This window comes from Lepisma saccharinum, chromosome 22 (genome assembly GCF_977018435.1).
Source record: "Lepisma saccharinum chromosome 22, izLepSacc3.1, whole genome shotgun sequence".
Classification (NCBI taxonomy): domain Eukaryota; kingdom Metazoa; phylum Arthropoda; class Insecta; order Zygentoma; family Lepismatidae; genus Lepisma; species Lepisma saccharinum.
The window spans coordinates 33,788,605-33,932,783 of NC_139250.1; the positions used below are offsets into that span (position 1 = coordinate 33,788,605).

General features: G+C 37.9%; 4 protein-coding genes and 1 non-coding gene across 5 annotated transcripts; 2 read left to right on the forward strand and 3 right to left on the reverse strand.

Moving 5' to 3' along the window:
- Nucleotides 1-19,493: 19,493 nt before the first annotated feature.
- Nucleotides 19,494-21,392, forward strand: LOC146004810 (uncharacterized). Its single transcript, XM_083143837.1, has one exon. The coding sequence runs from the start codon at nt 19,494-19,496 to the stop codon at nt 21,390-21,392; it is 1,899 nt and encodes a 632-aa protein (XP_082999963.1).
- Nucleotides 21,393-24,874: 3,482 nt separating this feature from the next.
- Nucleotides 24,875-72,625, reverse strand: LOC146004811 (sialate O-acetylesterase-like). Its single transcript, XM_083143838.1, has 13 exons — nt 72,594-72,625; nt 63,952-64,030; nt 63,259-63,402; nt 59,779-59,858; nt 58,017-58,103; nt 51,416-51,554; nt 42,174-42,342; nt 37,763-37,857; nt 34,182-34,309; nt 31,572-31,723; nt 29,351-29,450; nt 26,237-26,320; nt 24,875-25,132 (listed from the first exon to the last, which is right to left on the reverse strand). Exons 2-13 carry the CDS (start codon nt 64,028-64,030, stop codon nt 24,932-24,934), a joined length of 1,458 nt encoding a protein of 485 aa, XP_082999964.1. The 5' UTR covers nt 72,594-72,625; the 3' UTR covers nt 24,875-24,931.
- Nucleotides 37,032-37,106, reverse strand: TRNAT-UGU (transfer RNA threonine (anticodon UGU)). The gene has a single exon. It is a non-coding gene; the product is annotated as a tRNA-Thr (tRNA).
- A 4,437-nt stretch (nt 72,626-77,062) lies between the features above and the next one.
- Nucleotides 77,063-78,004, forward strand: LOC146004812 (uncharacterized). Its single transcript, XM_083143839.1, has one exon. It carries the CDS (start codon nt 77,063-77,065, stop codon nt 78,002-78,004), a length of 942 nt encoding a protein of 313 aa, XP_082999965.1.
- A 6,280-nt stretch (nt 78,005-84,284) lies between these two features.
- On the reverse strand, nt 84,285-107,621 carry LOC146004813 (sialate O-acetylesterase-like). The gene is made up of 6 exons (XM_083143840.1): nt 107,573-107,621; nt 106,762-106,889; nt 98,785-98,936; nt 96,443-96,542; nt 90,664-90,747; nt 84,285-84,617 (listed from the first exon to the last, which is right to left on the reverse strand). Exons 1-6 carry the CDS (start codon nt 107,619-107,621, stop codon nt 84,417-84,419), a joined length of 714 nt encoding a protein of 237 aa, XP_082999966.1. The 3' UTR covers nt 84,285-84,416.
- Nucleotides 107,622-144,179: the final 36,558 nt, after the last annotated feature.

Below are 144,179 nucleotides of genomic sequence, written 5' to 3' on the forward strand. Positions count from 1 at the left end.
ATTATTATAATTAATAAATAACTAGCCATATATAATCAGCAAAGGAAGCAGTGATTCAATAATAAAATGGTTTCAATGTGACACCCCCACTACCATGCGTTGCTTCGGTCTGAATGTTCTTTCTCTATACTTAACAAGATTATTAGCTACTTCATCCAAGATTAAGATTTAGTTTAGCCTGCAAATCAGAGAGAACAATTTGCAAGTACTGTTGTTGGAAAAAGGCCAGATTTTTATATAAGGTACCTTTCATAAAAATAAATGGACCTCTGGAGTGGAATAAATTAAATGCTCTTGCCTTGTAATAAGAAGGGGTCTGAGGTTCAATCCTCAATGGAGGCAGAGTGCTTAGGATCTAATTTCAAACTGTAGGTCCAGTCCCGATCTCTTAAATATTTTTTTGCCATTTGCGGTCAGTCTTATTTGCTTCTGCTTCAGTTTTAATGCCAGTGCATTTCAACAAAAGGTCCGTTGCACCCAGGGGTTGACAACTAATTTAAATCTAATTTCATATTTGACAGCAAGCCTATACATAATTGAACTATGTATTACTCTTTATGATTATGCCATAGTTTATATATTAATATTGAATATTCATTGAGAGTGCATGTTAATTTACACAAACTTTAAAGATCAGAAATGTATTTATGAATGAAATTCTTGGGATCAGGGCATCGACTTTGAAGAAATAAATTTAGTAGGCTGTGATCTCAAAGGTGAGAACCACTGCAACAAGTAGCAAAATTATATCACTAGTTGCTCCGTGTCAAGGTTTAGCCGCCATTTAACCAAATTATACATTATGTACTGGAAAGCCAGAATACAAATGTATTTTACCGAACACAAACTTTAATGTAAAGAGATTTCATACAAGATTCTCAAAAGATAGAGGAGTATATTATTTTTTGCTTCATGTAAATTATCCTATAACAAACTCAAGCATTGAAAATCATATAATACTATTAGGTTACATTAAAAACACACACAAAACTACTCTAGTTATGTGAATATTTTTATACTACATAGATATATTTAACCCTTAGTACGCCGCACGGTCTGACGAAAGTAAGCCCAGTGTCGCCGAGGCTTTGAGCGGGAAATTTGAATTTGTATACATAATGGAGAAAAATCGTAATAACTCTGGCACTATGCGACCAATCTACTTCGGATAACTTTTGTTTTGCAGGCAATACATCGGTGCATGCAACCATGTAAAATTTGGATGCCCCAACCGTAATGGGGTTACGGGCAGGGGCTGCATCCCCCGAATTTCAATGAAAAAACATAAAAATGTGGAGTTTGCCCCCTCTTCTCCAGCTACTTTGGGGAGAAAACCGGAACTTTTGCTTTTTTTTCTCAAAGAATAGACCTTCCGCAACAGAATGAAACTTGATTCATGTTCGTGGGTGCAATACAATTTGAATAATAAGGCAAAACTTAAAACTCGATCGAATTTTAGCCAATTTGCATATTATTCATAAAATTGTTATAACTGACACCATGGGACCAATCTACTTCGGATAACTTTTGTTTTGCAGGCAGAAGATCAGTGCATGCAACCATGTAAAATTTGGATGCCCCAACCATGGGGGGGGGGGGGTTACGGGCGGGGGCTGCATCCCCCGAATTTCAATGAAAAAATCATAAAAATGTGTACTTTGCCCCCTCTTCTCCAGCTACTTTGGGGAGAAAACCCGAACTTTTGCTTTTTTCGTTCGTACTTGCATCTGGTGTAGCTACTGTGAATCTTTCTTCCCTGTTGACTCGGCTCTTTGTGTCTGTCAACTGAAGAGCGAACACGTGTTTGGGTGAGCCCAAACACGTGACATATTCCGAGAAAGGAGGGGGGGAATTTGAAATTTTCGAAACAAGATTGCAAAACACGTTCCCGAACGAACTGTCAGTGTTTCAACCTCAATATACACATATAAGTGTGGCAAACCCTCGATAATTGTATCTAAAGCTGTTTGTAACATATGTGTTACAGCGGCTACAAGGGACATACTTTTTTTGTAACATATGTGTTACGGAGGCGAACTAAGGGTTAATAAGCCTACCGAAATATGAAGATTACACTCTGAAAGAGCAGCCCATTCAAAAAAAGCCAGCTTTTTTGAAAACATTGTTTATATCTAGCTACAAATTTCATATTGTAAATTGTATTTTATATTTAGAAATGAGTGCCCATTTTACAGTAGGGAGATATACGAAAACCATGCAACAGGAAAAGTACTGCCAACTCCTGCATTTTCATTGATTTGAGCCACTTTTGTGAAAAAGCTCAACCAAAAATAGCTACGAAGAAAAAAAACTTGTTTTTTTCCCCAAAAAAGCCAGTTTTTCTGACCACTTCCAACTCTATGAGATTATAAAACAAACATGGAATGACAGTTGTTCTATACATTTATATCAAAACTTTTACGGCAATTCCTTCAGTCAAGCATCTCAAACTCACTATGCCACATCTAAGGGAAGGGATAGATGTGCCAAAATGAGACTTCTTTTTCTAATGTCTGTGATTTAAGAATACAATAGGCTCAATTTTGGAAAGGGAGAAAATAAATTAATTATGAGCTCTGTATGTTTGTACAATTTCTCAAAGAACCAAAACCATTCTTGGAAAAAATTCTGCATCTCGCATAAAAAATGATAACACAAACACTTTATTACCTCCCTACTGGCACAGTGGTAACGTCGTTGCCTTGTAATTAAGGGGTCCCAGGTTCAATTTCCGGTGGAGGCACCTAGCAGTTCGGTTTCCACTTTAAACTGTAGGTCTAGACCCGATTAGCTTATCTGTGCATAAAGTGAACCTAAACAAAAAAACACTTCAAACCGCAATGAACACTTTCTTATGCTGTGCGAAAGTCACACAAAAGGACAAACAGGAATATATGTCTGATATGTAATTTAACCAACATTTGCAAGGCTGATTTGGAAAATAAATTTGCATTTCATTGTTTCTGGATTCTGAGTTTGAAGTGGAAAATGTTAGATGGGGATGTTTGATAGAGCCTTGGGGTTAGTTTGGGGATGCTCATGTAGTTTAACATGGTGACAGTGAGACAACTAGGGTGGAGGGGTGCTTGCGAAAATGTTTTTTTTTCTATGAATTTTTATGCTTGCCATATGGAGGGAAAAAGTTTTACCAAGTTTTCTTGCTATATATGCCTTTAGCAAGCTGTCTGGTGGGAGGAACAATGGCTGATGGGAGCAATGGCAGATATCTATATCTTGCTGATGCCAATGTTCTCACTGTAAATCAAGGAGAATGTGATGGTAGATTACACTTTAAAACTAGCACAACCACAAGCCCGGCAAATATCTAATTCGTAGTTAGGTTTCTGTAACTGCAGTGTAAATATGTTAATCTGAATCAGTGTATTGCTTTTCATGACTTTTGAGAGTAAAAAAAATGCAAATTATTCCAGTTTCCATTACATCATTATAACTTACTTGTTTTGTTTGTTGTTTCTGAGTTTGACCCGCACACGCCACTTCTGCCATATTAGACACCTCTTGCTCTAGCATTTGGCCAGTGTTTTTGAACAGATCCTAAAAGAAGAAATTTTATGAATTAAATCAGTAGTAATTTATTTCTATTTAAATTGGATTCCTAATGTGGATGAGTACTCAAATAAATTACTTACGAATTAACATGTGAAATTCTCGGTAGTGCATAGAAGACAAATTGCAGAAACAATAATGCAACCTTGGACATTGGGTATATTCTACCCCAGCCCGAACACAACCATTACATGCAACAGTCAACAGTCAGTAATGAACTGACAGGATTATTTTGATGTTTGAATTTCTTCATGACCGGAGATCCACTATGCCGCCAATGCATTGACTGCTGCTTGGTTTCCGGAGTGAAGTGCGAAATCCACGTCTCATCGCCCGTGACGATCCTGTCGAGGAAATCATCGCCGTCATCATGGTACCGTTGCAGGAATATCAGTGCTGCTCCTGAACGTTTCATTTTGTGTTCGGGTGTCAGGTTTTTCGGCACCCACCTGGCACACAATTTTTTGAACAGCAGGCGCTGCGTGACAATCTCATGCAACACGGATCGCGATATCTGCGGAAAAAGGCTACTCAACTCCGTAATCGTGAAGCGACTGTTCTCTACGATGCGCTGCCGCACCAGCTCAACCAGATCATCAGTGATGAGGGACGGACGCCCACTGCGCTCTTCATCATTGACGACCTTCCGAAAACTGCCGACACCAGCGACGCATCATCTGCTTACTCATAATGTTCGGCCCATAGACCTCACAGAGCTGACGATGAATGTCAATTGGCGCAATGCTTTGTGCATTCAGGAACTTTATCACCGACCGAACCTCGCATGCGGCGGGAGAAGGAATACGAACTTCCATTTCGGACCACTGCTGCCTCGCTACTGGCTTCGGGCGGGATCTGTCCGCCTGTCATATGATTGATACGTCTTAGCTCTGCTGCGCATGCGCAATTTACACTGCTCATTATGTTTACTTTCACGGGAAAAAAATAGGGAAACTTACTTTCTGGATGCGCCTCGTACTACAACTCAGACACACATGGAAATGGAATGGAAAATCTGCGGACAAAGTCCTTTAAAAAATAATGGTTTTGGGCATAATCCTAATGTTATTATGTTTATTTATATTAATAATAATAGATACGAATAATAATTCGTACACTTGCACAGTCATTCATTGTGAGTTCATGTAACTTTTCTCCTTTATTGTTTAATTAAACTAAGGACTAAGATATTTTCATCGATATTCTCAAAGCGTTTCATTTACCGTGTGATCATAAATCTATTTCTATAGCCTTGAATTAGTAGGTTAAGACATTTAAGTTTGATGTTCCTAGAACTCATCAAGTATTTCGAGTAGGTTAAGTTAGTTAAATTAGTACTTGTACACTTTGGCTCGTCTTCTGCACGCGTTTGTATGTAAAGTTCTTAATACGAAAAAATACTTTTTACAACTATGACAACGATAACTTGCAGCCAAATTTGAACCAGAGAAATTTAAAATATCTGCAAATTACAAACTGAAATCGCGTTTTCAGTCTGAAACTACTATCTTAAAAACTATTTCGTCATTCTTCCTCCACATAAAACTTTCCAAAAAAAAATTTGCATGTGGAACTTTGATTCGTAAATTATTGTACAGTAAATAAATATATGAAGAAGGTTGGGGGGAGGGGATTCTTTCGAATTTAGAGTAAGTTTCAAATGCAGAGTAAAATTTTATCTAGATTGTATGTTGCTTCTTTCACTTGATAATTTGAAAAATAAAGTTACATTATGGAGAACGGTAAAGATTGGATTTTAAGTATATCAGTATAATTTTAATACTTTCTGATGTTATGTAAAATTTGAAATGTTCTTGGAAATGATTGCAACGTTCTGAATGAATAAGAAGGAACGATTCAGTCAGAAAACTAAATATTAGGCTTTTGTACTGCGTTGTGTTAAATGTTGTAAATTGATTATACCGGACTACTATCGGATTAAAATTTACAGATATTCAAGTTTGGACTCCAATTAAAAGTGCCAGCAGCAGGTTGTTAAACATTCACGGTTGAATGAAAAGACGTGAGGTTCTTGAACAGTAGTGTTGAGCAAACATTTGACCTAGCACTGTTACGTGTTAATTCTTAGCCACAGCCCATCGTGTTCTGTGAAGTGTACTAGTGTTAATGGCCATAAACACTTGTAGCCCGGCGTAAGGGATGGCTGCATACACGTCCCAAGAGCTGGCGGACATGCATCTGATTTATGGGGAGGCTGGAGGTAATAGCCGTGCTGCAAGGTGTCTGTATGGGGCACGTTTTCCAAATAGGGTGTTACCATCACACTTTATTTCAAACTGTAGACACTCGACTTCGGGAAACAGGATCAGTGTTGCCACCTCGTCGAGAAGTTGGACGACCGCGAAGTGTGCGAACACGACGGTTTATGGAAGATATGCTAACTGCAGTGATAGATCATCCATGCACCAGTACGCGCGCAGTAGCCCACGAACGAAACACCTCCCATGTGAATGTGTGGCGAGTCCTGGCAGAAGAGGGGATGCACCCGTACAAATTGAAGAAAGTGAAAGACCTTTTACCTCGGGACTTTGGCCCACGTGAGGACTTTTGCCAATGGTTTGTTCATCAAATTGAAAGTATCCCCATTTTCAGAATACGGTACTATGGACTGACGAGGCTATCTTCACGAAAACTGGTGTGTTCAATAGTAAAAACAGTCATGTGTGGGAACATGAAAATCCACATGCACTGCTAGTGGCACATCATCAGGACAGATTTGCAGTGAATGTGTGGTGCGGGTTACTGCATGACCATTTGATTGGACCGTACAATCTCCCTGTTCCCTATGTGGATCCACTTATCAAGCATTTCTCAGTGAGGTTTTGCCTGAACTACTAGAGGACGTGCCCTTGGCACTGAGACAAAGACTGTGGTTTCAACATGACGGTGCACCCCCACATTTCGATCGGAATGTGCGCCATTTCCTCAATAGCGTATTCCACAACCAGGGCATTGGCAGGGAGGACCTGTGCCATGGCCACATCGATCGCCTGATATTACGCCCCTGGATTTCTTCCTCTGGGGAGAGATGAAACGCCTCGTTTACGAAACACCTGTCGTGTCAGCCGAGGACCTCGCTGCCCGTATCAATGTAGCTGCAGCATCGATAGCAGAAACGCCGGGGTTGTTGGGTCGCACTAGACAATCCTTCATTCGCCGTTGTAGCCTCCGCTTGGAAGTACATGGTGGACACTTTGAAAACCGTCTGTGATTAGGTTCCCTTCACATCTCTATTAAGCATACTGTGTGCCCTTCAGGGTATGCAACGTATGACAGTTCATTTTTTCGTTTTTACGTCATGGTGCACTCCTCTCAGGAAATTTTCTTTGTTTTTTGGTGCCATTCAACACATGACAATTTTCGTCGATACCAGCTCACGCAGAACGCACACCCACCCCACTCCCGTCAACATCTTCGTTCGCGTCCTTTGGGGAATCCCTTGCGCCGACATTGCACAACATTGCCGCGTGATTTTTTGACAAGAGCGTACCCAATTTCTTAGTGGACCGCCCAACACCGACGACTTCTCTCCACCCGTTTTGCCATTATTCACTTCGGAAAATCATTTTCCCACGTTTTCAAACGTCAATAACTCGGCAACAAAGCCGTTTCCGGAATTTCGTTACATGAACTTTCCACCTTATTTTCACTCGTACAATCACTTCCCAAGCATTGTAAACGAACTTAAGAAACACCCTGTATATCAGAGTTATCTGGATATTAGAATTAAATGACGCGGATACCTATATTGTGATATCAAGATATTTATAATCTACATTATTCGTATTTCCATATAATGGATTTTGTCTTTATGAACCTCCTGCAAACGTAAGCGTTATTCTCGATTTCTTTTATACTTTTCTCACGTTCAAAATTTACCTCAAAATGCTGAGAAAGTAGCGCGCTCCTTTCGACCACTGCAGATATGTCACTGTTCTGTTTATAGCAATTACAAAGTAAAATGGAATTGTGACATTGGTGACAACCGTGAGCCTGAACGGGGCTTAGATACTATGTGCTCTGAAATAAATAAACTTACAGGATTTTCTTTTCGAAAAACTAGCTCAATTTTCCCAAAACATACAACTAGGTTGACGTCCTTGGTCTTTTTAGTATCACAGATTGAGTCCCGTAAACAGAATAGACGTATCTCGGAGGCCTGGGTTTGAACTGCGTGGTTGCAAAGAAATTCATTTTTAGTGTTCGTAACGTGGAAACAAGATATCAGACAGAAAAATCGTTAACAAGAAAAGATGGCTGATTTAACGACCTTTATACTATACATAAAAGTTTGTGCTGTGAGACGTTCCAGACTCTTATGAGACTGGAACTTGCCCTTTGAGACCTAAGCCAGAACGAGGTAGGCAATTTCAACTTGAGACCGAGAACAAGATGATGATTTTCAGTTTGAGACGAGACCGAGGCAATGCAAGAACTCGTCTCCACTTGTCTCGACACATTCACCGTCAACTGAAGTGCGAGACCCCCTCCTCTCACCTCAACCCTTTAGTTTCGACTCTGTGAACTTATAAGCCCTTAAGGGCACGAGGAACAGTTTCCATGTCCAGCTAGATGTGAGGACATGAAACATCTCCTTCCCCACCGACTTTACACCACGGCGAGCTGGAGAAAGATAAATCTGCGCGCTTTATGGTTGTAGGAGGTGGAGATAATTTAGTATTTTTGGAAGTAGAAAATGAGATGAACGGAAAGAGAGAAGGTTGAAGATTTTGTTTGTGTTCAGAAAAATCGAAACTTCCATTTCATTAGCCGTAACTTGAAGTTGAAGTTGTTTGTCCATAATTAATACGTATTCATCATTTTGTCAGATAGTATGCAGCCTAACAATAAACATTAAAAAACCGCTTCCACTTTCGACATGGGGAGAAATTCATACACTCTTGAACCAAGGTTTTTTTTCAGTAGCGGTGCCCATTCTGACGATATTGAAATCAATTCATACCAATGTATTGAATATCTCCTCTTTCTCTCTGCCTAACTAATCACTTATCTTTCTGCACGACAAGACATTGTGAATATGTTAAAACAAGTCTAATAACACAAATTACCATGGCATTTAAAACATCCATTATTGCTACTTAGGGCTTTCAAACCTATACGAACCTCGATTGTTATCCACAAAGTGATTTTCTAAAGCTAAAATCAATGTTATAAAACGCAATTTGCGACGTCAGAAACGTAAAAGCAATGCCATTTATAATTCTCACATGTGTTGGGCAAAACAAAAGTGCTTAGTCAACTACAGTGTACACGTGAGTTGTTACTAATGTATATATTCTCTTTGATAATATTACCTCATTGTTAGAACCCAGCAGTAATATATATATATATATATATATATATATATATATATATATATATATATATATATATATATATATATGACAAATGACCCAAATTAGCCATTTAAATGATTTCAATAATCTCGGTAAGACGTCTAATTGTAAAGATTAGAATATGTGCAGATGATTCTCTACAAACTGACAATTTAAAATGAGATTCTAAGATTTTGTATAATTTTAGTTTAATACGAATAAGGTATGTGCTTTCTTGTTGGTACAGTAAAACCTCGTTAATCCGCACTAATGGGGGAATAAGTTGACCGGTTTAACGAAAGTCCGGATTAACTGAAATAACCTAAAAGAACAGTAGAAAGTGCATTAAAATTCCGTTTATAGCAACAAAACACGTTTATTATGGTGTATTTAAAGGACATCGTCTTAAATACACTATACAGTATACAGTAAAATGTAAAGCAATGCGACAATGTAGTGCTTCTAGCCACATTTAGAACCTTGCATTCTGCTTTTTTTTTGTTTGTTTGGGCCTTTTGCCTGTCCGGATTAACGAGGTTTTACTGTATATTCTAACGATCTCGACTCACTGTTACTCGTATTACTTGAAGGTAGCTTTCAGACCAAAGCAACGAGCATTGGAAGGGAAATCTATATAATCAATGCAATCTTTCGAAACGAGGAGACACGACAAGCTGTACGGTCGCTTGCGTGTCGCTCGGACTGGACCGTTGTCTCAATGGTGTGCCTCGTGTTGTCTCGATTTGCTGTTCACGCATGCGCGGAGTACGCTTGTCAGTTCGGTGTAAACCCTCCTCCTTGCTTGTCGCCTGTCGTTTCGGTTTGAAATCTGTCTAAGGAAGCTTTGAGACCGAAGCAACAGAACGATTTCACACCGAAGCGACATGAGTCTCTTCTGTCTAAAGCAAAACATCAATTCGAGTCCACACGATGCACAGTACTGAGAAAACGGCCCAGTCCGAGCGACACGTTCAACTTGTGTTGTTTCGGTTCGGCCAGTTGCACTTAATTCTAAAGGTTGGTTTCCAAGAGATACGTGTCGCTTTCCACTCGGTCTGAAAGCTCCCTAAGGGAACATAAATGTAAAACTCTCTGTTGAAGTTTGTACTTGACTTAGATTAATATTTCAGTGTGAATTTCTGGGGTGACTCAGTAAACACACGATGGTCAACCTCCCTTCGAGGTAGGACATCTCGGACTGCAATTTGCAGACTAACGAGGCTCTGGCGTCTGAACTAATAGCCAGTAGAATCCTCTGTCGTCCACATGATTTTAGCACCATTCATCGTTATCGTAGCGATTAGCAAAAGGTGTCAGAAGAGTAGGCTGGCCATAATATTTTGACCCCAACACGGGACATCCCAAAGAGACCAGTTTAAACTAACTCCTGATAAATTGAATAGGCCTAATTATAAAATTATTGATATTATTACCATATTATCATTATTATTTATTTATTTAAGTATGGATCTTATAAATAGTACATCATAAACAATAAATTAAATATAATGTCCCGTAGTAAAAAGGTATTAATGATTATAATCTCGATCTGATCCCTACTGAGCAATCTTTGAGGTTTGTCCTATGCTTAAGTTGATGAATGCCATAAGTATCTGTCTTTTTACTTTGTGTCAAAATGCAGGAATATAATTTTTTATTTTATTGAAACTACATGTACAAGCTTATGCACTGTTCTGCATATATTATTATGGCACACACTCAAAACGGTATAACCCACGACGCGAGCTAACTTAAACAATAAACTGCTGTCAGTTCGAACATTTTCGATGGCAATTGAATACTTTTATTACAGGGTGATTATAAAGTCCCATGACATTTTTTGGGAATTCGGCGACTAATAACAAAATAAATGGTACTACAATACAGAAGAGACACCAAAACACAAAATTTACGCTTTTCCGCATGACCTCTACAAAAGTAACACCTTCCCAAATGACCTCCACAAAAGTAATACTTTCACGCATGACCTGCGAAGTGGGGCGGTGCACCGTCTTGTTGGAAGACCACTGTACCAAGGATACCATCATCCAACAACTGCGGATCTAGGAACAGTTGCAACATGTCGATTGTTTGATCCACAAACATGAATGGCCCATAGACCTTTTGTATGGTCATGCCGGGTCACTTTCGGAGTGTCTCTTTGTCATTCGATGGTATCATTGGGCGGCTCACCATTATGTCGGTACACATGTCCACAGACGTAGAATGTAGCCTCGTCGCTGAAAAGGATGTTGTCCATTAACTGCTCCTGATGTGCAGCCTCACAGAGATCGAAGATGTGGAAAAGTGTTACTTTTGTTTAGGTCATGTGGAAAGCGTTCATTTTGTGTTTTGATGTCTCTTCTGTACTGTGGTATCATTTATTTTGTTATTAGTGGCCGATTTCCCAAAAATGTCATGGGACTTTATAATCACCCTGTATTATTATTAAATGATTATTATAAAGTGCTCGAAACGCAGTCCAGCTGGTTTGCTACAGTGCAGCAATGATGGAAGTTTAAAAATTCCATCACCATTTCTTTAAAGCTAGATATATACGTCTCTCAAATGTAAGGCAGAACCACACGGAACTGGATATCCAGTTAGTTGGCCCTGAACTGGCTACCTGCCCGGATGTGATGGCTACTTGACTGGTTTGGAGGAATAGAACATGCTCTAAATGCTACTGGCTTTCCTCGACTGGATTTTGTGGAACAGCCCATCAGAGCAAACTTTGGCCATGTGAAGATAATCTGTGACTTTGCAAAGGGGAGTTTTTTGTCTGTGGTTCCCAAGTGTTGGCTATTTTTTTACCTTCACGATAAAAAAAGCAACGAGATGACGTGCAGTGCATTCGTGTTCAGTTCATTAATATTTAGGTATTTATGCAAAGCAATGAGATGTGTACGTGAAAAATACAATTAGCCGAAAATGAAAATCCTTATTATTACAAGTGTATTAAATTAAATGTTTGATTTTTTAAAATAAATCCTGCAAATCTCATGCATGAATATTTAATATGCATACTCGAGTTAATTATAGAGCTTGTTCGGTTCGCATTGACTACTACCGGGTCTTTCAACAGAAACGCCGTGATTTCAAATGGCATTTTAAAATATTTATTAGAACTACACAAAAAAACATTACATAATCTGATAGAGAAAACCCAAAAGTTTAATGAAAAACATGTTCGAAATGTCCACCTTGACGATTTATCACTTCTCTCACCCGGTTGCACATGTTGTCAAATACCTGACAAAGGGTAGCACGACTAACTTGTGCAGTACACTGTTCGATGTTTGCTTTCAAGTCATCTAGTAATCGCGGTCCTCATTTGAAAACTTCCTGCTTTAGGACACCCCACAAGATAGTCCGGATTCTGCAGACAAACATCGCAATGATTTTTTTGTCGGACTGTTCAAAACAAATGGTCGCACTGCATCAATACGCTCGCCTGTTCGTACTGTTGGTTTGGGTCCTCTTTTTTGCTGTTCTGTAACATTCCCAGTCTTGTTGAATTGATCAACATATCACCAAATAGACTTACGTTACTTGATGGTGCCCAAGGACACGTATTCTCCAGCAGGAACCGTCGTTGGACAGAAACAAGAGAGCGTGACTTAATAAATCAGGTCACCAACTTAATCTTCTGCTGCAGTGAAAGTCTCCTGTCCTACGTTACTGTACTACTGTACTACAAACACGTGAACAACACAGATAAAAAATAAATTTAATTAAATTTTAGACTTTTGTCAATCATAACATACTAAATATTTATTTAGGGTCATTGATATCGTTTCTGTTGAAACACCCGGTATTTATATTTTTTCGAGCCATTCTCTAGTCAACACTTTTATAATTAGTTTTCAATAATAGCACAAAACAGTAATTCTCCTACAACATTCTTAAAATTCTCATCCATCTTTACAGTACAGATTGTCTGCTCTGCGCAATGTCTTATGGGAACAAAAGTCTATCGACAACTAGTGCATTCCTACTGGATATCCAGATCCGTGTGATTCAGGCTTTAGACTTGTTATTAAGTTAACTCCTAAACGATTGTAAAACGGGACAAATAGCGGTATTTTAATCATATCGACGGGACAACCGGAACATACCTCTGAAGCGGGACTGTCCCGGTCAAAACGAGACGAATGGTCAGTGTACAGAAGAACGAAGTAAATTCAATTAAAAATGCACTATTCAATAAAACTATAGTTCCAGTTAAAATGTTATTAATACCGTGTACAGTACACTCGTTCATTTTGCAGACTAACGAAGCTCCGGCATCTGAACTCACGTTCAGTGTAATAATCTATGGGGCTGGTGTCTGTTGTCCATATATGTTTATCCATATCTTCTTTTCACCATTCATATCTATCGTAGCTATTAGCCAAAAGTGGTAGAAAGTGACCCACAATAAACTAATTGAATGCTTTGATTGAAATAAAATTGTTTTGTGTGTGTTGGCACATCAGGCCATTTTGCACCCTTCAATGAATACGGGAAGATCCCCTTATCTAAAACCCTTGCCTCAAATTAAAAGGGGTGTAAAAAGCATTTCAAGAAAGTTAAAAAACTGCAGGTTGTGAATGAAGCTGCATTGGGCAAACACAGTGGAAGAAACCTGCTCTTCTCAAAAACCAAAAAAACATAGATGACAAGTCCTTGGGAAGGTTAAAACTCTGTCTGAGGTTGTTAAAATCGGCACATTCAAGAAGAATGTGTCGTACACTTAAAACAACGCCACAACTACGTCACAACGGAGGGTCCAGTCCTTGCAGCAAATGGCGATGCGTTAGACGGCTATGTCCAATTCGGAGCCGTGTTAGGGTCACTTCTTCTCGGCGCGAGGGGCGAGACGAGGAACAGCAAGCACCAGTGACGGGCTTGATAGTACGAAGCTTGTTCTCCCTTGTCTCATCCCACTCGTTTTGCCGTGTTTCAAGAATCCAACAATGAAACACATTCTGAAGGTGGCAGAAGGTGGACGAGAACGTCGCCATCTGGATCAGCAGACTTAGCGGCAGCATCGGCTGCTTCGTTCCCCTGGATGCCCACGTGACTAGAGACCCAACAGAAGCGAACTTTGGCTCTAGCACACAAGAACAATAGCCGTCGGAAGACATGCTGCAATTATCTAATCCCAGACTCTGTAGCACCCTGGTGGAATCTGTGCATACAAGGACTTTCTGCAGGGAGTGAATATCAGCGAAGTGCAATGTCTTGAGGACTGCATACAGTTCTGCCTTGTAGATTGAACAGGCAAGGTGTAGGACGAAACTGTAGCTTCGAGAGTCCACAACAAAGGCACATCCCACTGATTCTACAGATTTGGACCCATCCGTGTAAAACACATTAAAATTCGGGTGCTGAGTTCGAAGCTACAAGACCTCATATTTTACCATTGGTGTTTCTGCCTTTGGGAGGGCAGTAAGAGACGAGTCGATAGAAGGTGCAGGAAACTCCCAAGTTGGACTAATTGAATCAAATCGATCGCTCGATAGACTCGTTCGTAGTTCGTGAATCTTCTCCACTCGCATCGCGTGTATTGTGCAGTACAACTCCCATCTCTTCCACGCCAAGATAATTTACCATAGTCATTATTATTAAACCTGTGTGGTGGCCAATCGTTCCGAAAAAAATCGATACCGTATTAGTTAACTTATGGAAGAATAATAAGGCTTTTCCTCGATTGCATATACATTGTATTTCATGAAAATTAACGGTAGAATCGTAAATTAGAACATGTCACATTCACCATTATCCCTGGGGGTTTACGGGTGAACATTTTCGTCACGAAAATGTGTGATAGTAAGCGTATTATTATCTATGTTAGTTTTGTAAAGTCAACACTCGTCTTGTTTGTCACTGTGTCGCCATGCAGTAGGGAACGGTGCTCGATACTCGATGGAGGCACAGAGTGGTTCGGAACAACTTTATACTGCAGGTCCAGTCCCGATTAGCCTTACTGTGCATAAAGTGGACTTAAAAACAAACCAGTAAAAATAGGAAGCAGTGTTGACTTATTTTTTAAAGGTATTTGTAATTTTACTCTCTGTAAATTTTTGTTCATGTTACGTCATTTTCCTACCTCTTCATGTTCATGTGGATACATGTGGATAAACAATATACTGATGAAATAGAAACTATGGAACATGCCACGGAATACAGCGTAAATTGATACCCTTGTATGTTGATTTGTACCTTCTGCAAGTATGCTGCATAAAGAAACAAACTGCCGGAGTACTAATTGAGGCGAATGGTTTCGTAGCATGATATCGCGACCACTCCTCACAGAGGTAGCCCAAGATGTTGCTCCTTTAAGGAACTGAATATGTTCAGCAAAATTCACACGCAGATAAAATGGCTCGTTTTGTATCTTAAATTCGAAGAGAAGGCCGAACCACATTGATACAATCTCTAGCTCTGCAATGCAAAAGCAATGTTGGCTTCGCCAGTATGGGATATCAAGCATTCCATGTGCATTTGGAATTATTAATACAAACATTAGTTTCATGTCTTTTAAATAACATATTGTATCGAACCTATAACTTTTTATAGTAGAAGTGGGATTTTATATATTGGTGTCTCCACTTAATTTAGTTTCATTAGCATACGAAAGCTAAATTAATTCTAATTTCGTTCTTATTTTCTCATTGGTTGTTCTCATTAGCACTAAAGTATCTTACTTCATTTCTGAAACAAACCTTAGTTTGAAGAATTTTATATATGAAAATTTTCATAGGCCTTGCATTGTCCCATACTCCTAGACAAAGTTAATAATGTGTGCGTGTCACACCCTTCACAAAATTTGTCACACCCGTCACAGGCAAAAAATGTTTATTAAAAAAGGAATGTAGTAATATTTTTAGAAACTAAAGGCATTTAAATGTCGAGTAAAGTTTGGTTTCTGAAAATAAAAAAAAATTGTTTCAGTATACTCATAGGTTTCACTGAGTTTTGTGAAATAATGAAGAAGATACTAAAGTTAAGTCTCAGAAGTATCGCACCCGTCACAATTACAGTATTTTGTGTAGCTAAAAGTTGGGACGGGGAGGAATGTTCGGAAAGTAAATAACAACTTTCATCAAGAAAAATGAAATTATATTAATTGATAGAGTTTCATATTTGAAGGTGCTAATATTCTCCTTTGTAGCCGCTCAGTCGTGATTCATTCATTCTTAGTTTTCGACTTTTAACCACTGTGTTAATTTTTTTAAAAAATCCACATCATGTGTCCAGGGATTGCAATGTGATTTAGTAGATTACACACTACCCTGAAGGCGGAAGCAGAATCAGCCTCCGAAACGTTGGTAATTCTTTAAAATTAACACAGTGGTTAGAAGTCCAAAACTAAGAATAAAAATATTCTGTAAATAAATTTATTTATAGACGATTATTTGTATTAAATCGAAAGGGTGTCGTGCGATGAGCACACGTACATCGAGCGCACAAAGGAAATTTCGTACATCGAGCGCACACTTCCTGAATGACCTTTAAACGACCGTACGTCTATCTTTATGATTAAATGTCAACCTTTCGTCACACTTTTTTCCAGACGTGGAACTGGACAATGTGTAATCTAATACACAATTGTGGTTTAAAGGTTGTTGTCTTTTAGCAACGGCTTCGACAGTCAATTCAGCAGTCATCTTCGTCAAAACTTTTCAGTCGGCAATAGCCTCGTCACATTAGGTTAGTGGCTTTCAATCCAACTTGGTCACGTACGGTAGAATTCTCAGGCAGCGAAGCAAGTCGTCGGTTTCAGCATAATTGTCTAGAATGGCTTGTATGCGTCTGTCCGTTTCAATGTACTTGCGTCTCCTGTTCGTGCTTTGGATTCCCACGTCTTGAGTCATTATTCTGCTTCTTATGTCTTCCTTCTTCTTTCATTTTCTGGTGGAGTACGTAAACGTTCGGATTTGGTGCTCCAACGATCCTGTTAAAGTTTTCGTTCCATCCTTCAATCGGATTATTTGTCCGGTGTCTTTGGCCGGAAACATTTTTTGCCCGGATTTTGCATAGTTCCCAGTGCTTTCCTGCGTTCCTGGCACAGATTGTTTTTCACGTTCTCGTATCTAGGAACTTCGGTCACCAAATCGTATCTCCGGTTGAACAGTTTACCAAACTCTTGCGTTGACTAGCGTGGAAAGGTCATCTCTGCCTCTTTTCCTGCACTTATACTTGGCTTTTTCTACTTCCAACTCAACAAAGTTTGGCCCACATTTAGTCTATGGGCCAAGTGCCAAAAATCAAGAATTCGGTATAATTTGGGGATATTAATTTTCCTCTATGCCACAGTTATATGGCTGTGTAAGAATACCAAAAAACCATGCTTGCCATCTGAAAGTGGTAGCTAATAGAAATGGCGGCTAATCCAAGATGGTGGATATTGACATTTGAAAAAAATACTATATCTCTGAAACCAACTACTCGATCTCAACGAACTTTTTTTAAATGAAAGCTTAATATATGTTCTATATTTAATGTTATCTTTAGTTGTTCGATAGGAGCAACCGTTAAGTAGTTAATCACGGATTAGTAAAGAAAACGCATTTTATACTATTAATTTTATAACTATTACTAATTTATTAATAATCTAGGCATCTGAGAAGAAAATGTTCCAAACAAACATTGTAGCGTAAAAGCTTATCTTTAATTTGACATATTACGCTTGTTGGTTTTCACCTTAGAATTCATATAAAACAAATGAATTATGTAGTGTGTGCATCGAATTCTTCTAGCAGAATGTGTCCTTAATCCTATTTAATTACACGTATTGTAACTGGTATTGACTATTGAATAGCATATTTTTGATATATACATGCAATAACATATAATAATAATAATCATAATAATGATTAATAATAATGATAGTGGCCGCGGTGGCTCAGTCGGTAACGCGTCTGACTACCATGCTAAAGGTCCCGGGTTCGATCCCCGGCCGGTTCAAATCCGGGAACTTTTCTAACGGTGGAAGCGGCCCCGGCGCCTACCCAGCGTCGAATAACATGGGTACCTGGGGGAAACCCTGGGGGGTAAAGGCGGTCAGGGGCGTGATGCTGATCACATCACCCCCACTCACGACCGGATCAAGAAAGTGTGGGGCGTTACCCCCACACCCCCTATACGCCTTCATGGCGTGGTGCTAAGCACAGGGGAACACTTTACCTTTTTTAATAATGATAGTTGTTTTTGTTGTTGTAGTATTAACTAGCCATTAATTTTGTTTAATTGTTACCGATTTTCAAGGAAGAATGTTATTGATTGATTGAAATTAAAATTTTGTATGCGTCAGCACTTAGGCTATTTTCACCCGTCATATTTTATGAGGCCAAGCCTCTTACAATGTATAAAAAATCACCATGCGTGTGTCTAAAATCTCCTTACCCAGGGTAAAAACCGAGGCGGTACTGGAGCACTCAGCACATACTATATTCCTATGAGCAATACACAGGACACCATGGCCTCCCCGATGGCTTAGTGTAACGTCTTCGCCTTGTAATCAAGGGGACCCGGGTTCGATACCCTGTGGAGGCACAAAGTGGTTCGGATCCCACTTTAAACTGTAGGTCAACTCCGGATTTTCCTATCTGTCCATAAAGTGTACTTAGAAAGAAAATCTCAAATCAAACAACACTACAAAGGATTGTGCTGGCCGTAGGTTCACACGCCAGAGCCTCGTTGTTTTCCAAGACTGCAGTTGCTGAGGTGAAGTACGTGGAAATGAGGTTAACATTTGGGAGTGTTCAGAAGAACATCATAACATACGCGTTGGTGCAAGATTGGGTGTGTATGCTGGATGCTATTTAATTACCACACGTAGCTGCTTACCTCTTGCAAGTGAGCAGGTGCATTGTCTTGAAGATGATTCACAACTTTGAACATGTTTACCTTTGCGCCATTAGAAGGACTGTAGCTTTCTAGTTTTTAAACGCAGATTTGCATCATATTTCACACTATCATGTATCATCGATATATGGGAATAACTATTATTGAACCACAATATTTATTGAACCATAGTCGCATATATCATATAGGCTATGTATGTATGTATGAATGAATGTTCATGATAATGATGTTATTGTAGAGATATTCTTAATAGTAAATACGCCTTTGTATGTCTAGATAATATATACTGGTTACCACTAATATGTTATGGTCATTCCCAGATAGTACGTAAGCTTGTGGCAAACTTACGATAGCTTGTTTATAGCTTGTCAAAGTAAGTTTGATAAGGTAAGCTGTATACATGTTCTATGTAAGTGGTACTCGGCAGTAATGTTCACAAGCACATTTACTTTGAAGAAATGCTACTGTCGGAAACTTAAAACTAGTGAAAACAAGATTCATGCAGACTTGCATTGGTAAGTTTGCTGAAATTTCAGCTTATGGTATTTGGGTTCAATCCTGCAGCAAACTCACACCTTGTCATAGAGAGTTTTCTGGAAGCTTCTTCATTTCGCATTGCAAGCTTGCTTCAGGCTTGCAGTAAGTTTCTGTGCTATCTGGGTTATGTGGAGCTAATAGTACTAACTTTTTCTTACATTTTTACTATTCCAGGAAATGAATAATCCGTTTGTGAAGGCTCTCGCTATCTTCATATTGATCTCTTGTTTAACTCGCCTTTCAAAGTCAGTTCTGCGATACGCTCAGGACCAGAGAAGGGATCTCAAGAAACTGCTAGAGCTGCTTATCTTTGAAACGTTTGAGGAAACGAACTGCATACTTGTTTTTCAGGATTCACACTATGAATTGGGGGACTTTGAAATAAGATTTGGCACAAAGGCCCTTCTTCCTGTTATTTACATGACTATTGCAACAAAGGAAGCGTTCTTGTGGGGGATTAACGAAGGTTGTAATACTTTTGTTCTTCGAACCAGCAATATAACAGGAGCTTTTGCGTTCATTTACAATGCAACGTTAGAAGCGACAGTGAGGAACGAAAGAAACTTCATTGTCTTGTGTGAGAATGAAGAGGAGTATATAGATATCTTTCTCTACGATTGGATGTCAGTGTTTCCTCACGTTTATATTATTAGTGCTTCAGAAAAGTTCGACGTAAATAACTCTACAATATATAACATAATCACTCACGATGTAGGAGACCTTTTGAAACCGAAAACATTTCAAGTGACTGCCACGTGGGAATGTGGTGAAGTCCATGGATTTCAAGCAACAAAAATGTTAGATTTTAATGGAGTATTGCTGAACATGATTTTCTTAACACACAAACCCGTTACCTTCGTTTCAGGCAGTGGTTTTGATGGCAGTGACTACAGAACAATGGTGGAGTTCTTGAGAAAATTCAATTTCAGCTGGAGTATTGCGTTCTTAAATTCCACTTGGGGACAGCCAGACGACAACGACACGGTCCACTCTTTCTATGGGGAGTTGAAGTCCATGAGGCACCAAGTATCTGTACCCGCAGACTTCATCACCAAATCCAATCTTGACTTCTTCGATATTAGTTCTTTTGCGTATCGGTCCAGTCTCCTCTTCTTGACTCCTAAACCAAGTAGGGAGAGTTATCTCTGGTCGTTGGTTTCCCCCTTCAAAGTTTCTTTGTGGTTGTTTGTTGTTGGTTTTGTTCTATTTTCTTCCCTCTTACTCAGATTCTTTGCCAGTCTAGACCATAATTTTCACCCACATCACGTAGAAAAGTATCTGAAATATACTCACTGTCTTTTGGATTCCATCAGTATAGCAATAGGTATTTCCATAAGGAAAGCCAAACATGGAGTGACGAGGCACTTAATAGTCTGGCTTTTTTGCACATCCACCCTGCTGATTACTGCATACACTTGCAATCTGACTTCATACATGTCACGCCCATTCTATGGAACCCCAATCAACACTTTGCATGATCTTCTAAATTCAGAACTAAACTGGGGAACAGGGGACTTATTCATCCAAGAACTGATACAAGAAGTCACCGAAAAACCACTGAGTGCAATAGCAAAAAGGTGCATCTTTCTAGAAGATGTTGACGAGCTCAACAGACGATCTAGCGAAGGTGGGTTGGCAATAGTCGGTGAGAAACTTGAATCCGGTCATCTGAGTTTTGTTGATACAATCCATGACAATACTCTGCGGAAAATGCGGATGATGAGGGAAGATGCATTGGGCTTTCAGAACGGATTTTTGTTTCCAAAAGGATCTCCACTTTTAAGAATCTTCAATTTTTATGTAGATCGCGTAAGGGAAACAGGCATCATCAAGAAGTGGAACGATATACATCCCGATGGCACACATTACAAGCACTTTTTTGCACTGGACAATAAAGACGAAGTTGATAAAGTTAATCCTTTCTCGCTTACTGACATTGGTGCAGCTTTTGTGCTGGTATTTTTCGGTTTCTGTGTATCTTTGGCGGTTTTCTTTGCAGAAGTATCTCTATCCTTCAAGGTGAAAAAATGTTCAACAATGCAAAAAAGAATAGATGGAAGAAAACCTAGACTGTAGGTGAAAACACAAGGAAATTGTCGTCAGTCCCTTAGATTGTGGTTCACAAATTATAATGAATATATTCTGAAGATGTTTTCATTCGCATTCTGAATTTTTGAAAGTTTTGAGTTGTTTAGGGTTGAAGATTTATAGTTCTCCAAATATTGGAAGGACTGTAGGTAGACGGGAAATGTATATGTAAGCTTACCTTTTTATTAAAGAGAATAACAAAATGACAGTTTTCAATAGCATACCTTACAAGAAAATAAGAGGACCATAATTACATCGTTCAATAATATTAAATATAATATCAAGTGAGGCAATATGCGACTCAAAAATGGGATATGATGAGACAGTAATATACAATTTGCAAATAAAGCTTTGTAGGAGAGTACATGACTTTGATACTTTTACTACAAAGTTTTTATGGAGACTCCTATGTGTGTGAACCAATAACATGTTTATAAAGGCAATAAAGTAGAGCTACGACGTTACCTTTGCAAGAGTACTGAAGATGTAGTCTCAAAATTTTCCTAAAATATGAGACACTAAAGAACTGAAAGAGTAAAACATATCTTTGATTGTTTCACTTGTTTTCCGATATTTTGCTTTTCATTTTCAGATATTTAATTCAGCATCCAGATTTTAATATTGTGTTTTGGTTACACACAGGTATTCTGTTTTGAAATGTGAAATACAGTCTCAATGCTTCCACAAGGCTTTTAAACACATTTCTAAGCTTAAGAAGTATAGTGACAGTTCTGTTTTACTGTTAAGTGCACTAACGGATAGCCTCGGAATTATCGAAATCCATACATAAATCTTTTTTTTATGTAAGGAAGCCTATAGTTATTTTTAATTCAAAATTTAAAATACTGTCGAAGTTGGAGGGTGGGGGCTGCATTTTGCTTATATAAAAGTTCCGATGTAAAAATATTACAGGAGTGTGAATTATAAATAATGCATGAGGAAATATTGTACGTACAAGAAAATGGTGTGCTTATATTTTGTAGAATTCCCCGAAAAGATTCTGTAGAAGTAATTCCCTGCCTAAAGATGGCTGTGCCTTCTTATGCTATGTCCGAAAGGTACAAAAAAAAAGGCTTGAAGTATCAGGTGGTTATAATTAAAGTGACGGTGTTCAGAGTGGTACAGCACGGGCTGTAATGAGAGTAGCAGTCTGAAACTTCGTAGATATGCTAATGAAGCAATGCGCTCGCGAATTATGCAAAAAAAAAAAAAAAAAAAGTTCCAATTCTCGCCACCAGGGTAAAAAATGGCGCTGTAAGCAGTCAAAACTTGGTATAGTTACAGGAAAAACACTATAAATCGCAGAAAACAATACTCTTTGTAATAAAATATCGCTACAATTTCACTATTCGAATTACATGAACATTACAAAAGGAAAAAGCAACAAGCGTCACCAACAACAACCAGGGAGCTCACACAATGGTTAGGCAATTTCACCGACTTTGACGTCAGAGTTATGGAAAATTCCACGTTTTGACTGCTTACAGCGCCGTTTTTTACCCTGGTGGCGAGAATTGGAACTATTTTTTGGCATAATTCGCGAGCGCATTGCTTCATTAGCATATCTACGAAGTTTCAGACTGCTACTCTCATTACAGCCCGTGCTGTACCACTCTGAACACCGTCACTTTAATTATAACCACCTGATATGATCTTGTTAGAAGTGACGTCACCTAGTGTAGTTCAAAGGAGCCAATGAAACTAGCAATTTAGCCCAGAGTACAAAGTAAATGACAATGCACACTTGCTGGCTTGTTGATTAGTTGATTGATTGAGTTGGTCTTTTAAGTCCACTATATGCACAGTAAGTACAATCGGGACTGTACCTACGGTTTAAAGTGGAATCCGAACCACTAAGTGCCTCCACCGGGAATCAAGGACAGGACCCTACCGTTGCCACATCGGGAGGCCTTTGCTAGCTTGTTGTTCATTTGCTTGAAATCATGGAACTCGAAAGACAGCTGGGTGTTGGTTGTGGTTCTGTTGTGTGGAAACTTTATAAAATGCTATGTGATTTCTATGCTGAAAAATAAGTGTTTATAACGCGGGAAAATCAATATGTTCTTACTTAGTCCCAGTGAGTTTGCTTTCCCCATGACACTGAGCAGAAAGGAAGAGTGGCGCCTCCCAGCAGACAATTCCAGAACTACTTGCAGACATTAATTCATAGTGCATAAGGTTTGCTGCCCGAGTTCAATATCTGCTTATAATATGTTTATCTGTGCCGTAACTGGTTGAATGATTGCCCACATCTGTTGAGGGCATGTGTGAATGAGGCCGGCAGTTGGTAGGTAGTAGCCCTTGGCTAATTGATTGCATTTTCTTTACTGATTCCGGTCAATAGTTTATTGACAGTTTGGTCTTTTGCATGGTCCACAACAATGCCATGCAACAGTGTTGCAGAGTCTAGTTTGTAGAGCCCGACCCTGTGGCCGAGTGGTTAGCACATCGCGCTGCGACGCCAAGGGTCCCGGGTTCGAATCCCGGTCGGGCTTGGTTGTTTGTGAATGTCCATTCATTAATTTCATCATTTCATCACTCATCCCCATCTTCGCAAATTAGCCAAGAGGCACAAAACGCGAAGTAAAATAAACTAAATCAAATCAAATCAAAATCAAATCTAGTTTGTAGAAAATCCAAGTTTTATTTCTTTCTTTCCTTTTTTTTATTAGTATTGTGTGATGAACTGTATTTTGTGATAATATAGGTATTTTAATATTCCAATTTAACTTTTGAATATTTTGAAACAAAATTGGTGAATTTGTGTTGATAATCGGAGTGGAATACTAATTCACTAAATTAATCAATATTTTTTAGCAACTTCTGTTACAATTTTTAAAGCTTTGGTATTGGTAAGATTATCAACATAGGTATGGTTATACTAACTAAGTAGTATTGGCTAAGCTCTAAATTTCGTGAAAAATAATAATACCAATTAAATTTTATTGTAGAAACCGTTATTATTTACCGTAAATTTATCCCTGAAAACCTGAAATTTTACTTGAATTTCTTCAAGGTTTTGGAGTAGTTATATTTGCACTACATATGTAGTCAGGCAAGTTGGAAATATGTTCATTTTGTTTTCTTATATGTAGTATACTAGTAAGGGTTGGGACTAACTACTATTATCCGTTTGTGTTCCAAAACTACTGTGCAGAAAACTCCTCCTCTGTTCATAAAATGCGTCACTACTATATTCCAGAAGTCAAAACACTTTCTCTCCAATTTAAAGTGCATGTCGTCTTTGCCGGTAAAACTGTTGTTACAATGTTGTTCGTGTAACCCATTAAATTATTTAAAGATATTAAAATTAAATGTTTTGTGCATACATCTAACACGGTAGAGCAAAAGTGAAATTATTATTGAGATAAGCATAAGAAGAAAACTAGTTTCGTGAAACCATCACTAAAATTTTGGTAAAATGCTTTATTAACTATTAATGTGATCTGAAAGTACAATGCACTTCTGTCTTGCATTATTCATTACGTAAGTTACTATTTTTCAGTAGAAAATTCTATTGGGTATAATTACAAGTCCCAAATCCATGTAGGTGCTGGGAGTTCGTATTGGTCGTCGGCATAAATGGCGCATTGCTTGTAGTCGCAGGGTGTTATCCTCCACACGTACGCCAGTCTAGAAGCTGTGGGGCAGGAAGATATGTCCACCGTCACAGAGTTTTCTGTGTTAGAGGCAATGGGCACATCTTGCTCGTTGCCATTGCAATATACCTTAAATAAAAGCATACAAGTTGGTTAGGAAGATAATTTATGATACATCTATTGTAAGTATAGATGGGAAATTACGTGAAAGATAAACAAAATCCAGTATTATAAAGTTTACTGGAAAAATTACACATAAGGCCTCAATTTTCGCAGCATCCAATTACCGTTAAAAATACCAAGACCGTTAGTAGAGTATTTGTGGTGATACCGTAAATTACATTGTTACCATAACTAACGTAACATTTTATGATTCAGTGTCAAAAATATATATTTAAACTAGAATATTGTAAAATATTGTAAAAATGAGACATCTATTGTAAGTATAGATGGGAAATTACGTGAAAGATAAAAAAATTGAGTATTAAAAAGTTTACTGAAAACATTACACATAAGGGCTCAATTATCGCAGCATCCAATTACCGTTAAAAATACCAAGACCGTTAGTAGAGTATATGTGGTGATACCGTAAATTACATTTTTACCATAACTAATGTAACATTTAATGATTCAGTGTCAAAAATATATTTTAACTAGGATATTGTAAAAGTTATATTAATTTCTAATAGTGTACCTTACGTGCAAAGTACACATAAAAATACATACCTTACATAAACAACAAGTGTAAGATGTAAAAATCTTACAAATTTACAAACCTTAGCATTTAGAAAAAAATCTGCTTTCATTCCACTTTATACACAGATAGGCTAATTGGTACTGGGCTTACAGTTTAAAGTGGCATCCAAATCACTATATACCTGCACCAGGTATCAAAACAAGGACCCCATTATTACAACGCGATGGCGTTACCACTATGCCATAATTAACAACTTTAGCGATGCTGCATAAAGAGAATATAAAATCTGCATACGACTCTCAATTAGGCCTATAGCCTGAATTTTATTTCGGGGCGGGGGGTATTTAAACGTGAAAAAGTGGGGAAGATGCCCTGAAGATGAATTTCTCTGTAGCTATATTACAACTTATTATACAACATGTTTAGTCCTACTAAGGAAAGAAAAATTACCACTGTACACTCTTTAAATAGGATATTTGTAGGATTTTGGGGGCTCAAGTAACATGATTTCTAAGTAAGTAAAGATATTCACTTACCAAAAATCCGTCATTGTTCTGTACTCGAATATTGCTGTCGTACGTCAGAATAATATTATTGCCCTCTTTCTGGATATTGTTTACCTGCAGAGGACATATTTCGCACTGTTAATAATTCTTAGTAAAAACAAAAAGGCGTACACATCATTTAAATTTTAGCTTACAGCAGCAAATTGTTAGAGTTTTGCTTCTTTACCGATGACAACCTTTTGGCGTGCTTTCATTATGATGTCATCTTAAACTATTAAATCATGTGAATTTGAATATGAAGGTAAAGATAACTACACAGATTTAAAGAGGACGTGCCATTCTTTCTTCTAATTGGGTCATGCACTTCAGCTCTGCAAAAATCTTGTCGTTTAGAAGGAATTTATGTGAATTTTTGATAAATTACTTCCATTATAATTACTACTATTAATACTACTGCTGCCACCACTATAGTTCCCTATTGGGGGAGATAGAAGATTTTTATTACCGCCTGCACACGTTCCATTGATACCATCATTTACTTGCTTTTCGGTGATATGACACTGCAGATTTCGGTTCTGCCCAGAAAAAATATTTCAGACATGGAAAAACAACAAAAATTGCAAATTTCACCATCCAACTATGAGACTAGGGGGTATACATTCACTTTAGAGGTATGAGGATAAATTTAGCATCAAAAAGACACTAAATTGGACCTTGATGAAACATTTGAGGAGTTTGTTGGGAAAGATTTGAGAAAGTTTTATGAGTGTTTAGGGGAGTGTGGATACATCACTGATAAACATTTATCGTATGACTAAGTACAGGAAGGTACAGTGAGATGCACAAGTATTGTCCAGCAAATTGTGCATGATCATTTTTCTTAAATTTTCTCTTGCTCACTGCATGTTTTTAAGTAATAGACGTGTATCTGGTGCTAACATTGTTATCAACTTGTTGAAGAGTTGTTTCAATTCTTCATGCTTTCATTTCGTAAAAGTTTCTTTGTAATACTTATTCATCCACTGTACTAATACATTGTGGTCAACCTAGGTCGCTTTTCCACACTTTAAATGTTATTCTCACATAATGTAGCTAAATTTGTTTCTTGTGATTGCCACCATTGTGTATAGTAGTTTTGACATTGAACTAGAAAACATAGTGTGTTATTAATGTATGCGAGCTTATGTAATTGTATTAAGAGTTTGTGGCTATATTAACTTTGACGGAAGATCGTAAATGACTGTCAGTGCTTTTAGCATAATGAAACACAAGCAGCCGGATTCCTACATGCCTTGGAAGGTTCCGCTGTCAATTTGTGCACTGCCATGCTACTAAAAAAAATTACCTTTACCATTTTTAAAATATTAACTGACATTGCATTTAACCCTAATTAATATAATTTTAATGATTCATGTAAAAAATATATTTCTGCATGCAATTATAATTTATACATGCTAAAATATTAGTATTAAAAACGGTCGAATCCAGTTTTTGTGACTTAACAGGAACACTTTGACATTTTAATGGTGGAATATTGCAACTTCTAACCACTGGCGTACACAGAGGGAGCTGCCCCCTACACACACACACACACACACACCCCCACACACACACACACACACACACACACATCAACATTTTCAAATAAAAGCAGCGAAGAACTCGTGAAAATCAGAGTGGTAAATGTACTCCTTTTTTAAAATGACCCCTTGATTGTCTTCTTGAAAGTGGAAAGTTCTAAAGATATGGAATATTTTACTGTGTATGCCCCCCCCCCGTAGAAAGAAGCAATGTACTATCGACCTTTAGAATTCCAGCCCCCCACAGAAAAAAATCCTACGTATGCCAGTGCTTCTAACAGTGTGCTCTTTGTCTTTAAACTTGTTTTTGTTATTTTCTTCGTAATGCCAAGAAGCACCTCGATTATCTATGTAGTTAAGAATTACTTTAAAGTTAATGTTAAAGTAGAAAATAAAATTCGAAATTAGTTCAATTTAGGAAGGATCCCAGTTAGTATTTTGTGGATTATGTTTATCATGTTTAAAATTGAAATTACATTTTGAAGACCTGAGAAGAACCTAATTATCTTAGAATTGCACACTTCAGGTGATGAGGGACAATTTCCCCGAGGTTCTTCTCTCTGTAGTAGCTGGGAAGCACTGTTGCCAACTTAGCTCTTTTGGAGCTAGGTGCACTCGTTTAGCTGTGAACTTTAGCACCCGCCTCCCTGACCCACATGGTGCCATCACTGGCTTCGGCTCACATAGAACAAGTTTTGCCATAATTATATATTTTGAACGTGATATTGTTATATTGTCTACGTTGCCCCACCCCTTCTTACCTCCACAGCTACTTTTTTATTACACCGTGGCTGAAGTGAAGATGACATAATATTGTTATCAGGGAATCCTATATTTTCGATTTCATACGAACATCGTTGTATTATTGAGATGGGTGATGCTACCAGATCTGGACGGTAAAAACTAAGAATAGATTTCCATAACTTTAACATTAACGGTAACATCAGCGCCTTCATCCCTCTGACACCAAAAATTAGCCTAAAAGGCACTTTATCCAGTCTTCGATAATTTAGCTCCTTGAATGTAAACTTTAGCTCTATTTAAGGTGAAATGTATTTGTTTTATGTGCATTAGGTTTGGCAATACTGCCAGGATGGCCACAGGAGGAAAGGGAGAAATGCATTAAGCTTATGGGAGCAATATTTTATTCGTTCTCTCGGGAATATCAAACATCCAATGACGTAGAAAAGTACATGGACAGGAAAATGTCACGTTGAACAATGTCTTAGTCGTAGGAAAAGTCGAAACCGCCATTTGATTAGCCGTAACTTGAAGTTGATTTCCCATAAGAAATACATGGGATTCTGGTATACTTATTGATCATGTTTTTCAAACAACATGGAGAGAAATTCATATTCTCTTGTATACTTAAGGATTCTTTTAGTAGCAGTGCCCATTTCGACGATATCAAAATATGTGCACCATTGGTGCCAAATTGTTACTCTCCCCCTTAAACAATACTTAGCGGTTACAAACAAGTGACTCTCCCCCTTAAACAATACTTAGCGGTTACAAACAAGTATCAAAAAAATATAATGTTTTTGTACTGAAATCATAATCTTACTTGTGGTCCGTGCGTAGGATACTGGGTCATCTGATACACAACATTTAGGGCGGCCATGCTCAGTCTGTCTGCCACCGTCTGCTTGTCTCTTGGGTGAACGCTGAAATGGATTTAGAATTTAAGAGAAACCAAACATGTTTATTTTACAAATACCTGAAAATGTGTTTGTAATGAGACTGGCATTCTTAGAGAAGTGTTTGCCAATATTTACATTGATATTTCAAGGATATATATATATATACAAAGTGTTCATTTTCATCTATCCTGTATTTAAGATATAGCTATATCCAGTGGCGGCGATTGGGTTCCAAAACCTGGGGCCAAGGATAATTTATTTCCCTTTCTAGACAAGGTTTATCATAGTGCAGGGGCAAAAGTGGCAAAACGTATGGGGCAGTTGCTCCCCCTCGCACCCTCTAATCTCCGCCACTGGCCATATTCATTCACAGGGTGTCTACCAGTCAAGAAAAAGTCTAGAAATTATGCTTGTGGTGAAGAATATTTTATATTTTTTACAGTATTGAGAATTAACATTGTTATATACTTGTACTGGGATTTGATAAAATTGAACATTTGCAAATCTAAAATTGGATTGAGTTGTGGTTAAGACTTGTTCACTTTGTTTCTTAAGAGTTACTTGTAAAAGTATTAAATAAAATAATGTTATTATTATTATTATTATTATTATTATTATTATTTGTTCAGCACAGAATACATTTCTCAATTATGTTGAACATGCCATTTTCCATCTAGAATGAAGTCTGATGCATTGATTTTTACATGGATTAATAATTCAAGCAAGTTTAAATCTCTTTTTAAAGTACAGCTTCAGTTTTCATCTTAACCAGCCTTGTGGTAGGGGTTTTTCATAGAATAAAAAAATATATTTCTTAATTTCCAACTATACCTAAGTAGGGGGAGGTTTAAAAAATGTTTGAAAAAGGAAAGAAAAGTCAAGAATTTTCGATATGTTATTTTAATGATTTCAGAATTGAATGAATGTGATATTGAGTCTTGAAATTATAATGAGAAAGTACACAGAGAGAGGTGTAAATAAGTATTTCGCAAATGAATACTACAGGGGAAATAGAGGCAAGTAAGTTTTCCATAATTGCACAGAATAGCAAATTTAAAGTTTGAAACCAAATAATCTTTATTCTTATTGATATATGTTCTTCAATACTTGTATTATGAAGCAAGCGTATATTTCTTTGTATGAAAATGAAACATGAAAGAAATTGATTCAAGAAGAGTACAAAATGTATAACAAAAACTTTCTTAATGTAGCAGCTTACAGCATTATGAAGTGGTGCACAAATTCACTCGTTCAACTTTATGCAGTGCTGTCCTTATTGTTTCTGCCCCTTAGGTCCATGTGGCAGCTTTGTGTAGTAAACCTGAGCCTTTCTTGTGCAGAACACTTTCAATTCCTGAAGATCTTGGAGCTTTTCGTCTGATATTTGTAGAAGTCTCTCATTAGCTCTAGCAGGGTGTAGAAATTCGTTAAATTCAAGATGAGGTGAAAGGCTTCTGTTTTTTTTTCTTCCCGCGGACGATTGTGGAAACCCATGATGCATTGTAGTGTTTCAGATGCATGGTCGGACGGTGAAGTTACTTTCGTAAAATGACTTGACTCCTTTTCCCCCCTGTATTCAACTGACTTACCTCCTTCTTCCCCTGTATGCCAAACCTTCAAGATTAAATTTCTCAGTGACTAACTTCCCTGTTGCTCTGACATTGAGTCGACATAAACTATATCATTCAAGCTACATGAATCTGATATTAACTCATTTTCGACCATTTACTGACTTGCCTCCTTTTCCCCCCGTAGTCTTCAAATGTAAAGGAGGATCTGCCTAATAAACAAATTACAGTGTTCTCCAAAGGTATTTCATGAAACCGTACACTGAAAAAAAACACTGGTGTTCAAGCGACAGTGGTCCTAGGAGGTTCACACCACATTTTGGTCAGTGGCTTTAAAATATTGTCGATTACAACCATTTATCTATGTTATTCAAACACCACTGAGGTTAAACGTTGGTAAAAATGTAGTTTCGGCCTCCTGGGACCATTGTCTGTGTCGCTTTAACACTGAATTGTGTACCAAAGATTAAAGTAAATGTCTTATGTTAAGATTAAGCAAAACTTTGTGTTCGGTGGCTACTGATAAGATGAATTTGCTGAACGTAATGAATTTGTTAAGAACGACTGAAGTACTCACGACCCTAAGGGAGAGTTATCGTCTGGAAGATCAAAGGCGGCCGCCATGAAGGACTCTGGCATGACAGGGTTTGGTGCGTATCCATAGTCAGCCGTCTGCGCCCAGCGGAGGAAGGACCAACTGTCCCAAGGGTCGTGCGTGTATGGCGCCAGCTGCCGAGAGAGATAGAATGTAAGAATTATTTACAAAATATTGTTTAAAATTTATAAGTAACAACGAGCATAGATACTATTGTGTACATTGCTACTCTCTGCGATGATGAATCATCACCAATGATCTGTTCAGAAACGAGCCACGTTTTGATCTGCTTGCACCTAAACACCCCACATGAAGTCAATCCCTGGAACAAGAATTTGAACCTGTTTGTGGTGCAGTGAAGAAGATATGCAAAACAAATTTGTCCTGTTGTTATGCAAACTCTGACCTCAAATTAGATGCACAAAATATCTTCCACATAGTGGACGTCAATTTTATATTTTGCTTGCATCTATCTGTTGATATTCTGAGTCCATTTGTGGAAAAACAAAAGGCGAAATGTAATTTGAAAAGCATACTATTCAGGCTCCAAGATAGGACTAAACAGTAGGCTAATTAAAGAATTTCAAGATCCAAAATCCTTTGGTGATTTGAGTTTATTTTGATATGTAGACAATTTGTTACAGAATTGTGAAGAACTCCAAGTAGCAGCAATGTCCCTTTGAACCATGGAAACTGTGGGTTGTTACCGGAAGTCAGTGCTAGCGATGTTACCATGTTCCACGTGCATTTTTACTCCGTTGAATAAAAATCAGCATAAAATCAGTTTTTCAATGTAAATTGACAATAATAATAGATTTTAAAAACATATCAAAGAGCTTCAAAACAAGACCAATATTGTTTTTGTAGGACTAGCCAATACCAAGAAAAAGTTGTTTTGCAAAATTGATAAGAACATTGTTGTTGACAAATTTTAAAAATCTGAAAATTAGAAATTGTGTTTAAAACCTTTCTGCCCGTACCGTACGCGTACTAAAATTTCATCACGATCCGACCACCAGTAAATTGGGTTAGCAGAGATTAACACAGAATTGAATTACCTAAATATTGATGTAGCTCTTTTTTATGTAGGTCCACTGGTTAATTTTAAATTGGAGTCCAAACTCGAGTATCTAAAATTTTTAATCCGACAATAGGTGAGCAGGTCACAGTACACAGACCGCTCCCAACTCTGTGCAATTGCATCCGAGTTATCAATGCCTAGTACTTGAACGCTGTGAAAATTTTCATCACGTCACTAGTGAGCAGTGCTCATTGAGAGAAGATAAGTTGGCAAAGTACAAGCAGTCAGCTCACAAGAAGATCCCCAAATGAGGGGAGACGGGGAGCAGGGGTAAAGGGAAGGACCGTCCCATTTGCAGATTTTAGAGGTACCAGAATGTCTTCCACTGCGGTCTAGCGTTCTTTTGGAAGTGTGTAGAAGTTGATTTACGTCTATCACACAGAGCTTGTATCTGAGGCAACAGGATTTTTTTTTCAGTGCCCACAATACTTTTGTATTCATTATTCTGTGCATTATTTAGACTTATTTAAAAGAATTTCAAAAAACAATACACGGCAACGACTTTAAGGTTACCAGAGGACATTTTTAGATTACAAAAAAATGTTAACTTTCGACGAAGATGCAGGCAGCACTTCGATCAAACGTTTTGTGCTTACTGGTGTTATGGTGAGCTTATTGTGAAACTTGGTCTCACTTTAAAATAATAACATTGTGCAAGGTGTTCTGCCTCGGAGTTATTTCATCCAGACTTAAAGTTGGGAAACCGTTTTTGTCAGTCGTCACTAAAAACACATTTGCGTTTCGGCATGGTTCAGATCTCTGCACTGCCATGTAACAACTAAGAGTACAACAGCAGTTAAAAATTACTGTTCATTTCTGAATTCTGATGTTGTGAAACTCAAATCAAAGAAAGCCGCTGCGTATGGCATATTCTTACCTATTGTTAGAAACTTGGTGCTCACCACGCGCAGCGGTAGATGTAACAAATGTTTTGAAATCAAAACCTCATGCGGCATGGTGGTGACAACAGAAGAGACGCAAGAGTTCAACAATTTTTCTTTGTTGGAAGAAAAGTTTGTTGTCTTTGCGCTTCCAACTGAGAGTGTTGTATTTCCTTAAATTGACATTGAATACAGAAACAATATTAACAATTATTTACACATAAGATTTTTTTTTATTAATCTTGATGTTAAGCAGCTGTCTATATCCCAAAAAAAGAGGATATTTCCAATTTTTCCTAAAAACCTGCCCAGATTATTTTTAGGACCCGACAAAAAGGTGTTGTCAGGGTAAAAGAGGATGTCTTGTAACCCTAAACGATTTGCGTCGCTGCACTGGTTACAGCGAGCCCACATGTTTTTCTCATCCAGAGTGCATTCCCCCAACCCTAATAGTGGAGTCGCCTGTCGCCACGTCACTGGACTTCCGTTGGGGATCATCTACTGAGTGGTCAGCTGTAGCTGAGTGATCATGTTGCTTGCTGAGCACTCAGGTACATTACCTGGCCCAGGCTTCTTCCCTTCCACAACATTTCAATGTATGTTAGTAAGAGAAAAAAGTCAGAATCTGACCTGAACAAATCCGAAAGGGAAGGTGGGGCTGTCTCCATCGTTTCCTCCAAAGAACTTGCTCTTCCAGTCGTTGATCATTGCAGGAAACATGCAGGTATAGTTGTTAGGTTGACCTACGTTGGCTTCACCTAAAAGAAAGCAAGTTGGTCAAGAGATCTGCAACATGATGGAGGAAAGTGCCTTGTTATCTATTCAATGAGCAATAAGAGATCAATCATAACTAAATACTTATTTATGCTACAAGGTATCTGGTGAACCGTTACAAGGAATGGCTATTTCTTTCAGTGTAAGCAATTTTATTGTCATATTTGCAACGTCCAATAGGTCGATTGGTCGCAATATTGTCACAAAGGTGTCTCCTACTCTCTAAGCCAGGAAAAAAAGGACTCAGATCAGTATATCATGCCTTGCTTGAATAAAACACAACGTAATTTATAGTAAAAGATGTTCATATACACACACGTACATGCATGCAAAACATACATACTATATACAAAAATTTTAACACCCCCTATAAAATGTAAGGGAGTTAGGCTGGGTACAAATGGTCATGACAGAAACTGGTTTAGACTTTGGGGGGAACCATATTGGCGTGTTCCAAACGGACGTCCGCCATATTGAATTCAACACAACATTTTTAAAAGGGAATGGGGTGATGTGATATATCAAATCAGGCTAGAATTTCACGAGAAATGCAATGGTGAAGGTTTTTCTAAACCTATCTTTATTCAGTGAAACGTTATTACTGCATGCTTGTAACAAATGTCTCATTTTGAGGAATTTTATAGTAAATTAGAAGAGTGTAATAATAACGAAGTCTTATTCTCCCGAATAGAAGAGTTGGGGGGCAAAATGAACATGTCTTCGAGCACGTTACCAGCGAGACTTTTCTTGTCATCACCACAATTGTTCTCATCACAATTACGAGGCTTGAAGAATTAAATTGTTCACCATACATTATGTCTTACTTCCATCAACAAAAAATCATGTTATAGGCTTGTGCTATAACTCTATTTCTATCCATCTATAGTTAAATATATGGATTTCAAACTCTTACAAACATGAAATTCTATCCATTCCTCACATACACGATCTTTCTCCTCACCATCAAGTTTCAGATTTCACATATATTTTCAAAATCATGAATGGACAACTCTTCACTAGGTGTACTCTTGTCACTTTTTGACAATCAGATCCCACGTATCAACACCAAATGCCACAACTTCTTTCCCACAAAAGCACCAAGACTGTCCCTAGGGTACCTAGGTCAATTCACTTCTCTATTCGCGATTAAAATTACCACCTGAACGCTAGTGTTGCTTCCAATATGGCCGCTCTAAGTAGGATAACTCTTTGTTTACATTCAGCAGTAGTACGAAACAGCAGCGTGTTGTCATGGCTGCTATGGAGGAGAAACGTTTAAATTACACGATATTTTTAAATATTGGAAATGCGATGTGAATTCCAGGAACTCTAACGAAGGTGAAGCTGTGATGAGAACGAAGCATTTAATTATGATAGGCAAAAATAACAGGGAAAACGCAGACGAAACTAATGTATAAGTACTGGTTCTTCAAAGCAGTGCTGTATCATTTGCACCTCATATTGTCACTTGGATTCTCGGAAATTATTTGAAAATAAAGAAATTGAAATTGACCTATACTTGAAAAGCTGGCAGGAGAAAATTGCGAACATATCGTTGCAGTTCTTTCTCGATAATATTCACGATTTCGTGACCAGGCTATCCTCTCTAAAAAAAAAGGACATTGTACTGAATGAAGCAGCAACATTAGCAATTCCATTTTCTTTTTCTGGTTACATTTGACATTAATTCATTCTCAAACTATTTTAATCTTCTGTCTTAATCGACTTGCACCTGTTCCAAATTTCACACATACATAATACATGAATGCATTGGGTAAGACGCTTCATGACTTTTCGAAAAAGAAAAAAAGTTTTATTTATAAAGTACAATTTAAAACTTTACTTTCATGGCAATCTCTCGAAAAATAAAGTGAATAGACTCGTGCATTCTTCGTAATTTCCTTGCCGAATTACAGTGTTATTCCCCATGCCAATCTTCTGTCAATCAGTTACGTTTCCCCTGATTTATTTACAAATTTTATTTTATTGATTTCACGGGGTGGAAATACATGAACACTTTTCATTCTGACCCATAAAACGATTTAGAGCACAAAAAAACCTGAACTGTAGACCTTACTCGTTCGCATATTCCCCATGCTTTAAACGTCTTCAACACAACGTATCCTACTTAGACTAGTTCCTGAAAGTCCCACCAGATGGCATATCGGTTAATTTTAATTGCGAATAGCCTAGAAACCCTATGCAATTCATTAAACGGCCATACATGGTTCCATCTCTCCAACCAAACTTTCAAAACATCAAACAGCTGAAGAGTTAATAATACTGGTTATACTGTCGTCGTTATTGTTACTGTTATTGTTATGTGATGTGTACATGTAATGAACAAGTATATAACTTGGAAAATGAAGATGAATTGCATCAGGGGGTCTACCGGTCTGGAAATCCTGGAAAATTCAAGCAATTTATTTTGACTGGAAATGTCAGGGAAATTTATTTTTTCTGGAAAAAAATTTACATTTTTTGTAGTAGTGCACTAAAAATAGGTTTTTGAGCAAAGAAAAGTTGGACAAGCAAGAAAGTTTAAATTGGATGTGTGCATACTTTAACTCAGTTTGATGTAACAGTAATTGCAGTAAATATTCTATAGTTGTTGTTGTTGTTGAGTTGGTGTTTTAAGTCCACTTTATGCACAGTAAGGCTAATCGGGACTGGACCTACAGTTTAAAGTGGGATCCGAACCACTTGTGCCTCCACCGGGTATCGAACCCGGGACCCCTTGATTACAAGGCAAGGACGCTACCACTGCGCCATGGGGGAGGCCCGAAATATTCTATAGTAAACGCTCAAAGAAAAGGGGTCATGTCTTGAACTAATAGAAATCTACTACACTAAGTGGCTATTGGAATTTACCATTCTTTTATTGCAATTTTTGGGTTGTGTTTGATATATATTAGGATGTAGGATTAATACATATATTACTAAACTTTAGTATATTTGTATGTAGTATGCATTATTTATGCTACAATTGTTTTGATTTTTTATAATGAAGAATCTGTTAACCAGTAGTCAATATGGCAAGTATTTCACAAAAGCTCACTCCCGTCAATTTCTGTTCTGTTTCTCATCTCATCATTACTTTTATCATGTGAAGTGAATATTCTAAAAACACGGTTAAGTTGAATTCTATTAGCTAAAATATAGTGACCGTTTTATACACATATTTAAATGCAAGAATCCTAATGGCTTGGTCTGGAAAATTTTGTTTCTTGGTTTGGAAAACCTGGAAAAGTCAGGGAATTTTGTTTTTATGAAATGATACACACCCTGACACTTCACATTGTGTTTGGCGTTCTAATTAATGTATTTATTCAGTTGGAAGATAATTTATAATAGCTATTATTAACTGCGATTACTTTCAAAAGCAGACAACTAACACTTAGATGTGTCTAACTAACTGTAAGTCGTACAGCTCATACCTTGATACCAAATGGCTCCTCTGATGGACATCTTGAGCAGAGGGTTGATCATGGCATTCCACAGCTGGGACGCACTGTTTTCATTTCGGGGCGTACTGAAATAGGTGGAAAAGAATATTAACAATACATTAAAATAAAATAAAAAACAAGAAAAACAAATTTACAGGGTGATTCAAAAGTCCCTCAACATCCCTGAAAAAAGCATAGGAGTTAGACTGGGTACAAATGGTCATGATAGAAACTGGTTAGGCCTTGGGGAACGATATTGATGTGTTCCAAGTGAACGTCCACCATATTAGTGGCCATCATATTGAATTCAACTCAAAATGAGAAGAGGGTGATGTTAAATATAAATTCAGGCTATAATTTCATGAGAAATGCAACGGTGAAGGTGTTTTTAAACTATCTTTAATCAGGAAAAAGTCATGCTGCTTGATTGCAACAAATATATCCTTTTCCAGGTGTGAGAAAACGGTGCCAGAATGCTCCTAACGCATGAGGAACGCCTTGAAGAGAATGTATTCACGCCTGCGAAGAGCGTTTTGTCATACCGTGGTCCTCGCGAGGCCAAATTCTCCAGACCTTCGCTCTTTTGTTGCAAAACGTCGCAACGTGACTAGAGTTTACTCGAAACAAATGTTTCTTCCAGTGTGTGGCCACCCATAAGAGCCCTATGTTAAACATTGCCCGAGTTGGTTTGCATAAAAAATTACTCGTTGTGTCGTGTCCGATCATGCCTTACTAATTTAAAATCGATTGTTTTATTTATTTTCTTTTTTTAAAAAAAGGGTAGTGATATTATACAGAGAGCTTAATAGAGACTCGATTGCACTTTGGACATGGCAATCGTTTTAATTGTAGGAGCAATTAATTGTATTGCATTAGAACTACAGTAAATGCTTCCGTACATGTGCATTTATTATTTCTGCTATTATTACAATTGAGATGAACAATGGGAGTGCAGAAGGGCACTTAAATACAAGAGTTTCGCAATCACCCCTTTGCATCTCCTTGCGCGTTCTGGGTAAATTCACCCGATGGATGGATTGACTGTTATGGTTAAAGTCCTGGTTCAAACATCAGTTCGGTATCTATCATTGACATAATTGTAATAATTGTAATTGTAGCTCGAGAGGAAGTCGACCGGACGAGTATCTGGTTTCAAGCCAGCACCTCTTTTTCTGAGAAGCGCAGTTGGCACTTTTACCTGCAGTGCTTAGACATCCAACACGAACTGCGACTTTATACTCCCAAGGGCTCCACATTGTACAGGGTGGAACATTTTGGATTGCCCAGTTTGAAAATAATATACTCAGCCCTAGAGACAATGAGACTCCAAAAATGTGAAATCATCCTTTTCACTACACTTGTCCATTTACATACACGCCACGTAGAATTTGCTACTGCGCTTTGTGTGCATTTGCTACAATTATTTGTGAAACACTATGTCTGCCAAATTAAAACTTTTCGGACATCTTTGAAAAAGAAAAGTTGGCCACTCTGCATGGACGGACGACGACTATCAGTAGCCATGGAGCGCGGCCCATTCAATACCCTTCAGATTCCCCGAACTAACTGCCCCAGACCTTTTCCGTTGGGGACACTTGCAGGATAAGGTGTCTGCAACCAGAATAGTAAGTGTGGAAGAGTTGAAGGAACGCATCTCCGGAATCGTCTTGTCCAGTGCATTGCTAAACAAGGTGGTCATTTGGCAGACATAGTGTTTCACAAATAATTGTAGTAAATGCACACAAAGTTTAGTAGTAAAGTTCACGTAGCATGTATGTAAATGGACAAGTGTAGTGAAAAAGATAAAGTTCGATTGTCTCTAGGGCTGAGTATATTATTTTCAAACTGGGTAATCGAAAATGCTTCACCCTGTATATAAAAAGAGAAAAAGCGTAGCACAATAACACAACCTAGCAAAGATAACCGCAACCTCAAGTTATGAAATCTGTAAAGAAACTGAATTGGCAATATCTCCTTCACTCCACGTGAACTTGGCAAGCGTCAGTTCCTAGAACGGACGATATTGGTGGGAAAGGTTTGAGGGGAGGATATACAGGGTGTCCCACGAACGGCGCAACTGGGAATTAAGAGTGGCGTTAGTGGCGTTACTTTGTAACCGAAACCTGTACATACATAAGTCAAACACCAAATGTTAGCCCTGTCCAAGTAGATATTTTTAAACATAGAAACAACAAACGGGGTGCAGTGTTGTTCATGCAGTGTTGCCAAATGTAAGTAAAAGTGTAAATTTATTTTTCCACAAACCATGGAAAATTGCATGTCAAACCTTTGAACGGAAATTTGAACCTCAATTTCCACCTTGGGTAGGTGGACTATTTTGCCATCTATAGTTCAGAGAAGAAAACCGATCGCTTTCGCGTATAGCCAATCCTGAAATGCCTCGTGAAGGCGTACCGGTCCAAATGGGTGTTTTGAAAAAATATGAGGTACAGTAGCAACACTGTTGATGTTTGAAGGCAACAAAAGGTGTGTTTAGTGATGGTCTATGACATGGAAATACTGGAAACAGGAAAAAAAGAAAATGAAAATTATGGTGAAAAAAGTGTTACTTACCTACTCCTGGCAACCATGCAATGTGGTAACAGGCAGTGTAGCTTTACAAAAGATGTTGAAAATGACAACCATTTTCCCTGAGGCATTCATCAACACGTTTTATCATGTTGGAAGAAACTTTATGCAAGGTTGATTGGTTTATATTGTTAATGGCTGTGCAAATGTTTATTTTTAGATCATCAAGTGTTCTTGGGTTATTAATGTAAACTGTTTGTTTCAAATAACCCCACAGAAAAAAATCTGGAGACGTCAGATCCAGGGAGCGACTGGGCCATAAGTTTTTGCTTATAATGTGATCGCCAAAACACGCTGCCAACATGTCTAAAGTCTTGTTGAAACCAACAATCACGTTCATCACCTTCCAACAGAGAAATGAACTGTGTGATAAGGTCACGATAAACTATTCCGTCAACTGTTGTGTTGAAAAAGAATGGGCCGATTATTTTTCTCCGCGAAATCGCGCACCACACACCGATCTTTTGTGGATGAAGTGATTGTTCATGTAACAAATGGGGATTGTTACTTGACCAGTGTCGAAAATTTTGACTGTTGACATATCCATTTAAGTGGAACCATGCTTCATCCGTGAAAAAAACCTTATCCAAAATATTCACACCATTGTCTCTAATAAAATTTCTAAACCACTGGCAGTATCTTACACGTGCACCTTTGTCTGCTTCCTTCAGTTCTTGCACAGCCTGTACCTTATATGCACGTAGGTGCAATTGTTTTAACGCTCGGTGAGTTGTTGTTTTTGATACACCTGACTGTGCAGCAAGTTTACGAACCGATTTCCTGGGAGATTGTGATATTCTCTGCTCCACATCCTGCAACACACCTTGTGTCAAAACTGGTGGTTGTCTGTGGTAGGGTTTGTCATTAACTGATCCTGTTTCACGAAATCTGGAAAGAAGTCGATATATCGTCGAATTTTCTGGAACACTGTTATTCGGATATTTCTCGCGAAACACAGTTTTTACACTAGCGTACGATTTTGAACAAAAATAATGTTCCACAATGAACACCCTCTCTTCCAAAGAGTACTTCATTTCACAGAACAATTCTAATCTTCCCCTACGAACAATGCGAAATGCACGGCTCAAACAGTTCTGAGTACACAACTAACTGATTCTTTTGTTCTCGTTTGGTGGGCGCTCTTATCGCATTGCATGGTTGCCAGGAGTAGGTAAGTAACACTTTTATCACCATAATTTCCATTTTCTTTTTTTCCTATTTCCAGTATTTCCATGTCATAGGCCATCACTAAACACACCTTTTGTTGCCTTCAAACATCAACAGTGTTGCTACTGTACCTCATAATTTTTTTAAAACACCCATTTGGACCGGTACGCCTTTACGAGGCATTTCAGGATTGGCTATACGCGAAAGCGATCGGTTTTCTTCTCTGAACTATAGATGGCAAAATAGTCCACCTACCCAAGGTGGAAATTGACGTCCAAATTTCCGTACGAATGTTTGACATGCAATTTTCCATGGTTTGTGGAAAAATAAATTTACACTTTCACTTACATTTGGCAACACTGCATGAACAACACTGCACCCTGTTTGTTGTTTCTATGTTTAAAAATATCTACTTGGATAGGGCTAACATTTGGTGTATGACTTATGTATGTACAGGTTTCGGTTACAAAGGAACGCCACTCTTAATTCCCAGTTGCGCCGTTCGTGGGACACCCTGTACTTGGCTCCACGCGGACGTGACGGGTGGTTGCTTATGCTCCTGTACCAGAAGGAAAGAACTTTCTTTGAAGAAAGTGGCTTTCGAATCGGGACTTGAACTCTAGGCTTACATGGATGAAGTCCTCACCTTTCCGCATTCCGCGATGCTCCACAAACTTCCAGCGCCTCCGGAGAGCTCCAAGCCTCGATGCGAGTACCTCCCCAGTTGCTCTCCACCAACCCTATGGGCCTCTGCAGCTGGTCGTACAAGCGACGGCCATAGAGAAAGCACAGGGCGGAGAATCCGGGCAGCGAACCTGTGTAGAGAAAGACGAAAGCATTTTTTTTAACATTTATGCCATGACCAAAATGATACCGTGTAAAGTAAAAAATCTTATGGCATTTCTCAAGGGTTGAATCCGTCCTATTTCCATAGCATTTTTCTTAACATTACCAATGAGAAGCAAGCTCTAGGTCACGTGTGCAGCTGTAATGGCGGCCGTGTGAGTAGTGAACAAGCCGCGCGTAACAGAATTCACCAGCGTGCATCACACTGGTGCACCAAAAAGGACGTCAAATTCGGAAAACTTCATACTGAAACAAATGAAAGTTAGATTCGGAATGCTCACGCATATCTGCGTTTATCAGGAAACATTCAATAACGGTGACTAAATGTCATGAATATTATATATTTTCAATTAACGACATCTTATTTTGCATGTGCAGTACGAATTTAAGTGGTATTCTTTTGAAAAAATATCGAATATTCCAAATGGATGCTTTCCTGCATGGTGCAGCAGAAGATGGATGCATGTTTTGATGCATCGGCATATTTTATTTCACTTTGCGTGCAAGTGAAGGAGAAGCAGTATTTAAAATGTCTACAGTTTGTGCCTGCATTCAGTTTATTCGCCTTCCGTGCAACAAAACCGGCGTGACATTCCGTACTATTGCTTACAGAAAGCATACCATGAATCAGAAGCAGACGCCGCCATTTTGAATCACCAGCTGCACTAGCTCTTGAGACTGTTGTAAGTTGATGATGTCATGGTTTAACCTGGTGAAAGCTATGGTGCGCCCCGGTGAAATACGGAACACCGAAGCGTGCATCAGCGGTGCACCAGCCAATCCACCGGTGAAATCTGGAAAGCGCGGCAGGTATCACTTCAATTTTCAATAGCCGATAACTATCCAACCGAGAGGAATAATGTCTTCTATCATAAGGTTTCAGGTGCAAAGCAACGGTGCTACTTAATACATACTTTATAATGTATACTGTCGTATACCAATTGAACTTGAACGCCAGACCTGATTTTTAAATGTTGTTCGTCATCAGTCTGTGCATTGTTCCTGTCGAGTATGTATGAAAAGTCATAGCCGTCGTTCATGACGAGGCTTCTCGCATTTATACCATTATGTAAGTTATTGTAATAATTCTGTTATTGTGTTGGTGAATTATACACTTTTGTTTGTGTTGAAACTTCAGTCGTATTCTTTACTCCATTTCCTGAATAACCGAAGAACAGAGAGAACCCAAAACATAACAATGGCGACGAGGATCTTGGGAACTTCATTTGATACTTACTTCTCGTAATTTTACATATTTCTTGATTGTTCTTCAAGCTGTCTGTTGGAGGTAAGAATCTCTGTACACAATGCAAAAGTTGTCTCAATTTTCTGAATTCTGCAGGGAGCAGGAAAGTATTAAACAATACTTCGATAGATTCGAGCATTTCTGCAAAGCTTCAGACATTCCCGATGATAAGGCTAAACATGTTCTATTAGCAGCAATAGGGCACAGAACGTATGCTGATTTATACAATCTCATACAACCTAAATCAATATCAGAGCTCAGTCTTGCTCAAATTCAACAAACATTAATCCGCCATTATGAGCTCAAGAAGAATCTCGTACTTGAAAGGCATAAGTTTTTTCTTATTAAACAGAAAGATAATCAAAGCATTCCTGATTTCATTGTGCAAATCAAAGAGCAGGCCTCAAAATGTGATTTTGGTGATCTCATCGATTCAATGTGTCACGACGTATTTATTCTTGGTATGAGAAGTGTGCGTGTTAGAAATAGATCCTGATTTGACTTTGAAAAAGGCAATAGATACGGCCATGTATCTCAACGAGCTAGAATTAAATGAGAGAATTGTTAACCAAAGTCACTCAAAGAATGCTGTGGAATATTCTGAAACTCCGACTGAATTCACTTCGCGAATACAAAACAGTTACAAGGGCAATCTTCGGATGAATATCAGACAAAATAAAGCTGATACAAGGAATATTGGTAACAAATCAAACAATGATTCTGGTAAACCGTGTGGTAATTGTAATTCTTTTCATCCTAACGGGAAATGCCCGGCTTTCGGGGCTACTTGCAGATATTGTAAAAAGAAAAATCATTTCTTGACAGCCTGCAAGAAGAGAGAATATAACAATTCTAGCAAAAACAAATTGGTTTCTAACACAAACATTGTGCTTAACACACGTATCAATGAAAGATCTATCAATGTTCCAGCTTATTCAAAACCTACGATTGTACCAAACAATCACAGCAATTTCAAGCAATCACATTTTTCAGATTTTAATGTGCCGTGCATTCCCATAGATTACAAATTTGCAGATATTCAAGAAGAAAAATCTAAGAACGAATTTGTTGATTACAGCGCCGCTGGTATCCAATGTAACGCTCAGTGTCCAGAAATTTTCACTACTTTCGTTACTAAAGAACGTGAATCTGTTTGGCATACACAGGGATCGTTGTTTATCGACTTACAAGTCAACAATTCTAAGATTACATTCCTAGTGGATACAGGTTCTGTCTATACTTTAATTGACAGTAGACAATTTGAGTCTTAATTGCGAGGTTGCACTATACACAATTTTCCTATCATCTTGAAAGCAGCAAATAGTAATAATCTTGGTGTTTTAGGAAAAGTTAACGTTGAAGTTGTATTTCAAGGAATGAAACATAACTTAGATATGATTGTTGTAAAGACAAAATTGAATCGTGCGATTATGGGTTTGTCTTGGATTGACATTTTCATGCCTGAATGGCGAAACATTTTTGTTTCACATGTTCCTCAGATGGTTGCAACTACTGTTGAATCATCAGCAATAAAGGAACTGGTTGCGAATCTAAGGAAAGATTTTTCCTATACCTTTTGATGGTGACATGTCCAAGTCGATTAAGCGCTTCGAGATAGACTTGCCATTGAAAGACGATGCTGCACCAGTGTTCAAGAGATATTACGACGTCCCGTACTCGCTTAAGGAACCAGTCAAGGATGAATTACAGAAGTTGGTTAGTGACGGAGTAATTGAACCTATCAAATGATCATCGTGGGTTCTCCTCTTGTTGTTGTTCGTAAGAAAAACGGTGAATTAAGGCTGTATGTGTCCTACAAGAACACTGTAAATCCGCAACTTAGGAAGATGGGACATCCGTTACCTAAAATAGAGGACCTCTTCGACAAGATGGTTGGTTGTAGTTGGTTCGTTTCATTTGACCTTCGAAGGGCTTACCTTCAGTTACGTCTATCTCTACAGGCACAGAAGGTCCTTGTCTTCAACACGGAATTCGGGTTATTCAGACAGTTGAAGCTTCCCTTCGGAGTAAACTCTGCCAGTGCCATTTTCCAAGCCACGATGGAGCAGATATTGATGGGTGTAGAAAAGGTTTCCATTTTCCAAGACGACATTTTAGTAGGAGGAGTTACTCTTGAGGAGTGCAATGATATCGCACGAAAGGTGCTGAATCTTTTCTCCGGTTATGGCGTCCGCATAAATGAACAAAAGTCTGTGTTCTTTGTGCAAAATGTGAAGTATCTGGGCCATTCTCTTTCACATGAGGGAATTCGTCCTCTGAAAGAAAACATTGATAAAATAATTCAGTGTAAGCCACCCACTAATGTTGGCGAATTGAAGTCATTTCTCGGTATGGTCACGTATTACGCTTCGTGGGGCCTCCCGATGGCGCAGTGGTAGCGTCGTCGCCTTGTAATCAAGGGGTCCCGGGTTCGATACCCGGTGGAGGCACAAGTGGTTCGGATCCCACTTTAAACTGTAGGTCCAGTCCCGATTAGCCTTACTGTGCATAAAGTGGACTTAAAACAACAAATCAAATCAAAAAATGTATTACGCTTCGTACCTGCTAAACCTAGCTGACTGTGTTGCCAGTTTATATGATTTGTTGAAGAATGGGGTGCGCTGGTCATGGACAGATGTTCATCAGAAGGAATTCCAGGATGTTAAGGATCTGCTATCTAAGGACTTAGTACGCACAGTATATGATCCTTGTAAGGACTTATACCTGATGTCAGATGCATCTCCTACAGCTACGGGAGCAGCCATAATGCACAAAATAAACGGAGTCCTAAAGCCTATCATGTGTATGGCCGGTACATTATCCGCTGCGGAAAGGAACTACACTCAATTGGAAAGGGAATCACTTGCATTAGTCCGTGGAGTCAAATACTTTCACAAGTATCTCATTGGACGATATTTTGTTGCGTTCACCGACTCGAAACCTTTATCTCACCTGCTGGATCCTAGAAGTAACCTGCCTGCTTTAGCCATCAGCAGAATCAACAGATGGAAGTTAGTATTGGAAGAATATGACTTCAAAACTGTTTACACGCCTCATGTTGAGTTGGCTGATGCATTGTCTAGAATTTGTGTTGCAGATGATCCAGTTCGTGATTATTATGATGATTTCGCATGTCAGTTGACAGCTGAGCCGGTTGTCCTTAATCTTATTGAATCTTCGGTGTTGACGCGCATTTCGCTGGAATCACAACGTGATCCTGAGCTTTCTAAAGTCTTCGAATATGTTCAAAGGAGATGGCCACAATCCATAGGGAGAACAAAAAGTCATCCTATCAGGAAAATATTCGACAGGCGATATGATGTCCACATACAGAAGGGATGTATTTTCGTGGGCGAAAGACTGGTAGTACCTGAATCTTGTATCCAAAGTGTCCTATCTCTGTTGCACAAATTCCACCAGGGAACATGCAAAATGAAGGAAATAGCTCGTTCATCGTTCTTCTGGAACACGATGAACGAAGATATTGAGAGGGTTACGTCTTTGTGTGACACATGTTTGCGATACAATAACAGGCCCAACGTACCGGGTACCGCATTCGAAACGTGGCCTATTGCATCGCAGCCTTTTGAGCGTGTTCATCTTGATTTCTTCCATTTCTCAGACATGAATTTCCTGTTGCTGGTTGACGCTTATTCTCATTGGATATCGGTATGGAGAGTGAAGAATATGCAATTTGACACCATGATTGGTCATTTAGATGAATTTTCTTCATGCTTTGGATATCCGAAAACCTATGTAACTGACAATGGCCAACCATTTGCATCTTCAGAGTTCAACTCTTATTGCTCAAAGAGGAATATCAAGCTTCTTCACTCAGCTCCGTACACCCCCCAATCAAATGGTCTAGCTGAAAGGAATGTTGTGGTGGTGAAGAACTTACTAGAAAAGAACTTTTCAAATCGTTCATGCATCACGTTGAGAGAGATGGACAAGTTCGTTCTTGAGCTTTTAGGCAGATTAAGGAATACTCCAGTGCACGGGTATAGTCCAGCAGAACGTTTGCTCAAGTTCCGGCCAAGAACAGACATTTCCGCTTTTGACACGTCTAATGGTTCCAAGAATCAGCCTATTAGTCCCGTTCCGTTTATGCCAGGGGAAAAGGTACTTGTGGAACGTCACAAAAAACAATTCAGCCATGGATCCAAGTACAAAATTGGCGAAATTGTTAAATTGATGGGCCGGAAGATGGCGAAGGTTATTGTAGATAATGACATGATTGTTGTTCATCTCACGAAGATTAAGAGGTATCCCGACAAGGTTAGAGAAGACACCTTTGTCCGAAATCAAAGTCGACAGCACAGAAACAACCTAGTTCTTGTTAGAGAGGAGGACTATCTTCCAGTACCTGCTACTGAAGATCTAGTGGAACATCCAAATGCTACCTGCGACAATCAACCGCTTAGGAGATCACAGAGACCAAGACGACCGCCTGACCGCTATGGGCAAACTCCATGAAACGGGAGTCTCTTCAGCCGAAGGGGGGGAGAGTGTCGTATACCAATTGAACTTGAACGCCAGACCTGATTATTAAATGTTGTTCGTCATCAGTCTGTGCATTTTTCCTGTCGAGTATGTATGAAAAGTCATAGCCGTCGTTCATGACGAGGCTTCTCGCATTTATACCATTATGTAAGTTATTGTAATAATTCTGTTATTGTGTTGGTGAATTATACACTTTTGTTTGTGTTGAAACTTCAGTCGTATTCTTTACTCCATTTCCTGAATAACCGAAGAACAGAGAGAACCCAAAACATAACATATACAGTACACGTATGGAAGAATATTTTACTTGTTTCAATTGCAAACATCGTGCACTCACCATAGATGGTGCCTTTCGTGCTTTGTACAGATTATACGTACATTGTAATCGCAAATCTAACAGAAATGTTACATGAAATGAAATGTACTGTATGCTATAAGATTTTTGGAAGCATTTACATAGCATTTATGCTAACAAGAATGTTAAAGGATATGCTTCCGTCCACAGCGGGCCTCATGCGCATATTGGCCAAAAGATGAAAGGGCAAATCCAATCTGACAAAAAAATTATATTGCTTCATTTCAATGCAATAGGCGTTCCCCTGGACCTTTCGCCTACGACAGCGAAGAACGTTTCGACCATTTTTCTTCTTTCGAGAAACCGCTACGATATTCTAAATTATGAAAAACCACATCTTCTGGAAATCCTTCTGTACAATCTCTGGAGCAAGGAACGAAAACAACTGTGCTCAAGTAGGGCTCGACCAATGAACACGGAGAGCGGAACTGAATGCGTGGACGAGAAACGCAGCTGCAACTGTTTCTAGCGGCGTGCACTGCTTTGCTCCTCCCAGTCGCTTTCTCCCTTATCTACCGTTATGCGGGCCTTGCTTTACAGATACCCGAGACAGAGTGTAGAGCATTCGCGTGGTTTACTTTGTTGTTGTCTAAATACTTGTGTCGGAAATTGGCTTACTTAGTGGCTTATTCTTCCTAGAAATTTATTTTCAAATATTCCAGGGCCTCCACGATGGCGCCTATCTTAATTAAATGTTTCGTTAGAGCACAACTTCACCTTCTTTTTAGTTCCTGGAATTCACATCGCATTCGCAATTTTTAAAAATATCGCGTAATTTAAACGTTTTTTCCATACCAGCCATGACAATTGACAACACGCTGCTATTGCGTACTACTTCTGAATGTAAACAAAGATTTAAGCCTGAATCACACGGGACTGGATTTCCAGTAGGAATGCCTCCGTCTCACACGATACTTGTTACCGTACTTGTCGATTGTCTTTTGTTCCCATAAGACATTGCGCAGAGCAGACAATCTGTAAAGATGGACGAGCAATTTGAAGAATGCTGTTGGACAATTATTGCTTTTTGCTTTTATTAAAAATTATAAAGGAAAAGTATGGACTAGAGATTGGTTTGAAAAAAGTATGGTAATCAACGCGTAGCGAACAAGCTTTTTAATCAACTCGGGTATGCATATTCATCCATGAGATTTGCAGGGTTCATTCACAAATTTTCAAAAATTGAACATTTAATTGAATACACTTGTAATAATAAGGATTTTCATTTTCGACTACTCATATTTGTCACGTACACATCCCATCGCTTTGTATAAATACCTAAATATTAATGAACTGAACACGAATGCACTGCACGTCATATCTCGAGAAACTAAGAAAAACAGCCAACCCTCAGAAACCACAGACAAAAAACTCCCCTTTGCAAACTCACAGATTATCTTCACATTGGCAAACTTTGCTCTGATTGGGTGTTCCACAGAATCCAGTCGAGGAAAGACAGTAGCAATTAGAACATGTCTTATTCCTCCAAACCAGTCAAGCAGCCAGTCAGACAGCCATCACATCCGGGCAGGTAGCCAGTTCATCGCCAACTAACTTGATATCCAGTTCCGTGTGGCTCGGCCTTTATCCTACATAGAACGGCCATATTGGAAGCGACTCTAGCGCTCAGGTGGTAATTTTAATCGCGAATTTCCAAGAGAACGACTAAATAATATTCCCATAAGCGTAATTCTAAGTTTTCTTTCCCTTCTACGACCATTCAGAGCACAGACCTCTTCTCTTTACCCAGTTCACCAAAGGTAAGGTCGGTACCGGACTTGTAAGAACCTGAACAAACGGTTTTCAAACTTTCGTCTTTCAAATCTACACAAATGTATATGGTATGCCCAAATGAAAAGGAGACCATTGCTGTAGCGGCGTTGTATCTAATCGAAAAAGGTAAATGTGTTTGCTGATAGCTGGCGCAGTGTTTGTCCCAGTTTGCAGGTGTAGCGAACGGCTTCGCCTGCTGTTTCCTCGATTAGCGAGAGTTGTTTCGAGCAGACGGGTGCATTATAGATTCCTCCAGATCAGCGCAGAGAGCTGTAATCCAATTTCTTCACGCAGAAGGCGAGCATGCTTCACAAATTTTTCGCAGGATGAAGGACGTTTACGGAGAGTAGTGTCTCGCACATTGCACCATATTCCGTTGGTGTCAGCATTATGCGAAAGCACCACGGCGAAGTGCACGTTGTCATCAACCCTGCAACGATTGCTGCTGTGGATAATCTCATTCGACAGAATCGTCGGATCACCACACGTGAAATTGCTGCTAAACTGTCGATAAGCAAGGGAACTGTGGAACACATAATCCACAAGAAGCTGAGTTATGGCAAACTTTGTGCACAATGGGTGTCCAAGCATCTGTCAGAGACGCAGAAGGTGGAGAGCTCCAGGACAACGCTAGGCCACATTTGGCCAAATGACGCTCGACCTGCTGGGAACATTTCAATGGGAAGTCCTCACACATCCTCCGTGCAGCCCCGATATTTCCCCCTTGTGACTCCCATGTCTTCCGCCCCTTAAAACAATCACTGAAAGGTCAACGGTTCACCTTTGACAAGGAAGGCAGAACACCGTGGAAAAGTGTATCCGTAAGCAACCCAGGAGTTTCTACACTGAAGCCATCCACTCCTTTTCTACGCGCTGGGATCAGTGTATCAATATCAATGGCAATCATGTGTAGGTATCATGTTACACATTAACTGTAATTCACATATTATGTAATGTAAATATTCTGTAATATGATGTTCTTTAGATATAACCGTAGTCTCCTTTTCATTTGGGCATAAGAACAACTCATTAAGTTATATGGCTGTTTTTTTTTTTGGTGATACCTTTACATGATAAATCTGTGCACTTTCATAACATGAATAACTATGCGTATTTATGAAATTATAATAAAGAAAAGCATGGAGGTATAATAATGTAAACTCACTTGCAGTCGGAACTGCCCATGGTATCCAAATAGTGTCAAGGTCTTCCAACGGAGTTTCGGAGTATGTGTCTCCCACGTACATGAATCGAACGCTGGTGTAAGCCGAGCCTTCAGAAATCTCCTCAGTTGAGTTGTAGATCTGAGAATGAACAAGTAAGTGATTTGTAATATTTTTCTGGTTTTTAAGTGTAAGATTAAGGTAAATTCTTGTTTTTCAATGCATATACACTTAGAGGAAAAGGTCTAAATATGGGCCCCCTTTTTATTATGTTGTCACTTTCGGAGGGGAAAAATAATATATTCAGCACCTGCCTTTAAAATGCATATCAAAGAAATATATACTTAAATGTAATAGCATGTTAACGTATAGGTCTCAATTTTTTTTACAAGAGCAATTTCCAAAAATTTGTAAAATGATGTAATTCAAAATTGTGGTCTAAATATGGGCTACTAGTGGCAATATCATAAAAAACAATTACAATTTTACAAAAACAGTCAATTATCGCTAAAACATTATAAAATATAAATTTATGAATAGTCTGTTGTTTTGAAAATCACGCGGAATGGGAAAAATCGAAATTAAGAAAAACATCCAAATATTTGTTGAAAATATGATCTCAACATTAGACCTCATGTCATAGCCCATATTTAGACCATCACGCTTTTTCTTCTTCAATTTATTTTCACTCTCTGTGGTACATATATCACAAACAAATCATGGCATTATAAAAGCCCACATTTCTTTAATGTACCACTAATATCATAACCTGTACAAAGCAGATGAGAATTCAGAAAACGCTGAGTTAAAACGTACCTGCAAAACGTTTTCGGAGGTCGCAATTCTATAACAGCGTCCAAGGCCAAAACTAACCACCACTTTCTCTTGAGAATTGGCGCCGCAACCTTTGTCCTTGACAGATAACCAGTTCCAATAGCCTTTGCCAGGCTGCAGCACCCGAAAGCACTGATAACTCCAAAACCCATATTTAAACCTTCGCCCATATTTAGACCTTCTCCTCTAGCTATGGCCGTGTTCGAAAGGTGCAAGACCTTGAAGCGAATATCCTCCTAAAATGGTCTCACATTTCACAAAAAAAACGCACAACAGCACGCCTGATGTACTAACATACACTCCTCGAGCACGGTCGACATTTTAAGCTGAGCTACCCATGAGTGAGTTTGTTACCGAGCGATTGCTAACTGAATCTCATCAAGGTGGATAGTGCTGCCATCTAACGACACCTTTAGAAACTACACACTACTATTTTCAACTATTCCACATAAGTTTGTGACCTATAGTAAAACCTCGTTAATCCGGACTAATGGGGGGGGGGGTTAAGTTGACCGGTTTATCGAAAGTCCGGATTAACTGAAATAACCTAAAAGAACAGTAGAAAGTCATTAAAACTCCGTTTATGGTGTATTTAAAGGACATAGGCCTAAATGCACTATACAGTACAGTAAAATGTAAAGCAATACTTGGATGTACGTATTCTTGGCCGTTACGGAGCAATATGACGAATGCCATTGTTGACGACTTATAGCCACATTCAAAACCTTACATTCTGCTTTTCTTTGGGGGGGGCGCTTTTGCCTGTCCGGATTAAGCGAAGTCCGGCTTATCGGTGTCCGAATTAACGAGGTTTTACTGTATTTAATTACTTCCCTTAGTATCTCTATTGTACAAGGGGTACACTGAAAGTAATGAGCAACATTAAAAAGAAAATCAGAATCCATGAATACACGCAGACGAAGTAAATCATCACAAAATATAGACTTTACTGGACGTGTCCAGGTAGTGTGACGTCATTAGCTTCAATCGCGTGAGCGCAGTCATTTGTTTAAAAATGGCTGGCAGTGATGTTTCGTTTCGACAACGTGCTGTGATTGAATTCCAATTTTTATTAATTCAATTTTTTTTTCAATTTTTATTACTCCATATAAACCATATACATTGGTATTTGGAGGGTTCAGTACAGTTCATATAAAAGAAAAATATATAATTACAAATTTTCTATAATTTACAATCTAGATATTCACTAACACTATAATATTCCTTATTAACTAATAGTTTCTTTAATTTATTTTTGAAACTTGTCATACTTTCTGCTTTTATATCATTTGTTAAATGGTTGAATATTTTAATTGCCATCTGTTGGGGTCCTTCTTGAACTAATGTTAGCCTGGTGAAGTATGGCTTTAAGAGCTGTTTATTTCGGGTGTCATATGTGTGTTCTATTGAACTTCGCAGCGCAATATTTTTTCTGGCATATAATGACATTTCATATATGTACAGAGAAGGGAGGGTTAATATTTTAAATTTCTTAAACAACGTTTTGCACGATTCGCTAGGCTTTATACCTGCTATAATCCTAATGGCTTGCTTTTGTTTTCTAAATGCTTCTAAACTTGCCGGTGAGTTCCCCCAAAATTCTATTGCATAATTTATTAGTGAATGAAACATTGCATAATATACCTGAATTAGTGAATTTGTTTGAAGTGTTTGTTTTAATAACCGCAGTGCAAATATTTTGGAATTTAGTTTTTTAACAAGTATTTTTACGTGGTTTGACCAATTTAGATTTTCATTTATAGTAACTCCTAAAAATTTTGTTTCTCTAACTAATATTATTGGAAGATGGCTATTCTTTACTACATCTTTAATTTTATTGTTTTGTTTTGTGTGAAATAGCACGTAATTTGTTTTCTGTTCATTCAATAGTAATTTATTACTGTCAAACCAAGATTTCATTTCTTCCATTGTTTTTTCAATGTTGGCTTCTAACTCGTTCACATCATTTCCCTTTATTATTGCGCTAGTATCGTCTGCGTACAACAAAATCTTTGTATTCTGTATATTAAATGGTAAATCATTTATGTACAAAAGAAAAAGTAGTGGGCCTAATATTGATCCTTGGGGAACTCCATATTTTAATGTCTTTAGAGTGGATTTGTATTTTCTTACGTTTCCTTCTCTTTCGTGGCTAATTTCAACACATTGCATTCTGTTTGATAAGTATGATTTCATAATTTCAAGCGCGTTACCCCTTATCCCATAGTGTTCCATTTTAGAAATTAATATTTTGTGGTTTACTAAATCAAAGGCTTTTGTCAAGTCGTAAAATATTCCGAGAACTAATTTTTTATCGTTTATACCTTGCAAGATGTTTTCGATTAATGTATGTGTTGCACTTACTGTGCTTTTATTTTCAATAAATCCATGTTGTTCTTTTGATAGTATGTTGTGTTTATTAAGGAACTGTAGAAGGCGGCGTTTTAGTAAGTTTTCTAGAATTTTGCTTAGCACAGGTAGTAATGAAATTGGTCTGTAATTTTGAACCATGTTTTTACTTCCATTTTTAAATACTGGGTTGACTTTTGCTATTTTTAGCTTAGTGGGAAAGATACCATTCGCGATACATTCATTAAAGAGATATTCTAAAATGGGTGCTAACAACTCCTTGATTTCTTTTATTACTCTGATTGGAAATTCGTCTCCTACAGCCTTTGAGTCTTTTAAATTACATATCTCTTTCGATATTTCATTTGTTGTGGTTGGTGTTAAAAACATGCTTTCTAGAGTGCGCGGTTTAGAGTTACACAAAAGTTGCAATGGGTTTTTTGCATTATTTATATTTGTTACTAAGTTATCTCCTAATTCGGTGAAGTATTTATTAAATGTTTCACACACTACAAATGGATCGTCTATTTCAATATCATTTGTGCATAATTTTATATTGTTATTTGTTTTTCTCTCTTTCATTACAGTATTTTCATTTACAACGTCCCACATTGCTTTGCTTTTGTTGTTTGAAGACACAATTTTGTTCGCATAATATTTTTGTTTGGCATCTCTTATTTGTTTTTTATAGTAATTTATGTAAAATTTATTTACAGATTTATTTATGGGAGTGCGTTGACTTTGACTTATTAGGGATCTTTTTATTTTGCTATATTGTTTTACCTCTCGTGTTATCCATTGTTTTCTCCTTCCAGTTTTGGCTTGTATTTTTCTTTTGGGGAAAGCATTGTCAAAAATATTGTAGAGTGTATTTGTAAAAATTGTGAACTTTTCATCACTGTCTATTTGACTTACATATATTTGGCTCCAAGATTCTATTTCTATCAAAGATTTAAATTTGTACATATTTCTTTGACTATATATTCTATTTTCATGCATAACAGGTTGTTTGGTAACACGTGTAGTTTTTACGTGCATTATTTGGCACGTGTGATCAGAGAGACCGTTCTTAATGTCATATGAGATGTCACCGTGATCGAGATTTGTAAGAACATTGTCAATTGCAGTTTCGGAATTAGATGTTATTCTGGTAGGTTTTTTAATTAAATAGTTAATATTATACGATAAAGTTAGTGTCAACAAACGGTTTCGCTCAGGGCAGTCTTTTAGAAAATCAACATTGAAATCTCCACAAACTAATACTTTTTCTTATGAATATTTGGTATGTTATTTAGCACATTTTCAAGACGTTCAAGAAATATTTCTAAAGACCCTAATTGGCTTCGGTAGACCGAAAGTATGACAAGGTTCAAATTATCTATTGTAACAGCAGCACATTCAAAATTTAATTCCGAGGACTCATTACACAGTTTGTTAGGTAGTCTAGCATGTGGCAGCAGAGAGTTTTTTACTAAAATTAGAGAACCACCTCGTTGGTATGTCACTCTACAAAAACCGCTTATTATTTTATAATTACTAATTTTCAAAAGTTTTATATTTTCACTGTTGAGCCAATGTTCTGTTAAGCATATTACATCTGGTTCCGGGTCGATCGTGTTGATCAATACTTCGAGTTCTGCTATTTTGGGAGTTAAGCTTTGTATGTTGTGCATTAGGATGGTAAAAATATCACTCTGGGTGCTTACCTGCTGTCCCGTTCGGGTCACCGATCTCCCGCTCCCCCTCTCTCACTTGGAAACACCCACCACTGCCTCTAACGGACTCACTTTCACTTTCTCCCCCCCAAATTTTTCACTCACTCGAGGGTCACGGAAATTTAATCTTCTTTCAGGAATGACACCCGGGACACATTCCTTGGAATCCGGCGAAATCTGGAGTCCTGCTTTGTCCCTCTCGTAGTCAATGCACTGTTGCAACGTGTACGCCACTCCATTCACGACGAGTTTGTCGTATCGCAAGTGAGCGACGGATCCATCTTTTCTTGCTTGCACCAAATGAGGTTTCAGCTTTTCCCTCTTTTTTTGCACACCGTCCGAATAATGTTCAGATACCGCCACACCAATCGTTTTGAGTTGGTTCGATTTCCTAAGGATCTCCTGTCGCTTTTTATAAGAATTGAGACGCACGACAATCGGCCTCCTCCCACGCACTCTGCCCATTCTGTGAGCTCTCTCCACCATATCTGGAGAAATATTCACGTCCGTCTTGTTCTTGACGAGAGCAATCACTTTTTCTTCTGATTCTTCCCAGCTTTCATTTCTTTCCGTGTTTTCTTCCACGCCGTAAAATATGATGTTGTTTCTCTTTGACTGTCCTTCGAGGTAGTCTACCTTCTCGCTCAAAAACAGGTTGTCTTTCCTCAATTGCTCCACGTCTCTTTTCGCCTCCACCACTTGATTTTCGAGAGCAGAGATTTTTTTCAATCCCGCTTTTTAGCTCCATACGGAAATGCCTTATCTCTCCCTTGAGGTCAGCCTGTCCATCCTTTAGGTCTCGCAGCATCTTCATGACGTCGTCCATCTCGGGGCCTGGATTTGCTTCAATCCCCTGTGCCAGGAGCAGCATAATGATAAGGAATGCACTTATGAAACAACACTTCCCACTGAAATGATATTCCGATCCATGTCCACTCGTCTTCGTCGATGTAACACAGAGACGTATGCAGAAGCAGCCTATGGAGGCTCTCCATTGTTCCGTGCCGATACCCATTTGGCAACGTTGGGTTTGTGGGAGCGAATTTTTCTACGTCTGCTCGCTACGGTGAACTGAACTATGCTGTTAAAGAGGGAATTCCTGCTGCTGAAATTCACAATAGACTTCAGAGTGCGTAGAGAAATGTATGCATGGGTGCTGGCAGTGTTACTATATGAGTAAAACATTTTAAAGAAGGAAACATGAACATCAAATATCAGCCTGGGAGCAGTAGTCCACGAATTGCTTCCACGGAATGCAACATGAAAAGCAGAGGGGTGCATTCTGGTTGAATTTCTTCAACATGGGGAAACCATAAATGCTCGCCGTCATATACAAACACTTCACAAGCTCCGTCGTGCATTGCGGGATAAACGTACTGAAAATAAAATCATCCTTCAACATGATAATGCACGCCCGCACTCTGCTCAGTTCACCAGGGGGGATAATGTGGTGGGAAGTTCTGCTTCATCCTCTCTACAGTCCCGACATTGCACTCTACGACTATAATCTGTTCGGTTTTGTAAATAAACAGCTACGAGGCCAACGCTACCAGATGATGGAGGACATACAGAAAGCAGTGTAGCAGTGTCTGTGAGCAGCTGCAACGGAGTTCTACCGTAAGTAGAACAGATTTTAGAATTGCGAATCGGGAATATAAAATAAAAGCTCTACAATATAAGAAACAATATTTATCAGTGTACTTACGTCGTTCATAGCGAACTGCATGTTGCTTTGTCCACTGCACAACCATACGTCTCCATACAAGACGTCCTGCAACTCAATGCTTTCTCCCTGAAAGACAGTCAGATGTTTTCATATATCTCACATAATCGAAATTGAGCTTTAGCGTCATTGTATTAGCAGTGTCAAAACCACGTACACTCACCGGCAATAAAAAATGGGGCATCTATATCCTGAAATGTTCGCTTCCCTGTTATGCGTGTTGCCTAATTCTACGGCGGTGGTAGAAGTTGCCATTGAAATTTTACTATTAAAATCCACTTTCGACCGCTGAGTTAGGCAGACCACATAACGCCTTGATTGGAAGCGAGCATTTGAGACCTATATGTGTGTACTTTTTATTGCCGTTGAGTGAACGTAAACACAACCTTGATCAAACTGAAAAAAATGAATAAAAATAAAGACCCCGAAACAGGGCCGTCTCCACCCTTATACATTCGAGAGTATGCGGGTGGACATCAGTTGCTCTGAATTGATCGTTTTCCCCGCTTTTCATTTCTTTATATTCTTTATTTATAATATACAATTACATACATATTACAAAAGAAATGAAAAAACATATAATTAAATTATGATATATTTTATGTTATAATAGTTAAATATGTATTAATACGAAGACTCATTTTTGTATCCAGAACAAGTCTTCTCTGTTACCGTATAAATAGTTTGGCTCCGGATAGTTATGCATTTTAGCATATGCTAATGCATATTTTCAGTGTCTTCAGGATATATTGCATATTTTTTCTTACAAATGCATATTTTGCTGTTTCTGTCTGAAAATTTGTAGTTTCCTTTCCTTTGGAGCAATTCAGAAACATGATTCAGGATGTGTTCGCGAAGAATTCTGGCAACAAGCTCCTAAAGGACATTTGCTCTATTCATGAAGTGAAACAAAATGCGGACGGGATTCCAAGTGAACTGCACGTTTCCGATTTGTTGATATTAAAACATGCGCCTGTTGTCTCTTCTGATGGGAAGAGAGTGTTTTCAGAGTGTAAAAGTATTCTCGTGGATAACAGGCATAAGTTTACTTTTGAGCATCTGAAACAACGTAGTTATTAAGTGCAATAGTAACCTTTCATGTTGAGTAGAATGAGAGACCACTGGTGAAATCCCACCTTCTCCTAATCGTGACGTTCACTGAAGTCAGAAACAGTTAGTGGACTTATGATAGATACATATACAAAAACCATATGTAAAATATGGTCAATTGTCAATAAGGTAACCTAAACCATATTTTGTACTTATGTAAACAGAGGTATTAATAAATAGTTACAAGCTATTGCTACATTTTCTGAGTTTGATGTAAGTTTCTAATATTTAAAATGCATATTTTGATCATTTAAAGAGCATATTTCGAGCATTTTAAGACCATGTTTCAGTGCATGTAATTATCCAAAGCCTAGTGATTGCTATTAGCCTCCCTACAGAAATAACTAACTTTATCTAATCACCATTAATAAAATAGACAAAGCCAACCATATACCACAGCATTCTAGAGAATTTCTTTAAAGTATCAAAAAAATAGAACATATTATTATTATTTAGAAACTACAGCCAACAAACCTACTGGGTCTGGATTCTTAGCAAAGTCGACTTTCTAACTCATCACCGAAGTTTCTGTTACTTCATTAATTTACTCAAATCAACAGTCATCCTCATCGTCGCGATTAATCTAAAATACGCAGAAAAGCGACGCCAATAATGAAAATAGAAATAAACGTACCGTTGAATCCTGAACTGCAGTTAGTGTGTAGGGTCCCCCTTGATCATGGGGATCTAATTGAACGCTCCATACACCATTGACTAGTAAATAATAACAAAATGACATTATGAAATTGTCAGTCTTAAAATCCGCATACGTAGTTGATACTGAATTAAATAAGTCACATGTGAAATTGTTTTCTGAATCTGATGTAAAAAAATGAAAGCACAGTTCAAAATTAATAGACTCAGCCATACATAGAGATCTTAGATATTTCAAAATGTAATCAAGGGTACGGGGGCGGGTACAATCAAAGTCCACTTTTTAACTTTTTACACGAATGCAATTTGAAGTTTGCAAATGCTACAGAATGAAGCAAAAAAAGGATTTTTCAATGCTGATTTGTGCAGGAGTATGAGTGTTTTTCCTAAAATTAGGTATGTGAGGTTGTAGTACACCACCTGGTACATGGTATCATAATCTCAATTTTCACCAAAAGTGGACTTTGATTGTTTATTTTCCCTGTACCCTTCAAATTCATATCTACCCTTAACCTCTTTTTGGTCGTGGGGTACATTTTTGTTGTGCAATTTTGAAGGATTTTGAGTCTTTTATTCCGAGCTCAAGAATCCATTGAATCTAAAATTTATTAAAAAGTAATTAAATCGTCTTCATGAGTAACATTTTGAAGATGAAATTAATGAGAAAAGTATAGAGAAAATTTAAATCCTCAAATCTCTAAGAGATATTTACACTGTTTTTTTTTTTTTTGCATTATCAAGCCTCATCCTTTGAGATATTTTTCAACTCATAACATTATCAGTTTACTTCATACAGAAAATTATATAAAGACAGTGTTAAAACGGCACTTTTCGGTGAGAAAAATAAGATGTAAGAAATTACCGAAGGGTCATGATTAGAAGTCTGGTGACTGATGACATGTCAAACTGTCATTTGCGACCAATATTTGTCATGTGCAGCATTTCATGGATTTATGACTGGCGATCATATGGGCTAAGTGAAAAATTACCATTTTAGGAACATGTCACCTTAGCTGGCAACACTAGCAGGTCGAAATTTTGTCAGCAGACGCAAGCACCATGTGCCTAAATATTGTCAAAACATATACGTGAGAAGTCACAAATCATACTTTATCTTTCTATTTTTCATAATGTTCCTACATTTTTACACTAAAAAAATTGCCTTTAAAAATAATGGTGTAAGACCGTCAATTTTAACTTCCATCCAACTACCACGCAAATGTCATGACCGTTTTTAAAGAATTAACTGCAATTACATAGTGGTTACCCTAATTTATGTAATTTTAAGGGTTCACTTTTTTTCATCATTTATGGTGCATGCAACTGTAATTTATAATCGTTATCTATCTTTATGCATGATATTGAAATTTAAAATTTAAAATAAAACCGGTTGCATCCTGTTGTAAATTAACATGCACACTGTTAAACTTTAACAATATAATATTATATATTTTACGGCAACTTCAAACAGTGCACATTTCTGAATCGCCTTCTTGACTTTCAAGAGTAATAGCATTTCTATGCAATTTAAATGGGAGCTCATGTTGGTATGTCGGAAAACATATGAAACTAATAAAGAAACCTGCGATCATAATGCTTTCGCTGAAGCTAGTGTTTGAAACAAATTCAAAGTCGACGACTTGCTTTTTTTTTCAATGCATCATCCTATTTTACTGCAGATGTCGTGGGCATCGGCTGGCGACTTGGTGAGGTAGGTGAACATATCAAATTTGTTTAAACTCTGGTGACTCTTCGCTTATCAATCCATGCTCTACCGGCGCGTCTACTGAGCTACAGTCGCCGCCGAGCATCACAACGTGGCGCCCAACGTGGGGTCCGAGCCTACGACCCTAAGATTAAGAGTCTCGTGTTCTATCGACTGAGCTAGCCGGGATATAGTCGCCGTCGAGCATCACACTAGTGTTTCAAACAAATTCTGTGGCTAACACGAAATAATGAAGTGCTATTCTATTACAGTTCAGTGGCTCCCAAAGTGTGCGCCGCGGGGCCCTGGGACGTCGTGGCTGGCCTACAGGGGCGCCGCGAAATGTTACAATATTTTTTATTTACATTACACATTCCAAATATGTGCTTATTTAGTACTTTACACAAATGAAAATGTTTCTGAATTTGAAATATGTGTTTAACAAGCAATCTAACTACACTAACTGAGCGTTGCAAGTGTTAGATAGGCCGACATTCTGACTTGGGAGTCGCGAAAAAATCTTGAAACACTAAGGGCACCGTGAAACGAAAGATTTTGGGAACCACTGCTTTACTGCTAAAAGATATTTCAGCTTATAACTACAACTTAAGAAAATGATACCTCGTACTAAAGAGGGAAGGGTGAATTTTTTAAGTGTATATTTCAAAACTATAAATAGGCGTACGCACGATTGCGATAAAACATTTTCTTTTTTTGTCCTGCGTGTTAATATTGTAATACCTATCCATTTCACACCATGGGTACACACAATAACGAATACGCAAGCTTTGTCACCAAGCTAGACAGTAGAGCCAGTGACTAGACATTTTTATGTAACACAGAAATAAGATATACAAACACGAGCATCAATAGCTTTTTCTGCTCAGTGGCGACACTAAGGAGGTCAGGGGGCACAAGCCCCTCTCCAGAAATCCAGGTTGCCTCCCCTTGCTCCCCCTTCCACTTTTGAGGAAATCGTTCATTCATCACTGATTAACACTTACACCTTTTTCTCTTGAAATACCCCTTGAATACTACGACATTCATTATATAATATTTAGTTTTAGTTACATAATACAGAGCGATCCATTAAAGTGCAGACCGCCTCGTCAGTACTTGCGCTATCGGCAAGCGAGGCGCTTGCGGCAGTATGTCGGCACTGTAGGCTGTGTTTCAAGCACGCAAGTTTTCGTAACTAGTTTAAAGACTTGTTTATTTACGACATGGACATTTTACACCCGAAAATCTTGTTTCAAAACGCCTTTGAACTTCAGGTGCCGATTGAGTTTACACATATGTATCATAAATAAAAACACGCTGTGCAGGAGAAAACATTTGCTGAGCCATAACACACTTTCCTGTTGAATACACTAGATAACACAATACGTAACAAGCAACCTATCACTTCACAGTCTCGTGTCTACTTTGAGGACCTCCGTAAAAACCGGTTGCTAGCCCCCTTGCCAGCTTACGTTAGTGGGTGTCAAAGATGTATTAAAAATGTGTGCGCATCGAAGGTGACTAGTTAAACACCTCCTTTTATAAATCTGGTAAGTAAACAACTTTTAAAATAATTAGGGAAACTGTTGTGCGCTTGCTTCATCGACAGTGTACAATGTCGACAAACGGTCGCTAGTGCCTCGTTTGTCGCTTGCGTAAACTTCGACGCAGCAGTCCACACTTCAATGGATCCCACAGTATTTACGTTTTAGTTAGAATAATCCAACTTAATCGAAACTCGTTTTTGATACTTACTGTCGACCTGTCCCTGAATCTCTGCTCCATCTATGCTGACGGTGACGGTGGCACCGGGATCACCAAAGCCCCAGACATTGGCTGACTTTGGTGCCATCTGGAGGACCATGCTGGAAGCATAGGAGGATGCCAGCCCAAAGGCAGCTGCAAGAAACACAGAGTTTATTTAACTTATTTTTTATCTCTTTGCAAGTGTTGAATACAACAATTGGCATAATATTGATGAAATACGTTACATACAGCTCAATATCTTAACCACTTACTAAGAATTTTCAGGAGCGTACCGAGAAATAGTAATGAATATTAAGCATAATCCGCAAAAATAGCTTTCTATTTCCACGCTTTTTATGTTGCAATATTTAAATCAAATGCTCAGCCCCGTAGTTAGATATTTTAGCGCCTTCGATATTTTCTTCATATGTCATGATGGCCTCCCCGATGGCGTAGTTGTAACGTTGTTGCCTTGCAATCAAGGAATACCGGGTTCGATACCCGGTAGAGCACAGTGGTTCGGATCCCACTTTAAACTGTAGGTCCAGTCCCGATCAGCCTTTCTGTGCATAAAGTGGACTTAAAACAACAGTTCAATTAATCTTATGTCATAATTTATGATACTTACATCATACATACTTACTAATTTTGAAATGAGGAACCATCTGGGTATCTGGGACGAACAGGTTTTGGTCCACTTACCTCTAGATTGTTTGTCCGTTTGGCCGGCAGAGGCCACCACGACCGCAATAGTCAATAGCAACACTGTTTGCTCCTTCATCTGGAACAGGAGAAAAGTTATTACATTGCAGTCACTCAAGGAAGTGTTTTATCTTTTTCACCAAAACTACAGATAAATGAAGATGAAATTTTAACATTATAGTTATTACTTTAGAACACGCTTTCTATCACTGTGACGATATTTATATAATTTAAATAATGAATGTAAACAATTGAAAGTCAGTTTGGTACAGAATAGCCAACTCCTCTTTTTCTCGTTGCTGCAGTTTCGATTGCCACTGCAATTTTCTTGTAATGTATAAATGTAAATAAACAAATGAGCCTTGCGAGTTGAATAAGGTTGCGTCAACTACTGAGGGATAAGTGAGGGCCGATTTGTGGAAGAGCTCTGCGCGATTATAAATTGAAAAACATCTTCTTTACTACGTGAATATTGATTGTTATAGTAAACACTATCATATTGTTTTGTGGGAAGAGAGAGCGGTGCATCTCAAATGAAACGAAATTCCTTACTTTTTTTTAACACGAGTAGGTTATTATGACCATTATTTTAATGGTTGTTTCTACATTTTTATTTTTGGGGGGACACCACCCGTGCGTCCGCCTATAGTTTCTACCCCTACGAAATTGCATCGATAAATTACTGCTGTTACTAGTACTACTACTAATAATAATAACAACAACAATAATAAAAAATAATAATAAAGTATGAAAAATTTGCTGTCTTTGTTCACTTTGATATAGATATTCATTCAAAGTTATGATACACACACATATACATACATAGTACAGCATATAGAGAATATCAAAAAAATTCCAATATGCTAATTTATTATTTATTTTATTTATTTATTTATTATAAATTTAATTTATTATAAAACATGAACTAAACGTAAAGTTTCAACCTTCTAGCAAGGTCTTCTTCAGACTCTGCACCAAGTACAGATGTAATATATCAATGTAACAACTTTTGTTAGTAACGTTCTGCTCATAATAAGACCTCATTACAAAGCTGGGAGCATTTTCTGTCCTATTCACGGTTAACACTGACATTAATTTTGTTCTGACTCTCTATCTATACAGGGCGATTCACAAGCGATTGTCCAGACTTTGGGGGGTGAAGAGTACGCACAAGTAGACGTAAGAAAAGTCAAGGGAAATATGGGCCCTCAAATGAACCGTCAGCGAAATAATTAACTATGTATGAATGTATTGTTAGGATCCAACACTCTCATGTTTGTTGACAACAATGCTCAATTTGCGCTGTTCTTTCTGGCATAATTGTCCACTAGGTGTCCGCTAGGTGCTGTAGTAACGCCACCAGCACTAGATCAAAATCAAACGTACGTCACTGACGTGTTCGTTGGGACACCCCAAATAAAAATGTACATTTCTCTAAGAACGGTGTTTATTAAACGTGCGATTTGAAGTGCACAGGATTGTACAAAGCAAGAGGTTACATGTTACACTGTGTTACAGGGATACAATTGAAATGCTGTCCTTACACCGGAACGTAACATTGTACTCGTCTCAGCATTGAGTTCCAAAATCTTTGCAACACTTCCGGTTCATTTCTTAATTGATGTCAGGCAACCTCAATCCAGTGCTGGAATTCTGCAACTGTCTCAGCGAGAGAGCTCTACACTACGCATGAACGCAGACAGCCAGGTGATCTTGGAGGCCAAGGTATAATTGAAGTCCTAATTTGAACACCACTTTACTTCAAAGGAAGTTCCGAGGGACCAGTTTCCTTCGACAACCGTATGTCAAGTCCACGTGGAGCCCAGTAAATCGTCCTCTAAAACCTTTCTCACCAATAACGTCCGTTTTAGGAACTGACAGTACTTACTTGTCAAGTCCACGTGGAGCAAATGAGATGCTGCAAATTGAGTTTCTTTACAGATTTCATAACGTGAGGTTTCGGTTATCTTTGCTTGGTTGTGTTATTGTGTTTTCCTATGATTTTTTTTACACAATGTGGAAACCTTGAGAGTGTAACGTCACAGTGAATGAATGGATGCCTACTAGTAAGCAATGCAGGTTATAACCATATGAAAGGTGTACGAGTGAAAATAAAGAAATGTTTAGTTAGTTTGCCACTAGATGGCTTTAGTTTGGAAAAAGGGGCGTGACTGAATTTCCGGAGGTCGGAGGAAAGCAAGCCTCGTGTGGGAACTTCACTTCCCACTGATTAGCAGAGGTTAAAGCACGTTAAGTTGAGTTCTCTTTGAGTGTTGAAAGGGGTCATCTCGGAATGGAACATAGTACAGGGAGTAGTTGTTTTGTAATGGTTTAGTATTTTAAGTATTTATGTAGAGTACAGATTTTTAGTTAAAGCACTGCACACTTTGTTCTATTCAGAGATAGGTCTTTTGGGGAGAAAATTAATATTAAAATTAAATTACTATAATCTCCTTTTGGTTAAATAACGTGTAAAGAAGTCTTAATTATGTAAAGATTTAATTGGATAATTTATTTTTTCTTTATTATTTATTGTATTTATATTGGGGGCTTATATTCTTGTAATCATTATTTATGTAGTCTCAAGCCCTTCAGGCATTATGTTGTTAAATAAACCTCTTTAACTATCAAGCGTTTTATGTATAATTCCTCTAAACCTACAATTTTACGGCTTAAGCCTAAGCCTTCCACTGCCATATCTTTATATTCCTGCTAGGTTAATGTAACGACTTCAGTTGCAAGCCTTGTGTCCTAATGAAGGAAAATATTTCTTAGTGAATAATTGTAAAGCACGTGCAATAATAAGCTGGTCATAAGGTTAAAGTGACGACAGTGTTTCTCAGAACAGCAGATGATGGTTCGAAACCAGATGCCCATCCGGTCGGCTTCCTCTCGAACTGTCAAAGATACCGAACTGGTATTCGAATCAGGACTTCGACTATATAGGCCCACATCTGCCGATCCATTGTTTACAGACCATAATCCAGAGTTAGATGCCGTCGCACAGTTACAGCAAAATGTGCCGCTTCACCATCATGCATAAACCACATCTGTAGCAGATACTAACAATGCATTCGAACATTTCCTGTTGTCTGGCAAACTGTTCCTTTACGTATTTAGGTTAAGACGCACAAGAACTGTCTTCAGAAATGAATCTGGGTCAACAATGGATCGGTAGATGTGGGCCTATATAGTCGAAGTCCTGATTCGAATACCAGTTCGGTATCTTTGACAGTTCGAGAGGAAGCTGGAATTCAAATGCCTTACTGTCTTACAGAAAATAATCCGTCCCCCATTTCGCTTCTCTGCAGGCCACTGGCATATGCACGGGGAGCTGACGGGGCTGCAGCCTCCTCCGAAAGTTTAAGAAGATCAAAATTTTTTAATGAAAGCAGTCAAGAATCCGTGAAAGGCAAAAGTGGTAAATGCGAACTCTCTTAAAATGGCTTCCGGCTACCATTTTGTGTTTGAACAACTTCTACATCGAATTGGTTAGCAACTATGTAATGTCTAACACTACAAATGAAACCCATCAGAATCCAGACAATGCACAAATTTGTCCAAGGTCGAGTCTGCTACAGCCAAAGTGTGATCTCGCCAAAAACAGTGGACGAAAAGGGTAGAGTAGATCTGTTTCTAAAAAATCTTGTTGAAACGAAACCCTTCAATAGCGCGAAATAAAAATTCATTTAAGAAGAAAGTGATATTCTTCAGGGTATAAATTGTCTCCGTTAGGTTGTCTCTACCCATAGATGATGATGATGATGCATGATGATGCTCCTACCTACGCACCGTTATGTTAATTTTACAATGACATTAGAATGGAGAGATAGTAAATGAGAGAAAAACATTATCCTGCTTGACGTCTTACCTTAAGGGGAAGAAAGAAAGTTTCACACCAGTTCTGCATTTATTTCATCATCGTCGGAATGGGTACTGCTACTTTAAAAAAATAATGATAATCGGGTGGACAAGAGAGTATGAATTTCCCTCCATATTTCAAGTGGAAGCGGTTTTATTAAGTTGATTTAAAGCTAGGCATGATGTTTGAAAAATATGATGAATAAGTATTTACAGAATCCCATGTATTCCTTATGAGAAATCAACTTCAACTTCAAGTTACGTCTTATCAAATGGGAGTTTCGACATTTCCTACGACCAAGAAATTGTTCAACGTGTCCTTGTTCAGTTCATGTACTTTTCTACGCCAGTGGATACTTGATATTCTCGAAATAACAAATGAAATAATGCTCCCATCATAAGCGTAATGAACTCCTTGCCTCCTACGGCCATCCTGGCAGTGTTGCCAAACTAATGCACATAAAAGAGCTAAATTTCATCTTAAATGGAGCTAAAGTTGACTTTCAAGGACCTACTTTAACGAAGGATGAACAAAGGGCCTTCTATGGTAATTTTAGGTGTCAGAGGGGTGGGGGACGCTGACAATATATTCTTAGTTTTACCGTCTAGATCAGGCGGCATCACCCATATCAATAATCCACCGATGGTCGTATGAAATCGAAAATAATGGCTTCCCCGATAACAGTATTATGTCATCTTCACGTTAGCCAAGCCGTTTTAAAAAAAGTAGCTAGGGAGGTAAGAGGGAATGTGGCCAAAATGTATATACATGGCAAAAGTTTGTGTATGTCGGTCTTGTATGGCGACACTCACCCAGGACACTTTACGTACGTGTGGGCGGCGGGAAGTAGCACAATTGACTATACCATATGCTTACTCGATATGCTGAAAGAGATCAGGAATTTTCGTGTGCATGCCCAAACGCAATCCCATCATATGCCTCTCGAAATCTCCTTCCAGTACAAAATAAACGGGAAGGCAGTTTTCACTAACAGTAATACGAAACTCAGGACAGAGCCGGGAAAAAATATACGAAAATACATATGGACAAAGGAGGGGGGAACGATTAGCGAGATTTATGAGGGACGACATAGCAAAAGTGATGCGTGAACGCATACGCGCAGCCTTAGACGTCTCCAATATATAACCAGTTAGGTTATAATATCTTTGAACGTGCAGGAAGAAATATGGCAAAAGGGGGGGGGGGACAGGTCTGTATAAACAGGGTGGTACAAAGGGAAGTGCAAAGCGATGAAAAAGAAACTAGATCACGCGTTAAAAGGGTATAGATACGTAAATAGCATGGAAACCAGAAACAACTATATATCGGGTAGAAAGGCTTATAATAACATTTTAACGGAAGAAAAGGAGAAATGGGAACAGGGAAATTTTGAAGATATAAAAAAGGCCGCAGCAGAAAAGAATAACACCGCTTTGTGGGGCATATTACGGAAATTACGGGGACAAAAGAGCAACTGGGCGCATATTGAACCCTACATTTGGGAAGCACACTGCCGCCGTGTCGTTGGGGGGAAGGGGGCACCACGCATATAAGCTACGCGGGAAAGATACTTTTTAGGGGTTTTCGTTCCGATTTTAGACGAAGATATAGGGGTCGATGAGATAAAAATAGACATAAGGAATCTGATAAAGGGGAAAGCGGCAGGACTTGATTCAATTGGGACAGAATTTTTCAAAGCCAACGAAACTGATATACATATGGTGGAAGCACAAATCAAATTAATGGACAAGATCTTTAAAGAGGAGTACTTTCCGAAGGACTGTCCTATTTATAAAGGGAAAGGGGACAGAAATGACGCAAACAATTTCAGGGGCATTTCTTTATTACCTATATGGAGTAAAATTTACACACACATCTTAAACCGTAGGATTCAGAAATGGGCAGAAATATTCGACAAAATCTCACCACTACCAGCCGACTTCAGGAAAGGGTTCAGCACGTTAGACAACATATTCATATTACATACACTCGTACAGAGGAAAATAAAACGGAAGCGGGGGAAATTATACGCATGTTTCATTGATTTTGAAAAAGCATTCGGCAAAGTTCATAGGGACATTTTGTGGGGAAAATTACATGAGAAGAGAATATCCGCGCGCATGATCATAGCACTCCAAGCAATATATACGAGGGTAGAATTCGGAGTAAGATGCGAAGGAAACCACGTCCCGGCACTGCAGCCTTCCCTCAGGGGACTCAAACAAGGATGCATCCTATCACCAGTGTTATTCTCACTGTTCATAGATTGGGTAGTACAGGAAATTAAAATGGATCAGGATTCAATCTCATGTATAGGAGTGCAAAGTATACCAGTCCTTATGTATGCAGTCAACATAGTCATCTTGTCCGAGACAATAGAGGGTCTTCAAAGGGGCATTGATAGCATATATGAGGGGTGCAACAAATATAAAATGAATATAAACCTTTAAAAAACAAAAATCATTGCTTTCAAAAATGGCTACATATTTAGCATACAGGAGACATAGACATACGGGGAGATTTAATCGAGCGGGTTAAAAACTTCACATACCTGGGGGCAACACTCTCCATGACAGGGAGCTGGACACACCACATCAGAGCACGAAAAACTAAAACAAAATTTGTGATAGAACAAGTCATAAGAACAATAAATAAGGCACCTCAAATGTCTTTCCCGGTCATTGAAAACCTCTATTCATCAATAATATTAGGTACATTAAACTATGGAGAAGAACTGTGGGGTTAAGGGGGGGGACAACACAATAATTGGCATACAAACCGAATTTTATAAGAGAGTAATGGGCGTAAGCAGAGGCACGGCCAACTGTGGAATCCTCAAGGAATTGCGCCTGAACAGAGACACGGTACAAGCACGGATGAGGTTGTTAAATATTGTATGCGATTATCACAAGAGGGCCAAACAACGCTGAGGGGACAATGTTTGGAAATACAGACAAGGAAGGAAAACGTTTACAGCTGGGATTTGGAAGTGAAAAATATCTTATATAATAGCGGAATGGATTGGGTATGGGAAGAGGGGAAAAAAGGGGGGGTCTCAACAGAAAATCAAATCAGAGACAGGTTACAGGACATAGACAGACAAGAAATAATAGCAGACTGCCAAACAAAGACCTCAATCAGGGAACAGATAAGAGTAAGAGAATGGGGGAAAGCGAAATATATAAAGGTTGTGGGAAAAATGAAACAGGTGCGCTGGCATGGTTCAGATTAGGGGGATGGAAACAACTAAGAAAGATAAACGAAGCAGGGGAAACGATATGTTCTTTGTGCGATGGGGAGGAGACGGACGAGCATATCCTACTGAACTGCCCTTCTACACGTGACCTAAGGGACAAATGGATGAAAAACTTAACAGGGAGGGAGGTGATAGTAGTGGTAGACGACAGAATGAAGATAAAGGAAGCGGGGCAACAAGTGGGGAAATACCTGGCAGAAGTAAGAGAACGGCGGGGGAAAGCTATTAGAGAAGGCAGCGAAATGAGTGATCATGCTCCAGACGAGCCATCTTTATAGTGTGAGTGTGTGTAAAGGAAAGTGTATGCGTTTTTTGGTGAGAGTGCAGGAAAAGAGAAGTGGGGAGAGGAAGAAGGAAGCAAGACTGGAAGAAGAACTGTTGGGAGAGGGGAAGAATGTGCATATAGGGGACAAAGTAACAGACAGCTTAAAAGAAAACTAAATGTAACAAAATATTGTAGAAAAAATCAAAAGTATGTAGTGCGTACCGCCTATGGCTCGCACAAAAAGAAAATAAATCTAATGATATTTCATGAATACCTATATCACTGTGGAAAAACACAGCAAAATTTTCATACTTATTATTATTTTTATTATTATTGTTGTATTATTATTAGTAGTAGTAGTAGTGGTAGTAATAGCAGTAATATATCGATGCAATTTTGTAGGGGGGTTCAAACCATAGGCGTGCGCAACGGTGGTGTCCGCAAAAAAATGAAAATGTAGAAACAACCATTAAAATAATGAACATAATACCCGTGTTAAAAAATGTTTCACGTAGTAAAGAAGATGTTTTTCACTTTATAATCGCACAGAACTCCTCCAAAAATCGGCCCTCACTTATCCTTTTCCCGAGCCCAGCTTCAGTAGTTCATGCAACCTTATTCAACTCACAAGGCTTATTTCATTATTCACATTTATACATAACAAGAAAATGGAGGAGGGTTTCCGCAAGGTTTTCCCTCGGCGGCTGCTACGGAGCACTGTTGCCAACTTAGCTCTTTTTGAGCCAGATCTGGCTCTTTCGTGCACTCGTTTGGCTGCGAACTGGAGCGCCCGCCCTGTGAATATTGATTGTTATAGTAAAGACTAACATATTGTTTTGTGGGTGGAGAGAGTGGTTCATCTCAAATAAAACGAAATTCTTTCACAGCATATAGAAAATATCAATCTAACAACTTTTGTTACTAACGTTCTGTCCATATTAAGACCTCACAAATAACTAAATTACAGTTCTTCGAAGCCAAAAGACAGGCGCAGCGGCCGAGCTTGTTAAGTGGTCAATTTTCGATCTCGCCACTGAGTTCTCGGGTTCAAATCGCGGCATGGGCAAGAGCGTTATTTGTGAATGCCGCTTCATCAACTTAATCACATTCTCACATCATATCATCACTCACCATAATCATCGCGACAAAAGCGTCGCTAAATAACTAATGACAAAATCAGAGGTTACACCAGTTTTAAAATTATTTGCAAAATCTCATTGCAGAAGATCTATTCTGCAGGTCTTGTGCAGAATACTCACCTTGGCAAATCACTCGAATAGTTTCAAATGACAGACCTTTCGATGTTTTTATACTGTTTTCTCCATAAATATAATCCTTGACCTGGAGATAACAAGATTACATTCATTGTTTCCATGGAAGGACTTCATTCGGCTGAAGTTAATCAGTATGTTGACTACTTTCTTCATTTCAAATAACATAAACAGTTTCCAATTAGCAGTGTTTAAAAATAAAGTTTCAGGAAGCGATTAGCGATAGCAAAGGACCGGTTATACAAAACATTCTAATGGTTATTAGACACAAAACACAAATGGAATTACAACGCTTTTTTACAATACCATAATGACACTCGCGTATGCAGAACGGACTACAGCCCTCTCCAGAATGTTGAAAAATCAACATTTTCAAATAAAAACAGTATAAAAACGAGAGTAAAACCAGTGCTAAGAGCAAGCCCCATAAAATGACCCCCACTGGCCATTTTTGAGAGTGGAACGTTCTAAATATACGAAATATTGTATATACCGACCTCTACAAAGCGGACAAGGGTGACAACTTTTTAAAAACATTGGGTTCTTACAAGTTTTAAAAATCTTAAATTCTCCATGTATTGTGATATTAATGCACAGCATACTCGCTAGTTTAAATCTGTTATTCATTGATTTCAAAACGCAAATATATAACATAAGAAATATAATAATAATAACGATAAATTATTAGGTGCGCTAACTCCCCACAGGCTCCTTAAGTTGGCACCACTGAGAGCATGCACCATAAAATTTCAGCCCCTCCCGAAAAATAAATCCTGAGTACTCCAGTGCTTAGTGAACTAATATTTCGACCGTTTGTTTGTTGTACATTGTTCCATGTGAAATAAGAATTTGACAGATATGAATTAACGTAGGACAAAAATAGGAGGCATGATCTCGCAAAGTATCATCAATAATACAAAAGATAAGATATAAAACAAAAGTGGCTCCTCTCTGATTTCTTTAATCTTGATCTAAGCAGGTTGCATTGTTTAGTCTACAAGATAAGTTGATTGAGATTTTTTAAGATATTTGAAGAAGAAAACATACTCTTCATGCAAATGTACAGTGGGATCCATGAGATTGACCATGACTATTTTCAATATTTTTTCTTACATCCTGTGTGTTTTTAAGCGATGGATTTTTATGTATGCTGGTGCAGAAGTTGTCAACAGCTTGTTTTGAGTTTTCTTTAATTCTTGAAGCTCTTATTGGGTCGAATAAAGTACACGAACATGGTGATGGACAATTTGCACGGTAATACTCATGGATCCCACTGCACTTCCCAATGGAACACGCACTCATCACATGACAAAAACCTTATCACGATTTCTACAGAAGAGTGCCAGCCTTACAACACACCCACTTCTACCCATCCCCTACTTCACTTTATTGTGTAGAATGTTATCTTATCGTTCGCTCTTAGCAACAAGATATCGTCGGAATCAATGCCTGCTATGATTCAACTTCAGTTGTCAAGTAGAACTTTATGAAGAACTCTATCTCACGTGCCTGCTTGGACATCTGTGTCCGTGTCATTGTTTCGTGTATTGATTCGCAGTGTTGGCAATTCTTGCTACAATATCTTTTCTCAAAAGTCAAAACCCTCTGAATAAAAAGAAGGCTTGTTTGTATGTATACATAAATGACACTTATTCGTTATCTAACTACCAAAATACAACAGTGGATTAAATATTACACAAAACTGATAAATATTTGTGGAAAGCTTTCTTATTAATACACTAGCTGATAGCCCGGCATTGCCCTGGGATTTATTTTTCCCAATCTTCTATGAAAGTTGTCCTCTCTCTCTCTCTCTCTCTCTCTCAAGTGTCATCGTGAATGTCACCAATTAGCTTAGCGACTCCGAAAACTATGGATTCGACACTAATGCAGGTCATTTTTGGCATTTTATTTTTCACCCCCTCTCACCCCCATGCCGATAGGTGAGTTGAATAGTATTCGGAGTGAACAACTTGGAGTTGAACGGAATTCGGAGTGTCATTTTTCATCTTAGCGACCCCGACAACTATAGATTCCACGCTAATATCGGTCGTTTTCGATTATTTTTACATGTCACCCCTTCCCACCCCCACTCCTAGGGGTGCCAGGGGTGTCTTACCCCACAGCATTTCTTTCCAGATTGTAAGTCATATATGTACCAAGTTTGGTTGAAATTGCTCCAGGCGTTCGAGAGTTATTCCGGAACAAACATACATACATATATACACACATCCATTTGTATATTAAGATTGATTTACTCATATCCCATTATCAACTGCACGAGACTTTAACACAAATAAGAGACGATCTTTAGAAATGTAACCACTGATCCACCAAAACCTGTTGCTTCTTGAAATACTGATGACTTCAGTAGCCATGTCTCTCGCAGCGTGTCACAGTCAGAGGTTCGAATCCAGACTAAGCAATTTCTTAAGAGTTTCTTCTTGTTCAGTCGTAACAGATTTTATAAATCTAATGATGTTAAAATCTGCAGTGTGTTCGAAAAGTGCCTCACCATATGGCAAATCACAGTATTCGTTCATGTCAAGTTAAACACAGGTCTGTATATAGGCAGAATCGCGGGTTGAGGACCACAAGGAGAACATAATCTGGAGCTACGACATACATGATATACTGCTTCACTAAGGCTAGGATTTTATGACCTAAAATCACTAAAATATGCCAAATAAAATATGCTTTAATGACCTTAAATATTACAAAATATGCACTAGCATTTGAAAAATATGCCCTTATAACTGGACTGTTTCAAACATCAATAACTAACATATGCTGAAATATTTTCACATACGAACTATTTTTAGTTCTCTTTATGAGCCCTGAGATGCAATGCACAATGAATACTTTCTCTAAATTTTCAAATAAAAATGAACAAGATTTTGCAGCAGTCCAAAAAAAAAAACCTAGAGTGAACATGGAAGTTAGAACGAATCCACTTCGAAAATGACTGTATATTTCTTGAAAGAGCAAAGATATGCTGAATATGACCGAAAATCCATCAAAATATGCACAGTGAACGGATTCAGATCCGGCTAGGGCGGAGTCCATTCAACGGTTCCACTGCAGATTTTATACAGATTTTTATTCAACGGAGTAAAGATGTAAGTGGAATGTGGCAACGCCGCACACAGCGATGTCCATTGAACCGTGGAGACTGCGGGCTGGCACTGCGAGTCGGTGGGTGCGGTGTTGCCACGTTGCATGCACATCTTTCATCCGTTGAAAAAGTATCTGTATAATATCGGTTCCGCAATCTGAATTGACAATGATAATGAATTTTAAAAACAGATGCAAAGAGCTTCAAAACAAGACCAATATTGTATTTGTAGAACTACCCAACAGTGAGAGAAAGTTGTTTCGCAAAATTGATAAGAGCGGTATTTTTGATAAATTTTCAAAAATCTGAAATTGAGAATTGTGTTTAAAACCTTTCTGCCTGCACAGTACTAACATTTCATGACGATCGGAAAAACAGTTTTTTTTGAAGAACTTTAAAGAGAGCAATCGTTTGCGAAACTTTAAAAAAAAAACACTTTTTTGTCCTCACGAGGATAAAAAATAGAAGCATACAAGAAAAAACATGGTTAACATAGATTAACGCAGAATGGAATAACCTAAATTTTGATGTAACTCGTTTCTGTGTAGATATAATGGTTAAGTTTTAAATTGGTGTCCAAATTCGAGAATCTATAACTTTTAATCCGAAAGTAGATCATCTCTTAAGGCGGAAACTGTTTGGTGAAGGTGTGTTTGTTTGAATCATGAGGCTAGCTGGAAAATGATGAGATGGAAACACTGACATTAAAATGTTTTCAAAGCATCCATATTTATAATGTTCACAAATATATCTATATATCAATATTGTCTTTACCCTTTCTATAGTAAAAGTGCAAAAATTGCTTGGTGTCAATCGTTTACTTTCTGGTTTTGTATTTCGTGGATACTGCAAAGTTACAAATTATCCTGACAACCTTTGATAACACCTCACAAAGGTCTTCTGTACTCTTCTTTCTTATATGATTACCGCCGGACCCTGTGGCCGAGTCCCGGGTTCGAATCCCGCTCGGGCTTCGTTGTTTGTGAATGTCCATTCATCAATTTCATCATTTCATCACTCATCCGCATCTTCGCAAATTAGCTAAGAGGCACAAAACGCGAAGTAAAATAAACTAAATCAATCAATCACTCAATTACATTATTACCCTGCAAAAACTTCAAGTTTGTATTGAATGCAGATTGTTTTCCGTTATGTCTGTCCTTAAGATATTCCTTCAAAATCCAGTATGTTGCTTCTCAGATACTTACAAAATATTGTGAAGTCATCTTTTCTGTTATCACGATATCAGTTATCTCATCGATAAAAAAGAACTTAAAAAATTGAGTGATATAGTTACAGAAATGAAACGCGTGATTTCAGAAAACAACTTGTTACTGTCAACATGTTTGTGGGTGTGAAGTGTCTGGCTCTGTTGTCTGTGGTGGCATCATCTGCAGCCCGCGAATTCTCCAACCCAGTGATCGACGGCGAAGACAACCCGGATCCAGGCGTTCTCCTCTACGACGGCGTCTACTACGCGGTTACCACGAGCAACAGTAACGCCTCGCACCCCAACAAGTTCCCCATCCACCGCTCGGAGGACCTCCAGAGCTGGACCACAGTGGGACACGTCTTCGGTGCTTCCAACATGCCCAACTGGACCAGGGCGGGAAACGAATTCTGGGCTCCGGAGCTCCACGTCGTGAACGGCTCTTTCCTCGTCTATTTCGCCTCGCGTCACACGGCCAGTAAGCAAATGGCCGTCGGGGTGGCCAGATCTAACGACGTTCTCGGACCCTATCTGTCAAACGAAGAGCCTCTGGTCTTGGACCTCACCACGGGTAATATCGACCCGACTGTGCTGACGGACGGTGACGAAAAGTACCTAGTGTGGAAGGAGGACTCTGCAGTTATATGGCTGCGGAAGTTGGAAACAGACGGACTCAGCTTTTCGTCGGAGGAGAAGCAGGAACTAATGAGGGTAGACCTTGACTGGGAGAGAGGCACCGTTGAAGGACCATGGTTCGTCAGGCGGGGAGAGTTCTTCTACCTCTTCTACTCAGGGAACGGTTTCTGCGAGGACACCTATGCTGTGGGGGTGGCCAGGAGCCAAAACGCACTTGGGCCGTACGAGAAACGTGGAGACCCTATCCTCGTTGCTGACGACAACTTTAAGGGGCCTGGCCACTGTAGCGTTGTTCTGGACGTGGAGGATTCTGGGAACTACACCATGGTCTACCACGCATGGCGGGCTGACCAAGTGTGCGGTGACAACCACCGACTGTTGATGTCGTCGAGTGTTGAGTGGTCAGAGGACGATTGGCCGTTTGTCAGCAAGATTTGAATGCAGATTAATTGGTTTCAGACATTGGTGTACGCAGGACTTTTTTCTGGGAGGACGATATATACTTACAATGAGATATTTCGTATATTTAGGACTTTCCACTCTCAAAAATGAAAATCGGGAGTCATTTTAAAAGGTTTGCATTTACCATTGCATATTTTCCTGAGTTATTTATTATATTGATTTTCTCAAAATTTCGATGGGGGGTCGTAGCCCCATCAACAGCATCTCTGCGTACGCCAGTGGTTTCAGATATGCTTGGTGAATATTAAATAACCTATTTGATTCAAAATTATGTTACAGTGAATAATATAGTGAATAAAAAAGGAAGTGTCTACTGATAAATTTCGTAAAGTATCACACCTTTTAAAAATAAATAACATATTTATTTCTATTTTAAAAATTTTGAGCAGCTGTATGGAATTGATTGATTCATTTTTATTGATTGATTTGGTATATTTTATTTATTTTCTACCAATTTTAGCTAATCGCTTCGATGAGAATGAGTGATGACAGGATGACATGGGTGTAGGGACACTCACAAGGAACACTAATGCCCAGTCTGAGATTCGAACCCAGGACCTCTTGTGGTCGTAGTGCACTGTGATAACCACTCCACAACGGAGGTCGGCTCGATATAATTGACAATTTCCTATTAAAGTCGATGTCGTTATCAACCACTGAAATCTTTGAAATTTCTTCTCAGCTGAGTGCATGACGGAGTTCCATTCCTCCAACCTACGGGACAAGCCACTTTCCAAAGCCCTGAAGGCAAACCCATTTGGCTCAATCTCTGCTCTATGATTGGACATTCAAATCAAAGTTAAAGAAGCGCTAATCCAGATCATTACCGATCACTATATTCATTCACCAACGATTCTGCTTCCACCAGATTGTTTTAGAATCGTGTCCTCCTGTTAGCGGACAGTTCATGGAGCGAACAGGGCATGGAGAAAATCTAAACCTCCCGCCCCCACGCGCTGCTGGCAGGCAGCAACCAGTTCATGTAGCGGACACATGTTATTGACCTCCCCCGCCTTCCGGCAAGCTTGATACTTCCTTTCCTGTCTCCTGTGAGTTTATTTCATTTTTGTGCGATTAACCTAGTTGTTCGTTCCTATTAAGAAAGTTCCGAAATTTAAGAATATGGAGATCGTAGAGACCAGGAAAAGGAAACAGTGTGCAATGTTTAACAGATACTCGTACCGGAAATTTCGCGTAAACAAATCTGCTGTTGTAACGTGGCTTTGTGTCAATGAGAAATCAACGAAATGCAAAGATACGATGAAGACCAAGGATGATACAATTTTAATTGTGATCAATCTCCAATGTGTGCCCGACGAAGCCAGCATCGAAGTTAGGAAAGCGCTCTCAAGAGCGAAAAAACGTGCCCGCTAAGACACTACCACTCCAATATGTGAGGTATGTATATCATTTAAAATTGATCAATCTTATTAGTTACATTTTAATATCAAAATCGATGTTATGTTTGTTTTTTTTGTTTTCTTTTTTACAATTTAGTTAGGTGTTACCATAAATGTTTTGTCGTTAAATACGCGTATGTCTATATTGTGGAAGAAATTTGCCATTTTTAGGACAAAAATGCATTATCAAAGAGGTCACGATTTTCAAAATTTAGCAAATGCACTTTCGATTAAGCAGAAATTTCTGTCTCAAAGAAAAGCTACTATGCTAATACAAACTGTATATTATACAAAAAGACAAGATTTTGTTATCTTTTCACAGGTGTTCAAAGAGGAGTTCCAGTTCGTACAATGCAGAGGCTACGAATTTGTCACACGTGTTCCAAAATTTTCTGACGTGAAGAGTTCCTTGTTCGCAAATAGGAATAAGGCGCAAGGAGTTCAGAAAGAAGCTAAGTATCCCGAGGAAATTGTTCTTCATGAAGAATTGATGAAGATGTCGAACGGAAGCAACTTTCTTTTGTCTGATGAAGATCGGCATGACAGAATCTTGATTTTCGCATGAGCCAAAGGGAAGGAGAGCTTGCGGAGTTTGGTAGCAAGGAAGCAGTGGCTTCGTAGAGCAGTAGCTCGAAAACCAATATGTGCCGTTAGATATGTGGACATGTGTCCGTTCCATGAACTGGTTGCTGCCTGCCAGCAGCGCGTGCGGGCGGGCGGGCGGGAGGTTTAGATTTTCTAACTGATTAGTTCACTAGATAACATGTCAATTAAGTTGTGTCCGCTCCATGTCCTTTTTGCTCCATGAACTGTCCGCTAACAGGACAGCTTCTTTAGAATACGTACGCGAGTGCTAAAAAGTATTTCCTCAAATCTTACATGTAAATGTTCGATTAATTTGTTTCAACAGTGTTTGGGATGTCCATTACTTTGTCAGTTTGTTTCATTTCTTGACATCAATGGTGAATTATGAAAATCTGGCCCAATTTATTAGCCCCTGTTTACACAAACGAGGAAAGTGGACAGGAGGGGATGTTGCATGCAAGAGTCCTATTAAAAACCTGGAAAGTAAGAAACGGACGAGTGAAAAACTATAGAATTCATTAAGTCTGTCGAAGAGGTAACAAAGTTTATTAAACCGTTTTGAATTTTGTACCTGCTTATAACGGAATATATATATTCTTCTTTTAAATCATGGAAGCAATTAAAAGAGTTAAGTGTTCTTCTGTGCTTTGCACCACACCATGAAGGAGTATAGTAGATGTGGAGTTAGGACCGAAGATGTATGTGATATGATCAGCACCACGTCCCTGGCCGCCTTTACCCGCAATTTCCTCCAGATAGCCAGTTTATACGACGTTGGGTTGGCCACTTGAAGAGGTGGAAAAAATGCCGGGATCGAACCCAGTCCTCTCGCATAATAGTCAGATGCCCCAATGATTAAGCTACCACTCAATATTATTGCTCATGGAATCAATTTATAACTTTAATTCTGTTTCCCCTATGAAGTATGAAAAACCACAAATTTTCATGACATTTTCAAAATAGCATGCATTGAACTTGCTGGTTTGTGAAGAATGGAGAACATATGTTATTCTCCGATTAAAGACGTGATATAAAAGAGTTTGATTATTAGGCTTCAACTAAAGTTGTTCATAAATAGCTATGCCTGTTTCTATCTGTGACATTTGATATCACTTGGTACTAGTGTTTTTGTCCGCCGAATCATTGAATACATTCGATCTTCTAAGCTATAAGTCCCACGATCTTACAGTGAGAAGTTAAGAAGTATAATTGTTATTATGATAGGATTATGACAGCATATTGAAAAAAATAGTTAGGAAATAGCAGTCTATTAAAATAATTGGAGATTTGTCAAGAAACATTCAGCATCGTATGTTGCCACAGTCGCCTGCGTTGGGCGACACATCTAGGAAAATGTACCTTAAAATTCCCTTTTCCCACATTAAAATTCCGTATTCTGTTTATAATTCTTTAAAAAAATCTTAAAACAGAAGTACACATTTTTGGAAATTTATAAGTAATGAAATAATCACGTAAACATTTTAAACACAAGATACAAAAAATCTGTATATACAATGAAATCAACTATTTATTTATCAAACCCTCTTCAGATTCAGCCATTAAATATTTACATTTGTTACATTTTCTAATGCAATTACCTCCATGTAACAGATATCTACGTACATCCTGAAAGTACTACTGCTATACGTATTCCCCGTTGCAGTGGCAGAAATATTTCCAAGACGAAAACAAAGATATACATGAAATAAAAATTGGAAATGAGATAGAGATAAACATTGCTGTATAGCAGGGGTTTTCAAACATTTTGCTGGTGCAGTTCCTCTCAAGTTCCAAAATCTGCATGCGCCATCCCTCAATAATAATAACAATATAATGTACGTACGTCACCATGAAAGACAACAAAATATCTGTTCTGTTCATGTCTTGATTTTCTGTTGGTACACATACAAATAATGAAATCATAATGTTTGATCAATACGATGTTTTATGTTTGTAAGCTTGTGTCAGCTTGTGTCAGCTTGTGTCAGCTTACTCATGAGAAAAACGGATAAATACAGACAGTAAGAAACCAAGATAACAGGCATTTTGCAATGCAATGTCAGTGGGATGTGTGAGATTGCTTGGCCTCACACAATGTATCGCATCTGGGTATATATTTTTAAAAAAGCAAACCGCATCTAATTCTTGATGTTTGCTCTTGATCTTTATTTGGACTTGGTCACCATTATGGCTGAAAATCCAGTTTCAGAAAGATAAGAAATCGCAGAAGGAAGCAGAATGCACAAGGCCTTCTTATTTAACTCTGGATACTCATTCCTCACGGATCCAAAATTCAGGCATTGTTGCAGAAGGAAACATACAATTCACTATGTTGTCTGAGGAAAGATCAATAATCTGCTCCTCTTCTGCTGTGGTAAAATATGGTGGAGAGCCGGCGTTGAATGAATCCCTGATTCAGTTCTGCTGTGCGATCTGTGGAAAGTACTTTTCGAAGTGGATGAAGTTGTGTCACCTGCTTCATTTAACTGTAGTCCTGTTTCTTCTATCTCCATGCTCAATGTAGGAAACAATCACCAATGTTTTCATCTTGTTCCAAAGCACCAATTTCCTTTTGAAAGCTTGCTCAGGCTTCTAACAACCATTGCAATCATTGTGATTCTAAGTCATGTACCGTTGCTAGAACTCTCCTCTCCCTATGTGTTCGGGTTTTGTCAAGGTCGTATGAAATAACATATTTATTGCTAAGTAAATCGTACATACTTTATTTGGAGATCAAGATATTGATATATTTTTTTTTGTTTGAAACTTTTGGGAGAAAAAAAAATCGGAAGTTCTTGCGCACAGTTTGAATACCACTGCTGTAGAGAATTCATGTAAGATGGTCCAAATTTTATCCCTTTGAAGCATTTTTCTTTTCTTTTTCCAAAATACCCACTTAAAGATAATTTCAAACTGGATGAGTCCATTCAATTACAGCTATTCTTCACCCCTAGTGCTCCTGGGGTGAGGAGGGTGATTCGTTTGTTGTGGAATGTCCCAGCGAGGTTGTTTTCCCCATGACACTGAGCAACAGTGGTAGCGTCGTCACCGTCAAGCGGTTCCGGGTTCGATACCAGGTGGAGGCACATAGTAGTTCGGATCCCACTTTAAACTGTAGGTCCAGTCCCGATTAGCCTTACTGTGCATAAAATGGACTTAAACACCAACTCAAACAAACACTGAGCAAAAAGTGAGAGTGGCGCCTCCCAGCAGACAATTCCAGAACTTCTTGCAGATAGTAAATCAGAATGAAAAGGTTTGCAACCTGAGTTAAATATCTATTTATAATACGTTTATCTGTGTCATAACTGGTTGGATGTGTACCTACCTCTGTTGAGGCATGTGGAATGAGGCCACCAGTTGGTAGGTAGCCCTTGGGCAAGGGCTCTTGCGCTACGTGTTATGTTATTTAGTGTATGGCTGAGCCAGTATCACTGGTATTTTCTCAACCATATTGGCTCAGGAAGTATTGGTTGGATTTTCTTTATTGAAATCGCAGTTTGGTCTTTTGCGTGGTCTGCAACACTGTTGCAGAGTCTACATCATAGAAAATTCCAAGTTTTCTTTCCTTCTCTTTTTATCGGTATTGTGTGAAAAACAATTTTGGGATAATATAGGTATTTTAATATTCCAAATTAATTTTTGAATATTTTGAAACAAAACTGATGAATCGATGCTTATAATTGGAATGGAATACTCACCCACTAATATTAGTCAATATTTTTTAGCAACGTTTAAATGTTACAATTTTTAAAGCTTTGGTATTGGTAAGAGTATTAACATCGGTATGGTTATACTAACTAAATGGTATTGGCTAAGCTCTAAATTTAGTGTAAAGTGATAATACCAATCAAATTTTAACCATTAATATTCACTGTGAATTTTTGGAAATTTATCCCTGAAAACCTGAAATTGTACTATACTTTTGTCTAGATTTTTGAGTAGCCCTATTTGCACTACATATGTAGTCAGGCAAGTTGGAAATAAGTTCATTTTGTGTTCTTATATAACATACTAGCAAGGGTTGGAACTTAACCACTATTATCCATTTGTGCAGAAAACTCCTCCATCCATTTACTATATTCTAGAAGCCGAATACAATTTTTCTCCAATTTAAAGTGTATGTTGTCTCTGCCGAAAAAACTGTTGTTACAATGTTGTTCGTGTGACCGATTAAAGTATTTAAAATATTAAAATTAACCGTTTTGGGCATAAATAAAACACGGTAGAGCAAGTGTGAAATTATTATTGAAATAAGCAGAAAAAGAAAACTAGTTTCGAAACCATCACTAAAATTTTGTTAAAATGCTTTATCAACTATAAATGTGATCTGAAAGTACAATACACTTTTTTCTTGCATTATGCGTTACTAATTTGAAGTAGAAAATTCTATTGGGTATAATTTACAAGTCCCAAATCCATGTAGGTGCTGGGAGTTCGTATTGGTCGTCGGCATAAATGGCGCATTGCTTGTAGTCACAGGGGGTTATCCTCCACACGTACGCCAGTCTAGAAGCTGTGGGGCAGGAAGATATGTCCACTGTTACAGAGTTCTCTGTGTTAGAGGTAATGGGCACATCTTGCTCGGTGCCATCACAATAGACCTTAAATGAAAGCATACAAGTTGGTTAGGAAGATAATTTATGAGTTATCTATTGTAAGCTTACTGGAAAAATTATACTTAAAAGTTCAATTTTCACAGCATCGAATTAACGTTAAAAATACCAAGACCGTTAGTAGAATATTTGTGGTGTTACCGTCAATTATATTTTTATCCTAACTAATGTAATATTTAATGATTCAGTGTTAAAAATATATTTTAACTAGAATATTGTAAAAGTTATGTTAATTTCTGATAGTGTACCTGATGCACAAAGTAAACATAAAAATACGTACTTTATAAAATAACAAGTGAAAGATAAATTTACAAATTTTAGTATTTAGGAACAAATCTGATTTAAATCCACTTTATACAAAGATAGGCTAATTGGGACTGGGCTTACAGTTTAAAGTGCCATTCAAATCACTATGTACCTGCACCAGGTATCAAACCAAGGACCCCTTTATTACAAAGCGATGGCGTTACCACTATGCCATTATTAACAAATTTAACGATGCTGCAGAAAAGTATATAAAATAATCATATTAATAATTCCTTTATTTAGCGGGCGAGGTTCAGCTGTAGGCTGCTATACCACCTAACCTTGTCATAAGCTACATATGAAAATATAAGTATATATAATATAATATGAGAATATATGAATACAGATTGAATGCTTTTTTACACTAAAGAGAAATAAAGAATTTCACATTACCTGCAATTACGCAAATTCTCATTACAGTAATATTAGTCATAAGATAATATAATTTTGAAAGAACAAAAAATATTAAAAAAATACAAATGTAAAAAAATATAAATGTGAATGTTAACATAAGGTTGCCTTTAAGTAAATATTAATAATAATAATAATAATAATAATTTGAAGATAGTAATAAAAATCCAATAATTACAGTTATAGAATATGAGTGTTTTGTCGTTTGTTGAGTGCCAGTTTACTTCTAATATATGCTACTGTTCTGCTGCTGTTCCTGTAGAAGCATTTCTTTCAATTTAATTTTGAAACTCTTATTGAGTTTTATGGACTTAACACTTGTTGGTAGTGCATTCCATGCTTTCAGAGCATTTATAAAAAAAGATGAGTTATATAGCGTAGTCGAATGGTGAGGAATGTCAAGTTTGTTGTGACGACGTGTCCCGTATCTGTGAATTGTGTTGCGATTACTTAATTTTTCAAATAAGTATACAGGTTTACATTCAGATTGCAGATCATGAATAAAAGATAGATAGTGAAGTAGCCTCTTGTTGGCCATCGTTAAAATATTATGTCTGTTTAAGATGGGAAGGATGTGATCTCGTTTATCCAGGCCAGAAGTATATCTGATGCATGCATTTTGTGCGATTTGAATTATCCTACTGAGTTTTTTTTCGCAAATTTGGACCCATCCACAGTGTCACAATAATCAAATAGTGGAAAAATTAAAGATTGAACTAGTCTAAGTTTTTCATTCTGCAGGTGGTTGATCTTGGAAACGGTAGAGGTTTCTCAGAATAAAATATGCTTTTTTACATAGTGCATTGATGTGATTCGTCCAGTCCAATGTATCGTTAACAATCAAACCAAGATTTTTTGCTGAATTCTACAGCTTCGGAGATCTGTGAGGGTGAATTTTGAAAGAATGTTCTTTGTTTTCTATTAAGTAAATAGAATTCAAACCACCCTACGGCTACAGTCAAATTTATAGTATTTCAGTTTGAATATTAACAAATCGTGTTGGACAGTGTTGAAAGCTTTACTAAAATCCAGTAATACGAGAAGTGTAGAATTACGATTGTCAATTTCGCAAAGAATATCATCAGTAACTTTTGTTAACGCTGTTGCTGTGCTACGCCGTGCACGGAACCCAGACTGAACTGTAGGTAACAAGTTGTTCGCGTCAACATAGCACATTAGTTGCGAAAATACATTTTTTTTCTAGTACTTTAGAGAGTACTGGCAATAGGCTTATGGGCCTTAAGTCATCGAAAGAAGTGATCTCTTGTTTCTTTTGAAGAGGCAAGACTCGCGCTCCTTTCCATCTTTCTGAATACACGCCTTTAGAAAAAGAATGATTGATTATATGAGTTAATGGAGTCAGTACAATCTTTAACATCTTAGGGTTTATGCCGTCTACTCCAACACTGTTTGATTTAATGTTATGTAATGCTTTGTGCAGATCAATTTCGGTTACTTTGTTAAAACAATCGTTAAAGCTGCGGCTTTCAAAGTACTATATTTGTAGGGTTTTTAGTTGAGTGGAAATACTAGATAGATTGATAATTTGCCCAAAATGATTATTAAGAGCATCGAGCTCGTGTGCTGTGTTCACAAGTGAGGATAAGTTCGTATTAACATTTTTATTACTCAGCACGCCCCACTGTTTTAGTTCACGCCAGGATTCTTTCTTATTGAATTGAATAGCAACAAATTTAAAAGAGAAATATGACTTCTTTTCCTGTCGAATAACGGTAGTCGTAAAATTTCGGAGTTCTTTGTAGTGGTTCCAATCGGCAAAGTTGTTCGTGCGTTTAAATTTCCTCAGAGCATTGTCTCGGATACGCATTAATAACTTGACATTAGGAGCTATCCACAGAACGTGCTTCCATTTAACTCGGGCGGTTTTCATAGGAGCATGGCAATGTAATAAACGTACGAAATTGGAGCTAAAAAAGTCTACTTTTTCATCAACGATATCGAGTGAGTGCAGTGTTTCCCACTGAACCTTTGTCATGTCTTCGGCAAAGCTGTCTATATCGAAAGAGTAGAAGCTTCTGTAATTCAAATATTTTTCTCTCATTAGCGGGTTTCTCATAAACTAGGTCGATTTACGTGACACAATGATCCGATTTACCGATAGGCACTGTGACGTCGATTGCATGCATTCTGGTAACCCAAGTAACCACCACCGTTAGGCCAACGTCAGTTTTTACGTTGGAAAGGTTGGCTTTACGTTGGTTGGCAAATTGACGTTGGTCTTACGTTGGGCCAACGGTGGGTGCCAACGGTGGGTGCCAACGTTTGACCAATCATGGAAACGTGAGTCAAAATCAGTTTTATAAACAACGTTTTAATGCCAAGACAAGTTTCAGGAGAATGCTGAAAATTCTAGAGTGTACAATAAGTGACATGTAACAGTGTTTCTTTTCGAATATTTCAGTCACAGCACATACTGGAAATATATAATATATTTTTAATGAAAGTAGAAGCTATTTGTAACTCGCAGTCACTCATCAGTTCTTTTTCATCCGCCATGGATGAAAGATGTGTTGGTAATTGCTTATTGTTTGTGTCTTTAGCTGAACATTCTTACACGTATTGTTGTGAAGGTGGTTAAGCAATGTTATGTGCAGACCAAATTCCATGAAAGATGTAAAACTAAGTAAACTATAGAAGGTTTTTGTGCTACCACTTGAAGATATGGTATGGTGCCTTGAAAACAATGATACAATGTGACTGAGAAAGTGCTGTGTATTTTCTTTATTTTCATAAATATCTTGAACTATTGTTTACATTTGGCCTCACAATAAATTATGTATATATCAGAAAACAAACATATCCTTTCTTTAGTTCTCAGTATGTTGGGCCAACGTAGAAAAACCATACGTTGGCCCAACGTAAAAACCACACGTTGAGCCAACGTTGGAAGAACGTACAAAATTACCGTTGGCCAACGATATGTTTTTGCGTTGGGCCAACCGTTGGCCAACAATTTTCAGTACGGTTGGCCCAACGTTGGTTACTTGGGAACATAATATCTAACAGCGTTTCGCTAGTTTCAGTTATGCGCGTGGTTTTGTTACAATTTGTGATAGCCCGAAGGAAGAGATTATCGATTTTAGAAACCGCGTTTCTGATTTCTTTGGTTCTAAAAAATCGCAATTTATATCACCGAGCAACAAGAATCTATCGATCGACCGACGGGTATATTTCAGATATCACCTCCTCGTGTACCGACAGTTTAGAGTACGCTATAGCTATTGGGTGGCCGATAAACAGCGCACATGCCAAGTCGTACATTTTTGTAATATACGTAATATGAAACTTAACGTCTTGACATCAGCGGTGTTCACTACAATCTCTATTTTCTGTAGCTTTAACCCATATTTGTAGTACACAATAATTCCACCTCCCCTCTTGTTACCTCTGCTTTGTGTGAGTACTTCGTAGCCCGGCAAGCTAAATGCAGACTGTAGTGTGGAATCGCTTTTCCAACCTTCCGTGATTACACACACGCCTAAATCCAACTTACGCATTACATAATTTAATTCGTCCAATTTCGGAAAAAAATATTACCTGCCTACGACGATTGGTTACGGAGATATAGGTCAATAATTGAGAGTCTGCGAAATTGATGTTTGGGGAGGCACCGTGAGGAGGGGCGGGGACTTTTGGGATTTTGCGCTGCTAGTAGTGTTCTAACAACTGACCCAAATTCAGATTTTACGGAATTATTCCCGACATGAAATCTTTATTGACTGGGCTAGAGCATACAAAAGATGACACCATATCAAATGTAGTTTTACGAAATTCTAGCATCACTGACACTTAACACTATGATCACCGATTTAAACGTTGGTTACACACTTTTGCTTTTGGAGGGGGGGATGAAAAAAAATAATGAAAATAAAGTAAATATAAAAAAAGAGAAAATATTTTAAAATTGATATACACACACACAGATAGTTGATAAATGATGTTGTTTAAAGTATTTTCATTTTTTAGCGGCTACGGATTGATATGATTTCAGGTCAGTAGATAAAGATGAAGATGTACTATAGATACATTTGCACTTATTAAGTACCAACACAAACTCTTCATGAAAGTTTGGGGGGTGGGGGTTCAGTTCTCTCATGCGAGTAATGGTGTTTTTTCTGCTGTTCTCCGTACGGACGATGATCCTTCCTTCCTCGGTGTAGCAGTTTCGTCGGCCGAACTTGTTCTTGGCTGTGAGGGACTCCGTGATGAATATTGAACTCCCAGCTTCCTTGAGTTTCCTCTTGGAGGCCCATACCAGGTGGCGAGTCCTATATGACGCAAACTTGACGATGATGCATCGCCTTCCTTCCTGCAGGGCGTTGGCTACAGAGAGATTCGGGGCTTCCCCAAGCGATGGCATCAGGCAATGTCCTCGCTTTTCACGTCCAGCTGTAGCGTGTTCTGAAGAACGTCAAGCACCTTTTCTTCTATGTTCTCCTTTCTTTTCTCTTGAATTCCATGGATCAGCAGACATTCTCTTCGTGAATATTGTTCCATGGCGTCGATCTTAACTTCATATTGTACAATTCTATCCCGCAACGAGGCCAGTTCTTCTCCTTCTAAACTTCTCCTCCATTCTGGACTCCATCCTGGCAAGGGCTGCCTGCAGTTTGTTTATGGCTTCTGAGTTCTGTGGAGCATCGGTGGTGTTTACTCGCAATTCACTCTCCATTGCTACCTTGAAGGAGGCTAACTCGTGCCGCACTTCCTTTTCAAAGTTGTTGAGGCGATCCCTGAGTCCTGGTCCTTTACGGTGGCGCGTGGCATGTTGAGTTGGTACGCCTGATTTCGAAAGCGAACGGGAGGATCTGTTTCGAATGGAAAACAGCCTAACTTGTGTCTTCTCTTCTTCGATTTTATCCTCCTACCAATGGATGAGCGTATTTTTGTGTTCTATACACACTTATTCAACTTTTGTTTTTGTGAACAAAAGTCCAGCTACCTAATATCCAGGAAGAAATAACGTAAAACCCTTAGCCGATGTAAACGTTCCTAACTGTCGGGCGCCATCTTTATTCCCTAGATTCTAGATACGACTCTCAATTAGGCCTATAGCCTGAATTTTGTTTCGGGGTGGGGGACATTCCATATCAGCACACGCCATTTAAATGTGAAGAAGTGGGGGAGAAGCCCTGAAGTTTAATTTCTCTGTATGTTACAACTTATTATACAAGATGTTTAGACCTGCTAAGGAAGAAAAATTAATTACCACTATACATTCTTTAAATAGGATATTTGTAGGATTTCGGGGGGCTGAAGTAACATGATTTCTAAGTACGTAAAGATATTCACTTACCAAAAATCCATCATTGTTCTGTACTCGAATATCGCTGTCGTACGTCAGAATAATATTGTTGCCCTCTTTCTGGATATTGTTTACCTGCAGGGGACAGATTCAGCACTGTTAATAATTCTTAGTAAAAACAAGGCATACACATCATTTAAGTTTTAGCTTACAGCAGCAAATTGTTAGAGTTTTGCTTCTTTACGATGACAACCTTTTGGCGTGCTTTCATTATGATGTCATCTTAAACTATTAAATCATGTGGATTTGAAGATGAAGGTCAGGATAACTACACAGATTTAAAGAGGACGTGCCATTCTTTCTTCTAATTTGGTCATGTACTTTAGCTCTCCAAGAATCTTGTCGTTTAGGAGGATGTATGGCATTTTGTGATAAATTACTTTCATTGCAACTACTACTACTAATACTACTGTTGCCACTACTATAATTCCCTATTTGGGGAGAAAAGAAGTTTTTATTACCGCCAGCACATGTTCCATTAATACCATCACTTACTTTCTTTTGGGGGATATGACACCGCGGATTTCGGTTCTGCCCTGAAAAATATTTCAGACATTGAAACAACAACAAAACTTGCAAGTTTCACCACATTACCATGAGACTAGGGGGTATACATTCATGTTAAAAGTGTGAGGATAAATTTAGAATCGAAAAGACCCTAAATTGGACCTTGATGAAATATTTGAGGAGTTGGTTGGGAAAGATTTGAGAAAGTTTTATGAGTGTTTAGGGGAGTGTGGATACATCACTGATAAACATGTATCGTATGACTGAGTACAGGAAGGTACAGTGGGATGCACAAGTATTGTCCAGCAAATGGTCCACGATCAATTTCCTTAAATTTTCTCTTGCTCACTGTATGCTTTTAAGTAATGGACGTGACTGGTGCAGACATTGTTATCAACTTGTTGACGAATTGTTTCATTTTTCATTACGTAAAACACAGAGAATGAACACAGTGAGCAACATGCTTTGTAATACTTATACATTCCACTGTGCTGATACATTGTGTTCAGAACAGCTTTGGGGGAAATACGAGTTTTATGAACACCTGCGTCGCTTTCCCCCATCCGTCCTGGTTAAGATTTAAATAACAATTATTCAATATTCACAAATATCTGTTGACTCGCACACTTTCGACGTGGCCTGTGGCCACGTCTCGTGCTCTCGCCGACGTGGTTCGCTTATTTGGAAAGTTTTGAACGTAAATTTTTTTGTGTGTATGCTCTGTAATATGTACAAATAATCAAAATATTATTGGTTTCTTTCTTAATAATAAGCTGGGTAAGTAATAACAGTTTCAGGATAGTTAGTTAGATGTTTTATGTAAACGAATTCAATAGCGACACTAAATAGGAACAGTAACATTTTACTTCTGTAGTCAGTTTTACATTTTCAAACATAATTGAAATAAAGAAATGTTTTCCTTCCTTCTTCGCAAATTTCTATCTCTCCTCTGCAATGAATTCTGATGCTCACATTTTAAAATTCGAAAACTCTAATACTGTGCACAAAGTGGACTTAAAACACCAAATCAATCAATCAATCGAAAACTCTAGCATAATTCCCTTACAGTAGCATTCGGGGTGAAAATAAACTTTCTTTAAGTTCCCTAGCAACGTCCGTTTCCATGGTGAACAACAAGCACGGCAAGCTCTAAGGAATTGCATGTCATTATACCCCCTAAACATTTAATTGAAACAAGCACGATGCAGATATTTACGCATTGAGTATAACAATATATACGTAATTGTATCTGGGCTGAAACTCCTTATTATGTAGATGTCACCCTTGTTTCAGGCACCTTTTCAAAACCATGAGTTCATTCATCTGTGTGCTCTTGATCTGTGAGAAATATAATGTATCTCGACAATGAAGAATTGAAGGAAACAATGTGTGCAAAAGAAATGCCCGTGGCAACGGTTGCTAAGGACGTGAAAAAAGGGCATTTTCACTCTTAAGGAAGGGCAAAGTGAGCGATTTCTTAATTATCTCGGCCTTTCGGGACGATTTCATGGGGGGTCGTAATCGGGCATTTTTCGCCTCCGCGGCTTCCTTCATGGAGAACATTTATGTCAGTGAGTCAGTGAGTGAGTGGTGGGATTGGGGCTATATATATATTGGACTCGCGTACTTTCGACGTGGCCTTTGGCCACGTCTTGTACGCTCGAATGCGTGACCTTCGGCCACGTTGTGGGCGTAATCATGTTATAGATGGGGTAAAATGTCTGCATGTTTTATTGGATGAAGCCAAACAAGTGTACAAGTTCGCTAATTTGAAAACTTTAGAAAGTAACGTTATGTCTGTATGGGTTCTAATAAGGTACAAATATTCAAAATATTATTGTCTATTTTCCTAATAATAAACTGAGTAAGTAATAACAGTTTCAAGATAATTAGTTGGATGTTTTGCATAAACGAATTCAATAACGACACTAAATTGGAAATGCAATATTTACGTCTTTTGTCATTTTCACATTTTTAAACTTAATTGGATAATAATTGCTTTCTGTCATTCTCCTCAAATTCCTACTTTGCCTCTGTAATAAATTCTGACGCTCGTATTTTGAAATTCGAAAAGTCTAGCATAATTCCCTTACAGTAGTTCTCGGGGTGAAAATAAACTTTCTGTAAGTACCCTAGCAACGTCCGTTTCCATGGTGAACAACAAACACGACAAACTCTCTAAATAATTGTTTGTTATTATACCTCTAAACATTTAATTAAAACAACCACGATGTAAATATTTTCGCATTGAGTTTACCAATATATACGTTTCGCTTATTTGGAAAGTTTTGAACGTAACTCTGTGTGTGTGTACGGGCTCTAATATGGTACAAATATACAAAATATTCAAAATTGTCTATTTTCTTAATAATAAAGTGAGTAAGCAAGTTTCAAGATAGTTAGTTAGATTTCTTGTATAAACGAATTCAAGAGCGACATTAAATTGAGAAAACAATATTTACGTCTTTTGCCATTTTCACATTTGTAAACGTAATAGAAAAATAATTGTTTTCCGTCATTCCCATCAAATTCCTAACTCTCCTCTGTAATAAATTCTGATGCTCATGTTTTGAAATACGAAAAGTCTAGCATAATTCCCTTACAGTACTTTTCGGGGTGAAATTAAACGTTCTTTAAGTTCCCTAGCAACGTCCGTTTCCATGGACAACAAGCACGGCAAACTCTCTAAATAATTGTTTGTTATTATACCTCTAAATATTTAGTTAAAACAACCACGATGTAGATAATATTTTCGATTTGAGTTTACCAATATATACGTAAGTAATTGATTCTGGGCTGAAACTCCTTATGTAGATGTCACCCTTGTTTAAGGCACCTTTTTTGAACCAGGGGTTCATTCATCTGTGTGTGATCTGTGACAAATATAATGTAGCTAGACAATTAAGAATTGAAGGAAACAATGTGAGCAAAAAAGAAAAGCCTTGGAAACGGTTGCTAGGAACGTGAGAAAAGGGCATTTTCACCCTTAAGGAAGGGCCGATTGAGAGATTTTTGAATTTTCTCGGCCTTTTGGGACGATTTCATGGGGGTCGTAATCGGGCGTTTTTCGCCTCCGGGGCTTCTTTCATGGAGAACATTTATGTCAGTGAGTGAGTGGTGGGATTGGGGCTATATATATATTGGACTCGCGCACTTTCGACGTGGCCTGTGGCCACGTCTCGTGCGCTCGCCGACGTGGTTCGCTTATTTGGAAAGTTTTGAACGTAAATTTATGTGTGTATGCGCTGTAATATGTACAAGTAATCAAAATATTATTGGTTTCTTTCTTAATAATAAGCTGGGTAAGTAATAACAGTTTCAGGATAGTTAGTTAGATGTTTTATGTAAACGAATTCAATAGCGACACTAAATTGGAAAAGTAACATTTTACTTCTGTAGTCAGTTTTACATTTTTAAACATAATTGAAATAAAGAAATGTTTTCCTTCATTCTTCGCAAATTTCTATCTCTCCTCTGCAATGAATTCTGATGCTCACATTTTAAAATTCGAAAACTCTAATACTGTGCACAAAGTGGACCTAAAACACCAAATCAATCAATCAATCAATCAATCAATCGAAAACTCTAGCATAATTATCTTACAGTAGCATTCGGGGTGAAAATAAACTTTCTTTAAGTTCCCTAGCAACGTCCGTTTCCATGGTGAACAACAAGCACGGCAAGCTCTAAGGAATTGCATGTCATTATACCCCCCCTAAACATTTAGTTGAAACAAGCACGATGCAGATATTTACGCATTGAGTATAACAATATATACGTAATTGTATCTGGGCTGAAACTCCTTATTATGTAGATGTCACCCTTGTTTCAGGCACCTTTTCAAAGCCAGGAGTTGATTCATCTGTGTGTTACTTATCTGTGAGAAATATAATGTAGCTGGACAATTAAGAATTGAAGGAAACAATGTGTGCAAAAGAAATGCCCGTGGCAACGGTTGCTAAGGACGTGAGAAAAGGGCATTTTCACCCTTAAGGAAGGGCCGATTGAGAGATTTTTGAATTTTCTCGGCCTTTTGGGACGATTTCATGGGGGGTCGTAATCGGGCGTTTTTCGCCTCCGGGGCTTCCTTCATGGAGAACATTTATGTCAGTGAGTGAGTGAGTGGTGGGATTGGGGCTATATATATATTGGATTTCCATTTGTTAGTAGTTACTAAATGTTGTATTGAAACTTGAAAACTTTAAAATCTTATTCACACATAATATAGCTATATTGGTTCCTTGCGATTGTCACTACTGTGTATAGTAGTTCTGACATTGAACTAGAAAACATAGTGTGTTATTAATGTATACAAGTTCATTGTAATTGTATTAAGAGTGTGTGACTACATTAACTTTGACGGTAGATCGTAAATGACTGTCCGTGCTTTAGCATGATGCAACACAAGCAGCATGATTCCTGTATGCCTTCGAAGATTCTGCTGTCAATTTACACTGCCATGCTACTACTGTTAAAGAAGTTGCCTTTACCGTTAATAAAATATTAACTCCATTGCCGTTAACCCTATATAATTTTAATGATTCAAGTTTAGTAAATATATTTAAACTCACAATTGTAATTTATACATGATAAAGTATTTGAATTAAAAAACAGTCGAGTCCAGTGTTTGTGAATTAATAGGCACACTGCTACATTTTAACAGCAGACTAAGGTAACTTCTAGCCACTGACGTACAAAGAGGGAGCTGATGACACTGCAGGCACACCCGAAAATTTTGAGAATATCAACATTGTGAAAATCAAAATGATATATTGTATATTGATTTGTACCCCTTTTTAAAATGCCTCCCAATTGTCTTTTTGAATGTGGAGAGTTCTAAGTATATGAAATATCTTATGGTGTATGCCAACCCCCCTAGAATGCGGCAATGTACTAGCCACCTTCACAATTCTAGCCCACCCAAAAAAATCCTGCGTCAGCCAGTGCTCTTAACAGTGTGATTGTTGTCCTTAAACTTGCTCTCGTGACTTTCTTTGTTATATAAAGGAGCGCCTCAATTATCTATGTAGTTAACAATTATTTTAGTTAAAACAGAAAACAAAATTCGAAATAAGTTCAATTTTGGTAGGTTCACAGTTAGTATTTATGGATTATGTGCATCACGTATAAAACAAAATTACACTTTGTACCCTCAACGTAGGAGACCTGAAAAAGGTGTTAGAATTGCACACTTAAACAATAATAAGCGGTTACAAACAAGTATCACAGAAATAATGTTTTTGTACTGAAATCTTAATCTTACTTGTGGTCCGTGCGTAGGATACTGGGTCATCTGATACACAACATTTAGGGCGGCCATGCTCAGTCTGTCTGCCACCGTCTGCTTGTCTCTCGGGTGAATGCTGAAATGGATTTAGAAATTAAGAGAAACCAAACATTTTTATTTCACCTGTATAAATACAAATACCTGAAAATGTGTATGTAGTGTTCGTCAATATTTAAATTGATATTTCAAGCAAAAGTTCGTAAAATGAAATTAGATACAGGATTTTTAATATTACTCTTCATTTTAATATTGGGGAATATAGGTAAATATATAAGAAATTATTGACAATAAATGTATCATATTAATGCATTAGTATTTTAAAATCTTCCCATATACGTCAAAAGTCAAATAGAAGAACGAGAGAAGTTTTCTGAATCCAAGAACTTGGCTTCTAGGTTCGCCTACGTTAATAATTTGCTCTATGTGGAGAAAATTGGTCATTTTCTGCTGTAAATAATAACTGTAGTAATTTGCAAAATCACAATTAACCTGCTGGTGTTGATATATGGGCTCTCATAAGATAGAGTAGGCCTAGTGTATGAGCATCAGGGTTAAAGCATCAGAATCAAATGAATCCTCAAAAATCTTAAACGCATTGCTTTTCGTAGTGTTCTTTTCGGAAGTTATTTAAACTGTTTAATAACGTATTTAAAGTATTCCTTTGCGTGTAACCTGATTTCCATTCAGAATTGAATTGTTTCTATGAATGTGATAGGTGAGTATTGAAATTATAATGAGATTATACACCGGGAAACATGTAAACAAATATTTTGCAAATGAATATATATGTAGTATATAAAGTAGGGATGGCAAAACAGATCCGGATCCGAGAGTTTCGTATCTCAATCCCATTATAATATTACCACACCTTAAAATATATTTTTATCTTCGATTGCAAAGAAATTTTTCATTAGTTAGTCCTACAAGATTTTTTTTTCAAGTGTTGTTATTAAAATACTTTGCTACGCATCGACTAACACACTCGTGCACAAAAATAATCTTACTTGTTTAACATAAAATGTCAGAGGTGATTTTGTAATTGCCATTGAAACGAATATGTATTCATTCGAATGTATTGGAAATGGAAACACACATACATGTGAGACATTCCTTTCCAGGATGAAACCTTTAACACATTTAACAAGATAGAAATGTTTATACAAAAATTATACAATTGTTCTACAGTTACAGTTTTAAAAATTAAAATAAAACATTATAATATATGCACTGTTATATAATTACAAAGTGTAAGACTAACAAGGGAGGTTATCTAAGTGTCCCCCTCCGATTCCCATGAAACTTGGCAGGTGTATAGAGGGGCCCAAAGGAAGAAATAAGTGTTTTTTTGTTTCAGCTAAAAACCTGTTTTAGGGGCAACCCCCCCTTAAATGTCAAGATGAGGAAAAATAGAAGTGAGGATCTGACCCCTGTGCCCCCTCCGATTTCCATGAAACTTGGCAGGTCAAATTGAAGTGGGCATTTGATCCCTGCCCCCTCCCTCCGATTTCCATGAAATTTGGCAGGTGTATAGAGGGGCCCTATGCCCCCTGTTTTTTCCTGTCATATTTAAGTGGTTTCGGGGTCAGATCCCCACTTCAATTTCTCCTCATCTTGACATTTGAGGGAAGGTGTTTGCCCCTTAAAACAGTTTTTATCTGAAACACAAAAACACGTATTTCTTCCTTTGAGCCCCTCTATACACCTGCCAAGTTTCATGGAAATCGGAGGGGGGCACAGGGGTTAGATCCCCACGTCAATTTGTCCTCATCTTGACATTTGAGGTGGGGGTTTGTCCCCATAAACCGCTCTTTAGCCGAAACCAAAAAGCTTCGGATCCGGATCCGAAAGTTCTGGATCTGGATCCGAAACTTCCAGATCCACGGATCAGGATCCGAAAAATTTCCGGAACCAACCGGATCCGCCAGGATCCGGATCTGCCCATCCCTAATATAAAGGCGAGACTGCATATTATATAATTTCCTGTATTATCTTCAAAGCTATTTCATGACTGAAAAAACACTGGTGTTGAAGCAACAGTGGTCCCAGGAGTTTCACAACACATTTTGGTCAGTGGCGTTAAAATATTGTCGATTACAACCATTTATCTATGTTATTCTAAAACCACTGAGGTTTAACCTTTGTCTGTGGTTTAACGTTGTTAAAAATGTAGTTTCAGCCTCCTGAGACCATTGTGTCCGTTTCTTTAACACAGAATTGTGTATCAAGGATTAAAGTAAATGTCTTACGTACTGATTAGGCTCACAGGAAACGAATTTGCAGAACTAAATGAATCTGTTAAGAGCGACGTAAGTACTCACGATCCACTGGGAGAGTTGTCGTCCGGAAGATCAAAGGCGGCCGCCATGAAGGACTCTGGCATGACAGGATTGGGTACGTAGCCATAGTCAGCCGTCTGTGCCCAACGGAGGAAAGACCAGCTATCCGAAGCATCGTGCGTGTTTGGCGCCAGCTGCCGAAATAAACAGAACGTAAGAATTACTAATACAAAAAGAATTACATGTGTGTAAATAATAATGAACATATACACTATTAAATTTTATACATGACAGCGTTTGGTGGCCAGGAAATATCACCGATGATGAGAATTATAGTCGTGCACCTTGTCCTTGTTTACGAGCTAGAAGGCTTATGCTGGTACAATTCACGCCAAGATCTTGAGTCAGATTAGTAGAACTTACAATGAAGAGTACCTTTGCCTCTGTACGCATCCAAGCAGAATTGGGAGACTTCTTTGAAGTAAAGCAAGTAGATGTACTGACCCATCTCATCTTCAATGTGGTGTTGGAATACATTATCGGGCAGCTACGAATTGATATCGGAGGCACTCTACAATACAAATCCACAGAAATAGTTGGATATGCAAACGATGTTAACATTATTGGTAGATCACTAAGAAAAGTAAAGGAAGTCTCTAAAAACCTGAATGAGAAAGGCAAGAAAGTTGAACGAAAATTTAACAAAAATAAGACAAAGATACTAATCCAGTCAAGGAAACGAAGAAACTGTGAACGGAACAGGGTAATTCAAAACTTTAACATCGAAATGACCAACAAAGGGATGGGGGAGGGACCTTGTGTGCAGGGTACAGGAAGGAAAAGTGTGTTTTCCAAAGGTCTCCAACTTCCCTGAAAGGGCAAGCTGTAAAATCATTAGCAGCATATCCTATCAATACATCTGTTTGTGTTCAACCAGCAAGAAGCAGGAAAATGAGATAGAAATGTATTGCATAGAGTTCCCCATACCTGGGCACTAACCTGACTGATAAAAAAGAAGGAATAGCAGAAATATAAGCAGGTATTCAAACAACAAATAAGGCCTACTTCTCGATATTACCTTTAATCAGATGTAGAGATGTCATTTGGAGAGATCAAGTGATGCTATACAAAACACTCATTCGTAGGATTGTAGTATATGGATGTGAAGCATGGACTCTTACGGAACAAGCCGCTAACAAACTGGACTCATTTGAGCGTAAAATCCTCCGAAGGATCTTTGGACCAATTCAGTCACAAGGAGTGTAGAGAATTAGATACAATGACGAAATTTACAAACTATATAAGGAAGTAGAACGAATAAACTGGCTAGCCATGTAGCTAGGACCCCAAAGAAGATGCTAGGAGGAAACATGGAGGAAGAAGGTCTGCAGGAAGACCAAGGATTAGATGGGAGGAGAGTATCCGGAAGGACCCAGACTCCATCCTTCACATTAGAAATTGGAGAATAGCAGCCCAAGACAGGACCTTCTGGAGGAAGAAAGTTGGGGAGGCCATGGCCCGAAAACGAGCTGAAGCGCCATAGGTAACAAACAGTTCCCGCCAAGAAATTGTTTCTTGTCTTCAGGCCATTTTTGCCAAACGTATAATTCGTCCAAACATGACGATTGGCAGTACTGTTCACAACTCTTTCTAAAGAGCAAGCAATATCAATGAGTTTTTCAAGCCCTTGGAAAACAAATTATTTTTCTCTCGCCATCTAAAATACTTCCTGACCTCCCCGATGATGTGATGGTGAAGTGGTAACCAGTGATGTGCGGTGATGTCGACAATTGGGGTAGCAATCAGTGGCGTGCCCAAGGGAGGTTGGTGTAGGTCATAATCCCCCTCCCCCCTTTAGGGCCCAGTATTCCTAAAAATCAAAGAAAGGAAGGGATTGCAAAATGAGGAAGGGCTACTGAAAACACGCACACGTTAATCCCACCCACTTTCGAAAATCCAAAACCTGTTGATTTGACTATTAAGCCAGAGATCCCGGGTTCGAACCCCGACCTAGGCATGGTGTTTGTCCCTTCATCAATTTTATCGTATCATCTTGACGATTAGCCAAATGTGTAGGAAAAGCGAAATAAAACAAACCAAATCAAACAATCAATAAATGATTTGATTTCATTTATGCTACTTAGCGTCGCGGACACATTTGGTTAATCGCGAAGATGATACATGTAGACAAACACAAATAACACCCATGCCGAGGTCGGGGTTCGAACCCGGAACTCCTGGTGTCTTACCGTGCAGTGAAAACTACTTTCCCGAGGTTGGTTTATTTGGTGTTTTGAGTCCACTTTATGTACATAAAAGCTAATCAGGAATGGACCTACAGTTTAAAGTAGGATCCGAACCACTATGTGCCTCCACCGGGTACAGATCCGGGGCCCCTTGCACTCCTCCACAGAGGTCGGCCGACAACAAAGATGAGTGGAAAGCTCTAACTATTCGGATACGTGAGTATCGGTAAAGCAAACTGCGTATTTACTCAGTGTATGACCATTTCCTGTCGTACAGGGTTTTGTGTATCGCAAATGCATGTTCCTTTATGTACCAGAGTCAAGCAAAGGAAATAGTTTGGTACAAAGACTGCGACGTGCAAAGTTGCTTCTAGATGTTGCTTGTGCGTTTGCCGAAATGTCATTGTATGTTGCATGAAAGCGAGCTATTACATATATCTTACTTAAACTGTATTATTTATTGTATAACCCGAAATGTGTTTGATAGCTTCAGGCAGTGTGGTTATAAGTGGTACGTATATTTCAATTTGATTTTTGAAACACCATATTTGTATATAATTAAAGTTTTTTTCAAGAAATATGCATTGCTTGGTTTCCCTAATTACTCCATATCACAATCTCGTTACTGAAGGATCCGGGTTCGAGCCCTGGCCTGTGCATGAGTGTTCCTTTGTAACCACTCTTCACCCGTTTAATTTAATCAACGTTCATCGTCATGGCAGAAGTTAGGTAAAGTGATGGAAAAGTAACGCTAAAGAAGAGGGGAAAAATACAAATAATTTCCTCCCAGTGCATCTGCAGGGCACTGTGAAATCAGGAGTCCAGAGTTCTTTGTTTATGATTTTCCCTCTTGACTTTAATAAGCTCTTTAGCTACTTATCGCGATTAAATCTATACAGCTAGAAAAAGCGATGGGAGGTGGCAAACATTCAATATATTAGAGGAGATAAACAGGTAACAAAACACACTTTTCTCTAGTTTCTTCAATGATATTCATTTGGCTTTTTGAGTTCTGGGATACATTTTTCATTCCAAATTATTTTATTATTCACTGTAGAGTACAATACATAGAAACAAGAATGCGCGCTCGTCACGGGTTCGAATCCCAGCCTGAATTGTTCATTGTGAGGTCCGTTCATCAATTTCATTATATCATCACTCATCCTCATTTTCGCGATAACCAAATGTTGCAGAAATGTGAACTAAAATAAATCAAACCAACAACAACAATTAGAACGCGCGTTTTCTTACCCAAATTAATACATCCGTATTTATGGCTGTTTAGCTTACCCATTTTTTATTGGACTCCAAATTATTAGTATATTTAAATAAAACACTACTAAAACGAGAGCGCGAGAGAGCGTGAGCAAATATTTGATATTTAATCATTATATGTTCCATATTTGAAAAAAAAGAGAAAAGAAACCGTAACATTTTTGTCTACACATAATAGAAATAAAACTACATATTATAAATACATGTTGTACAACGTTTAAAAGGTTGTGTAAATACAGAGAACATCATAATTACTCTAGAAAATTTTCCCCCGAGTTCTTTAGAGGATTTACAAAGAAATCGAAGGGAAACCAATCCCCAATCTGCCGTATAAAACATAGACTGGAGGACCTGAAACCACGGCCTTTCAACCATTGGAGCGGGAGGCGAGGGGGCAAGGCAGGTACAGGCAGAAATCTTCCCTTTCCCTTCGGGCGGTTGTCTATACCTGGATCTGGCAATGCGGAGGAAGAGCCAGCTTCAGTGTAGGAACCGAGCACTTCGATGTTTCTCGAAATTTTGAGGAAGCGGCCTTTCCACCCTTCGCAGGTCATAAACAGGCAGTGTTGGGTATTGCCGTTGCGTCCAAACAATGTTTCCAGCTCGAGTAGTTTCTGACCAGATTGAAGAATGACCGTTTGTGCGGCGGTAAACCTCATATATGCAGTTACAAGTTGTCCCGAATCAGAGCGCAATACAGGCTAAAATAAGTATAATGATGGCAGGATGACTATGTAGATTAACATATCTCCGGGCATGTGGTATTATTCGCACCAAATAATTATTCTACTATTAAGACAGCTTAAAACACGCAACGTGTTAAAAATCTTCACACACTCTACGATTTCTTGAGTCGCAATTATTTTCTCGATTTCGTGAAGACCGATTTCAATAATCATCCTTAGTAAACAATGTGCCTCCTCGATGGCGCAGTGGTAGCGTCGTTGCCTTGTAATCAAGGGGCCCCGGGTTCGATACCCGGTGAAGGCACATAGTGGTTCAGATCCCACTTTAAACAGCATATCCAGTCCCGATTAGCCTTACTGTGCATAAAGTGGACTTAATCTTGTCCCAACTCAAGAAACCTTTCGATGAATCAAAACATTAAACAAGTGAGTATACTTTTGTCATTTTGAGGTAAATTATCATTTTTGGCTATTTTTGGTTCATATGAATCTGCCTCGTACTCCGTGGCCGTGCGGTCTGAGGCGCTGTGCTTTGGGTTCCGACTGCGGACGGCATGGGTTCGAGTCCGCCTGGGTTCAGTCTCTGGGTTCTCGGCCTGTGTATAGGGCCGGTGGCAACCCACCATCGTGAAGAAATTGGGGAGCTACGAGTGAGTAGCGTAACCCGGTCATAAAAATCTCTTAAAACGGAGGGGAGGGGAGGGGTTCCTCGTGCTAAACCCAGGTCACCCCCCCCCCCATTACCGCTTGAATATCTCCACACCTCTAGATAGGATTGTGGGAGGGAGACTGGCAGTCGGGAGATAGGTCAAGGCCCTTCAAGGGATGTCGAGCCATTGCTTGTTAGATATTATTATTATGAATCTGCCTCGCTCAATAAGTTTATTCTTTTGAGTCAAACACAATAGCCAACTATTGCAATGAGTCACTGAAAAGACATATTTGTGTGGTTGCACATATATTTAAGCATTTAAAGAATAATTACATTATTTTGATAAGGAGTCGTTGTCATTTAACATACTTCATTGATTTATTCTATCAGCATTGTTGAAAATTTTGTGCCATGCTGAACATAAACTTAACAAAGGCACATTGATTGCTTAATGAGGCATTTTTCTTGTGTTGCAGACCGGGTTCAGTTTTTGGAGTATTACAATGCTTTACACAGTCCGTTCGAAGAATTTAAGGGAATATTGATATTTTATTAGAGGAACCACCACCGAATATCTGATAAATATCATTGCAATTAAGATGCTAATTTTCCGGTGCAACATGTCTGTTGCTACTCAGGCTGAAGAGCCTGATTACGTTGACAAAGTTCCGATTCATAGGTAGCAACACTTACAGGCAGGAACGACCTTGGCATGAAGGATCTCTGATTGGCACCATGATGACAACTGACTAAAGAAGCCCCGCGACTGACAGAACTCAAAGTGCTCGGATCCTACCTTGACATCAACTTTAGGATATCCAGCCTTGCCAGCTGATCACATCGAGGGACGAGAAGCCCGTGTAAAGAAGTGTTGCATATGAACTGAGGCTTCAAGACAAAAAATTTTGTAATTTGAAAATAATTACAGACGTGAGATTGATTGATCTACCTCTGCTAGACTAGCTACTCCTCAGTGCACGTCACTGATGGTAAAGTCGTCGTCTTGTAATCAAAGTGTTCCAACTTCGTGTTCTTCGTGTTCCATGAATAATTTTCTGAAACGTTCGAAATCAGGTGAGTTATTCAAATCATTGAGAAGCGGCCTACTTCTAGCGGATCATTTTTGTACACTTTTCCCGAAAAGTTGCGATTCGAGTTTCGAAACTAGAGATATTGACACTTGAATTTTGGATTACATTAATTATGTCAGTTTTAGTGTTGTTTCTTTGCTTCTTTCCTGGCTTTTCTTTTGAAATCAGAATAAAATATTGCTGCAAGAATTGGACATTTCTTAGGAAAACTACGTATAGTATTAGGTACGGCTAACAACAACAAAACGAAACGTGAGATAACCAACCTTTGGTCCGTGAAGTTAGGTTATTGAGAGACAATGAGAACACGTAACATTTTGCCTCTGAGAAAGAAAAGGAAGTTAACCAACTCATACGTTTTGGGGGAGTATTTGAGTGAAGTAGTCGTACCTAATTCTTCATACTTCAGATCTGCAGCGACAGCTGTTCTTTACCCAACAGTAAAGTCAATCATTAGATCATTTTTGTTCATACCAATTTCGACAGCCAGTGACGTTTCTCGAAGTTGACTTTGGTGAAATCAAAAATATGAAGCACCATGACACAAGATTGACCAGATGAATTATTGATGATGTTTGTTGAACAAAACTTGTGCAGAAATGTTAATAATTAGCATTGCATTGATAGATTCAGATCATGCAGCCCTCATAGGCTTCTTTTGTAAATTCAACTGTTAACCTTGGTATTTTTAACATGCACAAACATTTCAGTACAAATAGAGGAAAATTAAATAAATCTTACGGCACCGGCGCCACAAGAGAAAGGGAGATTTCCTCTGCTTAGAGTGTAAGGTGGGGATGGTAACATTTTGGAAAAGAAAACAAAAATCAATGATCGATCATAAGTTAACTTTCGTCTTTCGGAACACATATTGAAAAAAATATTGTATTTAATTCCTGGTATCATGTACTAGGTTTCATTATAACAAACAGAAAAGACATTAACAATATAGAAGAATTAATTATATTATTTAATTATTAAATATTAATAATTAAATGTTTATAGTTTCGTTAGAACCATATAGAAATACGCCTGTATAATATGGGATCCTTTTAACTAGTGCTCTGTATTCCCAAAAGTTCTCACGTTAATTATACTCTATTATTAAACTTATAAGAAAATCGTCATACAGATACTACATATAAAATTGCCGGAAAAATTTAGTATAATACATTCTACTAGAAGAAAAATCCACGAGCAAATTGTATTGTACAAAATTATCAATAGATCAACGGAAAAGCAGGAAATTTTAAATTTATTGAAATTCAATGTGAACAAAAATAAGTTACGCACTTACGCAAAAATAGGTTTGCTTTTGCACTTGCTGGGCTTTTGCAGTAAATTGTACATTAGTCACGTCAATTGGTAAAGAATATATAAAAGACGGTGTGAAACTGTGTAATCGATTTTCATTCTGTATAAGTACAGGGGGCGCTGTTTTGCTTATCGTACATCTTGTTCACGAATCCTGAAACTGCCAGTGTTCAATCTCATCCTATCTTATCATCTGTATGACCTTTAGGCACTTGCTTTGTGGATAGCTGCTATCCTAGAGTAAAACCAGGGGTTTCGTGACCCACAGGGGCTGGAATGCCTTCAAGATTGGTGCAATGGAAAATGATCCTAACTCGAGGGTTACCCTGACTCATGGATTGTTAAACTCGTGAGTTTGTGCAATGCTTGTGCAAACGGATACCATTGATTGTTTGATTTGCTTTATTTTACTTCGCATTTTGAGCCACGTTTTGATAATTTGTGAATATGGGGATGAGTGATGATATGATGAAATTGATGAGTGGACACTAACGAACATCCATGCCCAGACCAGGATGCGAACCAGAGACCCCTAGCGCGGATATCAGATTGATGCAATGGGAAATGATCGTAACTCGAGGGTTACCCTTACCGTGAATTCTCAAACTCGCGACTTGGTGCAAACGGGCATAAGTGAGCTTAGTTAGCCACCAAGTGGCTGAGCAATCATGTCAGTTACTTTACCTGGCGCTGGATTCTTCACTTCCACTACATTTCAATGCACGATAGTGAGAGAGAGGAAAGCTGAATCTGACCTGAACAAATCCGAAAGGGAACGTAGGGCTGTCTCCATCGTTTCCTCCAAAGAAATTGCTCTTCCAATCGTTGATCATTGTAGGGAACATGCAGGTATAGTTGTTAGATTTACCTACATTGGCTTCACCTAAAAAGTAAGTTAGTTAATTACACAAGAGATCTGCAACGTGATAGAGTAAAAGTTCACTGGTATCTATTCAGCAATAAGAGATGAAGCATAAACAAATACTTATTTGCTGTATCTTTTACTGTATGCAGTTTTATTGTCATATTCGCAACCCTCAGTATGTCACTTCGTCACGTGCTGCCCTACACTTTCCCACGTATGAACATCAAATGCTACGTACAACCAAGATTATCCCCAGGATATCTAGAAGAGTTCACCTCTCTACAGACTAGAAACTCTCTACAATTCATGAAGCGATCATACAGGCCTCCATCTCATCAAGCCAACTTTAAGAATGTGCATCAACGAGAGAAGAGTTAATAATACTGGTTATACTGTCCCTGTTATTGTTATTATTAGTCTTGTTACATGTGTATGTGAACAATTATTTTTTTCATTTTCATGTTGATCATTCTCACATAAAATGATTTTTTTCTGTATTCAAGGTTTTTAACTAAGCAAATAAATATCTTGGAAATGAAGACGAATTGACTTCCACTTTGGAATTACTCTTCACAGTGTATGTGGTGCTCTAATAAATTAATTTATCCAGTTAGAAGATAATTTACAATTCCCATAAAAATACAATTATGTTGAAAGCCTGGAAACTAGATGCCTCTAAATATAAGTCGCACAACTCATACCTTGGTACCAAATGGCTCCTCTGATGGACATCTTGAGCAGAGGTTTCATCATGGCATTCCACGGCTGGGACGCACTGTTTTGATTTTGGGGCGTACTGAACTAGGCGATGATAAAGGATGTATGACTCTTAATATTAAACATGCTCAGACAAAAGGTACAATACACTACAAATTGTGGACATTATCTTGTCAATTCTTGACAAATTTAGGTTTGAAATTTAAAATAGGCTTGGACAATGTGAATATTGCGCTACCCATTAATTTTCTTAATAATTTCCATTGTGGAACTAACGAAATATGAATAACTTGTCTACATTTGGAGTGAACAATGAAAGCAGATTGGACAAACTTCACAGGAATCAATATATTCATCACTCTACACACAGTTCATTCTTGAATTGAAGCTGTTTCATTCTCTCCGTACACAGAATGTTGTGTTTCTGCGATGGCATAGTTTACTGCATTTGATTTTGTTGGTATGTTTTGTTTGAATTGTTCGTACGTTACATGACGAATAAGAGATGTAGCATAAGATTCATTTACTTTTTATGTTATTACTATCATTCTTTTTTCTTGTTTACATTGGGGTTACACTTACGCTTGCATCATTGATTTTGCATATTCTATAACCATACGGAGGAGCTTCTTGTCCTACATTCATTAAAGACAAGTTAATAGTTATTTATTTATTATATGTTAATAATGTATGAGCAATATATATATATATATTTTGAAGTAATAATAATTTCGTCCTTAATTCACATAAACAACTAACTATATGAGTAGTGTGTTTTGTGGTATTATAAACTCAGGAAAGTATGAACCCCTCTTATGCAGATTTGCCTACACTTAAAACTTGCTCAACATGCCTATATGAGCTTTTTGCTCAAGTGTGGAACCCCGTCTAATCCAAGATTTTTGTAAAAATGCCCTCGGGAATTTCCTGAGAAAGTATGACCCCCCTCAGATTGATTTGCCTACACTTACAAAAGGCACTTCTGTGAGATTGTTGTCCATAAACCTGTCAAAAATATGCCTCTCTTGATATTTTTTTTTTGCCCACGCCTAAAACTACGCAAAACGTATTAACACACACCCACCCACATACACACACACCCACCCACACACACACACATATTTACTTCCGGTTTAAGTTCATTTGGGCACCAGGCTCAACTCATATATCTAGTACTAAGACAATATAATATGCAAAATTCTTCTAGAATTGTTCTGTGACTCTCTTATTTCTTACATCATAAACATATGATTTTTCACCTATGAGAATAACACTACATATGGTGTCATCGGGGAGTGTATCGTGGAATTCACAGATAATTTTAATGTTTGTCCTGTCAGTAACCACAACTTGTTTCCTTTTTGAAGTGTTGTTGACAAACATGGGTCTCTGTGCTTTGAATTCATCTGGTGTGTAATACATGTCAGTATTGCCAGTAGTGACCCTTTTGTATGCTGTAAATGCTTCATATAATTTAAGGAAATCATCCTTGGACATGTTTAAATTATAATTTTCTCTAGGAAATACCTCATTTCTGCCATTTTTAAGATAAATGTTCTTGATGTTGAAGTTATCAAATCTACTTGAATTTTTTTCCTGATTATTGTGTCTTCCAGTCTGAAACAATACCACCACAAAATCCGGCATGTCGTATTGTATACTGGAGAATGAATTTGTAGCATCAAACTCATAATAAGTACCAGCCGCAGGTTTCTGTACACATTGATATGTATAAAATTGTAAAGGAATCTGTGGATTTTTTATTATGTCTGCTTTGTATTTAAGAGCATAACTGGCTTCATATTCAACAACCGGGATTCTTAGCTCCATAGTCTGAATAATGCATTTGCCTTCATCAGGTAGGGTATTAGGCAAAGCTTCCCCTGTAGAGTTTAATGTGCTGTACCTCATCAAAGCATTATTATCATTGGCAGCTCTTCTAAATGTGATTCTTAAACCACCCTTCCACATAATATCTTTGTAATCTGAGAAGAATCCTGGCAACAGGCGCATGGGGAACAGCACTGTGTGGTTCTTAGATATAATTTTATCACCAGCCTCAAATCCACCTATTTTGTAGTAAGATGCCTCGGTTTTGGATAATTTTAGTGTGGCCAAAGCTGTGGAGGTAATGCCGGGATAATCTATTCTGTTTATAACAACACCATGCTTTCTGATCTCAATTTCAGAGAACAGATGCGGCACAAAATTATCCACCAATCTTATATTTGAATTTGCCGGATAATCTGTTCCATCGAGCTTTACAACATCAAATTTGATGTATAGATCTGCTCTGTGGGGGTGTATAAAGCCATCCCCTACATCAAGATCAACCTCAATCTCTGTGTTGGGTTGATTTAAATTTGCAAATGTCCTCCTGTTTGGAGGGAATGATTGTAGCTCATAACTCTCAATATTTTCAATTTTTTTTGTATGTATTTTTATTTAAATATTAATCTCTATGATTGCAGTTGTTGTGGCTCCAGCAAAATCAACTAATTCTTCTTTCTCATTAGTGACCATCAATTCAATATTGTCTATTCTATTATGGCACACAGGAAAATATAATGTTGAGGATGGAGTGTAGATGATTGGCTCCATAAATTCAGAATTAGGTTTGAATGTTGCAATGATGCCAGTTTGTTTGTGAGTGCCTATGCCATTTGATTTGGTGATCATACCCTCAGCCACATTACAGTGAATATTCAGAGTCTCTATGGCTAAGAATTTAGGTATATTAATAGCAGTGTGTTTGATGGCCGCTTCAAGTTTTGTGTTGTTCTCAAAGCCTAACAGCTCTCCTATAGTACCCAGATCCACTGTTTCTGTAGCAGATACAATCTCTACTCTGTGAGTGACAGAATTTTGAGTTAATACTATACCTCTGGGTAATTGAGCATTTAGAGTGGACAGATTATATTGCCCTGGAGTGATGACAATTTTTTGATCCCCTACTGCAATTTTGTTGTTGTGGTGAGTAATATTAGGGATCAAGTACATGCCATAAAATGCTCTGAGAGCTATTTTTTTGGGATACACTATATCATCATGTAATTTGAGTTTCAATATTGAATTTTGGCTGGTGAGATGGAATACCCCCATGATGTTTCAGATACCACAAGGCCTTTTGAAAATTTTCAATTGATGGTTTATTTATTTGAGACATATATCTGAGAACAGATAAACACAAATGTCCACAATTAACATCATTGAAATTTTGAACACGGGCATTATTGTAATAAAGATTAACTGATTTTAGATATTTTATTAAATTTTCAGGTGGAACACCTCCAAATGAATCAAACACAAATGCCGTATTGTTTAAATATTTAAGATAACAGATCCAGTGAGTGCCCTGATTTTTGTACTTATCCAAATTAACAATGCCACACTCTTTGTTGAGTGGTTGTTCTGGTAAAGAATCAGACATGTACACACCTCTAAAATTTTTGATGCCCAGTGGCTTGATTAAAGCTTCAATATCTTGGTTTGTAAGCGGCTCTTGTTTTTTTAAACTTATTCATGGCTCTCTTAACACCTTTGCCTTGTTTCTCCATGGCCAGGTTATGGCGCTTCAATTCATCTAATTCTGCCTTATTCTTCTTGGCATCTATTACTGTTTTTGCTATGGCAGCTGATCCCCCAGCCAAGCTCCCCACAGCCCCAAGTGCTGCTAAGATGGCAGGGATAGTAAATATGAATCCCCCCACATGTGATTTTTTTCTAGATTGCTGTAATTTTTTTAATTGGGGGGTACTAAGCAACAATTTCATACCATGGCCCTTTGCAATACAAGAGCTTTTTTTCTTGCGCTGCTTTTTGGTTAAAAGACTATCAATAGTTTTAAGAGATTTAAGACCTGCATAAGGTATTTGATACATAACACCCTTGGCCTTCATTCTAGGTTTATTATATACATATTCACAGCCCCCACCCCAGTTTTTGTTTGGTGTTCATAGCTATGGTGGTTCCCAATGCTGCTATTCTCTCACTTAAAGAAGCATCTTTGCTTACAAATCTACCAAATGCAGCCTCTTCTAATTTCTTGTCTGCAACATGTCTCTTGTCAAGATCAGTACGTGTGTTGTATGCTATGTCATGGTCTCTACAAGCAGCATCTAGGGGACCTACTGCAGAACTTGGAAAAATCATTGTAGCTCAAGTCCCCACCTACATATTCATCATGTATGTGTTTGAGGTTGGTATGATCTTGATGAAACACACATATAAATTTGCTGTTGTCTCGGACCAGCTGCTTGGGTATTTTTGGAAACGTCTGTGCCAGGTAGAAACAATCAATGTTTTTGTGCCGGCCCTGTGTAAAGAAATTTCTAACCTTGTTTTGATTATCCAGTATAATGTCATCAAACACAACAACAGAATTATCGAGACATTCATGGAGTGGCTTAACATCTGGTTCAAAAGTGGCTATATCCAATCCATCATATAGCTTCATCAGCTGCTGATATTTTAATTGTTCCAAGCTCTTAGAAAAGACATATAAGTGCCTATTTTTCAAGTCTAACCAGTTGGGTGCCAATAAAAAATTATCAATCATTAGTGTAGTTTTACCACAAGCCGATGGCCCAACAATAAGACATCTAATATTTTCAGGCAGCAACTTGCCATTTCTCTTAATCTGTTGTTCAGGTTCTGGCAGCCTTTTTATAACATCCCAGGTGCTCATATTATCACCTTGTCTGCATCGATCCAGCTGTGTTCTGGAAGTCCTAGCCATTTCACAAATAACTTGTTGCCTTTTCTGCGGATGATTTTTTCTATGAGATATGTGTCAGGCTGTTTAGTTTTGCTGAGTTCTTCTTCATAGAACCGGCCTTTGAGAATTTCTCCTCGGTGGTCTTTTATTATATATGTGTTAAGGGTCCCAGGTTTAACTTGAACCACTGTAAATAATTCAGTGCTCCAGTTTCTTGTAAAGCCTCTTTTGAATAAGTGCTTATATTTGCTGATTCTTACTTGATCACCCACCTTGTATTTGGCCTTTCTTGTTGTTGGCTGGTATCTAGGATAATAAACAGTCCTGATCAATTTTTGCTCATCAGATGGAGTTACTTCAGAGGGTTTCATGTTGATTGTAGAATGGACCGAGTTGTTATATTTATGTAGAAGTTCTGGAAGAATATTAATACATTTATAATTACCTTGAAGTGTAAATTGTTTATACATAAGATTTTTTAGGGTTTTGTTGAATCTCTCTACAATTGAGGCTTTGAGATCACTGTAACTCGAATAATGTTTTATTGACTGGCTTTTAATAAATTGTTGGAACACAGAATTATAAAATTCTTTGCCATTATCTGTTTGCAAATAGCGCCGTGATCTTCCACTCTGATTGATGATTGTCCTGATGGCTTCTGTAACACATTTTCCAGTTTTGGATTTGAGTGGCACAGCCCAGGCAAATTTTGAAAATGTGTCTATTACAGTGAGTAGATACTTGTAGCCCTTGTTGATTTTGTCTAAGTTTTTCAGCTGTCCACTTGCCATCTCAATCAGGTCCCCTTGCCATAAATCATCTATGCCTTTTGTGACTACTGGCAGTCTCTTATAATTATGTCTGGCTTGTCTGTGTAATTCATCAACAATAATTTGTCTAGACATAATATGAAAACAAGAATATTGCAACTATGGGGTGTTCAGCAGCTGATACTACACGATTTTCTAAATATAATTTGTCCCCTATTTGTATTTTAAATTCCAGAGAGCCATCATCTTCAACATAGGCTGTTTCTAATGTATTGGGATCTGTAAAATCCTCTAACTCTACACTGGTGATTTTTGCTTTGTTGTCAGCATTTGTTATTGATAAGGTGGGGTAGTGGTGTGCCTGTGGTTGAAGCCAATATTTGATCTTGATTGGTCTAAGTGTGCCCCCAACAAAAAACTGGTAATAAAATTGTGCAGGGGACAGCATATATATTTTGCCACCTGGTGTAAATGGTGAATCATATTCTTTGTTGGGGATGCTGTACAATTCAAGAATTACTGTATGTTTTGGATTCTCGATTATGCCTGTTATTTCTTTTTCTGCTGTAAGCAATCTGCTTGTTACAGATTCAAGATGCTCATTGATGGTCCTAACAACATCATCATGGCCTGGCTTGATTTTTATGTCCACAACAAGTTTCTTGTATTGTTGCACAATCTCTTGTAGCTGGGTGGCAAAAACAGACAAAGCATTTGCTTGATTGGATTCCATGGTCCCTAGCTGTTGCTTGATATTAGCTACAATTTGTTGCAAATTTTCAATAACTGCCAATTTTGAATTTTGAGCAGTAAGATCGTGGACCTGTCTTATGATATCCTCAAACAGGGCATGCAGTTCATTAATATGTTGATTAGTTGGTAGAGTGGCCACTGTCTGAGTAAGTTGTTTGATCTCTGTCTGGATATTCTTGATATCTTCTGATTTCAATATCCTATTCACTGCCCTCTTAATATTTTTAAGTTCCTGTGATGTAGGCAGATTTGTTACAGTATTTTGCAGAGATTCAAGTGCCAATTTCACATTGTTTAATTCAGAAGCATCAGCCACATTTTGCATAGCATTTTGGAGCAGGGCTATATCTGCCTGAGTGGGTGTTGATTGTTGTAAAATTTCAAGCTTTGTTTGGATATCATCAATCAAGTGATGAAAATGAGATAGCTCAGATTCAGTGTTGAGGTTTTCAAGCTTTGTGATCTGTTCCTGGACACTGACAAGTGTGTCTACAATCCCGGGCAGGTGAGATTCTAGAGATTCTTGTACATTTGTCAAATCACTTTGCACTGCTGCTATTGTACCCTCAAGATGGGTTATGGTACTTTGAATTTTTCCAAAATCTTCATATGTTTCAAGTTGCAGCTTGATGTTTGCAACACTCCGAGTTATTGCACTCAAAGCATCAGAAGATGGCAAATTGTTCATAAAATTTTCAAGTGTCTCAATTTTTTCTTTAACCTCGGCTATGGCATTGTTCAAGGGGTCTAGATTAGGTATTTGGAGTGATTGAATCTGTTCTTTTAGAGTGGAAATGACTAGATCAAAATCTTCTTGTGATTTTATGCTTTTGACAATTGTTTGGAGCTGTGCCTGGACATTATTTATCTGCTCTTCCAATTGTTGTTTCAATTGCTCAGAGTTGGTGGCCTGGCTCTTAAATTTGGCTTGAAGAGCTGCTACAGCCTCTTCTAAATTTTGAAAATTATCTAATGTTGCCAAGTCAGTATATTTCTGAAGCAGCACTTTGAGTTCTGAATCAATTTTAAGAAGAGGGTCCATGCATTGTGATTGTAAATTTGTAATTTCTAATTGAAGACTGGCATTGAGTGTGGCTTGTAAAGCTTGTAAATCACTTCTTAATTTCTTGACTCTGACATCAAGCATCAGAATCTCATCACTGTGATCTTCATGTCTTGTATGGCCAAATATATCATTAGGCATTTTTGTTTTAGTGGTTATTTATTATTGAATATCTGATTCTTAATTCTATAAAAAAGGGTATAAGCTTGTCATATGACCCAGGGACCTCAATATATAAGCAGTCACCAGCAGAAACAGTATATACAGTGCCAGAAATCATGTTTGAGTGCTTAATTCTATAAATATTTCTCCCTACTGAAATTTTGACATTACCCTCAGGGGTTGTAATAAATTGCAATTGACCACCTACAGGTAATTGGTAATGATTTAAATTATTGTTAAATATGTACAATGTTTTACCTGTTTCATCATCAACATCTGTAAGTATGCTGTTCAGATGAATAATTAACAAAGCACTCAGTTTAGATATTATATCAGAAGAGGGTTGTGGTGTTGGCAGATCCATAATAGCCTGTTTTTTGAACCCAAATAAGTTCATAGGCATGTTTATTTATTTCAAATCATGCTCTGTAATTGGGCATTGATTGCCATTTTTCAAATCACAATGCCCCCATGGTAGAGTATGTATGCTACATGACAAAATGCATCTCTTATCATCATGTGGGTCCAGAGCCACTTTTCTTACAATATTGCTAGTCAATAAGTGATCCACACTCTGAATTCTATTATCTGATGTTCTGATTGTGCTACATGATTTGAGACAATTTTTGTAATCCTCAAATTCAAGCTCTTTGTCTACAGTCACTCTGCCAATGCCCTTGGCCTTTTTGGCAACAGCGCCACTACATGTTTCAAAACTGTACATCTTGGCCCTTAACCCAGCAAATGCCACAATAACATCACCAAGTGTCTCATCTTTTAACTTGCCAGGCACCTTTTTGTTGTGGTGTTGAATTTTTGAATGTTCACTGGTATCAAAATATTTAAACAATTCAGGCGGTGCAATATCTTGATAAACATCTTCTGTTTGAATATCAAGAACAAAACTATCAGTGTCCATGTACATCAATTTTACACAATCACCATAAAAAGGTTTCAACACATCATAATACAATTTTAACATGTGTAATTTGGCCAATTCCAATATCACAGCCCCTACATAAATAGGCTTATCAAACTTAATATTTGTTTTTTTCATGTTGAAAAGTGCCATATTCTCATCATAAATTCTTCTGTAATTGAAGTTTGGCTTTGCAATCAATTTTTTGCTCAGGCTGGGGTCAGTAATTATTTTAACATCGGTATGTTTTCTGACATTTTCAATAGTTTCGCCATATACAGAATTGACCATCAATTTAAACAAGGCCTTATCAAATTGGCTTTTTGCTGATGTTCGAAGCTCTGTGGTTGTATTAATATATGGCTCCAACCATTTTAATTGCCTGATCCTCAAAGCTTTGCCAATTTTGGTAACTTGAACACCATGATGCATCAGGAACTGGAGGTTTTTGTAATATATGACATAACCCTGTTTCGGCTCCAGAGTCATCATCAATTTCTTTTGTTTAGAGCCAGGTGAGCACTTAACCTCGGGAATTGGGGGCAGATCAGAAAATGTGTTGTGTAAATCATCAGGAATTGTCAGATCAACCTCTAAGAAGAGGCCATAGTCACCTCATCAAAATCCTTAAGATTCTCAATATTGAAATCTTCAACCCATTCAAGCCCTGCATGTGGCAATTTTTTCATCATGGCATAACCATACAGGCTGTTTGCATCCACATACAATATATAATTTGATGGCCGTGCAGGATCATAATCAGGAACATATTTGTTATTTGCTCTGGCATATCTCTGAGAACATTGCACCATGCCTCCTCTTATACATTGTTCCATAAACAGATACATATCTTGATCTTGGATCAGATCCAATTGCATTTTAGTATTTAAAAACATTGCAGACCATGCTAGGCCCGGGACACTGTAAAAATATATTGGATCCAGTTCATAATTTTTCAAGGAAGATTTTCTGAATGCCTGCAATATATCAGCTAAGAGAGTAACATCAAGTTTTAAATATGCCATGTGATAATCACCAAATGTCTGGCATTTTAAATTGTTCCACATCAACTGGGCATGGTGAAAATCATCATCAGTGATTCCAGATGCCCTGATTTTGCTGTAAAACTGTTGTTTTGGTGGCAGAGCACACTCATCAAATTTAGAAAAATCTGTAACATAATCATATGGATATACACCCTTCCGCCTAATTAATTTTAGGTCCTGATTTGGAAACAAAGCACATGTGATTTTGAATTGATCATCAGATAATTGAGTGGCCAGTGTAGCCAAGCTAGCCGATAAAATTCTGTAAGAATCAAGAAATCTTATGTGAATAGAAACACCATTAACTCTAATTATTTTGCTAATAGATATATATTTCTCATCATTTTCAGCTAAAATAATTAAATTCTGCTTGTCAAACCCCTCGTACCGGATCAAATGATGAAAATCATTATTGGATGCACCGTGGCAAAATATGGGGACAAATTTTGGTCTCTGGATCTGAAAATTGCAGCTATTGCACAGGGCCATTAAGAATTTACCATCTGCATGAGAATGGTGTTTCACCTTGATTTTTGTATCTGAAAATTCAGAATCACATACCGGGCATTTTTCTGCATTGTTGAAATCTTCAATCTGTTTCTCTGTTAAAGGCAACATGGGTTTTGATTTTAATAAGACATTAGATGCTATGTCACGGCACTCATTTTCTATTCTATGTGCAAATTCTTTGATGGCATCTGCCCCCATGTATAAATATTCTTTACTAACCACACCATCCTGTACAATCACATAATAAAAACTGAAAGGTTCATGTAGCTGGTATGGTGTAATTGAAGATTCATAAGGATCTGGGCTACAGAATGCAAGAGGTTTGAGATTTGATTCAAAATCACAGACTATATATGCTGGATGTTCCAACAAGGCTTCAAATGTTTTGAATTTGGCATTTTCACTTGGCTTAGGCATAAGCATATGAACAGGTTTATGATTCCCACAGTATTTCAGATGCTCCATTAACTTGTTTTTAGCAATTTCTGCATTCTCTTCACAAACACCATTCACCATTTTTCTACCATCAAATACAGACAAACATCTTCTGCACAACTTGAATATTGTATTGGATTTGTCTAGTTGTTTTCTGACTAAAGCTTCAAGATTATGTATCAGAGTGTAATGATATGTGCCATCCCCTTCAATTAAGAGCAGATCAATCGGAACAGCAGATTCATCATCAAGTGTACTGATTCTGAGAGGATCTATCAAGCAATTGTCACGGGTAGAACAAGTAAATACATTAATAGATAATTGTCTGCCATTGATGTGCCTGGCCTTTTTTTTTCAAATTTATCAATATTCTGAACAGACATTGGATATTCTAAACCCTCCATGGCCTCATTAAAAATATGTTCATGCTGTTTATAATAAGTTATTCTCTGAGGATTCCTTAAAACTGGATACAAAGCAGCTAAAATACACCACAAAAAGCATTTCTGGTCGGTATTTTCAATATTGACCACGGCTCTTTTGTTTTTAATATTGGCAGGTAATAGCAAATATGTAGATCCTTGTAATGGGTTGAATTCAGAAATATTAACATATAACATGTGTGGTGATCCGCATAGGCTCCATCCTGACTCCTTTGCCGCAAATTCAGAGTGTTTAATATTCAATTGATCTATCAAACTGCTTATTATTTTGTCTGAATTTGCATTTGAATATACCGGTACAGTTTCTGTTATGTGGGGCTGTGTAAATTTTGTGCCATTTGGCTTCTTATATTGTGTAAACAATTTGAGGGACAGCTTATAAGAGCCATTTTGTGCATTTAGAATTGCCTGCACATCAGGATTTATACTGTTCAAAAAAGTCTTAATTCCACATCTTGGCTCTGATACAAACCGGTAATCCCTTAATTGGCCATTAAAACTGCTATGGATGGGTTCATAGCGTGGCTGCTTTGCTGGTCCAGCATTAACAGGTGTTTCATGCTTCCTTTTCAGACCAGATGTAGATGGTTGAGGGGGCAATATTGATGACTGTGCAGAGCAAGTACCTTTATGTGTATATGTGAAGTATTGCATGCTATATTTTCTATGGCATTTAGGGCAAATTTTTGTGGGAGTTCTGTATTTGTCTGGATTACAATTCCTTTGATGCTTAGCCCAATTGGGGCTGGATATATTTTTTTTGCATTGATTACAATATTTTTGATTTGACATTTTTGTTGTTTTTTATTATATACAATTTCTTGGGATTCAAATCAAAATTCTATGCTTAATAAAAAATATCAGTTAGGTTCAGCAGTGTGTTTTGAATATTTTGTGTGTGTGTGTATGTGTGTGTGTGTGTGTATGTGTGTTAATATTTTTGGCTTTGGTATTTATATAAAATTTCTTGGGGTTCAAATCAAAACTGTATACTTAATAAAAAATATCAGTTGGGTTCAACAATGTGCTTTGTGTGTGTGTGTGTGTGTGTGTGTGTGTGTGTATGTGTGTATGTGTGTATGTGTGTTAATATTTTTGGCTTTGGTATTTATATAAAATTTCTTGGGGTTCAAATCAAAACTCTATACTTAATAAAAATATCAGTTGGGTTCAACAATGTGCTTTGTGTGTGTGTGTGTGTGTGTGTGTGTGTGTGTGTGTATGTGTGTATGTGTGTATGTGTGTTAATATTTTTGGCTTTGGTATTTATATAAAATTTCTTGGGGTTCAAATCAAAACTCTATACTTAATAAAAAATATCAGTTGGGTTCAACAATGTGCTTTGTGTGTGTGTGTGTGTGTGTATGTGTGTGTGTATGTGTGTGTGTGTGTAGATGTGGGTGGGTGTGGGTGGGTGTAGATGTGTATATGGGTGGGTGTGGGTAGGTGTGGGTGTGTATGTGGGTGGGTGTGGTCAAGGTCAAGGTCAAGATCATCTCAAGGTCAAGGTCAAAATAATCGAAAAAATAATCGAAAAAATAATCGAAAAAATAATCGAAAAGTAATCGGAAAAATAATCGGAAAAATAATCGAAAAAATAATCGAAAAAATAATCGAAAAAATAGTCAAGATCAAGGTCAAGGTCAGTGTGTGTGAGTGTGTGTGTGTGGGTGGGTGTGGGTGTATGTGGGTGGGTGTGTGTTAATACGTTTGGCGTAGTTTTAGGCGTGGGCAAAAAAAAATATCAAGAGAGGCATATTTTTGACAGGTTTATGGACAACAATCTCACAGAAGTGCCTTTTGTAAGTGTAGGCAAATCAATCTGAGGGGGGTCATACTTTCTCAGGAAATTCCCGAGGGCATTTTTACAAAAATCTTGGATTAGACGGGGTTCCACACTTGAGCAAAAAGCTCATATAGGCATGTTGAGCAAGTTTTAAGTGTAGGCAAATCTGCATAAGAGGGGTTCATACTTTCCTGAGTTTATAATACCACAAAACACACTACTTATATGAAACAGTAAGAAAATTACTATTTAGAATAAAATAAATAGTTTTAATAAAAAATTAAAAAGAATAGTGATATTACAAAGAGGTTAATGAAGACTGTATTGCACTTTGGACGTGTGAATCGTTACTTGGTGCCCAAGTATCTCGATCGAGATACTTTCCTCTAACCCCCGGGTGCCAAAGTGTCTCGATTGAGATACCCTGTTATGCTCGTACTTTTTACGTTATAATGTCGCTATTTTTGGCTGGAATTGCGATTTTCTTCTTTCATATTATTGTTAACACATATATTGCATCGTAAGGACACTTTCAGGTCTTGTTCTTCCATAAAGAGGCTGGAAAATGGCGGCTTCTTTGTGGCGGCTTCCTCTGGAAAAAAAACGAAAAAACATTTTGACCAACAAAGAGCAGAATTTTTGTTCCACTACAAGTCGTGTTCTATTGCTCATATGAAAATAGTGCAATTTTATTTCTTGTTCCAAATATGCCTGCGATCATTTCCATGTGTATTTTGACACTGTCCTGTACTTTGTTGTCCAGGGGCGGAGGGGGATTTTTTCCAGAAATTTTGGAGTTTTCCGGTTCCTCCCCTCTCCCCGCATCCATATATACACTCAATGTGCTTAAATTGTATGCAGTCCGAATTTATGGTTCATTCCGCGTTTAACTATATATTATTCGTCTGTCTATGGTAATTAGGCTCTAATTTACAGTCATTTTTAAAAAAACTCTGCATTTTGCTCAAAATTGTCCCGGGCAATCGAGGCTTACCTGGCGAAAGAGGGTCGGGTATCTAAAGGTTAAGACTTGTGAGAACAGATTAGTTTATTGTAATAGTACTAAAGTAAACTTGGCTCCTTATATGTACAATTATTATTTTTGTTAATATTACTATTGAGATGAACACTGGGGGCGAATCTAAGCCGCGCGTCAGAATAACCTTCCAGCAGGATTTATGTATCAATCCGCGCGAGAACTGAGCTCAGAATCTTTCGTGCCAGTCTTTCCTCAACCGCGGAGCTGCAGACACTGAGACAATCCACAGTATTGCCAACCGCACAACACATCAAAACCCGCATGCATGTCAAGCGGAATGTATTTTTGCTTCTCTTCGTGTTTTGAAACATAAAATTTTAAAAGTACTTTCTGCGCATAGATTATTTAATAAATGTGTCATTACTTAATTGCGAAATATCTTCGAAATATGAGAGCATGTGTGTATATTTCAAGCACGCAAAAAGAGAAATAAACAAAGATAAAAGTAAACAACGATAGGCCTCTCTTGAATTTAATGACAAATTATTGTTTTTGGTTTAAGAAGAAATACATTTACGAAAAACTTGGTTGCTTCGTTCGCAATACATAAATATGCGCCTTCAACAAAGCTTTCATTGCCGCCAGTGGGTGAAACAATAAGCCTCCCCCTTCCCCTCTCCCTTTCTCGTCGGTTTCTTCAGCCCTGGCGGTGGTTTTACACGGCGGTATCCTTCAATGTTTGATTCAATGTACGCCTCCTTTCCCCCACCGAGTAAAAGCACGTCTCGTCCAAAAAATAAACATGTTTCTTCTCACGGCGATATCTTTTAATTCCGTGGAGATTCTTTTGTCGTCAAACAACAAACAATCGTTTACTCTTGCTAAACTCAAACCGCAAATTCATTCAACACCCGTGATACAGTTCGTGCGCACATTGACGGCAAATCACCGCACGCCCTGTTTTACTTTGATCTTGTTGCGGCAAGGAGAAATATGCATTTAAAACAACTTGCTTGACTTTGAAGAGCATTTCCTTTCGGATGAAGCCCAAAATAACACTCGAGTAAAACCGCACGCTGAACAGGAGAGTCAGCCATACTCGCCGCTGTATATCACGATTATTAATAACAATAAACATAGGGATAAAATAGTGGGATGTGCAACACTGGTATCACGGATTACACGCACTCTGCAACGCATTCAGTCTTGCTCGACTCGCTCTTGGGCTTCAGCGATTCTTCAGCACAATAGATCATAGTTGGCGAATCTGCGGATCTAAGTTCGTCTGTACAGTGATTGCAACCGATCAAGTTCATACCTGCCAATGGATGTATTATTTTGTCTGTATTTTACAAATCAAATAACTCTTTTCTTGCAAGTATGCAGTTGTGTCGCAATAGAACCCGTCTAAGTGGAACTATATTCTTGCGCGCACGATTGGATCTACATATGCGAAAACCTGCTACAAACTTAACTTGAGGCTTACAAAGGGTTGCGCAAGAACCCTTTTGCAACCCCCTGGCTCGCCTAAGCCTACCCGACATATGGATACACTGTTTAACCAGCATGGCTAAAGGATGAAGCCCTCACAATTCCACATGCCGCGATGATCCGCAGACCTCTAGTGCCTCTGGGGAGCTCCAAGCCTCGATGCGAGTGCCTCCCCAGTTGGTCTCCAGCAGTCCTATGGGCCTCTGCAGCTGGTCGTAAAAGCGACGGCCATAGAGGAAGCACAGGGCTGAGAATCCGGGTAACGAGTCTGCAGAGAGAAAGAACAGTACTTATTTGGAAATTGGCCGAAAGATGAAAGACACTTCATTTCAATGCGATGCCAATGGCATTAAGGCCCCACTTACCTTTCGTCGGCTAGCCAAGCTGCTATGTAAAATCCCTCTCTTTTTTAAAAAGAGCTATGATATTCCATGTTCTGAACAATTGCAATGTTTTGGATTCCTTCTAGAGCATTCAAGTGAATTTTTGTGTGCTTTGCTTTCGCTGATGTCTAGATATGTGTGATGGAAAATTAGCCATGGGTAGCTATGAAACTACTGTATATCCCCAAAAGTAGAGAGCAGCGAAAAGAGACTGCATAAGGATTGATGTGAATGCTTTAGAAGGAATTCTAAACAGAGATAGCAGGTTTTCGAGAGGAGAGGATTTTCGAAAACGACGTCGCTGGTGTCAGCTAAAGGTCCAGTGAAGGCAAGATTTCAATGACTCCGTACTGACTCGAAGGGTACGTGATAAAAATGAATAAATTGCATTAAATTATTAAGTTATGTCTATTAGAATCATCTGATTCTAAAATGATTGTTATTACAAAACGTTAGTTTTGAGCAACGATCAGAATTGTAATCACGATGTACGAAAATGTAATGTAACAACTTACTCTTTGCTATATCGAAACAACTTATATCATGGCCTTTCAACAGAATTCTCCAAAATAAATGTGCAAATATAACATCCTTAACGCAATGTATCTAAACCAAGAAATCGAAAAATGGATATCGTTCGATGATGAGTTTCCACTTATATACATTAGGGTAAAGGGTGAATAAGTCATTATTATTCCAAAATAATGTCATTAAAGTAGTTATTCCATCTATTTAGAATATCGCTTGGGTCAGCAAGAAAATCACCGTTTTTATCTTTTATCAAATTTACTTTAGGTTGCCACCTCTTTCTAAACTCATTTACACCTTTATATAAATCTCTGATAGTTTTATTTTTGCTGTTTGTTTCAATTTCGTTAATTTTGCTTTTCAAGTAATCTCTTTTTTTACTTCTAAACGTGCGGTTAACTTCTCGCTTTATTCTATTATAATTGTTTAGATTTGTATCATCAGAGTTATTTAACCACCTAAGTCTAGCCTGATTTCTCATTTCTATTAGATTATGACATTCATTATCAAGCCATGGCTTACTTTTTCTCGGTTTATGGTATCCTATACTTTCTTTAGCTGCTGACTCTATTGCATTACGTATGTGCTCCCAATTCTTATTTACGTCTGTTTCATTTATATTTTCGTCATCATTTAAATCCTGCAAAATATCAAATCTATTGATATATATATATATATATATTATACATATTATCTAAATACATTTCAATATCAATTCATCCTTCCCATAATAAATCAACACAAAAATGATATACATTTTCTCTGAAATGTGCGCGCACTTTTACCTCCGAACAAACAATTTCATGGGGCGCCATGGCATTCTCTTTACATTTGAAGGGCTCGGGTGTAAAACATGGTAAGTGACAAAATGCAGGTTTCGAGATATTGACAGTTGATGTTTCAAAAATATCTGATTTACAAATTAAAATCAATTTCTAAATTATTTACAGCAAATATAATTCACTTGTATGTTTACTATCATACAAACATGATATTTCATCCGAATTATTTTTTTCGGTGGTGCTACATGCGATTTGTTGGAGGGTTGTTCAAGGAATTGTTGTAGTTACCATGCTTTACATGCAACGATATTATCAAAATGAGTGATCAGATACCGCTTTATTCAAGCTAACTTGTGATGACAATTCAATAATAATATTTTGACATTAGACTTTTTATAGCAACTATAACAATTTGTAACACAAAAATGGAAGCCTTTAATAATAATAATTTTATTCAATAATCAATAACATGAGCTACTTCTTGTAACAAGTTTTTGCTTTCCTATGTCTATGAACACCATTAGAAATGTAGATTTCATCGTTTTATTACGTTAGTATTTAAAAAAATAAGTTCTGAATGCTTGTGATTAAAAATAACTTTCTTATATCTATATGGAGATCAATATTCGTCAAAAAATGTTTATATATCAGCGGTTTTCAGCTTCACATATCTACTTCACACACACACAAGCTCTATTTATTACCTCAGCATGCCATGCGGAATGCAATTCACAAGCCTCTCTTGATACAAAGCTGTGTTACGTAGACTATCCAAATTGCATACAATGGAAATATTAGATTTTTGTGATTCAATAAGCAATTTATACATAAAATATGGATGGCCTCTTTTTTTCGAAAAATTGAAAATCTAAAAATCATTTTGTTTTCGAAAAACGAAAAACTATTTTTTTTCGAAATTTTTTTTTTGGAAAAACGATAAACCATTCTTTTTTAAAAAACGAATTTTTCTGTACATTTTTTCGAAAAACGATTTTTTTTCGAAAACCGAAAAGGAAAAATCAAAAAATTTGATTTTCGAAATTCGAAAAACTTTTTTTCGAATAGGCCATCTATCTTCAAGATAACAATTACCGGCCCCCGTAGCGGAGTGGCCAGTCTGCCTGCAGTTGGTGCAGGAAACAGTTCGTAGCGAGCTCCGCTCTTCGCGTGAGAAGGCTTAGTGATCGAACTGTCCGAGTTAGCTAGGGCCGTATACGGTTTGCTAGTGTTGTGTTAGTTTTTTCTTTCCTTTTCTTTTTAGTGCAAGCGAGGGTTTGTTTACAATTACCGAGAGCCAGTGAGGATACGATGAAATAGATCACGATGAATACACAAAGAGAAAACACTTTGAAATTTGTTTTCATTGATGTAAAAACGCGACCCACGTCATTGGATTTTCATCGATGGTTTCATGATGTCTACCAAGTGCCGACGAACCAAGTGCTCAGTTTTGAAATAGATTACTTTCGTAAGTGTTTGTACGTGAAATTTGCTACAAAAGTTGTAGGAGAACGGTTACTAAATGATTTTGGTGCTGAGTTAATCTATAGTGACGTAGATGGTGAACATAAAGTTGAAGTAGAATGGGCCCACCAGCGACATCTAATTGTCAGAATCCATGTAGTCCCAATTGAATTAAGTGCAGAAGTAATAAGTCGTGTCATGAGGTCCTATGGGGAAGTGTTGAAAATTGAAGACGAGGCATACTCTGCAGATCACATTTACCCTACTCGAACTGGACGTGTCTTGATCAAAATGATACTACGTAAACCCATACCCTCATATGTAATCATGAATGGAGACTCCTATTGGGTAACATACCCTGGGCAGGTTCGTACCTGCATCGCGTGTTCGGAAGAGGGTCCCATTAGTGGCTCAGTGTCCCAAGCGTCGATCCTCCGGGAACCAGCCCCGCAGGGGGCCGGTTAATATACCCGCTGACAATGTACCGATGGTATATGAACCTACTGTGCTACCCGTACGGACTAAACCGAGAGATTCAGCTCCATCAGTTGCAGAAGTCCCTGCGTCAAGAGATAACAATGGAGGGAACACGGATAGCCCCAGAATCACCGATGAGGAGACAGGTACCAGACACGAAGTTAGTGGGAAGAATGCACCCACAGGAAGGGAAGATATGGAGCAGCCAACATTGAACACTTCAGAGGAGATGCATCTCATACCCCCACCCCCACTCCCAAGTGCTTTGTTCGGGGAGGCAGAATTCCCCGTAGTGACCTCCCCTAGGAAATCACGGTCAAGATCTGTATCAAGGTTACGGTCAGTGGCGGAAGAGTCCTTGGTGCTACGTAGAAAGAAGAAGAAAAATAATGAATGCGTAAGTTCCACAATAGTTCATAACAAATTTAGAGTAGAACCTGGTACCCCAAAACAAGATGTTTCAAAGGTTAATTTAACAAGTAATTCAGCAAATGTAACTAAAGAAAAACCTTCAACGAGTAACAAACTTACCCCAGATTTATTTAGTGGAAAGCATAGTTAATGCATTATAGGCAGAAATTAGAGATCAGTAATGTTGAAGAATGTAAGTAAGTTTAGTTTTCTTTTGTGGGCAGTTATAATCATGCAAATATTTACCTTGGCATCTATAAATTTGAATCAAATGCAAAGTAAGACCAAAATAATTGCTTTCAATGACTTTCTCATTAAATCGTCTATTGATGTGGCCCTCTTACAAGAGGTCGCCATAGACGATTTTTCTGTACTGAGCATGTTTAAAGTATACAACAATTTTACTCCCCTTGCACAAGGGACTGCCATAGCATGTAGGCGACACTTGGATTTACGTAATGTAGTGCCCCATGCCACGGGCAGACAAATAAGTGCCCAATTAGGCTCAGCCTTTCTCTGTAATGTGTATGCTCCGTCAAGAAGCCAAAACAGACGGGAAAGAGAAGATTTTTTTCTCAACAGTTGCAGGACCCGAGTTGACATCCCACACACTAGACACTATACTAGTGGGAGATTTTAACTGCGTAATTCGTTCACAAGATCAAAATCCAGGATACAACTTCTCACGTGCGCTCTATGAATTAACGCAGGGGTTTCAACTGCGTGACGTTTGGATACACGCCAACGCGAAAGTCTAGGTTACACACATATCACCTCCAATACTGGAGACTGGCTTTTAAATAGCACATTATTACACCATGGTAGTTATGTCCAGATAATCAGGGAAACGTGGAAAGAAGTCAAGGCCTCTCGGCCAGTGCTAGAGACCCTAATCGAGTGGTGGAAAACTCGAGTTAAGCCTAAATTTCGTCAGGTCAGTAAATTCTTCAGTGCAGAGGTTAGTAGAGATCAAAGAAACAACTATAATTTTTTGTATGCAGTCTTGAATGATCTCCAACGTTTAGCACTGCAAGGTAATTTCGATCGTCCCTATGCAAATGAAATAAAAGCGCAATTACTTTCCATACATAGGAAACGAAAATCTGCAGCAATAATAAAGAGCAAGATTCTTCCTATAGACCCTGACGAGCAAGCCACACTAAGTCACATTCTTCAAGAACATAAACACGCCAGGAGTCACGTCATTCATAAATTAACCTTAGATTCCGCTGAAGTTATCACCTGCCCTCATAGTATACACGACAGGTTTTTGCAATACTATAAATAATCTTCTTGGTCAAGTCTTTAAACCAACAGAAACGCAATGTAATTTTTTTGAACTATGTCCATCACTGACGGAAAATGAAAGAACTGAGCTCACACAACCGTTTAGTAAAAAGGAGGTTCATGATGTAGTATTCAAAGCTCCGAGGAATAAAACTACAGCCGAAGATGGATTACCATCAGAATTCTATCAATGTTTCTGGGATTTAATAGGAGACGAATTAAAGAAATGGGTCAACGAAGTGTTGACAACAGGGACAATAGGGAAGACCAGTAGCACGGAAGTTATAGCGTTAGGTCCCAAAAAGGCAAATCCAAAGTTCGTCACAGATTTTAGTCCGATTTCAATATTGAGTAGTGACATCAAACTTATAAGTAGGTGCATAAATCGGCGTTTAAAGAAATATATATGTTAAACTTATTGGCAATTTACAGTTCGCTTGTAATACGTCTCAAAGTATACATCACGTGCTGCAAACGATAAGAGACGTAATTATTACAAAAAAAAAGAATGCATCAGAGGCAATTCTATCTTTAGACTTTTCCCAAGCATATGACAGAGTGAGCCACGAATGTCTGTACAAAGTCTTAGAAGCATATGGCTTCGCGACACTTTTATTAATTGGATCAAAACATTATGCAATCATATGCTGCTAAAACTCAAAATAAATGGTTTCTTGACAACAAGTTTTAAAATGCGACGGGGTGTACTACAAGGAAGTCCCTTGAGTAGCACATTGTACGTCCTCACAATAGCCCTCTTTTTGTTTAGTATCCAGCATAATTTACAGGGAATTTCTATGGCTTCCACCACAATACAAGTTGGCAGCTTCATGGATGACGTGGCAATTTTTCCTCAAGGATGAAGGAGATCTGTGCAGTGTTAAAAGCCAAATACATACTTTTGAGCACACATCAGGAGCAAACCTAAACAATCGAAAGTCATTCCTGATGCCCCTTGGCAAGGAGAATCCTTTCACAAACAATACGGAGATCCCTGTAGACAAGAAAATAAAAGTTTTAGGTATAAACTTTAATCAAATATCGATGAAACGATCGAAGCCAATAGTAAACTCACATGCGAGAGGAAAATCTACGTCCTCATCACGAGTAAGATTTATCAACATTTTTGCTCTCTCTAAACTTTGGTATGTAGCAAAAATCCTGCCCTTCAAACCACAGCACTTACCAAGGTCAACAAAGCTGTTGGCTACTTTATGCGGCACGATACAATTTTCCGGGTGGCAATAAATAAGGTCACGTTATCAGAGAAGACAGGTGGGTTGGCACTAATACATGCGAACACACAGGCAAGAGCATTGTAAAAACAGACTTGCCTTCAAACAGCTTTCTCACTGCACGAGTCAACGACCCAAGCATGTGTAACGAGTGCACTCACGGTCCCCGAAATGACGTGTCATTCATACTCCGGCACGGGGCCAAACGTCGTTATGTGTACGGGAAACCGGTCGTGACTCTTACGGTCAAGGTTTTCAAGTTCGGTACTGAGACGGTCGTTTATTGTCGTACTATTGCGAGGCGGAGATAAATATCTTGAAATGTTACACTGTTTTGTTTACCTTTGATATGTAGATTCGAACAATCATAACACACTAATAGCATAATATCCGATACCTGAAAAACATCAAATAACAACACTGACGAACGGTAAAAAGTGAATGTATATTGTAACAACAAAAAAATGTTGCAATCAACAACTGTTTACATAGCCTCCTCAAACTCTCACTCACTCACTCTATCTCTCTTTCACACATCTGAGGTATTTTTACACGTGAAGTATAGATAGAAATCATGGATCTCATTAACATATCATTCCTTTTTAGTTTTAAACCTTTATGTGAATTTAGGGTATTTGTCTGCCAGCTCCTGTGCTCTTTTAAATTAATTTATTTGCCAGCGCTTGGAAAGCGGGTATCTAAGGCAATTGGGTCGGCGTGGTTAAATCTTTCGTTCGAATGAACGTATGTATCCAGTCGTAAGTACGACATTTAACAAGTTTCTCGGACGGGGGTAATACACATAAGCCTCTCTCGTCCAATGAGAACAACTACCATTACATAGTGATGCAAAACTTAATCGGCTCTAGCTGCCAGAATACACAAATCAATCGTCGGCGCGAGCAAAAAATTACATTAATAACCACTATGCAACAAATAATACTACTTCACCTTGCAATAAAAAATTACGCTTTCCACAATTAAAAAGGACTCATCAGTCAAGTATTGTCAAGTTAAATGGCGCGACGGGGCGGTCGGTTACACAAAAAATGGAGCACACTTTGACAATTTATACTAAATATTAAAGTAATGAAATGGAGCTTCTAACCGTGAATGCAGACAATTAAATTAGAACATCTGAACCTGCAATGACCCTTTTTTATAACAATACCAAAAAATTAACAGACACGGAAGTTAGGTTCGGGGTTCCTGAGTCACTTTGCAAATAACTAAGACTTCGGCGTTAACAGTACGGTGTTGATACTAACAATGCACGTTTACATGGACATAGACCCTCTGAACAATACTCTACCGGACTCTGCTACATTGCGTGGTCATTCATCTCTCCTGGACGCGGGACTTGCACACGACTCCTTTGTGGCGAAATTGTTCTCCGAGCACGATCGCGACGAAGAATGATTGCGACGATATGGTGTACTTGCACCTCCTCAGTATTTGTCACTAGCGTCGGATGTACGTGGTCACGCGCCGGTCCGGAATATCTCTAGTGTCGGGCATCAATTGGACGTCGATCTGGAATCATCTCTCTCTGGTAACGGGCTTCGATTGGGCGTCGATCTGGAGTCGTCCTTCTTTCTCTCTCTCTCTCTCTCTGGTAACGGGCTTCGGTTGGAACGTCGATCTGGAAACGTCCTTCGGACATTGGGCAGTGTTTGGCATTGGCTGGCTGGATTGATCGGAAGATGGCGATGCATCGTTGCGGGGTCAGGGAAGTCGACGGACTCCCTTCTCTACCTCCTTTAGCCGCCCATGATTATGTAGTCCACGCTTGGCAAAAACAAATCACCGCGTAATACTTCACCAAAATAAGGCGCGCACAGGTAACTCTCTATCTGCAATTCGCTCCCGGTACGTAAGAAAACAAAGTCCACGGACACAAAACAATAATCACGCAAGAGTGTAGCGCGGAGATGCTCTCTCTATGAAATCCGGGTAAAAACTGGGTCTGGAATCGTAATACTGCATATTTATAAGAGATTCAAATTCGTCCTTTGAAAAGCATGCTAAAGTGGCTTGGCTTCGGTTTCCGAGGAGATGGAAATGACCTCTGTCCATTGTCTTGAACCGCGGTCACCAACGGGTCCTCGATCCTTGCAGGCTTCGACTCCAGCTGATTTTCCTGGTCATCCGTGAAGAATGGGTTCGCCCACCCGCTGTGACTTCTAGCACGGTCTCGACGAAAGTAATCCTTCCTTTTCTCCGTGTTGGTGCAAATATGTCATCTTCTAAGCAATGACGGTTCGGCTGTCACTCAGGAAAAAACCTGTCTCCCAACTCCCGACGTCTGGCTCGGATACAAATTTATCCACAAAATAAATCAAACCTCACACTTTTATATTTGAACATAAAATGAATCGATAATCAAAAAAATAATTTATATCGAACTGCGTTTCACATGTCACTGGATACCGTGACACATGTATACAGACGATAATACGGAACATTCCATTAGAAGCTCCCATCGATGTCCAAAGTATCCCCAAAAGGTTTTTGTTTTATAAGGACTTCGCTTTACAGGTATGCTACCAGTTATTACGACATGAGACAATTACACCATCTGTTAAAAAGTTATATAGTGAAATCAATAGTTCAAAGAACACAGTACCACGAATAGTCAGGGATTTCAATACACATAATTGGCCACAAATATGGGAAAATGTCTCCGCCAAACACCTTTCAAAAGCTGGCCAATCAATATGGTACAAAGTGGTTCATCGTGTTATAGTGACAAGAGATAGGACATACCAATATGGAATCAGTGACTCTCCTAACTGTATATCATGCAACGTGCCAGACTCTTTAGCCCACAGGATAACGAAGTGTCGAAACTCCTCCACGGCATGGAACAAATTGAGAACAATGCTCAGTCGTATATGCCGCACCTCATTAACAAAGTTTACGGATACAGATATAGTTTTTTCCCGATTTCATGTTTTTCCACCAACAAAACAACGAGCAGTACAATGGTTGATAACTGAATACTGATTATATATATTTCACAATGACGGGAGAAGTTTTCATAAACAATTCAGTATCTTCTTGCAAGAACAATACGAAAAAATTCCTCTCCAAGCAAGGAAGAAATGGTATGCAAATTTCTTATTAGTGGTTTATACTTAATTTAGGTCAAACAAAAATGTAAAGATTAACCGGATAGAAATACAAATTGTAATGGCAGTAATGCACTTATGTCAACAACAATGTAATTCCATAACTTGTATATCAGAATGAAACAATAAAAAAAAAGAGTGGTTAGGAAATCGCGTTACGATGCCAGGGGTTCCGGGTTCGAATCCCGGCCTGAGCATGAATGTTTTTGAGTACTTATTCATCCATTTCATCATATCATCACTCATCTCCATCTTCGCAAATAAGCTAAAAGTGACACAAGACGCGAAGTAAAATAAAGCAAATCAATGAAGACACAATTATGACGTAACTTTCTGTTGTACTTTTCTTTAACTTGACATGTTTGTAAAGAATGATTTCAAATGTACCAAGGGCTTATGTTTTTAATAGTTTTCACTGATATTTAGCTCTTATGGATCAAAATAGTTATAATTTCGAACCAAGAAGAATACATAATTGCAATATCAACAAAAAATAATTTGCTTTCATCAAAGTCATACATATCATAAATGAGAAAGTTAATTAAATTACAAATACGTTATTAGGTCTACCACAAAAATATTATAACATTTAAAATTCACATTACAGATTTATGAAAGAAATATTTTATAAAAACTAAACAGTTATCAAATAATTGATATAGTTCAGACGAAATTACATATTCCTTAAATGTAATACATTTTTGACGTTGCTTGTAAGGCATGGTATCTTAAAGCAGCCTTAAATGCGCATAACCCAATTAAAAATCAAACGAATTTCTATGTAACTTCAGTTATTTATATCTAGTAGAAGAAAAGTATGTGCTTCTCTACTAGATCTCAGTTCACATCCAGGTACGAGAGTAAAATTTAATTGGAAACTGCCATTACGAGCACTGCTGCATGTAAACATTGGTATCTACAGTAGATACCACGTTTTACATGAAATAGAATGCACAGTTTTAGTCGCATTTTTGATTGGCAACCTCTTCATTCTCCTCATTCTTAGTCGGTGGTACATATTCCAGGTCATTATGGGAATCATATACACTTTCTAACTCGTTCTCATCTTTGGTGTTGCCTCAATACTCGCGAACTTTCTGAGACACGTTGCAATTCAGTAACAGCCATTTCGCCGCCATCTTTGCTACTTACCATACTTTACATGAAACAACTGGTAGATACCATAACTTTCAACACGTCTATCTCTGTCATCTGTTGACGAAACGAAACACTTCGGGTACGCTTCGACTCCATTTACGATGGACTACACGATGCACATTGTAACTCCAAAATGACCAAATTGTCACTTACCATGTTTTACGCGTACACCCGAGCCCTTCATTTATTTTCATTTAGATTGTTTGACGCCGAGGGCCAACTCCAGGTAAAATTTTAAATTGTGTGCCCCAATGCAGGTTCTCTTGGCCGCCTGGAAGAAATAATGCAAGACAGACGTAAAAACTTATACCATCTTGAGTGTCCTTTTGTCCTGCTACTCTTAGATTCCCGTAATTGCTTTGAACTTTCATCAGCTTGAAAATATAATATCGTTTAATTACGGCAATAAGATTCCTCTACACTAAATTTCTAGGTGAAAGTATAATACAGGGGAATGGACATCTGGAAGGGGGACAAGGATGGCCACACCTCCCCCTTAGAAAACGAAAGTCAATCTAAAGGTATATATTTCACATGTACAATTTGATTTCAGTTACAGAAATTTACATTAATTATTATAATGGGGATGCGGGAATGCGATAATTTCAAATTCAAGTGGAGTTTCTTGAGGGAGCAACACTATTATCGGGGTAATATGCCCTCCGTGGAAAAAATCTGCGGACGTCCATGATTAGGGGGAATTTGTTTTTAAAACTTCGTTTAGAATACTGACATGTTCACAGTACTCCTTTTGAGGTGCACAACATAATCTTGCACTCCATGAATGCAATTTGGTTAGAACAAGTGAAGACGTTTGAAACTGCCCACAGGTTACACAGTGAATAAACTGAACAGCTTGCTGCAATATTTCTCTTCTACTAGAACATTGTAAGGTCCGTAGTTTCTGTAATTAGTTAATACAATTGCACAAGCCACGCTACTTAGTATTGATGCTTTTCTGTCCATCTTGTGTCAAACAAATTGATAATATTACGGTGTTTCACTGGTTTTCTTGCATTTAAAAACCAAAAACTCGAAAGAAAAAAATATGACTGATTTGACAGTCCCAATACAGTTTCTTATAGCAGAAATTCCGAAACTATCAGAAAATTGCAGATATTTCGTTTGCAGTCCCATCTAGTGTGTGAATTTACGTAATTTTCTTCCCATCCGTATCCCGTCCTATACGTCTCGAATTTAGGAGAACAAAATAAGTCCGAAAATTTTTTTGTGAACATGCGGATAGAATAGGTAATAAAGGGGGGTTAGACCCGTTGAACCCCCCCCCCTTAAATACGCCCATGTCGCTGGTCATTACTTTCCATTAAATGTCACGTGACAGATAGCTTTTGTTCAACTCCCATGTTACGGTAGGTGCGAACCACAGATTCATAGTGCAGACGGTTTGCTGCCTGAGGTCAATATCTGTCTATAATACATGTGCATTTATTTCTGTGCGAACTCTATCGCCAACAGAAACTGCACGTTAAATGTAGCAAACCAGCGTTGCCTCTTTTGAATTAATGGTTAAGCTGATGGATTCACATTTGGAGTGTTTGCAGGTTGAATAGCTGCACTAGACTATTCAGACCATTGTGGTCTGTCTGTAGTTGTACCATGTACAATTTATGACTGTGTTGTTACTTTGAATCATAATGCAGTTCATCTGAATCTTAAATAAAGTATTAAAATATGGTAAAATTTATTTGATAGTTTTCAACGGACAAGGATTAGATTTTCTTCTATCTTCGTCCATCCAATATCTTTCCGATATTGTTCAAATGAAAATAGTACCAGAAGAAGTTGAGAAACCTGAATTGGAGAAGCAGTTAGCAATAGCTTCCAGAAACCCAAATTTGCTGTTCCTGAGATGGTTGATTTCAATGTTGCAGGGGGAACCTGTCGAGGATTTGACTGCGTATTCCACAACTGAAATTTATTTATTTATTTGAAAACTATGAATACAGAAAAATCCATATTACATCAGGACATGAAAACAAGAAATGAAACGAACAAATACTGTCCAGTTGCATCTTGTGAAATGGAAAGAACAGTTTTAAAATACAAATACTTAGTTTCTGACAATCGGAGGAGTCTGCTATATGAAATCGCCTACAAATAACGTCTAGTGTATTGAACTTTTAATGTAAGAGAATAAGGTATTGATTAATGCAACAAAAAGATGTTTCCAACTACATACGTATATTATTATAATTGCAATATTGTAGTTTTTAGAGCGAGCCTCCAGACATTAGTGAATTAGTATTTATTGGTGATCCCAATACTTTGCATGTAAGTCGTACAGAACCTTAAAATAGGTTGTTTTGAAAATTTTTAGTGAATATTTTAAGTGCATATTTCGGCCTTTTGTAGTTCATATATGCATGCAAATTTTGGCTTTTCTTAGTGCATATAAATCGGCCCCCTAATCATCACTCATCCCAATCTTCACGATTAGCCAAAAGACAGAAAAGCGAAGTGAAATATACTATCAATTTCACTCTTCAAGTTATTGATTTTGCACTTCTGAAATAAAACTGTTAATTTTCAAAAAATCATGCAGCTGTAGACTAGTCCAGAAAATATAAAGAATTAACCTCGTCTAAATGAGATCCTTTGGAATTTCTAGACTGTTCGGGATAACGAAAAGTCGGTATCTGAACTTCATAATTCACACTCAGTCATTTTGAATTATTTTCTTCTTACAGTGTCCTCGGCAGGGGTGCCCATCCCCCCCCCCCAAAGCCAATGGCGCAATCGTTCCAAATCTCTTCATGCGTCCCTACCAAATTATGTGGTAATCCACATGAAGTATTTAATTACGATAGTGTGTCTACTGAAAGTAGTGTTTTTAAGCTTTATTGAACATATTTTTTTAATGGTTAGAATTTTCGAAATAACGGAAAGCAAGCAATCTCAAATGTCATAATTATATAAATATGTACTTAAACAGTGTTTGTGGTTGAAGAACAAGATTTTAATAACCCACAATTTGGGTATTTAACACAAAGTCTTACACAACTTAAGGTCGAGAATTACAGAACCCTAGCTAGAATTCCTAAGGCAGGGACGAGAATATAATAAGGTGCCTCCTTCAAAGAACTCACCCCCTCTGCTTGGGGCAACTACAATTTTTTAGTAATTCAAAGCAATGATTACATGGATTTTATGTTCAGTGCAAATTTCACTTGCTAAGGAAAAATTACCCTGCAACAAATGCGAATTTGATACTATTTATTTTCTTGTTTTATCGAGTAATGTGCAAGAAGTTACTATAAAGTACACAGTTAGTACAACTATTGCAGCATAGCCTACAGGGAATCAATAATACAAAAATATTGCTAATAGAACATTATCATCAAAATGACTCACCTGGATTAAATGAAGCTGTATACCGACACTAAATATTATATTTTAAGAAATTATATTATAAATAAATATCGAGAATATTGTTTGTCTTGTAATGCAGGTACAGTAGAATTCTTCACAATCGTCTCATGCAAATGCAAGGCACGCATTTTTGTAAAGCAATATTGCGAGAGAAGCGAGGAAGAAAATTTTTATATCCATTTCTTTGCAGGCTTGCAAGAATATTAATTTAACGGGGCTTCTCTTTTCCCATGTTCGGCGCCGAAACGTGCGCATAGCATATGGCTAAATATAGTTCCCAAATATAATGTTCAAACCCTATAGAAATTCCTTGACAATCTAAGATTTTACACTTTGTTAAGAGCTCCATATCTCCTCCCCTCAAATTTAATATTCAATCCTCGAACCAAAATTTTGGACTTACTGTTTATGTTGAAAAATTCCTAGATATTACCCGCTCCAAAAGAAAAAACATTTCCGTCCACAAACCCCTTTTTTGTTACAATATCAAACGTAATATTAATACACAAGAGTTGGATATCCCCCCAAAATTTAATGCTCAGCCCCCTAACTAAAATTCCCACGATAATCTAAGATTTAACACCGATATTCAATATTCGGATATTGCCCCCCCTCCCCCAACGTTTAATCCTCAATCCCCCACCAGAATCCACATGTTGATTTAAGACCCAATGTATAAGAGTTGGATATCCCCACTTCCTTAATAATAATATTACACGTTACAATTTCCTTGGCAGTCTAGAATTTGCTATTTATGTAACAGCAATGAATAGTAATAACGTAATTCAACTTGTGACGAATGCTGTACTGTTTCACATCAAATTTCCATCATAAAAAATCGTCCCTCCCCAAAAGAAATAAATTGCTTGGACATTACGAGAGTCTTCAAACTTCAAATGAAGTCAAAATACTTAATTTTCTTCATCTAATGGATTGAATATGGTGTACCTAAGGTGTTTACTTTTATTTTTTAAAAATATATAAATGTTGAATTTTATATGCAATAAGGAAAATATCCCCCCAAAAAAAATTCGATGGGGCAGTCTGCGCCATAATACCCCCCTATGCCCTTCGGCATTTAAAATTATGAATCAAAGGTACCATGATGGACAGTAGATTAAGTGGTCTATGATTGATACCTGTGCATTGTGAGTTTGTCAGTTCGGTGTGAACCGTCGTCCTTGCTTGTCACCTGTCGTTTCGGTCTGAAATATGTCTAAGGAAACTTTCAGACCGAAGCAACACGACGATTTCACACCGAAGCGACATGGGTCCCTTCTGTCTAAAGCAAAACATTCGCCGCGCAAGCGCAAACATCAGACCGAGGCGACGCTTTGAGAAAACTGCCCAGTTCAACAAGAGATCACACAGCTTGTCGCGTTGCTTCGGTTGGAAAAGTTGCATTTATTTCTAAAGATTGGCTTCCAAGAGACACGTGTCGCTTGTCGCTTGCAGTTTCGGTCTGAAAGCTCCCTAAGGGAATGTAAATATAAAGCTTGGTGTTGAACTTCGTACTTGATTTCGATGAATATATATGTACATAATTTCAGTGTGCATTTCATTGACTAAAGTCCAGTATCATCCTCTGTGAGGTTCGTTGTATGTCCAGTAACTGTATGCTTGTGATTGTCCCTTCATCCATCTGATCTTATCACAATTCATCCCCATCGTAGCTATTAGAAGTGACCTAAAATAATAATAAAAAAATGAATCAAATCGATCGATAGACTCGTTCGTAGATCGTGATTCTTCTCCATTCGCATTGCGTTTATTGTGCAGTACAACTTCCATCTGTTCCACGCCAAGATAATTTACCATAATCATTAATATTAAAACTGCGTGTTGTCCAATCGTTCCGTAAAACCCAATACCGTATTTAGATAATTTATGGAAGAAGAATGAGGCCTTACCTCGATTGCATGTATTTCGTGACGTCAGCGACAATAAACTGACAAATTGTACGTAGAATCGTAAATTAGAACATGTCACAATCACCTGGATGTTTACGTGGGCATTTTCGTCACGAAAATATGTGATAGTAAAATTCTCTGTTAGCTTACTAAAGTCAATACTTGTCTTGTTTGTCACTGTGTCGCCATGCAGTAGGGAACGGTGTTCGATATCCGATGGAGGCACATTGTGGTTCGGATCTTACTTTAAACCGCAGGTCCAGTCCCGATTAGTCTTACTGTGCATAAAGTGGACTTAAAACAAAGTTTAAGAAATAGGAAGAAGTTTGTCCATGTTACGCCACTTTCCTGCCTCTTCGTGTTAATCGCAACTATGGGAATGAACAATGTACTGATGAAACAGAAGCTATCCTAACTACAACCACTGGTTTCGTAGCATGACATGCCAACCACTCCTCTCAGAGGTAGACAAACATTTTGCTTCTTAAGACGTTTATTATGTTTAGTAAAATTCAAGCATGGATAAGATAGTTCGTTTTGTATCTTCAATTCGACGAGAGAGTCCACCACACACTGGAGCAACAATCTTCAGCTCTACATACAATACAAATGCAATGATGGCACCCCAAATATGGTGTATGTGCAAATCCAATAATGACTAAAATAAGAGCAAAAACCCTTTATACTTATTTTCCTGCGACATCAAATGTGAAATTTATATCCAAAATAATATTTGTACTATGTCATACTATTAAAAAAGAATGTTTATACGAGGGGGTGCTGAAAAGTAATGCCTCCTATTTTTTGTGACGGTGTAAAGACATTTTGGAATTTGAGCAACCATGCATTGTACTCTTCAGACTTTCCCCGTTCTCCATTCCAAGTTTCAAACTTCTATCACCAGGGGTTGCTGAACTAGAGAAAGGAAAATGGCAGCATGTAACCGTCGGTGAACCTGAGCCTGTGTGTGGTGACCTAGTGTCTAACTGCAGAAACCGTGTCCCCCAATTGACATTCATCAGAGAATGAAAGCTTTTTATGGCAATGAATGTGTAACGTCAGTGCTGTATGATGCTCACAATGAGAACCCCTGCCAAGGAACTCTCAACTCGCAACTCTCAAGTAGGTCTTTGTCCCACATGTTAATTAAAATAACGCCTCTTTATGCTGTGCTGTCCATTATTAGGGTGACCATAATATTTTGACCCAAAAACGGGACATCCCAAGGAAATCCTGAAATATTGGTTACGCCTAATTATAAAATTATTATTAAAGTATTATTATTATTTATTAAAGTATGGGTCACATAAATTATGCATCATAAACAATAAATGAAATATGATCTCCCGCTGTCAAAGGTATTAATTATTGTAATCTCGGTATAGTGTTTCTGGTCACGTCTGATCAACCTTTGATGTTAGTCCTACCCTGAAGTTGAGGAATGCCAGAAGTATCCGGTGATCCATAAAGAACGCCGGATTTGAAAAGGTCGCCATATTTTTTTGTTTGGTTGGCAGCATTGTTTGTGAGATTGTTGTTATCAGTTATCATTGAGGTTTTGTGTTGAGAAGCATTTCAGTTGTTCTACTGTTTGCGTGTGTTGTTAACGCCATGGAAATGAACAGCGAGTTTTGATTGTCAAAATGCACTACAAGAATGGTGAAAGTTTCTCGGTGACTGTTCGGAAACTCTGTACGATACTCGGTCATCTTCATGCACCGAACGAATCAAATGTTCGTACACAGTTCTGACACAAAACACAATTTTGTCTTTTGAGTTTGTGTCAAGATGCAGGAAGGAATTGAAACTGTTGTCGCATGTCCGTTTTGAAACTACATATATGCTTCTTGGCCATGCTTATTCATTCACAAAGCAATACAACTCGCGAAGCATCTAACTTAAACATTGAACTGCTGTCTGCTAGAACATTGTCGACGACAATGGAACATTTTCATTGTTATAAAGTGCTTGAAACACAGTCCAATTGTTTTGCTACCGTGTTTCCATGACGCTAGTTTAATAATTCCTTCAACATATTTTAGAATAAAATATCTCTCAATTTTAGATTTGAAATCAATGAATAGCTGATGGACATTTTTATTATATTCCCACTTTTTTTCAAGTGCTGTCTGATGTGAAAAATTTGATCTGTAGTTGATCTGTTACGTTTAAATCCACATTGATAATCACCTATAATTTCATTAGCATATGGCGTTAGTCTTGTTAAGAGAATGTTAGATAATATTTTATATGTTGTTGAGAGTAGAGAAATTCCACGGTAATTATTGCAGTTCATTTTATCACCTTTATCACACAGGAACAATTATGGATTCTTTCCACTGTTGAGGGATTTCTTCTTTATTCCATATTAAACAAATTAATTTATGCATTTGACATATTAATGAATTTCCACCATATTTAATTAACTCAGCTGGTATTAAATCAATGCCAGGTGCTTTGTTATTCTTTAGCCTTTTAATAGCATATTTAACTTCAGTCAAGTTAGGTTCTGGAACTAAAAGTTCTGCTGTGTGGACTTCATTTACTTCTGATTTATCTCCTACATGGACATTTAAAAGGTCATTAAAGTAGTTCTTCCATCTATTTAGAATATCGCTTGGGTCAGCTAGAAAATCACCGTCTTTATCTTTTATCAAGTTTACTTTAGGTTGCCACCTCTTTCTAAACTCATTTACACCTTTATATTAATCTCTGATATTTTTATTTTTGCTGTTTGTTTCAATTTCGTTAATTTTGCTTTTCAAGTAATCTCTTTTTTTACTTCTAAACGTGCGGTTAACTTCTCGCTTTATTCTATTATAATTGTTTAGATTTGTATCATCAGAGTTATTTAACCACCTAAGTCTAGCCTGATTTCTCATTTCTATTAGATTATGACATTCATTATCAAACCATGGCTTACTTTTTCTCGGTTTATGGTATCCTATACTTTCTTTAGCTGCTGATTCTATTGCATTACGTATGTGCTCCCAATTCTTATTTACGTCTGTTTCATTTATATTTTCACCACCATTTAAATCCTGCAAAACATCAAATCTATTTGACAGTTTAATTTGGTAATCTTTATTAATTCTTTCATCAGTAAACTTTCCTGTATCAAATTTTAGAACTTTTAGATTTTGTTGCTTAGTATTTATCACTGAGAGTCTTTCTCTTAATTTAGCAATTACTAAATAATGGTCACTGGCACAGTCAGCACCTCTATGTGTACGAACGTCAATTATACTAGTATGCCTTCTCTTATCAATGATAATATGATCTATCTGATTATGAGTTTTACCAATTGGAGAAGACCAGGTAAATTTATGGATATCTTTATGTTTAAAAGTGGTACTTTTCACAATTAAATTCTTTGAGGTTGCAAAAGTAATCAATCTTATACCATTATCATTACTTAATTCATGAAGACTTTCTTTACCAATCGTGGGTTTAAATGTCTCTTCTTTGCCAATCTGTGCATTACAGTCACCTAACAGAATTTTCATATCATACTGAGAAAATTTATCAAAGACCTGTTCTAACTCTGTATAAAAATCATCTTTAATATTATCATCTTTATCTTCCGTTGGTGCATGTATGTTTATTAAAATAATTAATTCTACTGTTTTAAGAGCCGAGATAATTCTATTATTTATGAAAAAACCTGTTCCAAAATTACGATTTTCAGTACCACCATAGAAAAAAAGTATAATTTTTAGTTTTACAATTCCCTTCTCCTGGCCACCTAACTTCCTGGACAGCTACTACATCTAATTTATACTTAACTATCTCATTAACTGTACACTGAAATGCCCCAGGCCGGTAAAGGCTCAGAACATTCCAGGTGCCTAATTTAATATCCTTATTCCTAACGTAGATCTTATCCTTAGTCCAGGGACCTCCCAAAGTAGTCCCCACCCTGAGATCCGAACGGGGGACTATTTTACCTCCGGAATATTTTACCTTGGGAACATCCATGGCCTTATATTGCTGTTTCTTGACATTTTCTTTACAGTGCCGAGTTGTCAGCTCTACGCCTAACCCCCAATATGAATGGAGGAACTACTACACAAGACAAACACAAACACATTAGACAGCACAATTACTACACAAGACGAACACAAACACATTAGACAGCACAACTACTACACAAGACACACACAAACACATCACAACTATAACACAATATAAACACAAACACACCACAACTACTACACAATATAAACATAAACAAACTACACACCACAACTACTACACAAGACAAACACAAACAAATTAGACAGCACAACTACTACATAAGATAAACACAAACACACTAGACAGCACAACTACTACACAAGACAATCCCAACCACACTAGACAGCACACCTACTACACAAGACAAACCCACATACAAGCACACCACAACTACTACACAAGACAAACACAAACACACTAGACACCACAGCTACTACACAAGACAAACTCACACACTACACAGCACAACTACTGCACAAGACACACAAACACATAACAACCACTACACAAGGAAAAAACAAACGCACAACTACTACTACACAAGATTATTCATAAATAGCCCCACAAACCATTCACGGATAGCCCCACGAACCATTCATATATAGCCCCACGAACCATTCATAAATATACCAGTGTAAACTGACCTTAAACATCTGTGTCTGTGTTATTCAAAAAGTTCTTGAGAAAAAACATTTAACACACTGAATGATATATTATGTACGTGGATGGAGACTAATAAAGCTTGAATTTTATGTAAAAGCATTGTAAAAACCGTGTTGTATGAGACAGCCTTTAGAATGTTAACTGCGCCTTATTTGGAAAGTTATGACAACGTGTAATTAGAGATATAGTTCAGACGTATTGTTACAACTTTCTGTTCTTAATATATACCTTCGCTATGTAAGATTAACGGTTGGGAATACAATGCCTATAACTAGGAGAGAAAATTGGATTGTCTGAAGAGTTTGAGGTCTAAGAGAGGAATATTGTTCATAGAAATAATATTAATTGACGTTGAGCCTGTTTAGACTATGTAAAATACATTGATTACTCAACTGTGTTAAGAAGACTAGAAGCGTATGATTCTGTCAAAAGAGATAAATTATATAATATATTAGTAGAGTTTGGAATACCTAAGAAGCTTGTTAGTATAATAAAAATATGCACCAGTGAAACAGAAAGTAAAATTCGTTTGGGTATTAATATGTCTGACAAATTTACAATTCATGATGGGTTAAAACAAGGAGATGCATTATCTCCATTGCTCTTTAATTTTGCCTTAGAATATGCTGTAAGGAAGGTAAAAGAAACTAAAGAAGGGCTAAAATTAAATGGTGTGACTCA

Bases quoted from the DNA above. Each gene is read 5' to 3' on its own strand.
- LOC146004810 (XM_083143837.1), top strand. From the start codon at position 19,494: ATGAATAATCCGTTTGTGAAGGCTCTCGCTATCTTCATATTGATCTCT.
- LOC146004811 (XM_083143838.1), bottom strand. From the start codon at position 64,030: ATGAAGGAGCAAACAGTGTTGCTATTGACTATTGCGGTCGTGGTGGCC. The intron at 59,859-63,258 runs GTAAGTATCAAA...ATTATTTACTAG, and splicing joins GATTCAGGGACAGGTCGACA to TCAATGGTGTATGGAGCGTT. The intron at 34,310-37,762 runs GTATGAGCTGTA...GCTTTCTTTTAG, and splicing joins AGGAGCCATTTGGTATCAAG to GTGAAGCCAACGTAGGTCAA.
- LOC146004812 (XM_083143839.1), top strand. From the start codon at position 77,063: ATGTTTGTGGGTGTGAAGTGTCTGGCTCTGTTGTCTGTGGTGGCATCA.
- LOC146004813 (XM_083143840.1), bottom strand. From the start codon at position 107,621: ATGAAACCTCTGCTCAAGATGTCCATCAGAGGAGCCATTTGGTACCAA. The intron at 98,937-106,761 runs GTCAGATTCAGC...TTATTTCGGCAG, and splicing joins TCCCTTTCGGATTTGTTCAG to CTGGCGCCAAACACGCACGA. The intron at 96,543-98,784 runs GTGAGTACTTAC...AATCCATTTCAG, and splicing joins GACAACTCTCCCAGTGGATC to CATTCACCCGAGAGACAAGC.